The sequence below is a fragment of the Macaca fascicularis genome, chromosome 14 (genome assembly GCF_037993035.2).
Source record: "Macaca fascicularis isolate 582-1 chromosome 14, T2T-MFA8v1.1".
In the NCBI taxonomy this organism is placed as follows: Eukaryota; Metazoa; Chordata; class Mammalia; order Primates; family Cercopithecidae; genus Macaca; species Macaca fascicularis.
Genome location: NC_088388.1, coordinates 72509365 through 72638763, shown reverse-complemented (window position 1 = coordinate 72638763; position 129399 = coordinate 72509365). Strand labels below are relative to the sequence as shown.

Below are 129399 nucleotides of genomic sequence, written 5' to 3'. Positions count from 1 at the left end.
CGAGACGGGCGGATCACGAGGTCAGGAGATCGAGACCATCCTGGCTAACACAGTGAAACCCCGTCTCCACTAAAAATACAAAAAAAATTAGCCGGGCGTGGTGGCGGCGCCTGTAGTCCCAGCTACTCGGGAGGCTGAGGCAGGAGAATGGCGGGAACCCGGGAGGCGGAGCTTGCAGTGAGCTGAGATCCGGCCACTGCACTCCAGCCTGGGCGACAGAGCGAGACTCCGCCTCAAAAAAAAAAAAAAAAAAAAAAAAAAAGAAACTGGATTTTAGGGTGGGGCACAGTGGCTGACACCTGTAATAGCACTTTGGGAGGCCAAGGCGGGTGGATCACAAGGTCAGGAGATCGGGACCATCCTGGCTAACATGGTGAAATCCCAGCTCTACTAAAAATACAAAAAAAAAAAATTAGCTGGGTGTGGTGGTGGGTGCCTGTGGTCCCAGCTACTCGGGAAGCTGAGGCAGGAGAATGGTGTGAACCTGAGAGGCGGAGCTTGCAGTGAGCGGAGATCGTGCCACTGCACTCCAGCCTGGGCGACAGAGAGAGACTCCGTCTCAAGAATAAAAAAGAAAAGAAACTGGATTTTAATTTAATTCTAATGTAAATAATCACATGTGGCTAGTGGCTCCTTATAGTGGCTATGGGATCAGGTCCAGACTCCTAAAAACCAAGTCCTTTGCTCTCTATTTCCCGTCTACCTATCTAGCCTTATTTCCACCTCCACTTTTTTTTTTTTTTTTTTTTTTTTTTTGAGACAGAGTCTTGCTCTGTCACCAAAGCTGAAGTGCAGTGATGCGATCTTGCTCACTGCAACCTCAAACTCCTGGGCTCAAGCAATTCTCTCACCTCAGCTTCCCAAGTAGCTGGGACTGTAGGCACATAGCATTGTGCCCAGCTAATTTATTTTTATTTTTATTTTTGTAGAGATGAGGTCTCACTTTGTTACTCAGGCTGGTCTCGATCTCCTGGCCTCAAACATCCTCCCATCTCAGCCTCCCAAAGTGCTGGGATTACAGATGTGAGCCACTGAGCCTGGCTGGCCTTTCCACCCTTTTCTTCTCTCTCTTTTTTTTTTTTTTTTTTTTTTTTGAGACAGAGTCTCGCTCTGTCCCTCAAGCTGGAGTGCAATGGCACGATCTCGGCCCACTGCAAGCTCTGCCTCCCGGGTTCACGCCATTCTCCTGCCTCAGCCTCCCGAGTGGCTGGGACTACAGGCACCTGCCACCACGCCTGGCTAATTTGTTTGTATTTTTTGTAGATTTGGGGTTTCACCATATTAGCCAGGATCGTCTAGATCTCCCTACTTGATGCACCTGCCTCAGCCTCCCAAAGTGCTGGGATTACAGGCATGAGCCACCATGCCCAGCCCTTTCCACCACACCCGGCCCTTTCCACCCTTTTCAACACAAATATTACTCCATAGCCAATATTAAATCCTGTAATTCTCCAATCATGATACTGTCTATCACACCTCCCTGCCTTTGCTCTTGCAATATTTGTGTTGAAATGACCTTTGTTTACTCATTCACCTGGAAAATTCTTACTCTTCTTTCCAGACACAAGTCAAATGTTACCTTTTCTGTATAGCCATTTCCAATGACTCTGCAGGAATAATGTGGTCCCTTCTCTGCACTTCCACAGCTCATTTCTCATGCTGTCAACACAATGTATTGTCACTATTTGTTCACTTATGTATCTTCTCCACTAGATCTCTACCGGATTCACTAGAGCACTTTTAGAGGAATATTGTTCATGTTTCTTTCTATCCTCAGCATTTGGCACAGGTCATAGAACATAATGAAGCACCAACAAATGTTGAATGAAATAATGAATATGTGAATATTTTTAAAGTTCCTAGAAGTAAATATGGATTTTAGATCTTTATAATATCTTGCATCACAAAAAAAGCATTGAGTACTTTGCCTTTCTGGTTTTATTTTTACAAGCTAGCCTTCCTTTAAAGCTTAAAAAAAAAAACTGTCCTGGTTCTCAGCACAACCACATCAGAGAATGCCTTAGGGAGCAAGAAAATAAAGGGACGCCCTTTAGAAAGACTATGTTTGATCTCTAGTTAAACTTCCTTTCAAGTAATAATTTCATGGTCACCTATTATAAAAAGTTTCCCATAGTGCCAAAAAGTTCTAATCTATGACTTAAGTGAAAATATATACCTTAAGCTACCTCAAACTGAAAACTATTTTAGCTTCAGTGGAAGTTTTCCGCTTCTATTTTTTGGTATGGTTTTGATACAAAGAAAATCATACTTAAAAGAAAAAAAATATATAAAACTCCAGAGGTGGAAGAGGACTGGCTACCTAGGAAAAGCCAGAAAGAGATGGGCTGACACCCTAGCCTGAACTTTACCAGGAATTTTCTCCTTGTGCAGGGCTGGGCTGAGTGAGTGGGAATTACCTAACCCTAGAGAGAGGGTGAAAAGATGATGAAAGAGGCTGCAAGAGGGAAGCTCAACTGTTTAGTAAGATCATAGAAGCCCATAGGAAGGGGCAGGGCGCTGTGGCTGACACCTGTAATCTCAGCACTTTGGGAGGCCAAGGTAGCAGAAGAATTTAAAAATTAGCTGGGCATGGTAGTGCCAGCCTGTAGTCCTAGCTACTTAGGAGGCTGAGGTGAGAACACTGCTTTAGCTTAGGAGTTCAAGGCTACAGTGAACTAGGATGGCATCACTGTGCTCCAGCTGAGGGACAGAGGTGGATTCTGACCCTTTTTTTTTTTTTTTTTCAGACAGAGTCTCACCCTGTCACCCAGGCTGGAGTGGTGTGGTGCAATCTCAGCTCGCTGCAACCTCCACCTCCCAGTTTCAAGCGGTTCTCCTGCCTCAGCTTCCCGAGTAGCTAGGATTACGGGTACCCGCCACCACACCTGGCTAATTTTTGTATTTTTAGTAGAGACAGGGTTTCACCATGTTGGCCAGGCTAGTCTCGAATTCCTGACCTTTGGTGATCCATCCACCTTGGCCTCCCAAAATGCTGGGATTACAGGCGCAGGCATGAGCCACCTTGCCTGGTCCAGACTCTGACTCTTAAGAAAACAAAAAACGACGGAGAGGGTACGGAGAACCACTCACCAGGTAGTTAGGTGTGCAACTTAAACAATAATCTTTCCAGAAGCCCAAAACCCGTGTTCTGGTTGGTCCAGCCCTGGGAGAGTACCTCCTGCACAGAGCTCCTCCAGCAGAGGGATACTGTGACACCCGAGAGGCTATCCTTATCCACCTCTTCCCAACCCTTTCAGGTTGGTCTGCACTGAACCACTTGTTATCGCAAACGTTTTACTCAATGTAAGAAAACTTTTCGGCCAAGTGCGGTGGCTCACACCTATAATCCCAGCACTTGGGGAGGCTGAGGCAGGAGGATTGCTTGAGCCCAGAAGTTTGAGACCAGCCTGGGCTATAGTGAGACCCACACCTCTACAAAACAAAACACTTTTCTTATGGAAAAGTTCTGTGTGTTGCTGCTGTCCATGGCCTAAATATCACACATGTACTGGAAAACAGAAACAGAAAAACCCTAATTCCACTCTAGCAAACCACTCATAGCCTCTAGTGTAATTATCCTGCCTGGCAGCCTGGGATTAGGAGACATGGGTGCAAATTTTACAAAATCAAAATGTGGAGGTAGTTTTTGAAATACATTATTTGGAGGATAGTAATAACTCCTTGACCTAATGAGATAGGTGCTTCTGACCTTTATCTCCAACTATCTGCTCTGTCTCTTCATTTGAATGCCCCTCCTCTTTACCTCCACATGTACTAGCCAAGGTCCATTTTCATTATCTCCCATCTGAACTATTGTGCTGGCATAACTAATTGGTGTGCCAGTCTTTAGTCTCATTCCTATTCCAGTTTATTTCCAAAAACAGCTTTCTTGAAGCATATTTCATGGAGATCATGATTTAAAAAGCAAAACAAACAAAAAACCTTCAATACAGCCGGGTGCACAGGCTTACGTCTGTACTCCCAACACTTTGGGAGGCCAAGGTGGGAGGATCCCTTGGGCCTAGGGTTTTGTGGTTACAGTGAGTTATGATCACACCACTGTGCTCTAGCCTGGTGACAGAGAGAGACTTTGTCTTCAAAAAAATTAAGAAATAATAAATGTAGGCCAGACACAATGACTCATGCCTATAATCCCAGCACTTTGGGAGACCAAGGCAGAAGGATTGCTTGAGCCCAGCAGTTTGAGACCACCCAAAGCAACATGGCAAAATCCTGCCTCTACCAAATATAAAAATAAAAATTAGCTGTATGTGGTGGTGCATACGTATTTTCCCAGCTATTTGGGAGACTGAGGGTCAGAGGATCACTTGAGTCTGGGAGGTTGAGGTGGCAGTGAGCTGTGATTGTGCCACTGCACTCCAACCTTGGTGACAGGGGGAGACTTTATCTCAAAATAATAATAATATGCCAGGCACAATGGCTCATGCCTGTAATCCCAGCACTTTGGGAGGCTGAGGTGGGTGGATCACTTGAGGTCAGGAGTTCAAGACCAACCTGGTCAACATGGTGAAACGCCATCTCTACTAAAAATACAAAAAAATTAGCTGGGCATTGTGGCATGTGCCTGTATTCCCAGCTACTCAGGAGGCTGAGGCAGGAGAATCGCTTGAACCTCCTCCTCACCCAGGCTGGAGTGCAGTGGTGCTATCTCGGCTCACTGCAAGCGCCGCCTCCTGGGTTCACATCATTCTCCTGCCTCAGCCTCTGGAGTAGCTGGGACTACAGGCACCCGCCACCACGCCTGGCTAATTTTTTGTATTTTTAGTAGAGACGGGGATTCACCGTGTTACCCAGGATGGTCTCAATCTCCTGACCTCATGATCCGCCCGCCTCGGGCTCCCAAAGTGCTAGGATTACAGGCGTGAGCCACCGCGCCTGGCCGGCCCTTACAGCTTTCACGATCTGTCTCCAATTTATCATTCAGCCGTTCCTATTCACATGCGCATTGCACATACGACACTGATAATTGTTCAACACATTTTCCTATACCTCCTTTATAGACCTTACAATTTGTTTTATAGTTGTTTGAAGATGCGTTTTTTCAAACCACCAGAAAACGCTCCTTGATTTTCGGATCCTTGTCTGATCCCACTCTGTGTTTTTCTCAACATCTTTTTAGCATCTACACATTGTAGGTACCAGAAATAATTTGTGGATGAAGATTGGGCTTGCTGAAGAATACTAAGAACTTTGGCTCTAAGTTTTTGATCAAAATAGAGATGATTGTCATGATTAGCAACTCCTGTTTTAGCCCCTGAGCGCCTTTTCTTCAAAAAAAAAGTGGGGAGGCATAATTAACTGAAACATTTGGAAAATACAGAAAAGTAAAAACAACAACAGCAAAAATCAACACCATCCAGCTGGGTGCGGTGGCTCAGGCCTGTAATCCCAGCACTTTGGGAGGCGGGTGGATCACAAGGTCAGGAGATTGAGACCATCCTGGCCAACATGGTGAAACCCCGTCTCTACTAAAAATACAAAAACTAGCTGGGCATGGTGGCGGGCGCCTGTAGTCCCAGCTACTCGGGAGGCTAAGGCAGGAGAATGGCGTGAACCCGGGAGGCGGAGCTTGCAGTGAGCTGAGATAGCACCACTGCACTCTAGCCTGGGCGACAGAGCGAGACTCCATCTCAAAAAAAATAAAAAATAAAAAAAAATCAGCACCACCCAAAGACAGCCAGGATGTTAACATTTCATTATGTTTCTCTTTCTTCATGTCTTTCATTTTTAAAAATTTATTTATTTATTTTTTTGAGATGGAGTCTTGCTCTGTCCCCCAGGCTGGAGTGCAGTGGCGCAATCTTGGCTCACCGAACCCTCTGCCTCCCAGGTTCAAGCAATTATCCTGCCTCAGCCTACCGAGTAGCTGGGATTACAGGCGCCAGCCACCGTGCCTGGCTAATTTTTGTATTTTTAGTAGAGATGGAGGTTTGCCATGTTGGCCAGGCTGGTCTCGAACTCCTGACCTCAGGTGATCCGCCCGCCTCGGTCTCCCAATGTGCTGGGATTACAGACGTGAGCCACCACGCCCAGCCTATGTCTTTTATTTATTTATTTATCATTATTATTTTTTGAGACAAAGTCTCGCTCTGTCACCAGGCTGAAATGCAGTGGCACGATCGTAGCTCACTGCAGCTTTAACCTCCTGGGCTTAGGCGTTCCTCCTGCCTCAGCCTCAGCCTCTTAAGTGGCAGGGAATACAGGTGCATGATACTACACCCAGCTAATTTTTAAATTTTTTGTAGAGATAGGGTCTCACTATGTTGCCCAGGCTGGTCTCAAACTCTTGGGTTCAAGTGACCCTTCTGCCTTGGCCCCCCAAAGTCCTGGGATTACAGACTTGAGCCACTGTGCCTGAACCCTTTTATCTTTAGTGTTTTTATCTAGATATGTATGTATTTATGTATGTACGTATTTATTTATTTATTTTTTGAGACAGAGTCTCGCTCTGTCGCCCAGGCTGGAGTGCAGTGGCGTGATCTCAGCTCACTGCAAGCTCCGCCTCCCAGGTTCACGCCATTCTCCTGCCTCAGCCTCCTGAATAGCTGGGACTACAGGTGCCTGCCACCATGCCCAGCTAATTTTTTGCATTTTTAGTGGAGACGGGGTTTCACCGTGTTAGCCAGGATGGTCTGAATCTCCTGACCTATTGATCTGCCCGCCTCAGCCTCCCAAAGTGCTGGGATTACAAGCATGAGCCGCCACGCCCAGCCTTATTTATTTTATTTTATTTATTTAATAGAGATGGGGTCTGGCTATGTTACCCAGGCTGGTCTTGAACTCCTAGGCTCAAGTGATCCTCCCTCTTCTGCCTCCTGAAGTACTGGAATTACAGGCATGAGCGACCGCACCTAGTCCTAAAATGGTCTTAGATTTTATTGTTCTGCCATACATTGTTAATGGTCCAATTAGAGAACAATTGCATGGTTGTTTCCATTTTACAGATGATGAAACTGAGACTCAGTTCAGATGAATAAATTATCCATTAAGTCTGGCTGCAAGAAAACCAGACCTTCCAACTTTGTTGTGGTCCCTACCCTTTTCTTGAATACGAAACCACCCTCTTTTTGAATCCCATCTCTTTCTGAAACTGGCCTGCTTAGCATCTCAAGGCCCTCCAACGTGACTATTTTTATAATGAAATGCGCAACAGGCTGGGCGCGGTGGCTCAAGCCTGTAATCCCAGCACTTTGGGAGGCCGAGACGGGCGGAGCACGAGGTCAGGAGATCGAGACCAGCCTGGCTAACACGGTGAAACTCCGTCTCTGCCAAAAAAATACAAAAACCTAGCTGGGCGAGGTGGCGGGCGCCTGTAGTCCCAGCTACTCGGGAGGCTGAGGCAGGAGAATGGTGTAGACCCAGGAGGTGGAGCTTGCAGTGAGCTGAGATCCGGCCACTGAACTCCAGCCTGGGCAACAGAGCGAGACTCCGTCTCAAAAAAAAAGAAAAAAAGAAAAAAAGAAATGCACAACAAACTTTTACCCTAAACTACTTGAGGTAACCTGCTCTTTACCACCAAAATAACTAAATTCTTCATTTAAAACAAGTCACTCTGAGTTGATAATGCTGTTTTGGGATAAAAACTCTTCTGGCCTTAAGAAGGACTATTCTATATGCTCTGTCATATAGGCCTATGGAAATTAATATACCATTTGACTTTTGCCACACCTCTTCCTACAATTTCCTCTCTCCTCTCTCTCTCTCTTTTCTCTCTCCTCTCTCTCTCTCTCCCTCCCTTCCTCCCTCCCTCCCCTCTCTCCTCTCTCTCTTTTCTCTGACAGAGACTTACTCTGTTTCCCAGGCTGGAGTGCCGTGGTGTGATCTCAGCTTACTGCAGCCTCTGCCTCCCTGGTTCAAGTGATTCTCCTGCCTCAGTCTCCCAAGTAGCTGGGACTACAGGCACCCACCACCACACCTGCCTAATTTTTCTTTTTTCTTTTTTTTCCATAGAGAACAGTTTTTGTTTGTTTATTTTTTGAGATGGAGTGAAACTATTTGGTAGAGGCTTGGACTTGTTTTTTCAGGGTCCTTACCCACCCAAGATGTTATGATTTTAAGTTTCTCTATTGTACTACTTTATAACCCTAAGATCCTAAAATGTTGAAAGACTCTACAATCTTGTAATTCTTGTGGAACAACTTTGCAAAGAGAAGGTGAAGCTGTGGAATAGCCAGTTCTTAGCTATCTCTCTTTCCCGACCTGCCCCATCTCCAAGAGGCTATCCACTCAAAGTTTATTTTATTTTTTAAATGTTATGTATGTATTTATTTATTTTTGAAATGGAGTTTCACTCTTGTTGCCCAGGCTGGAGTGCAGTGGCATGATCTTGGTTCACTGCAACCTCTGCCTCCCAGGTTCAAGCAATTCTCCTGCCTCAGCCTCCCAAGTAGATGGGATTACAGGTGTGTGCCACCACACCCGGCTAATGTTGTATTTTTAGTAGAGATGGGGTTTCACCATGTTGGTCAGGCTGGTCTCGAACTCCTGACCTCAGGTGACCTGCCCGCCTTGACCTCCCAAAGTGCTGGGATTACAGGTGTGAGCCACTGTGCCCAGGCTCAAAGTTTAGTTTAAATGCTCAACAGGAAAATATAAAAATGATAGTCATTCATCCATGGAATACCTTATCCTAGCCATTCATTTAAAATCACAAAGAAGGCCGGATGTGGTGGCTCACACCTGTAATCGCAGCACTTTGGGAGGCCAAGGCGGGTGGGCGGATCACGAGTTCAGGAGATCAAGACCACCCTGTCTAACACAGTAAAACCCCGTCTCTACTAAAAACACACACGCAAAAATTAGCCGGGCGTGGTGGCGGTCGCCTGTAGTCCCAACAACTTGGGAGGCCGAGGCAGGAAAATGGCGTGAACCCGGGGGGGCAGAGCTTGCAGTGAGCCAAGACCGTCACTGCACTCCAGTCTGGGCAACACAGCGAGACCCCGTCTCAAAAAATAATAATAACTAAATAAAATCACAAAGAAAAACATTTAATATGCAAACAGCAATACGTAAGTTATACAGCATTGTCTCAATTGTGTTAAAATTGATACACAGAGGGAAAAAAAGAATGACAAAGGTTAATTATGATTGTTTCTGGCTGATGGGACAGTAAATCACTTTTATTTCCATTACGCTTTTCTTAATTTCCTAAAATATGCATATATTTTTATAATCAGAAAAAAAGGTTTTAAGCTCAAACGTGTCAGGCCACACCTGGTGCCGCGTCGTTGGGATACAGAGATGAGTCATCTCAAAGGAGAGGGAGGGGCCAACAGGGCTTTGACTAGGGCTGGCTTGGAAGGGGAGGGACAAGCACTGGGTAGGGTGGGATCTGATCAGCTCAGCTGGAGTTCAACCCGGAAGCGCTGACGGTGGCACACCACCGGGCAAAATCCACCTCAAAAGCTGGAAATAACGTGGCAGCCGCGGCACCACAAGACCCGCCAGTCCAAGTCAACCTCACCGCCCTCGGGCCGACGACCCAGGCCAACCCCGCCCCTTGCCTCTCGCCATTGGTCCGCTGAAGCTCGTTCGGTTCCCAGGGCGCGCCCCTCTGGGGCTGCGAGAGGATGCGCGCTCCCTCCTCCACATGGACGTTGGCGGCCATGCTGAGTGTGGCTTGACAGGGGAGGGTGGGGTATTCTCTGTTTCTGCCGCCGCTGACTCCATCCCACACACTCTGTTTAAGTGTTTCCCTTTAGTTGTAGGCTCTCAGGACCCGAAGTAAAGAGATGATTTATCACTGAAAAGATTCTCACTTGGGAGCTGGGCGTTTGTGTGAAATGCACATATCTTCCGCCCCGCCTCCAGTTCCCTGGAGGCCGGTGGGTTCTAGTTTTCCAGAGGTGATGTCATCGCAAAACCTTTCTAAGGTCCTAATGCCCGATGTTAGGATTGCAGAACCATTCAAAATGAGATCTTAGAGATTCGGTGACTATATAATTTATTGTTCAAACTTGTATAGCTTTGAGAGTCTAGTGGTATACTATCAATAATTACAATCCACACAACAGTCGTAAATGTGGACTGTTCTGGAGTTTATAGTCACTCTACTTAGAGTCACCCTATTTATAGTCAGCTCGGTTTTTTTTTGTTTGTTTGTTTGTTTTTTTTAAATTGTGGTCAAATATGGGGCCGGGCGCAGTGGCTCACACCTGTAATCCCAGCACTTTGGGAGGCCGAGGCAGGCGGATCACGAGGTCAGGAGATCCAGACCATCCAGGTCAACTTGGTGAAACCCTGTCTCTACTGAAAATACAAAAATTAGCCGGGCGTGGCGGCGCGCGCCTGTAGTCCAGAATTGCTTGAACCCAGGAAGCGGAAGCTGCAGTGAGCCGAGATCGCGCCACTGCACTGTAGCCTGAGCAACAGGGCGAAACTCCGTTTCCACCAAAAAAAAAAAAAAAAAAAAAATTGTGGTCAAATATATATGAGAAAAAATTCCATTTTAACAATCTTTATGTGTATAATTCAGTGGCATTAATTACATTCACAGTGTCGTGCAATCATCACCATTATCTATTTCCAAAAATTTTCATTACCCCAAGCAGAATCCATGCCCAGTAAGCAATAACTCCCCATTAACCTCTCCTACTAGCCCCTGTTAATCTCCAGTGCGCTTTCTGTCTCTATGAATTTGCTATATTTCATATAAGTGGAATCATACAATAGTTGAGGTTTTCTGTCTGCCTAGTTTCACTCAGCATTAAAAAAAAGTTTCATCTATGTTGTACTATGTATTAACACTTTATTTTGTTTTATAGTTAAATAGTATTCCCTTGTATGGATATAACACAATTTGTTTATCCGTTCATCTGTCTACAAACACTTGGGTTGTTTCTACTTGTTGGCTATTGTGAACAAAGCTGCTACAAACATTTTGTACAAGTATTTGAAGGTTCCAAAACATTTTTTTAAGCCATCTTAGTAGTTTGAAATGGTGTATTTGTGGTTTTGGTTTGCATTTCCTTGATCATTAAAGTTGTCGTGGCCGGGCATGGTGGCTCACGCCTGTAATTCCAGCATTTTGGAGGCCGAGGCAGGTGGATCACAAGGTCAAGAGATCGAAACTATCCTGGCCAACATGGTGAAACCCCGTCTGTACTAAAAATACAAAAACACCTGGCGCAGTGGCTCACGCCTGTAATCCCAGCACTTTGGGAGGCCGAGGCAGTGAATCACAAGGTCAGGAGATCAAGACCATAATGGCTAACATGGTGAAACCCCGTCTCTACTAAAAAAAAAATGACAAAATTAGCCAGGTGTGGCCGCGCAAGCCTGTAGTCCCAGCAACTTGGGAGGCTGAGGCAGTAGAATTGCTTGAACCGGAGAGGCACAAGTTGCAGTGAGCCAAGATCACGCCACTACACTCCAGCTTGGTGACAGAGTGAGACTCTGTCTCAAAAAAAAAAAAAAAAAAAAGATGTTGAGCATCTTATTTATTTATTTATTGAGATAGAGTCTTGCTGTGTCCAGGCTAGAGTGCAGTGGCATGATCTCGGCTTACCGCAACCTCTGCCTCTTGGGTTCAAGTGATTCTCTTGTCTCAGCCTCCTGAGTAGCTGGGATTACAGCCGTGTGCCACCATGCCCAGCTAATTTTTGTGTTTTTAGAAGAGACGGGGTTGCACCATGTTGGTCAGGCTGGTCTCGAACTCCTGACCTCGTGATACACCCGCCTTGACCTCCCAGAGTGCTGGGATTACAGGCATGAGCCACAGCGCCTGGCCCCAATTTTTTGTTGTTTTTTATATTTTTTGTTGAGAAGGGAATCTCACTATGTTGCCCAGGCTGGTCTCAAACTCCTGGGCTCAAGCAGTCCTTCTCCCTGGGCCTCCCAAAGTGCTGGGATTACAAGCATGAGCCACTGTGCTCAGCTTTAAATACTTTTTTTTTCATTATTTCGAGTTTGCTTTATTTTATGATTGATATTAATCAATAGTAGTTTGCGGCTGGGCGCAGTGGATCACACCTGTAATCCCAGCATTTTGGGAGGCCAAGGCAGGAAGATCACCTTAGGTCAGGAGTTTGAGACCAGCCTGTCTAACATAGTGAAACCCCATCTCTACCAAAAGTACAAAAATTAGCTGGGCATGGTGGTGCACGCCTATAATTCCAGCTACTCTGGAGGCTGAGGCAGGAAAATCGCTTGAACCCTGGAGGCAGAGGTTGCAGTGAGGTGAGATTGAGCCACTGCACTCCAGCCTGGACAACAAAGCAAGACTCCATGTCGTTAAAAAAAAAAAAAAAAAAAAAAAAAAAGGATGTCTGGCAATCTTGTAAATACTAGAAATAGAAAGCATGACAGCACACAACTTTTTTTCTTTTTTTAAAATACATTCTATTATTATTATTTTAAAATAGAGATGAGATCTTGCCGTGCAACAGAGGTTGGTCTTAAACTCCTAGGCTCAAGAGATCCTCTCACCTCGGCCCTCCAAAGTGCTAAGATTACAAGCATGAACCACCACACCCGGCCACAGCATCTTTTCTTAAAAGAGAAGTTTTAAAGGATTCAATTTTTTTTTTTTTTTTTTTTTTTGAAACGGAGTCTCGGCCGGGCGCGGTGGCTCAAGCCTGTAATCCCAGCACTTTGGGAGGCCGAGACGGGCGGATCACGAGGTCAGGAGATCGAGACCATCCTGGCTAACACGGTGAAACCCCGTCTCTACTAAAAAATACAAAAAAAAAAAAAAACTAGCCGGGCGAGGTGGCGGGCGCCTGTAGTCCCAGCTACTCGGGAGGCTGAGGCAGGAGAATGGCGTAAACCCGGGAGGCGGAGCTTGCAGTGAGCCGAGATCGCTGCCACTGCACTCCAGCCTGGGTGACAGAGCCAGACTCCGTCTCAAAAAAAAAAAAAAAAAAAAAAAAAAAAAAAAAAAAAAAAAGAAACGGAGTCTCGCTCTGTCACCCAGGCTGGAGCGCAGTGGTGCACTCTCGGCTCACTGCAAGCTCCGCCTCCTGGGTTCACACCATTCTCCTACCTCAGCCTCCAGAGCAGTTGGGACTACAGGCACCCGCCACCAGGCCCGGCTAATTTTTTGTATTTTCAGTAGAGACGGGGTTTCACCTTGTTAGCCAGGATGGTCTCCATCTCCTGACCTCGTGATCCACCCACCTCGGCCTCCCAAAGTGCTGGGAATACAATTTTAAAGAGAGATTTGTGTTAAACACCAGGAAAACCTTCCAGATAATGAAGAACTGGAACAGGGGAGAGTGGGAGAGTAGACAGAGATTCTTCACTATATGTACTGAGGAATAAGTTGATGTTGATATACCTAGAAGCTGACAGATGAAGTCCTATGGATATTCTCTGAGCTCAGTAATTCTGGAAATGGAATTTGCCTAGAGAACAACTGGGGCCCTTTATCTGCTGTGCTGCTCTCTTTCCAGCTTCACTCCAATGCCCACCTGTTGTGGAACTTTTGTACTAAGCAATCTGCCACAATTCCTACTTCTAAAACAAAAGGGAATAATTGTCTAGTAGCTATATGGAGTCTTACCTCAAACAGAATACATCTAAAACTAAACTTACCACCTTCCTCCCCTTCTTGACCTTGTGGGTCTCTTTAGGTACTACTTTTTTTATTTCCTGCCCTTAGAACCAAATTTCTTTTTTCTTTTCTTTCTTTCTTTCTTTTTTTTTTTTTTTTTTTTGCTGAGATGGAGTCTCTCTCTGTCACCCAGGCTGGAGTGCAGTGGCGCCATCTCAGCTCACAGCAAGCTCCGCCTCCCAGGTTCACGCCATTCTCCTGCCTCAGCCTCCCGAGTAGCTGGGACTACAGGCGCCTGCCACCATGCCCATCTAATTTTTTTATTTTTAGTAGAGACGGGGTTTCATTGTGTTAGCCAGGATGGTCTCGATCTCTTCACCTCGTGATCCACCTGCCTTGGCCTCCCGAAGTGCTGGGATTACAGGCAAGAGCCACCGCACCCAGCCAGAACCGAATTTCTTAAATGAAAGAGTCTCACTTCTTGCCTCCATTTCTTCATTTTGAATTTACTCCTAAATCCAAATCTGGTTTTTATTCTCATTACTTCATTGAAACTTCTCAGACCCAGGCCACCAGTAACCCTCTTGAAAATACTGTTTTGGCCAGGTGCAGTGGCTTACTCCTGTAATCCTAGCACTCTGGGAGGCTGAGGCAGGAGGATTGCTTGAGTACAGGAGTTCAAGAGCAGGCTGGGCAATGTAGAAAACCCTGTCTCAGCCGGGCGCGGTAGCTCACACCTGTAATCCCAGCACTTTGGGAGGCCGAGACGGGTGGATCACGAGGTCAGGAGATCGAGACCATCCTGGCTAACACGGTGAAACCCCGTCTCTACTAAAAAATACAAAAAACTAGCCGGGTGAGTTGGCGGGCGCCTGTAGTCCCAGCTACTCGGGAGGCTGAGGCAGGAGAATGGCGTAAACCCGGGAGGCGGAGCTTGCAGTGAGCTGAGATCCGGCCACTGCACTCCAGCCCGGGCGACAGAGCGAGACTCCATCTCAAAAAAAAAAAAAAAAGAAAACCCTGTCTCTACTAAAAATACACAAAATTAGCCAGGTGTGGTGGCTTGTACCTGTAGTCCCAGCTACTCAGGAGGCTGAGGTGGGAGAATCACCTGAGCCTGGGAGGTCGAGGCTGCAGTGAGCCAAGATCATGCCGCTGCACTCCAGCCTGGGCAACCAGAGTGAGACCCTGTCTCAAAAAAAAAAAAAAAAAAGAGCCGGGCTCGGTGGCTGACGCATGTAATCCCAGCACTTTGGGAGGCTGAGGCAGGCAGATCACCTGATATCAGGAGTTCGAGACCAGCCTGGCCAACATAGTGAAACCTCGTCTCTACTAAAAATACAAAATTAGCTGGGCATGGTGGCGGGTGCCTGTAATCTCAGCCACTTGAGATGCTGAGGCAGGGGAATTGCTTGAACCCAGGAGGCAGAGGTTGCAGTGAGCCAAGACCACGCCACTGCACTCCACCCTGGGTAACAAGAGCGAAAAACTCCGTTTCCAAAAAAAAAAGGAATAACATTCTTTTGAGGTATTCTTTTGAGGTATAATTTATAATCCACAAAAGTCACTCATTTTCAGCATACAATTCAGTGATTTTTAGTTAATGTACAGAGTTGTGTGATCATCAACACAGTATAATTTTTAGAACAGTTCTATCACCCTAAAAAGATTCCTTGCCAGGCACAGTGGCTCACGCCTGTAATCCCAGCACTTTGGGAGGCTGAGTAGGGTGGATCACCTGAGGTCAGGTGTTTGAGAGCAGCCTTACCAATATGATGAAGCCCCATCTCTACTAAAAATACAAAAATTAGCTGGGTATGGTGGCATGCGACTGTAATCCCAGCTACTTGGGAGGCTGAGACAGGAGAATCACTTGAACCTGGGAGGCAGAGGTTGCAGGGAGCCAAGATCACACCATTGCACTCCAGCCTGGGCAACAAGAGCAAAACTCTGTCTCAAAAAAAAAAAGATTCCTTGTCCCCATTTGCCCCATTTGCAGTCACTCACCTTTGATAGTAGGATGCTTTTTGTCTTTGACTTATTTAACTGCTCCGATGTATTTCAGTTGCTGACTGAGCCTTTCCTTTTGACACGTTCTCTTCCCTTGGCTTTCTTGTCACCACTTTCTCTCCTGGTTTTCCACCTGACTTTCTGACATTCTTTTCTTCACAGATTACTTTCTTTATTTTTATTTTATTTTTTATTTTTTTTGAGATTGAGTCTTTCTCTGTCACCCGGGGTGGAGTACAGTGGCGCAATACTGGCTCACTGCAGCCTCCGCCTCCCAGGTTCAAGCGATTCTCCCACCTGAGCCTCCTGGGTAGCTGGGATTACAGGGTGCACCAATTATGCCCAGCTAATTTTTGCATTTTTAGTAGAGACAGGGTTTCACCATGTTGCCCAGGCTGGTCTCGAGTTCCTGACCTCAGATTACCCACCCGCTTCAGCCTCCCAAAATGCTGGGATTACAGGTGGGAACCACCACACTCTGCCATACTTTTTCTGTCTGACTTTAAATATTGCTGTTCCATAGGATTCTATCCTGGCCTTCTCAGGCTACACACTCTACTTAGGTGATACATCCATTCTCATTACTACAGCTGTCACATATAAGCTGATGACTCCAAAATCTCTATCTACAGCTCAGACATATCCCCTGAGCTCCAGATTGATATGATACAGTAGTGAAAATACTTATCAACAATTGTTCATTTCTTGGGCTTTGGCTATAATAAAATACAAATAGAATAAATTCATCAAATTCATATTCTTCTGGAGGAGATAATTAAGATTTACCCACATCTGGCCGGGCACGATGGCTCATCCCTGTAATCCCAGCACTTTGGGAGGCTGAGATGGCCAGATCACCTGAGGTCCTGAGTTCGAGACCACCCTGACCAACATGGTGAAACCTTGTCTCTACTAAAAATACAAGATTAACTGGGTGTGGTGGCGCATGCCTGTAATCCCAGCTACTTGGGAGACTGAGACAGGAGAATCACTTGAACGTGGGAGGTGGAGGTTGTGGTGGGCCAAGATCGCGCCGTTGTACTCCAGCCTGGGCAACAAGAGTGAAACTCCGTTTCAACAAGAAACAAAAAAAGAAAAAACAATTTACCCATATCTTAGTTTTCAAAGTGGTGGATGATATATGAAATATATGCATGATCTCTGTGATCTATAGACCATAATATACGCTTCTTATCAGATCTATTAAGTTAAATAGAATTATAAAGTACCTGGGCCTGGATCAGTGGTTCATGCCTGTAATCCCAGCACTGTGGGAGGCTAAAGCTGGAGGATTGCTTGAGCTCAGAAGTTCAAGGCCAGCCTGAGTAAAATAGTGAAACCCCATCTCTACCAAAAATACAAAAAAATGAGCCGGGCATAGTGGTGCAGCCTGGAGTCCCAGCTACTCAGGAGGCTGAGGTGAGAGGATTGCTTGAGCCCAGGAGGCAGAGGTTGCAATAAGCCGAGATCATGCCACTGCACTCCACCCTGGGTGACAGAGTGAGACCCTGTCTCAAAAAAATTATAAATAAATAAATAAAGTACCTGTACCCCCATTACTTACTTTATTCTTACTTACATTTAGTTTTTTAAGGCTGAGCATGATGGCTCACACCTAAAATCCCAGCACTTAGAGAGGTTAAGGTAGGAGAATCACTTGAGGCCAGGAGTTCAACAACAGCCAGGGTAACATAGCAAGATCCCATCTCTAAAAGAAAAAATATACCAGGCGCGGTGGCTTACACCTCTAATCCCAACAATTTGGAAGGCAGAGGCAGGTGAATCATGAGGTCAGGAGTTCGAGACCAGCCCTACCTCTATTAAAAATACAAAAATTAGCCAGGCGCAGTGGCAGGCACCTGTAATCCTAGCTACTGGGGAAGCTGAGGCAGGAGAATCGCTTGAACCTGGGAGCCAGAGGTTATAGTGAGCTGAGATCGCACCACTGCACTCTAGCCTGGTTGACAGAACAAGACTCCATCTCAAAAAAATATATATTAACATGCTTGCCTCACCAGTAGAATAATATAACCTCAAAACCTCAGAAGTAAGGACCAGGCTGGGCACAGTGGCTCATGCCTGTAATCTTAGCACTTTGGGAGGCCAAGGCAGGTGCATCACTTGAAGTCAGGAGTTCAAAACCAGCCTAACCAACATGGTGAAACCCGGTCTCTATTGAAACTACAAAAAAATTAGCAGGGTGTGGTGGTGGTACCTGTAATCCCATCTACTTGGGAGGCTGAGGCAGGAGAATTGCTTGAACCTAGGAGGCGGAGGTTGCTGTGAGCCCAGATCACACCACTGCACTCCAGCCTGGGCGACAGAGCGAAACTCTGTCTCAAAAAACAAAAAAAAAGTAAGGACCAAATATTTTTCTGCTTTGTATTTCCAGTAGTAAAGCAGAGTGCCTGGTACACACTAGTTAAAAGTGTTTGTAGAATGAATAAATGAACAAATGAATATTTCAGGACAAAGCATACTCAAAACTGAATTCGTGTGTTTATTGTAATGAACACTGGCTTTCGGCTCCAAATATTATATTTCATCTTTTCCTCATAACAAAATTACAGTTTTAATGTAAAAATCTATCTTTCTTCACACAGCCATGGATCTCTCTATCCTAGTCTTAGTAATCCCATTTCTCTTGTAGCAACAGATTTAGGATGGGAATATGAAACAATTCTGGCCAGTGAGATGTAATGGGGAGTTTAATGGGGGATTCTGGGAAATGTTTTTTTTTTACTTACAGAGATACATAGACGGCATCTCCTTTCCCTGGACTTTATAGGATATAGATGTGTCAGCTTGAACTGTAGCAGCAATCTTGTGATTATTAGGGAAGCTAGTATCTAAGAGTAAAGTCAATACACTGAGAAAGGCAGAGCAGAAAGACAGAAGAACCTGGTTCTTGTAGCCATTGCTGGGTGGGAGGGAATTAACTAGTCCTGGAAGCTTCCTGGAAGCTTCGGACTTCCTTTTTTTTTTTGAGACGGAGTCTTGCCCTGTTACCCAGGCTGGAGTGCAATGGCATGATCTCGGCTCATTGTAACATTCGCCTCCCTGGTTCAAGAGATTCTTTCGCCTCAGCCTCCTGAGTACCTGGGATTACAGACACCTGCCGCCATGCCCGGCTAATTTTATTTTATTATTTATTTATTTATTTATTTATTTATTTAGAGGCAGAGTCTCACTTTGGTGCCCAGGCTAGAGTGCAGTGGCGCGATCTCCGCTCACTGCCAGCTCTGCCTCCCAGGTTCATGCCATTCTCCTGTCTCAGCCTCCCAAGTAGATGGGACTACAGGTGCGTGCCACCAGGCCTGGGTAATTTTTTTTTTTTTTTTTTTTGTATTTTTAGTAGAGACAGGGTTTCACCATGTTAGCCAGGATGGTCTCGATCTCCTGACCTCGTGATCCACCCGCCTTGGCCTCCCAAAGTGCTGGGATTACAGGTGTGAGCCACTGCACCGGCCAGGGCTTGTTTTTGTGGTTTGCCCTATTGTTTAAACTTTTTTTTTCTTTTTTTTTTTTGAGACGGAGTCTCCCTCTGTTGCCCAGGCTGGAGTGCAGTGGCACAATCTTGGCTCACTGCAACCTCCGCCTCCCGGGTTCGAGCAACTCTCCTGTTTTAGCCTCCCTAGTAGCTAGGATTATAGGCGCCTGCCACTACACCCGAATAATTTTTGTATTTTTAGTAGAAATGAGGTTTCACCATGTTGGCCAGACTGGTCTCCAACTCCTGACGTCAAGTGATCCTCCTGCCTCGGCCACTGCAAAGTGCTGGAATTACAGATGTGAGCTACAGAGCCCGGCCATTTAAACTATTTGGTGTTGGGTTTTCTGTTTCTTCCAGCTGAAAGGTTCTGAAATGATAATGTTAGTAAATGGATCACATAGCAAATAAACTGGGTTTTTTTTTTTTTTCCTCATCAAAAGATAGTGGAGTATATATATAAAGAGTATATATATATAATCTTTGTTGTCTGTATTGGAGTACAGCTACAATGTAGGTGTTCTTGCAAGCCTCCTCTGGAAAGACTGCACACTGTCCCTGATAATCTTCGATCTGGACAACAGAAACAACAGCCTGTCAGGTAAAACCAGGAAGACAGTTGGTATGAAAAGTGATTTGGAAATTTTTTGTCTTTATTGATGAAAATAATGCGAATTGGTTTTTTTTTTTTTGAGATGGAGTCTCGCTCTGTCACCCAGGCTGGAGTGCAGTGGCATGATCTCGGCTCACTGAAATCTCCACTTCCCAGGCTGAAGGAATCCTCCCATCTCAGCCTCCGGAGTAGCTGGGATCACAGAAGTGCACCACCATGCCTGGCTAATTTTTTGTATTTTTGGTAGAGGTGGGGTTTCATCATGTTGCCCACGCTGGTCTAGAAATTAATGTGGGCCAGGCCCTGTGGCTCAAGCCTGTGATCCCAGCACTTTGGGAAGCCGAGGCGGGCAGATCATGAGGTCAGGAGATCGAGACCATCCTGGCTAACACAGTGAAACCCCATGTCTACGAAAAATACAAAAAACTTAGCCGGGCATGGTGCCATGTGCCTGTCCCAGCTACTCAGGAGGGTGAGGCAGGAGAATTGCTTGAACCCGGGAGGTGGTGGTTGCAGTGAGCCGAGATTGCGCCATTGTACTCCACACTCCAGCCTGAGCAACAAGAGCGAAACTCTTAGTCTCTTTTTTGGGCATATGAGACTGCCTGCCATTTTTATGGAAGGTGCTTGGAAAGAGATAATTGCTTATCAATTCCCCTGTCTTTTGGCAGTACCTCACCCTGTTACTTTACTATGCCTGGTTAACTGAGCCTAGAGCTTCTTCTCTTCTTTTTTTTTTTTTTTGAGACGGATTCTTGCTCTGTTGCCCAGGCTAGAGTGCAATGGCGCGATCTCAGCTGACTGCAACCTCCACTTCCCGAGTTCAAGCGATTCTCCTGCCTCAGTTTCCCAAGTAGCTGGGATTACAGGTGCCTGCCACCACGCCCGACTAATTTTTGTATTTTTAGTAAGGGTTTCACCATGCCGGCCAGGCTGGTCTCAAACTCCCAACCTCAGGCGATCCGCCACCCTCAGCCTCACAAAGTGCTGGGATTATAGTCGTAAGCCACCGCGCTCGGCCGCCGAGAGCTTCTTGTATTCAGTTTCACCATAGAAAGGGATGGGTTTAAAAAGCTATTCATACAGTCGTTGATACAATTCTCTTGTTTTTGTCCTTGTTTTACCCCTACCTTATGTGGTACCTGGTATTTCACATTCCTGAGCAGAATTTCTGCAGTTCTGCTTAGTTGATTGACTTGCTTCTTGTTACTTCATCTTTCAGTAAGCACTTTATATGTTCTGTTTAGTCAGTTACCATTGCTCTATCTTTGTCTCCCATCTTAAAATATTACGGCTCTGGGTTAGAGATGTCAAACCCAGAGTTTGCATTTTAATTTCTTTTTTCTGGTTTTGGAATGGTTTCAGAAAGAGAAGAAGACAGAACATCTTTATCTTCCTAAAACTGGAAGTTTGTTTGTTTTCCCTGTGATGTTGTGGCTTATAATCTCACTTGATAGTTTGAGCTACAATTTCTGTAATTATTTTGATATCTTTTGATTTTATGTAAAATAAAGTCCTAATTACTTTGTGTTAATTGAAAAGCCGAAGAAATGTTCACAGAAAGATAGTTTCTCTTGGCTTCTTTGGCAAGTTACAATTTGGCTGTGCAGTCTGTTGGTATTTCAGTTCAAACAGTGTTGGTCTCACTTTTCTGTCCTAAGATGCTCTGTTCTTTATATAAACAGCAGTAGAGGCAGTTGTTCTCTTCTACTCTGAGAGTGATTATCACTTAGTAGCAGGTGGAGTGATTCATTCGCTTGTACATCTTAGAGGAGACTTTATTATTTGTGGGGGATAGAGTGTGGGGAGAGGAGAGCTCCAGCAATGTGTCAGATTTTATATATTCTGGACTAGCATAAAAAGAAGCAAGTTCTTCCCCCACTGCAATTTCAAAGCCTGGAAGTAACACCTCACTTACAAGGCTCTGAGAAATCACATTATTCATAACGGGGACCATGATTCACATGAACAGAACAAAATGGAATTATTAAAAATAGATTCTGTAGATCAATCTGTAGCAAAAATATCTTCTGACTTAGCTATTCATTGGCTATAATTACAGAAAGGACCATTCCATTTAAGTTCTACCACCTTCTCCACTTTGACTGAATAATCTTTATTCTCCAATGGCATGTCCTTATAGGACAAAGTATTTGGAAAACAGGTTTTAACATGACTCCTCTCCACCTTTATTTTTTGTGGTCTTTTAAAAATGAGACTTACTTCAACATATCTTGTGTTAATTGTACTAATTTAATTGGTCACCTTGAATTACTGAGCATTTGTCATTTTTATGCTTTGTATATTGACCCACTATTATTTTTAGTAGCAATGATTATAATACCCTGCAGTGTGGGTTAGAAGGTCTTTGCATTTGATGGAATTTGAATTCCTGCCAGAGCTATTATTTGTTTCAAATGTGAGCAATATGATTTCAGTCCTTTTAGCTGGACAGTTTTTCTCCTTCTATTGATTTCCTGCCTCTCCAACAGTAATAAATCCCTTTTTAGGGAGTACTAAACAGAAAAAGGCAATTCCTGTTTGATAACTACTACTTTATATATATACGTACAATATTGAGTGCCTAATAGTCAAGCAACTATGCAAGGTGTTTTAAGGGATCTAAAGATGAGAATGTCAGCTCGAAGTAACAATAACAAAGAAATACAAAGACACATAAAGGTATTATTAAATATAAAGACATTTATTATGTTACTAAAAAGAAATCCAGAGGAAGGCCAGTTCCAGGGTTGGTACAGTGGCTTTCTGCTTAGCCATCATCAGTGATTGGCTTTTTTCATTAGAATTATATATTAATGTTCAGAAGAGCTATCTTAGCTCTAAATATCATGTCCTTACACAGCCACATCAATGGCAGAAAAAAGGCAGTTTTTTCTTATTTATTCCTTTTCATCAAGGAAGAAAATATATCTCTCTATATCTCTTCTTCTCTTAGAATAAAAAAGCCTCTAGCACATTTCCTTCATCTCCCACTGGCTCAGATGGACTCATGTGCCTATACTTTAGCTGAAAGGAGGCTGGAAACACATCTGTCATCTCTAGTATATATGGTGGATGTGTGTGTGTTATGTGTGCGTTGCTGGATATGCAACCAATAGTGCCTGTCACTAAGAATAAGATGAAATTGACCGGGCGCAGTGGCTCACGCCTGTAATCTCAGCACTTTGGGAGGCCAAGGCAGGCGAATCACTTGAGGTCAGGAGTGTGAGACCAGCCTGACCACCATGGTGAAACCCCGTCTCTACTAAAAATACAAAAATTAGCTGGACATGGTGGCACCCTTCTGAAATCTCAGCTACTCAGGAGGCTGAGGCAGGAGAATCGCTTGAACCCAGGAAGTGGAGGTTGCAGTGAGCTGAGATCATGCCACTGCACTCCAGCCTGGAGAGAGTAAGACTCTGTCTCCAAAAAAAGAAAAAAAAGAAATTTCAGCGGAGCGCAGTGGCTCGCGCCTGTAGTCCCAGCACTTTGGGAGAACAAGGCGGGCGGATCATCTGAGGTTGGGAGTTCGAGACTAACCTGACCAACATGGAGAAACCCCATCTCTAGTAAAAATACAAAATAAGCCGGGTGTGATGGCACATGCCTGTAATCCCAGCTACTCAAGAGGCTGAGGTAGGAGAATCGCTTGAACACGAAAGGCGGAGGTTGCTGTGAGCCGAGATCGTGCCATTGCATTCCAGCCCGGGCAACAAGAGCAAAACTCCGTCTCAAAAAAAAAAAAAAAAAAAATTCAGTCCCCCTGCAAGAAGCTTTGTGTCTCTCAGGGCAGAAGATAAGCTATAATTTTATTACAATTTCTGTGTGATAGATTCCCTACATATTCCTGGGCTTCAATTTAGATATCACCTTTAAATTGATAATGAAAGCTGCTTTAGGTACTGTGAATTTGGAGCTGTGAAGCCTGTCCTCTCCCATTGTTCCTAATTTTTAGTTACAAGATCTGTTCTCAGCATCTTTTTCATAAGTAATGGTTTAGGAAAGAAGTATCAAATTACATGACATATTTTTGGTAATGTTCTCTTTCTCCAAAATGCTCTTAACCTTCCTTCTCTGCATGCCCCAATCCCATTCATCCTTTGAAGATAGTGAAAAATAATTCCTCTTTTATTTCATTTTGTCAGCAAACATCTGCTGCATGCTTACTATGTACTAAGCACTCTTCAAGCACTGGGGATACAAGATGAGATCTGACCTCATGGAGGTTACAGTCAAGTAGGGAACACTGACAATGAACAACAATTAAGAATAGGGTACAATAGGACAGGCAAAGGTACTTATACTGTTGGTGGGGATGGGAGCAGATGGGAGTAAGACTTGTGCAATAGACTGAATGTTTGTGTCTCCCCAAAATTCATATGTTGAAACCATAGTCCCCAGTGTGATGGTATTAGTAGGTGGGACCTCAGGGAGGTGATTAGGTCATGAGGGTGGAATACTCATAAATGGGATTAGTCCCCTCGTAAGAGGGACCCCAGAGAACTTTCTTGCTCTCTTTTTGCCATGTGAGGGTGCAGTGAGAAGATGGTTGTCTATGAACCAGGAAGTGGGCCTTCACTAGATGCCGTATCTTCTGGTACCTTGCTCTTGAACTTTCCAGTCTCCAGCTGTAAGAAATAAATGTTTGTTGTTTAAGCCACCCAGTCATGGTATTCTGTTACAGCAGCCTGGATGGACAAAGATAACTTCTTTAAGTGGTAAGCAATTTAAAATTTAAAAAAAAAAGACAATTTCTTTAACTGAAGGATGAGTAGGAATTGGGGAAGAGTGGGGAAGGGAGGGGAAGAGTATTTGCGGTAAAGAGAAGTGAGTATAGGAAATTTTGAAGGTGAAAATGTCGGTGAAAATACTCTTGAAAAGGGCCTAATTCCTCTTTCTCCTGAGTAATTTTTCAATTTGCTATACACTATAGCACTTAATATGCAATGTTTAGGCCATAAAGTCTCTGAAGACAAAACTTACGCAGAGTACTTGGTAAATACGAAGGCAGCTTCAGAGGATAATGAGGCTCTATATGTGTCAATGCAAAATGAAAGCTTAAAACATTAAAACATTGCCGGGCGCGGTGGCTCAAGCCTGTAATCACAGCACTTTGGGAGGCTGAGACGGGCGGATCACGAGGTCAGGAGATGGAGACCATCCTGGCTAACATGGTGAAACCCCGTCTCTACTAAAAAATACAAAAAACTAGCCGGGCGAGGTGGCAGGCGCCTGTAGTCCCAGCTACTCGGGAGGCTGAGGCAGGAGAATGGCGTGAACCCGGGAGGCGGAGCTTGCAGTGAGCTGAGATCCGGCCACTGTACTCTAGCCCGGGCAACAGAGCGAGACTCCGTCTCAAAAAAACCAAAAAAACAAAAAAACAAAAAAAACCCATTAAAACATTTTAGGTAAGAGGTGGACTATACCATGAGGCCCTTCAAAATGACAGGGAATAGTACCACCTGTCTAGGTGACTACAGAGACCAAAGCAGCAGGGAGGACTGATTCACAAAGTTCTGTAGGAAGTACAAAATAATTATAGTTCCAGTCCTCAGATGTTACTTTAAAGTCTATTTCAGGAAGCATAATGAAAACTTGGTACCCATCAGAAAGAAAATAGCTACTCACTTCTGTTTGCATAATCTTTTAAAAAAGTTTCTTGGTTTAAGCTGCTCTTTGTATGTGCCAGGGTTCTGGGTTAATGGTGGAGAGGACCCTATTAGACCTGACAAACTACTTGTAAAATCAAACGTCCATGCCACAAGCCAGGTTTTTACCATTTTATTTTAGATGCATGTTCTTTTTTTTTTTTTTTTTTTTTTTTTTTTTTTTTTTGAGACGGAGTCTCGCTCTGCGGCCCAGGCTGGAGTGCAGTGGCCGGATCTCAGCTCACTGCACGCTCCGCCTCCCGGGTTCACGCCATTCTCCTGCCTCAGCCTCCCGAGTAGTTGGGACTACAGGCGCCTGCCACCGCGCCCGGCTAGTTTTTTGTATTTTTTAGTAGAGACGGGGTTTCACCGTGTTAGCCAGGATGGTCTCGATCTCCTGACCTCGTGATCCGCCCGTCTCGGCCTCCCAAAGTGCTGGGATTAGAGGCTTGAGCCACCGCGCCCGGCCTAGATGCATGTTCTAAATGCATTTTATTTTAGATGCACGTGGCTGGGAGAGGAACCAGAAGGGAGTAAATTTTGATAGAGATGGTTTGAGGATATAGCTGTTGTCTTGATAAGCCAGACTAGATGATATTTTAAGAACTCCCTGTAATTTATTCTAGGTCACCAATTCATCCCTGGGCCTGAGAAGGCACTTTTTCGATCCTGTCGTTTCTACAGCTAAGCAAATAACTCCCCAATAATGAGAAAATGTACATAAATGTTTTTGTGAATGACATAAGATACTATACACAAATGTAAGGACTTTTTTTATTATTCACTTAGAAAGTTTTTTTTTTTTTTTTTTTTTAAGACAGGGACTTGTTCTATCACCCAGATTTCAGTGCAGTGGTGTCATACTTCAGCCTCCAACTCCTGGACTCAAGCAATCCTTCTGCCTCAGGCTCCTGAGTAGCTGGAACTACAGGGGCACACCACGACATTCGGCTAATTATTTTATTTTTTGTAGACCAGGCTTTGTTGCCCAGCCTGGTCTCGAACGCCTGGGCTCAAGCGATTCTACCGCCTCGGCCTCCCAAAGTGCTGGGATTACAGGTGTGAGCCACCGCGTCCAGCCGCTTTATGGAATTTTTTTTTTTTTTTGAGACAGAGTCTTGCTCTTGTTGCCCAGGCTGGAGTGCAGCGGTGTGACTTTGGCTCACTGCAACCTCCGCCTCCCGGGTTCAAGGATTCTCCTGCCTGAGCCTTCCGAGTAGCTGGGATTACAGGCACCCACCATCACACTACGTTATTTTTTTGTATTTTTAGTAGAGATGGGGTTTCATCATGTTGGCCAAGGCTGGTCTGGAACTCTTGACGTCAGGTGATCCACCCAACTCAGCCTTCAAAGTGCTGCGATTACAGGCATGAGCCATCACGCCCGGCTTTTTTTTTTTTTTTGAGATGGATTCTCCCTCTGTCGCCAGGCTGGAGTGCCATGGTGCGATCTCGACTCACTGCAACCTCTGCCTCCCGGGTTCAAGGTATTCTCCTGCTTCAGCCTCCCGAGTAGCTGGGGCTACAGGTGCGTGCCACCACGCCCAGCTAATTTTTCTATTTTTGGTAGAGACAGGGTTTCACCATGTTGGCCAGGATGTTCTTGATCTCTTGACCTCGTGATCCACTCGCCTCCGCCTCCCAAAGTGCTGGGATTACAGACGTGGGCCACCGCGCCCGGCCTGCTTTACGGATTTTGCAAGTCATTTTCTCTCTCTAGGCTTCAGTTTCCTCATCTGCAAAATTGGGAGGCCCTGATTCTGACAGTTATAAAATTCCTGGGAGCAATGGAAGATAATGTTATTTAGTAAGATGCTGTGAGAGGAATTATGATGAGAGGGTGAAGAAGGTGGGGTGGGTGCACGGGTGAAGAACGGATCTGAGGACTGTGAGGCACGGCTGAGGGCTCAGGAAAGAGGCACCTCTTACAAATTTTAAGGCTATAGGACCACCCACACTTTTGGGGGGATCATATTCCACCTTTGTCCCGGCCCCGCCTCCGCCCCACCCTTCTCCCCTCCCCTTCCTTCCCCTCCTGTCCCATAAGACTGAGAAGCGCCACACTTCGTATGGCCGCCACACTGGTCCGCTTTCCACTGCTCTAGGGTTGCGCGCGCTCTCACGCTGCCACCTCACTCGCGTGTCTGCTCGCCCTCGGCCCCTTCCGATTGGCTCATTACGTAAGTGACGTAAGGGCTCCAGCCTCCCCCTAACTTATCCCTGGCTTGCCCCGCCTCCTCCTGGCTTCTTCTGGCGCAAGTGGAAACCTAACCTGCCCCGTCGCCGCCGTGCGGGAGGAGCCAGTAGAGCTGTCCAAACCAGGAAGGCGATGGCTATGGCGGTGGCGCGCACGCACGCACGCACGCCAGCGGCCGTCGGGGCCGCAGGCTCGCGCCCGGGCTCGCCCCGCGCCGCGCCAGAGGCTCGCGCACTCAGCAGGTTGGGCTGCGGCGGCGGCGGCAGCTGTGGAAGCTGAGGCGCTGCGCGTGAGAGGTCCCAGATACGTCTGCGGTTCCGGCTCCGCCACCCTCTGCCTCTCTCCCCCAGGTGTCGGAGTTGAGTGCGGAAGGAGGGAACTGCCCTAGCCTAGGGAAACCAGAGCACACCCCTGGCTCCTGCCGACACCGCCCTCTCCTTCCCAGCCGCGGGCCTCGCTCGGTGCTAGGCTACTCTGCCGGGAGGCGGCGGCGGCTGCCAGTCTGTGGAGAGTCCTGCTGCCCTCCAACCGGGCTCCTCCACCGGGCCTTGCAGGGGCCGAGAGAGCTCGGCGCCCGCCCTTCCGCTCGCCTTTTTCGTCAGCCGTCTGGAGCAGCATCGGTCCGGGAGGTCTCTGGGCTGAGGCGGCGGCAGCTCCTCTAGTTCCACCATGTCCGCGGGCGGAGACTTCGGGAATCCGCTGAGGAAATTCAAGCTGGTGTTCCTGGGGGAGCAAAGCGGTGAGTGCGTGGCTCCCCCACTCCTGGCAGCTGGCCGCAGCGTTCCCGCACCGCCCCCGGTGCGGCCCTTCCGTCCGCGGAGGCTCCCAGCCCGCCTAGCGTCCGCGCTCGTTGCCACTGCAGCCCTTCCCGATGTGCCCCCCGGTGCCACTGGCTCTCCGCCTGGATCTGTCGGCCGAGATTTTACCCTGTTCCCCGGGTTCTTCAATCCTTGACTCGCCGTCTCCGTTCCCCGCAGTCCGGCCGTCTCCGGTCGATCTGCCCCCCCTCCTCAGCCCTCACCCCGCCCAGCCTCTTGTCCATCCCTTTCTTCCTCCGGTCTCCGTCGTTTCCCCTACCCCAGTACCCTTTCTTGAGCCCCACCCTTATTCCTTGCTCTTTTCCCAGTTCCTCAGCTCTGTGAGGCCCACTCAGGGAAGCCCTACTCCTGAGAACGGGCCCTCTTCAACCTTGGCCAAGGAGGGTGGGATCTGGGCGTTGTTTTCCCCAGAGGCTTGGCCCTGAGAAGTGCTGATGTCGTCGAAGGTGGGAAGGAGTGGTCGTAGAAAAAATTATTAAATGGTTTTCACCTGGGTGGGAAATTAGTCGGGCCATAGAGGAAACATCTGAATTGGAGACGACTTGAGCATGGGGTGGTTGGGGGTGAAAGGGGTAGCGTCGGCAGTGGAGATTTTTGCCCGTTAGGTTAGATGGGGCTGTGGCTTGTCGGAAAACCTCATTTTGTTCTGTTGACTTCCATCACTGACAATTCTTTTGGCAGTGTTGATGATTTTTCAATCTCTGCCAGATGCTATGTCATGATCATTTTACTTGGAATATTTCTCATCTCACCTACCCTTTTTCTCTTTTCAACATGAAGCAGCGTTTGAGTCTCATGGTGGTACAAACGGGAATTACTGGGGAAATGTTAATTATTCATTTCTTGAGTATTTTCCAATGATATATTGAGGATTCATGTGAGAGAAGGCTTGGAATAACAAACATCTTTGTTTTGTCGAATTTCCTTTGGAAAATGGAGTAGAGTAGAAATAAACTCATCTAGTTATCTAAATTAGATTTAAATACCATTTGGGCTAAATAATTCTTTTATGCTTCATATTCCGTACTATCTGATGAGTGAAATTGTTATGTCATTTACCTGGTCAGGTTCTGCTGTCACTGTACTTCCGTATTAGATACAAGATCCTAATTTTGTGATGGTCGTTTCTACGATTACTTCTTGTAGTAATTTCAGTTTTATGCTGTATTATACAAACTTGACACTCGACAATTCAGGGACGATTACCCGCCTTTGTTTTTCTCACACTTTGCATGACCGTCTTTAAAATTCAGACATTGAGAGACTAGTTCTGAGTCATCAAACATTGAGTACCTACTAGGTGTTTTAGGTGAGGTTATAGAAAACATTGTTTGTTTTGACTAGAAGGCATATAAGTGATATAAACTCATAGCTTTTATTACTACTTTGAACTATTTATACTGATTTGTATGCCATTACAGAGGTTAATACCCTTGCAAAATTGCCTCCCGTTAGAACTGGGAAATCATTTTTCTCCTTTCATGTGTAGATTATCTTCCCCTCCTCCCTTTTGGGGGTAAAAATACGATCTCCTTGCTTTTCGCTTACATATTTTCCTGAGGTAAGTATAAACTTGTGTCTTTAGGTGAGTAACTTGGTAGAACCTATGGAGTTGATCCTGGTCCAGCTTTTATATGTCAATTTCAGGATAGTTCCCAAACATAAAATAAAGCTTATTGATCATTATTGGTAAAAAGGATCCAAAGTGCTTATTGTGCATTCTAAGGATATTATTGCCTTTCTTACGTTGTGATGCACAGCTATTTAGTTTGCATGAAAAAACTCATTCATCTCCCTGTCTAAAAATATTTTAGCATGAATGGAGTGCTTAACTTCCTAAGTATCTTCAGGTTTCCTTTGAATTTCTTGAGTATTTGTATATGTTCTAATTCATAATGGAGAGTTTTATGGCTTCTAATTTCGTACCTTGTTTAAGCCTCTACTACCCTCCTCCCTCCATTACTGAAGCCTGGTTAGATTTTTTTTTTTTTTTTAATAGACTTCAGTTTTTAGAACAGTTTTAGACTTACAGAAAAATCGAAAAGATAGTGCAGAGTTCCCATATATCCACACATCTAGTTTCCCCTGTTATTAACATCTTGTATTAGTGTGGCACATTTGTTACAATTAATGAACTAATATTGATATGTTATTATTAACTCAAGTCCATAGTTTATTTAGATTTTTAGTTTTAACCTAATGTCCTTTTTCTGTTTCAGCATTCAATTCAGGATGTCAAGTTAATTATCTTTTGAAGTTACTATATTGCCAAGTAATGCCATTCAGTAGCTTTGACAATGAAAGATTGATCTCTGTTTTCATGGTTAGTGTCTATAGTTTTCTTATGCATTAGTAGAGGTCTGTAGACTCCATGTCGTTTGGATGTAACTCTTCATGAATTATTTATTTTTAGGTCTGTTAGAATTCCACAATTCAGCTTTCAAAGACTATAATCTGTGGCAAGTCTTGTTTTTTCCTTAATAGCATTTACCACCTTTATAATTATCTTATTTTTTGTGTGTTTGTTTTTATTTCCCACAGAAGAATGCAACTCCCATGAAGATAAAAACTGTTACCTTTTTTGTTCAGTGTATCCCCATTGCCTAGCATAGAGCCAGGCTCATAGTAGCTGCTTAGACATGTTGGGTGAATGAGTGGTGGCTGAATCTAATAGTAATGAAAGCTAGTAGCCTATATTACACTCTTTGACGTGGTGAAGTTCACATTTTTTCCGTATGCAATTGATAGTTTAACAATAACACTTAAAACTTACATCATTTGATTGTATACAGGAATCTATCAGATACTTAAGTGGGTAGAGAAACCAATCATTTAAAGGCCCAACCATTTCATTCAAAAAATAGGACTGACCTGAATTTTGTACTTTTTTGTTTTTGAGTTGAGCAGAATTAGTCTTCCTTTGTTAAAGTTGTTGTTAAATTATTAATATAACACATGAAAAGTATTCAAATTATACTAATGATGTGCTCATGTGCTTATGGAACTGATCTGAAATTAGGTTTTATTTGGCTTGTCAAAAATTTAAGATACTAGGGTGGGTGCGGTGGTTCATGCCTGTAATCCCAGCACTTTGGGAGGCTGAGATGGGTGAATCATCTGAGGTCAGCAGTTCAAGACCAGCCTGGCCAACATGGTGGAGGCCCACCCCCCTACCCCCCGGCCTGGTCTCTACAAAAATACAAAAATTAGCCAGGCATGATGGTGAGTGCCTATAATCCAGCTACTCAGGAGGCTGAGGCAGGAGAATCGCTTGAACCCAGGAGGCGGAGGGTGCAGTGAGCCGAGATCATGCCATTGCACTCCAGCCTGGGCGACAGAGTGAGACTCTGCCTCAAGGAAAAGAAATATATATATATATGTATGTGTGTATATTTAAGATACTATGCTCTATGATGAAAATGAATTACGTCAGTACATGAAGCAGATTGAGTTAATGACATCAATCTTAACCTTGGATAAATTCTTACGGTTTAATAAGGGAATGTTTGGCCGGGCGTGGGGGCTCACACCTGTAATCCCAGCACTTTAGGAGGCCCAGATGCGTGGATCACCTGAGGTCAGGTGATCCTGACCAACATGGCAAAATCTCATCTCTACTAAAAATACAAAAATTAGCTGGGTGTGGTGGCGTGTGCCTGTAATCCCAGCTACTCAGGAGGCTGAGGCAGAAGAATCACTTGAACACCCAGGAGGTGGAGGTTGCAGTGAACTGAGATCGCCCCACTGCACTCCACCCTGGGCCTCAGAGTGAGACTTTGTCTCTGAATGTATGAATGAATGAATGAATGAATGTTGAAATACCCAATTGGAAGTTCCTTGAGGAGTCTGTTTTGTTACTACCTCTGGCTATTGTCTTGAGATGCGGAGGCACTTTTAGTAATGTCACTGAGTGGTTTACAGTAGAAGATTTTACTATGTATACATGTTACCAATTATAAATTAGGAGAGGTAGTGGCAGAGAGAAGCGCACACTCAGCCTACTACTGCTTTTTTCATTTTTATATTGCCTTTTCTTTTTTACATCAATGCTGATTGAATTGCAATGTGTTAGATAAGGAAAAATGTCTTACTGTCAGAGACTAGCAGTACTGACCAGGTTGTTGTTTTTCTTTTGAGACAGGGTCTAACTCTGTCACTCAGACTGGAGTGCAGTAGTGCGATCTCAGCTCACTGCACCCTCTATCTCCCAGGTTCAAGTGATCCTCCCACCTCAGCCTCCCAAGTAGCTGAGACAGCAGGCATGCACCACCACGCCTGGCTAATTTTTGTATTTTTTTGTAAAGATGGGATTTTACCATGTTGCCCAGGCTGGTCTCAAACTTTTGAGCTGATCGTCTGGCCTCAGCCTCCCAAAGTGCTGGGATTACAGGTGTGAGCCACCATGCCTGGCCAGTATTGAACATTTTATATTGGCTGGATCAGTGGTTTTTAAACTTTTTTTTCCCCAAAACCTCTTTCTGCTCTTACAAATTTTTGAGGATCCTAAAGAGCTCTGTTAATGTGGTTGTTATTGTTCTTCCTCCTCTTCCTCCTCTTCTTCTTTCTCCTCTTTGTCCTTCTTCTCCTTGTCCTTCTCCTCCTCTTGTTCTTTTTCTTCTTCCTCCTCCTCCTCCTCTTCCTCCCGCCTTCCTTCCCCCTTCCTCCCCCTTCCCCCTTCTCCCTTCCTTCCTCCTTTTCACTTCCCCCTTCCTTCCCCCTTCTCCCTTCCTTCCCCCTTTCTTCTTCCCCTTTCCTTCCCCCTTCCCCCTTCTCCTTGGATGCAGTGACTGTTCACAGGGGCTATCATGGCCAACTGCAGCCTTGTCTCAAGCTCTCCTCCCTCAGCCTCCCTGGTAGCTGGGACTATAGGCACATGCCACTGTGCCTTACTTTTGTTTATGTGTTTTATATCAATATTTACTGTACTGAAAAAAAAATTAAAAAATATTTAATATGTTAAAAAATAATAGGGCCAAGCGTGGTGGCTCATGCTTGTAATCCCAGCATTTTAGGAGGCCGAGGCAAGCAGATCACTTGAGGCCAGAAGTTTGAGACCAGCCTGGCCAACATGGTGAAACCCCGTCTCTACTAAAAATACAAAGAAATTAGCCTGGCATGGTGGCGGACGGTCCCAGTGGTAGTCCCCAGCTACTCAGGAGGCTAAGGCAGGAGAATCGCTTGAACCTGGGAGGCGGAGGTTGCAGTAAGCCAAGATCACGCCATTGCACTCCAGCCTGGGCAACAAGAGCAAAACTCCATCTCAAATAATAATAATAATAATAATAAACCCATTGCATGTTAACACCTTTTTTTTGACTGCCTCCCTCAGTTGCCCAGGATGGAGTGAGTGCCTCCCGGGTTCCAGTGATTTTCATGCCTCAGCCTCCTGAGTAGCTGGGACCACAGGCACACGCCACCATGCCTGGCTAATTTTTCGTCTTTTTAGTAGAGACAGGGTTTTGCTATATTGGCCAGGCTGGTCTCAAACTCCTGGCCTCAAGTGACCTGCTTGCCTTGGTTTCCCAAAGTGCTGGGATTACAGGCATGAGCCACCATCCCTAGCCTTCATGTTAACATCATTTCTGAAATGAAAAAGAATTATTTTCCAAACAGAGATTTAGTGAGAGTGACATTGTTTTACATATTTGCAAATCTCTTTAATGTCTGACTTGATAGAGGACAGTTGGATTTGCATAGCTGCTTATGCATTCAATCCTGTAATATTACACATCATATAGGCCCTGGGGAACTCCACAATACATTTCAAGAGAGTAAGAGTGAAAAATTCAAATAACATCTTAATATTATAAAAATGGTTTTGACATCCAGGAGTTTGTGGACCTCCCCAAGGGTCTTGGGAGATCCCAAGGGGTCAGTGGACCACTTTTTGTAAACTGCTGGGTTAGGTAATACTAAGCCAATTGTATTTCATGTTACAATGTTGCCAGTTTTTCATGTCTTGTTCTGAGGCCTTAAAACTAAATGGTAGAGTTAATGATTTAGAACATTAAAGGACTGGTAGAGATGGAGAGTAAGAGTCTAGATTGCATGTTTCAGCAGTGGCTACTGACCTTTCGCAGATTACTCAACATCTCTTTATGCTCAATTTTTCCTTATGTATAACATAAATAGACCTACCATAGAGTTATTGTGACGTTTAAATTAGTCAAATAATGCAAAACATTGAGAAGAGTGCTGGCCACATGAGAAGGGCTCAGAAAGTGTTTTAATTTAACAAATGTTTATTGAAAATTGCTACAGTGTTAGGTGGTTTGGTAGTGCCTACTTTTAAGGAATTTATATTTTATCAGGGAAGAAATATACAATACCTAATACAATATAGTATGATGAGTGCAGTTACTTTTAGAAGTAGAGCTAAGGCTGGGTGTGGTGGCTCACACCTGTAATCCCGGCACTTTGGGAGGCCTAGGTGGGCAGATCACTTGAGGTCTGGAGTTGGAGACCAGCCTGGCCAACATGGTGAAACCCTGGCTCTACTAAAATACAAAAAATTAGCTGGGCATGATGGTGGATGTCTGTAATCCCATCTACTCAGGAGGCTGAGGCAGGAGAGTCACTTGAATCCAGGAAGCGGAGGTTGCAGTGAGTGGCCATGTTGGCCAGGTTGGTCTTGAACTCCTTGCTCTCTCACCCAGGCTGCAGTACAGGGGTGTCATTATAGCTCACTGCAGCCACGAGCTCCTGGGCTCAAGTGATCCTCCCACCTCAGCCTCTGGAGCTGTTGGTATTAGAGGCATGCGCCATTGTGCTCAGCTGATTAAAAATTTTTTTTTAGCAAACGAAGTCTTGCTGTGTTGCCAGGCTGCTTTCCAACTCCCGGGCTCAAGTGATTCTCCTGCCTCAAGCTCCTGACTCTGGAATTACAGGCTTGCACCACCTCACCTGGCTTGGACTTTTTATTAGACTTCCTGATTTTATTTCATCTGGTCTCCTCCATTTCCTTATACTTCTGTTTTAATTCTCATAAGATTTTTCTCAACTTTCTTCCATTCTGTTATTTTTTTTTTTCTGCTGTCATTTTAATTTCTTTTTTTTTTTTGTTTTTTTTTTTTGAGGTGGAGTCTTACTCTGTCACCTAGGCTTGAGTGCAGTGGTGCAATCTCAGCTCACTGCAACCTCTGCCTTCCAGGCTCAAGTGATCCCTCCCATGTCAGCCTCCGGAGTAGCTGGGACCACAAGCATGCGCCACCAAGCCCGGCTGTTTTTTGTATTTTTGGTAGAGATGGTGTTTCACCATGTTGCCCAGGCTTGTCTTGAATTCCTGAGCTCACATGATCTGCCTGGCCTTGGCCTCCCAGAGTGCTAGGATTACAGGCATGAGCCACTGTGCCAGCCCTTATCATTTTAATTTCAAAGAGCGTTTTTGTTCGTTTTCTGAATGTTCCTTTTCTGTAGCATCTGTTTTTTGTTTTTTTGAGACAGAATCTCGCCCTGTCACCCAGGCTGGAGTGCCGTGGCGCAATCTTGGCTTATTGCAACCTCCACCTCCCGGGTTCAAACGATTCTCATACCTCGGTCTCCTGAGTAGCTGAGATTACAGGCATCCGCCACCATGCCTGGCTAATTTTTGTATTTTTAGTAGAGACGTGATTTCACTTTGTTGGACAGACTGGTTGAACTCCTGACCTTCAGTGATCTGCCCACCTTGACCTCCCAAAGTGCTGGGATTATAAGAGTCACCACACCCAGCCTTCTGTAATATCTTTTTAATTCCCCATTTTTACCTTTTCTTGTCATTTTAAAGATATTAATAAGCTATATGACTTTTCTTCCTGCATATTTAGTTTTTGTAAATTGTTTTTCATCTCTGCTTGTTTTAGTTTCTCTATTTCCTGTTTGACGTGGTCCTCAAAAAACTAGTGTTTCTTGGCTATTTGCTTTTATTTAAGAGTTGAGCAGTAATTTTTTTTTTTTTTTAAGCTCTTGTGGGCCTTTACTGCAGAATGATCTTGCTGAGTTCCTTTTTGGGAGTCTCTAATGTTGGGTCTTTAAGTCTTTTTGCTGGTCAGATTCCCCGAAGAAGAATTACTCAGTGCACTGCTGGAGAGAAACTTGGTTGTCAGTGTTCTTGGAAGTGAATGGAGAGAGGGTTTGAAGTCATAACATACAGTAAATGCATTTAGTTTCCTTGCTTTTAATATTGTTTATACTCTATCCTTCAGCTGTACCTTGTAATCCCTAGTACAGAAACCCTGTTTTTCTTTCTCAGCAGCATTATCTTCTAATTTTCTGATGAAATGGAGGAGGGACCCAGCTGTGTTGAACTGAAGAGGGAATATAAGAGAGTGTTAATCTACTTGTTAAATAGACTTTCATCCCTTCTTTCTGTTTTTAGTTCCATCTTCACCTTTATTTATAGATGTACTTGGCCCAGACAATTCCTAAATCAATGGGGGTTCTGTGGTCCAAATCAGCTTTCTCAGCTTTCCCCATTGTCGGTTTAAAATTGATCATTATTGAGTCTGTTAGGTCAATTACTACTTTTCCATTTGCTTTCTACCTTCTAACTTGGATGATTTAGATTTTCTGAGAACCAACACTTAATACTTGCTTAATACTTGTTTAGGGTTTGTTTGTTTGTTTTTTGAGACAGGGTCTCTCCGTGTTGCCCAGGCTGGAGTGCAGTCCGTTCACAGGCATGATGATAGCACACTACAGCCCTGAACTCCTGGGCTCAAGTGATCCTGCTGCCTCAGCCCCCTGAGTAGGTGGAACTATAGACTCAGGCCACTGAGCCTGGCTCTCTTCTTTTTCAAAAGTACATTTTGGCTGGGGGGCATGGACTCACACCTGTAATCCCAGCACTTTGGGATATGGAGGGGGGAGGATTGCTTGAGGCCAGAAGTTCGAGACCAGCCTGGGCAACATAGTGAGACCCTATCTTTACAAAAATTTTTTTTTTTTTTTTTTTTTTTTTTTTTTTTTTGAGACGGAGTCTCGCTATGTCGCCCAGGGTGGATTGCAGTGGCCGGATCTCAGCTCACTGCAAGCTCCACCTCCCGGGTTTTTACGCCATTCTCCTGCCTCAGCCTCCCGAGTAGCCGGGACTACAGGCGCCCACCACCTCGCCCGGCTAGTTTTTTGTATTTTTTAGTAGAGACGGGGTTTCACCGTGTTAGCCAGGATGGAAAAATTTAAAAATTAGCCAGGTGAGGTACCTATAGTCCCAGTTACTTGGGAGGCTGGCTTGAGCATAGGAAGATTGAGGCTTCTGTGAGTCTTGATTGTGTCACCTCACTCTAGCCTGAGAGACAGAGCAAGACCCTGTCTCAAAAAAAAAAAAAAGTACGTTTTATAAAATTAAAACCAACTTATTTTACCCCCATATTCATAGTAGCATTATTCGTAGTAGCCAAAAGGTAGAGGCAAACAAGTATCCATCCACAGATGAATGAATAAACAAAATGTGACACATGCATACAATGGAATATTAGCCTTAAAAAGGAAGGAAATCTTGGCCTGGTGCGGGGCTCACGCCTGTAATCCCAACAGTTTGGGAAGCCAAAGCGTGAGGATCATTTGAGGCCAGGAGTTTGAGACCAGCTTGGCCAACATGGAGAAACCCCGCCTCTACTAAAAATACAAAAATTACCTGGGCGTGGTGGCACATGCCTGTAATCCCAGCTACCCTGGAGACTGAGGCACGAGAATTGCTTGAACCTTGAACCTGGGAGGCGGAGGTTGCAGTGAGCTGGCATCATGCCACTGTACTCCAGCCTGGGCGACAGAGTGGGACTCTGTCCCAAAAAAAAAAAAAAAAAAGGAAGGAAATCTGACATATGGTACAACGTGGATGAACCTTGAGGACGTTATGCTAAATGAAATAAGGCAGTCACAAAAGGACAAATATTTTATGATTTTTAAAATTAATAAGTACTAAATAAACCTCTTTGTTATCCTGTCCATTGTGAGATTGACTAAACCTTGCCAGAACATCCCAGCAGACTTCACTTTTGTGATGAAATCCAAACTCTCTTCTCTAAGTTAAAGGCTTTCATAGTCTGGCTTCTACCTTTGTATCACTTATTTCTAACACTCGTCTTTACCAGGCCAAGATTTCCTTCCTTTTTAAGGCTAATACTCCATTGTATGCATGTGTCACATTTTGTTTATTCATTCATCTATGGATGGATACTTATTTGCCTCTACCTTTTGGCTACTATGAATAATGCTACTATGAATATGGGGGTAAAATAAGTTGGTTTTAATTTTATAAAATGTACTTTTTGTTTTTTTTGAGACAGGGTCTTGCTCTGTTTCTCGGGCTAGAGTGAGGTGACACAATCAAGATTCACAGCAGCCTCAATGAGGCAGACTTTAAAAAAAAATTTTTTTTTAATTCTTGTTTAAAAATGTTGTAATTAGAGATAAGATCTCGCTATGTTGCCCAGGCTGGCCTTTAACTCCTGAGCTCAAGTGATTCTCCTGCCTCAGCCTCCCGAGTAGGTGGGACTACAGGCATATGCCACCACACCCTGCCAGTTTGTTTTTTCCTTACACTCAGGGTCTTGCTCTGTTGCCCAGGCTGGAGTGTAGTGGTGTGATCATAGCTCACTGCATCCACAAGCTCCTGGGCTTAAGCAGTCTTCCTGGCTTAGCCTCCCGAGTAGCTAGGACTATAGGCACACACCACCACACCTGGCTAATTTTTAAGTTTTTTCATAGAGACAGATCTTGCTTTGTTGACCAGGATGGTCTCAAACTCCTGGCCTCGAGTGATCCTCTGGCCTCAGCCTCCCAAAAGGCTGAGATTACAGTCATGAGCCACTGAGCCCAGCCTAGTTTGCTTTCTTAAATTGTCATTAAGTTGTGTACTGTACAGAACATGTCTCTGCCTTTTATTTTTCAGTAGTTTTGGGGGAACAGGTGGTAGGTGTTTGGTTGCATGGAAGAGTTCTTTAGTAGTGATTTATGAGATTTTTGTGCACCCATCACCCGAGCAGTGTACACTGTACCCAGTGTGTATATAGTATTTTATCCCTCCCCCACTTCCCCCTGAGTCCCCAAAGTCCATTATATCATTGTTTTGCCTTTGTGTTCTCATAGCTTAGCTCCCTCTTACATAAGTGAGAACATATGATGTTTGGTTTTCCATTCCTGAGTTACTTCACTTAGAATAGTGGTGTCCAACTCCATCCAGGTTGCTGTGAATGCCATTACTTCGTTCCTTTTTATGGCTGAGTAGTATTCCATGGTAGATGTATACCGCATTTCTTTTTTTCTTTTTTTGAGATAGAGTCTTGTTCTGTTGTCCAGGCTGGAGTGCAGTGTCATGATTTCGGCTCACTGCAAGCTCTGCCTCCTGGGTTCAAGAGATTCTCGTGCCTCAGCCTCCCGAGTAGCTGGGATTACAGGCGTGTGCCACCATGCCTGGTTAATTTTTTTATTTTTAGTAGAGATGGGGTGTCATCATATTGGCGAGGCTGGTTTCGAACTCCTCACCTCAATCTGATCTGCCCACCTTGGCCTTCCAAAGTGCTGGAATTACAGGCATGAGCCACAGTGCCCGACCTAATCCATAATTTTTTAAAGTTAGTTTTGGTAGAATTTTGGGGGGAAGAAGGAGGATTCAGAAATAGACAACAGTTATAAATGGCATATTTGAAAAGTGAACTTGTGATTTAACTAAATACTATGTTTTGGGGTCCTTAAAATATTTTTTGACTCTTCATTACAGAAAAATTTGAATGTATAAAAAAATATAGCCGGGCGCGGTGGCTCACGCCTGTAATCCCAGCACTTTGGGAGGCCGAGGCGGGCGGATCACAAGGTCAGGAGATCGAGACCACGGTGAAACCCCGTCTCTACTAAAAATACAAAAAATTAGCCGGGCGCGGTTGTGGGCGCCTGTAGTCCCAGCTACTCGGGAGGCTGAGCCAGGAGAATGGCGGGAACACGGGAGGCGGAGCTTGCAGTGAGCTGAGATTGCGCCACTGCACTCCAGCCTGGGCGACAGAGCGAGACTCAGTCTCAAAAAAAAAAAAAAAAAAAAAAAAAATTACGGAGACTCGCATCAGGAGCCCCTGTTAGCTGTTACACAGCTTTAATAATTATTAACTCATATCTTAGTTTTTTTTTCATCTATATAGCATTCCCAACCTCTGTATCAAAGTGGGTTATTTTATATATTTATTTATTTTTTAGAGACAGGGTCTCACTCTGTCACCTAGGCTGGATTGCAGTGGTGCAGTCATAGCTTGCTGTAACCTTGAACTCTTGGGAAAAATGGGTTTTTTTGTTTTGTTTTGTTTTTGTTTTTGTTTTTTAGATGGAGTCTCGCTCTGTCACCCAGGCTGGAGTGCAGTGGCGCAATCTCAGCTCACTGCAAGCTCTGCCTCCCGGGTTCACGCCATTCTCCTGCCTCAGCCTCCGGAGTAGCTGGGACTACAGGCGCCCGCCACCTCGCCCGGCTAATTTTTTGTATTTTTTAGTAGAGATGGGGTTTCACCGTGTTAGCTAGGATGGTCTTGATCTCCTGACCTCATGATCCGCCTGTCTCAGCCTCCCGAAGTGCTGGGATTACAGGCTTGAGCCACCGCGCCCGGCCTAAAAGTGGGTTATTTTAAAGCAAACTCCACACATCATATTGTAACTATTTTGCTATGGCTGCTCAAAGAGGAAGACCTCCTTACTGAAATATTCTTGACATTTTGTATATACTTGCTCATAGAGTCCTTTATTTTTGGGATACTGTTCGTTCCTTTACATATTTTTGAGCTTAATATCCTCTAATAGAGGATCTCTCTATTAGAGAATTAAAATATCCATGAGTTCATAATAATATGAAGAAGTGACAGCTCTTCCTTTAAAAGAATTCCAGTTAACAAATACAGACAGAATGAGGTAAATTTAAAAATCACCATTAGAATACCACATTAGTAACTGCTGCAGGTAAGATCCCTTTGATGAATTTTAAAATTGGTGGGCAAAAGTTTGAGAACACAATGCATCATCTCAAAGTGTCTTCCCCAATGTAGTTGTTATTTACAAAGGGAAAAACATTAACTTTAGGGTGAAGAAACACTGCAGACACCACCAGTAACCACGTGATTAAGGTTGACATCTTTAGGAATAAGATAATGAGCCATTATGTATCCTCTGTTATAATGCACTGAGAAAGGCACATTAATTCTGTGGTAGTTTTGCCAAGAATGCATGACCTCTGTCTAATCTTGAGAAAACATCAGACAAATCCAAATTGAGGAACATTACATGAAACAACTGCCCAGTGTTATTCAAAAGTGTCCATGTCACAAAAACAAGGGAAAATGGCGAAAATCTCACAAATCAGAGGAGACCAAGGAGACATGACAACTAAATGCAATGTGGGATCCTGGATGACATCTTGGAACAGAAAAAGGGCATTAGTAGAAAAATGGGTGAAATTCTAAGTCAGTTACGTAGTTTAGTTAATAACATGATATCACCGTTAATTTATTAGTTTTGATAATTGTGCCGTGGTTATGTAAGATTTTATCTTAGAGGCTGGCCGGGCGTGGTGTCTCACGGCTGTAATTCCCAGCACTTTGGGAGGCCAAGGTGGACCAATCACGAGGTCCGGAGTTTGAGACCAGCCTGGCCAACATGGTGAAACCCAGTCTCTACTAAAAATGCAAAAATTAACCGAGCATGGTTGGGCACCTGGAATACCAGCTATTTGGGAGGCCGAGGCAGGAGAATTGCTTGAAGCCAGGAGGTGGAGATTGCAGTGAGCCAAGATCACACCACTGTACTCCAGCCTGGGCAATAGAGCAAGACTCCATCTCGGAAAAAAAAAAAAAAAAAAAGATTTTATCTTAGAAGAAGCCAGGTAAAAGGTATACTGAAATTCTCTGTACTATTTTTATAACTTTTGTATAAGACAAAAAAAAATTTCTTTTTTTTTTTTTTGAAACGGAGTCTCGCTCTGTCCCCCGGCTGGAGTGCAGTGGTGCAATACCGGCTTACTGCAAGCTTTGCCTCCCGGCTTCACGCCATTCTCCTGCCTCAGTCTCCCGAGTAGCTGGGACTACAGGCGCCCGCTACCATGCCCGACTAATTTTTCTTTTGTATTTTTAGCAGAGACGGGGTTTCACCATGTTAGCCAGATGGTCCCGATCTCCTGACCTCGTGATCCACCCACCTCGGCCTCCCAAAGTGCTGGGATTACAGGCCTGAGCCACCGCGCCCGGCCTTTTTTTTTTTTTTTTTTTTTTTTAAGACAGAGTCTTGCTCTGTTGCTCAGTCTGGAGTACAGTGGCGCGATCTTAGCTCATTGCAACCTCTGCCTCTCGCATTCAAGCTGTTCTCCTGCCTCAGCCTCTTGAGTATCTGGGATTACACGTGCCCACCACCACACCGGACTAAATTTTTTTTTGGATTTTTAGTAGAGACGGGACGTCTGCCTGCCTTGGCCTCCCAAAGGGATTACAGGCGTGAGTCACTGCCTTACAGTGCTTTCTTATCTTGTTCACTCTCTTGTATGTGTGCGTGCTTGTTTTCTTCGGTGGATTGTAAGCTCCTTTCAGGTCAGGGCTTTACTTGTATTTGTTTTTGCATACTTATCCCCCCCCCTCCTTATTTCCTAGCATTTAATAGTTTTGGAATGAAGTGAGAAATAGCCGTTCGAACATTAATATATTTGTTTACTTTTTTTTTCTTTTCTTTCTTTTTTTTTTTGGAAACGGATTTTCACTCCTGTTGCCCAGGCTGGAGTCAATGGGGCGATCTCAGTTCACTGCAACCTCCACCTCCCGGGTTCAAGTGATTCTTCTGCATCAGCCTCCCAAATAGCTGGGATTATAGGCATGTGCTACCATGTCCGGCTAATTTTGTATTTTTAGTAGACACAGGGTTTCTTCATGTTGGTCAGGCTGGTCTCGAACTCCTGACCTCAGGTGATCCACCTGCCTTGGCCTCCCAATGTGCTGGGATTATAGGCATGAGACACCACGCCCGGCCTGTTTTTCTTTGATAAGAGTAATCAGTAGTCTGTCTTTACCATTATGTATCTTTCTTGTCTGCAACTTTTATGTAAACAGGTTTTTTTGTCTAGGTGTGGTGGCTCACGCCTGTAATCCCAGCACTTTGGGAAGCATAGGTGAGATGATCACTTGAATCCAGAAGTTTGAGACAAGGCTGGGCAGCCATAGCCAGACCCTGTTTGTTTTGTTTTGTTATTATTTATTTATTTATTTTTGAGACAGAGTCTCGAACCTCTGACCTCAAGTAATCCTCCTGCCTCGGCCTCCCAACGTGCTGAAATTACAGGCGTGAGCCACCATGCCCAGCCTATTTTATTTTTTTCTGCTTTAATTTTGTTTTTCTTTTTAAATCATATTCCCTTCTTGTCTAAAAGAAATAAAAAAAACAAAATGAAAATTTTTAACATTTCATTTTCTAGATCAGTTTTAGGTTCACAGCAAAATGGAGAGGAACTTACTGATATTTCCTGTGTATCTCCTGCTTCCACACATGCATTAATCTCCCCCGTAATCAACATCCCCTGCTAGAATGATACATTAGTTAATGAACTGACATTGACACATCATTAATCACCCAAAATTCATTGTTTGCATTAGAATTTATTATTGGTATTGTGTATTCTGTGGGTTTGGACAAATAATGACATGTATGTACCATTATAGTATTATATGGACTATTTTCACTTCTCTAAACATCCTGTTCTCTGCCTACTTCTCCCCACTCCCAACCTCTAGCAACCCCTGATGTTTTACTTTTACTGTCTCCTCAGTTTTGTCTTTTCCAGAGTATTATGTAGCTGGATCATGTATGCATTCCTTTTCAGATAGGATATTTTCATTTAATAGTTCACATTAGGTTCTGGCATGTCTTTTTATGATTTGATACTGTATTTCTTTTTTGTGCTAAATCATATTCAATTGTGTGGCTATACCACAGTTTGTTTATCCATTCGCCTACTGAAGGACATTTTGATTGCTTTCAGGTTTTGCCAGTTACAAATAAAAAGCAGCTGTAAACATCCATGTGCATCCTTTTTTTTTTTTTCTTGTGCAGATTTTTGTGTGGACACAAGTTTTCAGCTTTTTTGGGTACATACCAAGGAGCATGGTCACTGGATCATATGGTAATAGTATATTTTGGGCCAGGAACAGTGGCTCATGCGTGTAATCCCAGCACTTTGGGAGGCCGAGGTAGGTGGATTATCTTAGGTCAGGAGTTCAAGACCAGCCTTGCCAACGTGGTGAAACCCCGTCTCTACTAAAAATAGAAAAAATTAGCCAGGCGTGGTGGCGTGCATCTGTAATCCCAGGTACTTGGGAGGCTGAGGCGGGAGAATTGCTTGAACCCAGGAGTCGAAGGTTGCAGTGAGCCAAGATCGTGTCATTGCACTCCAGCTTGGGCAACAAGAGCGAGACTCCATCTCAAAAAAAATTTTTAAAAAGTATATTTTGTTTTGTAAGGTAAATATTTTTTGTTTTTACTTTGGATGTCTCTATTTCATCATGCTGGAAATTTATACTGTAGATCTGATAAATATTATTGTGGAGAAATCACTTTTATTAAAAACAACTTTTGAGCTATAAATGTGAAATTGAAATTACTTGTTTTAATAAATTTTCTATACAACCAAATTCATTCTCTGAAGTTTTAAATATGATTGTATAGGTGTAGTTTAGGGGTTTTTTTTTTTTTTTTTTTTTTTTTAAGACAGTCTCACTCTGTCGCCCAGGCTGGAGTGCAGTGGCGCGATCTTGGCTCGCTGCAACCTCCGCCTCCCAGGTTCAAGCGATTCTCCTGCCTCAGTCCCCCGAGTGGCTGGATTACAGGCGCGTGCCATCATGCCTGGCCAATTTTGTATTTTTAGTAGAGACGGGGTTTCACCATGTTGGCCAGGTTAGTCTCAAACTCCTGACCTCAGGTGATCCTTCTGCCTTGGCCTCCCAAAGTACTGGGATTACAGGCGTGAGCTGCCACTCCTGGCCAGCTAGTTTTTTTTTTTTTTTAAATTCAGGAGAAACAAAAAATCTTGATTCATTTTAGGTCTCTTAGAGAAAAGCTACTAGATTTTTAAACTTTAGTGTTATTGACTAGGTAAGCGACATTGAAGTAGCATTAGTTTGGTTTAATTGATTCTGTTTTCTTCTAGAATTGCATCACCTAGGTGAGACGCCCTTGGATATGATATTGCAGTGAGTTTTGCTTGCCGCTGAGCTTTTCTGTTGTGATTCCCTAGGTACTTTTCTCAACTGTCTTTGTTACCAGGATGGAACAATGACTACAGGTAGTGTTTTTTGCTTGGCTTTTGTTGCTACAATCATAGCATATGATTTAAGCTACCATTATCATAGCGGACTAATTTTTTATAGTTCTTTTGTGGGACAAATTCAAAAATATAAATATCTACTTGGTCTAGTTCAATACCATCTGGCCAATGTTATTGACCAAGAATTATGAAGCAGGTTAGAATTGATCATAGTTATAGATTGTAGACTAATTGAGGCTTCTCTTTTTTTTTTTTGAGACAGAGTTTTGCTCTGGTGCCCAGGCTGGTCTGCAGTGGCACGGTCTCTGCTCACTGCAACAATCTGCCTCCCAGGTTCAAGCGATTCTCCTACCACAGCCTCCCAAGTAGCTGGGACTACAGGCGCATGTCACTAAGCCCGGCTAATTTTTTGTCTTTTTAGTAGAGACAGGGTTTCACCATGTTATCCAGGGTGGTGGTCTCCATCTCCTGACTTCGTGATCCGCCCACCTTGGCCTCCCAAAGTACTGGAATTACAGGCATGAGCCACCGCGCCAGCCTGAGACTTCTCTTTTTTATGCAAATACCAGTCTTAGATTCTGTGAATCCTAGGTATCCTTCAAGAATATATTATGTGAGGACTTACTTTACCACTTATAAAAATAATCTTCTAAATTAATACACCTCGGTTTTCTTGAGGCCCCAATAATTAGATAACTTTTAATAATCAACCTTAGAGGTGGCAGGATTTCTTGAGCCCAGGAACTTGATGCTGCAGTGAGACATGATTGGTGTTACTACACTCCAGCCAGAGACAGAACAAGACCCTGATTCAAAAAAATAAATAAAAGTAAAAAATCAGGCTGAGTGCATTGGTGGCTCACGACTCTCATCCCAGCATTTGGGAGGCTGAGGTGGGAAGATCACTTGAGCCTAGGAGTTCGGGACCAACCTGGGAAATATAGTGAGACCCCATCTCTTAAAAAATATTTTTTTAATCAACCTTTTTTTAGTTTACTTTTTAGTTATCTTTGGTGTTCCAATATTTTATTTTATATATATATATATATATATATATTTTTTTTTTTTTTTTTTTTTTTTGCGAAGTCTCGCTCTGTCTCCCAGGCCAGAGTGCCGTGCTGTGATCTTGGCTCCCTGCAGCCTCCACCTCCCAGGTTCAAGTGATTCTCATGCCTAAGCCTCCTGAGTACTAGAATTACAGGCATGCACCACCACAGCTGGCTAATTTTTGTATTTTTAGTAGAGACAGTATTTCGCCATGATGGCCAGGCTGATCTTGAACTCCTGACCTCAAGTGATCTGCCCACCTTGGCCTCCCAAAGTGCTGGGATTACAGACATGAGCCACTGTACCCAGCCCCAATATTATATATATACACATATATATACATGTATATAGATATATATACACATATACAGATATATATACACGTACATATATATATGTGAGTGTGTGTGTGTGTGTGTGTATATATATATATATATATTTTTTTTTTTTTGAGACAAGAGTCTCACTCTGTTGCCCAAGCTGGAGTGCAGTGGTTCATTCTTGGTTCACTGCAGCCTCTGACTCCCAGGCTCAAGCAATCCTCCGGCTTAGCCTTTCAAGTAACTGGGACTACAGGTGTGTGCCACCACGCCAGCTAATTTTTGTATTTTTAATAGAGACGGGGTTTTGCCATGTTGCCCAGGCTGGCCTCAAACTCCTGAGCTCAAGTGATCTGTCTGCCTTGGCTTACCAAAGTGCCACCGCACCTGGCCTCAATATTGGATATTTATTTTATTTTTTACTTTGAGACAGGATCTTACCCTGTTGCCTAGGCTGGAGTGCAGTGGCACTATCGTAATTTGCAGTAGCTGCAAATTCTTAGGCTTGACTCTTCCTGCCTCACCCTCGCAAGTAGCTGGGGCTACAGGTCTACTCCACCATGCTTGGCTAAATTTCTTTTTAAATGTTTTTGCAGATGGAGTTTTGCTGTGTTGTCCGGCTAGCCTTGGACTCCTTGCCTCAAGCATCCTACAGTTTCAGCTTCCCAAGTATCTGGGTTTGCAGGCAGGAGCCAGTCTCTGGCTATGTTAGCCATTTTTAAGTGTGTAGTTCAGTGGCATTAAGAACATTCACACTGTAGTACTGGCTAGTCATGGTGGCCCATGACTGTAATTTTAGTACTTTGGGAGGCCATGGTGGGAGGATTGCTTGAGCTCAGGAGTTCAAAACCAGCCTGGGCAACATAGTGAGACCTTGTCTCTATTAAAAGTAAATAAATAAGTAAAACATAAATAAAAAATAACATTCACATTTAGTACAACCATCACCCACATAAATTTTTATAGCAACTTTATTGAGCTAAAGTTTACATATCATACAATTTACTTGTATCAAGTATACAGTTTAGTGGCTTTTAGTATATATTAATAATATGTGATCTTTTTTTGAGATGGAGTCTCCCTCTGCTGCCCAGGCTGGAGTGCATGGTGTGATCTCAGCTCACTGCAACCTCCATCTCCCAGGTTCAAGCTGTTCTCTGCCTCAGCCTCCTGAGTAGCTGGAATTACAGGTGCCCGCCACCACGCCCAGCTAATTTTTGTATTTTTTGTTAGAGAGTAGCTGGGGTTACAGGTGCCTGCCACCACGCCCAACTAATTTTTCTATTTTTTTATTAGTAGAGACAGGGTTTCACCATGTTGGCCAGGCTGGTCTTGAACTCCTGACCTCATGATCCGCCTGCCTTGGCCTCCCAAAGTGCTGGGATTACAGGCGTGAGCAACTGCACCTGGCAATAATATGTGGTTTTTAGTGACTGGCCTCTTTCAGTTAGTGTAGTGTTTTCAAGATTCATTCATTTTGAAGCATATTATCAATACTTCATCCCGTTGTATCTATATGCCACATTTTGTTTATTAGTTGATGGTCATTTGGCTTGTTTCTGCACTTTGGTTCTTATGGGTAGTGCATGCCATATGTTATAATGATTTCATTATCATTTAGCTCAGATGATGATGATTTTTAGAAACAGGGTCTTGCTCTGTCACCCGGGCTAGAGTGTGGTGGCGTGATCATAGCTTACTGCAGTCTCAAACTCCTAGGTTCAAGCAGTCCTTCTGCTTCGGCCTGCCAGGTAGGGGACTACAGGTGCATGCCACCACACTCTAGTAATTTTTAAGTTTTTTTGTAGAGATAGGGTCTTGCTTATTTGCCCTGGCTGATCTTGAACTCCTGTATTCACTCGATCCTTCTCAGCCTCCCAAAGTGGTGGGATTACATACATGAGCCGACACACCAAGCCTAAATTTCCATTTTGAGTTCTTTTTGAACCTCTGGGTTAGAAGTACATTACGTTATTTTCAAACATTTCAACATTTTCTGGATATCTTTTAGTTATAAATTTCATGTTCAGTTTTGCTGAGGGCAGAGAACACGTTCTGTATGATTTCAAACATTTGAAAATTGTTGAGACTTACTTTGTGTCCCAGCACTTGTTTTCTTTCTTTCTTTCTTTTTTTTTTTGAGACAGTGTCTCGCTGTGTCACCCAGGCTGGACTGCAGTGGCATGATCATGGTTCATTGTAGCTTTGACATCCTGGACTCAAGCAGTCCTCCCACCTTAACCTCTCAAGTGTCTGGGACAACGGCATGTACCACCACACCCAGCTAGTTTTGTTTTTGTTTTTTTTTTCTTTCTCGAGATGAAGTCTCACTGAGTTGCCAGGCTGGAATGCAGTGGCGTAATCTTGGCTCACTGCAACCTTTGCTTCCTAGGCTCAAGTGATTCTCCTGCCTCAGCCTCCCAAGTAGCTGGGCTTACAGGCATGAGCCACAATGCCTGGCTAATTTTTGCATTTTTAGTACAGACAGAATTTCACCATGCTGGCCAGGCTGGTCTCAAACTTCTGACCTCAGGTGATCCACCCACCTTGGCCTCCCAAAGTGCTGGGATTACAGGCATGAGCCTCTGTACCTGGCCAACTGCCTTGTTTTCAATTAGGAAATACCTTCATCTAAAATTACTTTCACTCGTGAATTTCTTTTTTTTTGTTTTTTTTTGAGACGGAGTCTCGCTCTGTCACCCAGGCTAGAGTGCAGTGGCCGGATCTCAGCTCACTGCAAGCTCCGCCTTCCAGGTTTACGCCATTCTCCTGCCTCAGCCTCCCGAGTAGCTGGGACTACAGGCGCCCACCACCTCGCCCAGCTAGTTTTTTGTATTTTTTAGTGGAGACGGGGTTTCACTGTGTTAGCCAGGATGGTCTCCATCTCCTGACCTCGTGATCCACCCGTCTCGGCCTCCCAAAGTGCTGGGATTACAGGCTTGAGCCACCGCGCCCGGCCTTTTTTTCTTTTTATGGAGATGGAGTCTTGCTCTGTTGCCCAGGCTGGAGTGCAGTGGTGCAATCTCGGCTCACTACAACCTTCGCCTCCCAGGTTCAAGCAGTTCACCTGACTCAGCCTCCCAAGTAGCTGAGATTACAGGTCTCTGCCACCACGCCCGGCTAAGTTTTGTTTTTTGTTTTTTGTTTGTTTGTTTGTTTTTTTCAGACAGAGTCTCACTCTATCGCCCAGGCTGGAGTGTAGTGGCCGGATCTCAGTTCACTGCAAGCTCCGCCTCCTGGGTTTATGCCATTCTCCTGCCTCAGCCTCCCGAGTAGCTGGGACTACAGGCGTCCACCACCTTGCCCGGCTAGTTATTTTGCGTTTTTTAGTAGAGACAGGGTTTCACCGTGTTAGCCAGGATGATCTCGATCTCCTGACCTAGTGATCCGCCCATCTCGGCCTCCCAAAGTGCTGGGATTACAGGCTTGAGCCACCGTACCTGGCCTAAGTTTTGTATTTTTAGTAGAGATGGGGTTTCACCATGTTGGCCAGGCTGATCTCAAACTCCTGACCTCAAGTCATCTGCCCGCCTTGGCCTCCCAAAGTGCTGAGATTACAGCTGTGAACCACCGCACCTGGTCTTAAAAGGGTGAATTTCTCGTATCTGTAATCCCAGCACTTTCTACCTGTAGCATCTGCTACTCTGGAGGCTGAGGTCAGAGGATTATTTCAACTCAGGTGGTTGAGGCCATGGTGAGCCATGATTATGCCACTGCACTCTGTTTCAAAAAAATATAGTGAATTGTATGGTATGTGATTTATCTCTCTCTCTTTTTTTTTTTTTTTTAAGGTATTGTTGGGATTCCAGAAACTGCCACCTCAAATATTGCTTATTCTCTCAAGTAGATGTTTGAGGTTGGGATAGGTTTGATATTAGCAGCAAAATCCTGTTAGAGGACCTGTAACTTCAAGGTTATGTCCTGCATATGGCTCATTACAGATTTACTTGTCTGATTTATTCTTGAAGAATTTAGGTAATCTCATATAAGTAGAGTTACATATTTAAATTTATTTCTTTCCAAATAAGATTGGAAAAATAAATAAAGCTTCCTAAGTTAACTGTCTAATACTCACAGTACTTGTTAAAGGCCTGAGATACATTCTTTTTCTTCTAGCTAAACTCTCTCCTTCAGACCTCAGGTTTAAAGTCATTTTTCTCTGGAAAGTTTTTCTTTACCTTCTCACCTCATAACAGAAGACTGCCCTGTTCACAACATACTCTTGTACTTTTTAATCACACTGCAGTAATTTTTTGTCTCTCTGACTTAACCTTAGCAAGTACTATGTTCTGATTGTTTTTATATCCCCAGCCATTTTTCAGTCCCTGGCATTTAATATGTTCTCATTAAAAAGAAGAAATATAAGTGAGTAGGATTATTTTTCTATTATATTTGCCCTGGGCTACAGACGTTTCGAAGATTTAGCCCTATCATTTGATTCAGGATTTATACCCAAGTTGTTTGCCAGTGGTTGTTAATACAGTCAAATGGAATGTGAATCCCACTGAGATCATTGTCATGTCTGGCCTTCACAGAATTACAAGAGTGTGTAATTAGCATGGTGTAGATGGTGTGATTTCAGGAATGTTATTATAAATGTTGAAATTGTGCTAGAATTTCTATTTTGTTTCTGAAGATTGCATTGAGACAGCATAGTGAATGCAAATGTAGTTTTTAAGAGATGATTTACAAATACATGCATCAAAATTTTATATTTAGCCATGACTTTCAAAGGAAATGCTCTTTGGAGCATTTCTCATTTCAGGATTTTGGATTAAGGATGCCCAAGTGTAATGCACATTTTCCAAAATCTGAAATATTTATGGTTCTGAGCATTTTGGATAAGAGATACTCAACTTATAGTTGTCTTGCTCCTACCTACTTTTACTGAGAGACATTCTCCTTTAGTTTTTTTTCTCCTAGATTCTGGATTTCTCCTATTAGGAACCAGGCCTCACTGCAGAAGGTGAGCAGTGGGCCTGAGCTCCACCTCCTGTCAGATCAGTGCTGGTGTGGTATTCTCATAGGAGCGAGAACCCTATCTTGAACTGTGCATGTGAGGGATCTAGGTTGCATGCTCCTTATGAGAATCTAATGCCTGATGATCTGAGGTAGAACAGTTTCATCCTGAAACCATCCACCGTTCCTCCTCCCCCACACCCATAGAAAAATTGTTTTCCACGAAACTGGTCCCTGGTGCCAAAAAGGTTGGTAACTACTGCTGTAGATTTATCTCCAATTTGGGTCTGTCAGTTTTTTTTCTCACTATGAAACTGGATAAACTGACCAGGTGCGGTGGCTCAAGCCTGTAATCCCAGCTCTTTGAGGGGCTGAGGCAGGTGTATCACCTGCGGTCAGGAGTTCTAGACCAGCCTGGCCAACATGGTGAAACTCCGTCTCTACTAGAAATACAAAAACTAGCTGGACGTGGTAGCGGGCGCCTGTAATCTCAGCTATTCAGGAGGCTGAGGCAGGACAATCGCTTGAACCTGGGAGGCAGAGGTTGCAGTGAGCTGAGATCGTGTCACTGCACTCCAGCCTGGGTGACAGAGTGAGACTCTGTCTCAAAAACAAACAACAAAAAAAACTTGATAAAATGGGTAAATTTTTCTCCGCTATTAAACTGGAGTTTTTCTCACTTCACGAGGTGAAATGCCCTTCTTGTCACAGCGTATCAGGGGTACTTGATAGCCACATACATATATACACTTTTTATTGGGAATGATACATATGTAATAAAGTGTTTTACTCTTTGAGAAAAAGATTTTATTTTAATATGTATAAGATCCAGTAAAGGGCATAAAGTAGACAAATTTTAAGTATATGGCTTGTTGGAAATTTTACCTTTTTATTTACCCTTGTAACTATTAATACCAGCACTTAGAAGGTTCCTTGGCTCCCTTTCTCAGTTAGAAACCCTTTACAACTTTTCTGACTTCTATCAGCATTAATTCTGCCAGTTTTGAACTTCATATAAATAGAATTATAGAGTATATATTCTTTTGTATCTGGCCTCTTTCACTCATGTAGTGTCTGAAATTTGTTCATGTGGTTTTACATATTAGGATATTTTGCCATTGTAATATTTCATTTTATGACTATGCCACAATTTGTCCATTATCTTTATTTATTTATTTATTATTTTATTTTATTTTTTTGAGATAGTGTCTTACCCTGTCTCCCAGGCTATAGCGCAGTGGCATGATCTCAGCTCGCTGTAACCTCCATCTTCCGGGTTCAAGGGATTCTCCTGCCTCAGCCTCCTGAGTAGCTGGGATTACAGGCGCACATCACCACGCCAGCTAATTTTTGTATTTTTAGTAGAGATGGGGTTTTGCCATGTTGGCCAGGCTGGTCTCGAACTCCTGACCTTAGGTGATTTTCCCATCTCAGCCTTCCAAAGTGTTGGGATTACAGGTGTGAGCCACTATCCCCGGCCTTATTTATTTTATTTATTTACTTGTTTTTTGAGATGGAGTCTCATTCTGTAGCCCAGGCTGGAGTGCAGTGGTGTGATCTCGGCTCACTGTAAGCTCTGGCCCCTGGATTCAAGCAGTTCTCCTGCCTCAGCCTCCTGAGTAGCTGGATTATAGGCACTTGCCACCATGCCTGGTTAATTTTTGTAATTCTGGTAGAGACAGGTTTTCACCATGTTGGCCAGGCTGGTCTCGAACTCCTGACGTCAGGTGATCCACCTACCTCGGCCTCCCAAAGTGCTGGGATTACAGGCATGAGCCACCGCACCTGGCCTATTTATTTATTTATTTATTTTTAAAATTATTATTATTATTTTTTTGAGACAGTCTCACTCTGTCACCCAGGCTGGACTGCAGTGGCACGATCTCGGCTCACTGCAAGCTCCACCTCGCGGGTTCATGCCATTCTTCTGCCTCAGCCTCCCTAGTAGCTGGGATTACGGGCACCCGCCACCACAGCCAGCTAATTTTTTTGTATTTTTAGTAGAGACAGGGTTTCACCGTGTCAGCCAGAATGGTCTCGATCTCCTGACCTCGTGATCCACCTGCCTCGACCTCCCAAAGTGCTGTGATTACAGGCGTGAGCCGCCGCGCCCGGCCTGGCCTACTTATTTTTAAAGAGACTTGGTCTCTCTGTGTTACTTAGGCTGGAGTGCAATTTTGTGATCTCAGCTCACTGCAGGCTGGACCTTAGGGGCTTATGCGGTCCTCTCACTTCAACCTCCTGAGTAGCTGGGACTACAGGTGCACACCAGCATGCCCAGATAACTTTTACAATTTTTTATAGAGACGGAGTCTTAGTATGTTGCTCCAGCTGGTCTCTAACTCCTACACTTAAGCAGCTCTCCTACTTAGCCTCCCAAAGTGCTTGGCTTACAAGTATGAGCCACTGCTCAAGGCCTAAAAGATTTTCATTTTTATAAGAACATTTTACCGGCACCTTCCTAAGTTCATCTTAAGTATTTCCATAAAATAAGCTTGTTTTTTCTTTTTCTTTTTTTTTTTTTTTGAGACAAGGTCTGGCTCTATCACCCAGGCTGGAGTACAATGGCACGATTTAGGCTCACTACAACCTTTACCTCCTGGGCTCAAGCCATCCTCCTACCTCAGCCTCCCAGGTAGCAGGGACTACAGGGTGCACACCACCATGCCTGGCTAATTTCTGTATATTTTGTAGAGGCAGAGTTTCACCATGCTGCCCAGGCTGGTCTTGTTCTTGTGAGCTCAAGTGGTCTGTCCACCTCGGCCTCTCAAAGTGCTGGGATTACAGGCATGAGCCACCATGCCTGGCTCATAAAATAAACTTACTTAGGCCATAGATTTTACTACAGTTTCAGAGGCAAACTCCCAGAACAAGGATGTGATCTTTAATTCTAGGTGTGGCTTTCATCAGTGAAGAGTGTTTTGAAAAGGATTGGGGCAATAAGGAAGTAGGGTCAATTTAAGATTTCTCTGAAATCATCTTTTCTACCTATCAGTTAAAAAAATTCATTTGATCAGATTAACTGTATAGCATAATCCCATTTCAGTGGTACCTTTTTCTTGCTAGCAAAATAAAAGCTTTTTCTTAAGCAGAAGTTGTCAGAAAAGAATTAGATCTTTAGGCCGGGCACAGTGGCTCACGCCTGTAATCCCAGCACTTTGGGAGGCCGAGGCAGGCCGATCACGAGGTCAGAAGATCGAGACCATCCTGGCTAAAACAGTGAAACCCCGTCTCCACTAAAAATTCAAAAAAATTAGCTAGGCATGGTGGTGGGCATCTATAGTCCCAGCTACTTGGGAGGCTGAGGTAGGAGAATGGAGTGAACCCGGGAGGTGAAGCTTGCAGTGAGCTGAGATTTGTGCCACCACTGCACTCCACCCTGGGTGACAGCGAGACTTGTCTCAAAAACAAACAAACAAACAAAAAACAAAAAGAAAGGTCTCTACCTTACTTATTTTGGAAAGCTTAAGGGTTAGGATTAAAGTATATACACTTGACTCTTGAACAATAGGAGTCAACCCCCGCCCTTTTTTTTTTTTTTTTTTTTTTTTGGAGATAGGGTCTCACTCTTTTGCCCAGGCTGGAGTGCAGTGGCATGATCCTGGCTCACTGCATCCTCAAATTCCTGAGCTCAAGGGATCCTCTTGCCTCAAATGCCTTAAGTGCTGGGATTACAAGCATGAACCACTGCTCCTGGTGTGGTTCCTCTTGCCTCAAATGCCTGAAGTGCTGGGATTACAAGCATGAACCACTGCTCCTTGTGTATAGCACTGGTTTGAACTGCAAGAGTCCACTTATATATGGATTTTTTTCAATAAATACATTGGACTTTTTTTTGGAGATTTGTGACATTTTGAAAAATTTGTGAACTGTGTAGCCTAAAAATATTGAAAAAGATTAAGAAAAAGGTATTTTGTAAATGCATAAAATATATTTAAATACAGGTTGATTTTATCATTTACTACTATAAAATATGTAGACAAATCTATTATAAAAAATTAAAATTTGGCGGGGCTCAGTGGCTCATGCCTGTAATCCCAGCACTTTGGGAAGCCGAGGCAGGTAGATCACTTGTGGTCAGGAGTTTGAGACCAGGCTGGCCAACATGGTGAAACCCCATCTCTACTAAAAATACAAAAATTAGCCGGGCGTGGTGGTATAGGCCTCTGATCCCAGCTACTCAGGAGGCTGAGGCAAGAGAATTGCTTAAACTCAGGAGGTGGAGACTGCGTTGAGCTGAGAGTGCACCATTGCATTCCAACCTGGGCAACAGAGCAAGACTCCATTTCAAAAAAAATAAAATAAAATAAAATTTACTATTATTTTTTGAGACGGAGTTTTGCCCTTATCACCCAGGCTGGAGTCAAATGGCATGATCTCGGCTTACCACAACCTGGGTTCAAGCGATTCTCCTGCCTCAACCTCCCTAGTAGCTGGGATTACAGGCGCCTGCCACCATGCCTGGCTATTTTTATATTTTTGGTAGAGATGGGGTTTCAACATGTTGGCCAGGCTGGTTTTGAACTCCTGACCTTATGTGATCCTCCTGCCTCAGCCTCCCAAAGTGTTGGGATTATAAGCATGAGCCACAGCATCCAGCAAAAATTAAAATTTATTAAAACTTATGTATACACTATGCTTACAGACCATACATGGTACCATTTGCAGTGGAGTGAAATATAAATAAACATAAAGATTCAGTATTAAATTATAACTGCATAAAACTAACTGTAGTACGTACCGTAATTATTTTGTGGCTACCTCCTGTTGGTGGTGTGGTGAGCTTAAGTGTTGTGAGTATTAGTTTAAAATGCCTGTAACTCTAATCATCTCCAAGTGAGCAGTTTTCTCTCCAGTAAACATCATATTGCAGTAAAAAGTGATCAGAATGATTGATCTCTCACAGTTCTTTCATTTTTCTCATCATGTTTAGTGCAGTGTACTACAAACCTTGAATAACACAGTGGGACCCGTATGAAGTGCCGCTAGTGATGCTGGAAGTGCTCCCACAAGGCAGAGAAAAGTCATGACATTACAAGAAAAACTTGTTGAATTGCCTTTTTTTTTTTTTTTTTTGAGACGGAGTCTCGCTCTGTCACCCAGGCTGGAGTACAGTGGCCGGATCTCAGCTCACTGCAAGCTCTGTCTCCCAGGTTTATGCCATTCTCCTGCCTCAGCCTCCCGAGTAGCTGGGACTACAGGCGCCCGCCACCTCGCCCGGCTAGTTTTTTTGTATTTTGTAGTAGAGACGGGGTTTCACCGTGTTAGCCAGGATGGTCTCGATCTCCTGACCTCGTGATCCGCCCGTCTCGGCCTCCCAAAGTGCTGGGATTACAGGCTTGAGCCACCGCGCCCGGCCGTTGAATTGCTTTATATATACCATTGCTCAAGGTCTGCATCTACAGTTACCTGCCATGACAAAGTGAATGAATCTACCATAAGGACCATTGTTTAAAAAAAGGGGAAATTTGTGTAGCCATCCGTATAGCTATGCCGGCAGGCAAAAATCTTGTACTCTTTTAAAAATACAAAATGTCTTGCATTTAAAAATACAGCTTTTATTTTACTTTATTTTTTTAATTAAAAAAATTTTTTTTGAGACAGAGTCTTTCTGTGTCACCAGACTGGAGTGCAGTGGCACGATCTCGGCTCACTGCAACCTCTGCCTCCTGGGTTCAAGTGATTCTCCTGCCTCAGCCTCGCAAGTAACTGGGACTACAGGCACGCACCACCACGCCCAGCTAATGTTTCTGTATTTTTAGTAGAGACGGGGTATCACCATGTTGGCCAGAATGGTCTTTATCTCTTGACCTCATGATCTGCCCACCTGGGCCTCCCAAAGTGTTGGGATTGCAGACGTGAGCCACGGCGCCTGGCCCTATTTTTTATTTTATTTTACTTTTTTTTTTTTTTGAGAGGGAGTCTCACTCTGTCGCCCAGGCTGGAGTGCAGTGGTGTGATCTCAGCTCACTGCAGCCTTTGCCTCCTGGGTTCAAGTGCTGCCTCCCAGCACTTTGGGAGGCCGAGGCAGGCGGATCACAAGGTCAGGAGTTTGAGACCAGCCTGACCAACATGGTGAAACCCTGTCTCTACTAAAAATACAAAAATTAGCCAGGCGTGGTAGCACACACCTGTAATCCCAGATACTCTGGAAGCTGAGACAGGAGAATTGCTTGAACCCACAAGGTGGAGGTTGCAGTGAGCTGAGATTGTGCCACTGCACTCCAGCCTGGGTGACCGAGCAAGACATTGTCTTGGGGAAAAAAAAAGAAAATCATTGAGAAGAAAGGATAGCTGCCTGAACAGGTTTGTTTGTTTGTTTGCTTTGAGACAGAGTCTCGTGTCGCCTGGACTGGAGTGCAGTGGTGCACTCTTGGCTCACTGCAATCTCTGCCTCCCAGATTCAATCGATTCTGGTGCTTCAGCCTCCTGAGTAGCTGGGATTACAAGGCGCCCGCCCCCACACCCGGCTAATTGATTGATTGATTGATTTTGAGACAGAGTCTTGCTGTGTTGCCCAGGCTGTAGTACAGTGGCACGATCTCGGCTCACTGCAACCTCCACCTCCTGGGTTCATGCCATTCTCCTGCCTCAGCCTCCCAAGTAGCTGGGACTACAGGTGCCCTCTACCACACCCTGCTAATTTTCTGTATTTTTAGTAGAGACGGGGTTTCACCGTGTTAGCCAGGATGGTGTCAATCTCCTCTCCTGACCTCGTGATTCACCTGCCTCGGCCTCCCAAAGTGCTGGAATTACAGGCGTGAGCCACTGCGCCTGGCCTGATTTTTGTATTTTTAGTGGAAATGGGGTTTCACCATGTTGGTCAGGCTGGTCTCGAACTCCTGACCTCAAGTGATCCACCTTTCTCAGCCTTCCTAAGTGCTGAGATTACAGGCGTGAGCCACCACACCTGGCCTGAACAGGTCTTCAGTACAGACAAGTATACCCTGTTCTGGGGGGAAAATGCCACAAAAGACATGTATTGGTAAGGAAGACAAACAAGCACCAGCATTTAAGGCAAGAAGGGATAGGCTATTTTACTCTTTTGTGCAAATGCGGTTAAGTTTATGATCTCGACTGCCCTTATCTATAAAGCTGCTAACCCACTCCAAGCCTTGAAGGGAAAAGATAAACACCAGTTGCCAGTCTTTTGTTGTACAACAAGAAAGTCTGGACAAGAACTCTTTTTCTGGAGTGGTTCCACCGATGCTTTGTTTTTGAATTCATTTTAAAGTTCTTTTGATATTGGACAATGTTCTTGGCCACCTAGAACCCCAGGAGCCTAGGGTAAAGAATATTCCAGGCCGGGTGTGTTAGCTCATGCTCATAATCCCCGCACTTTGGAAGGTCAAGGCAGGTGGATCGCTGGAGCTCAGCAGTTGGAGATCAACCTGGGCAACATGGTGAAACCCCGTCTCCACGCGTGTTAGCTCATGCTCATAATCCCCGCACTTTGGAAGGTCAAGGCAGGTGGATCGCTGGAGCTCAGCAGTTGGAGATCAACCTGGGCAACATGGTGAAACCCCGTCTCCACCAAAATACAAAAAATTAGCTGGGCATGGTGGCGCACGTCTGTGGTTCCAGCTGCTTGCAAGGCTGAGGTGGCAGGAATGTTTGAGCCTGGGAGACAGAGGCTGCAGTGAGCCATGATTGCACTACTGCACTTCAGCCTGGGTAACAACAGAGTGAGACTCTGTCTCAAAGGGGAAAAAAAAAAAGTGGTTTCTTCCCAAATATGAGTTTGCTTTTGCCTAACGTCTACAGAAGCTAGTTATAGCTCTTCTCTTCAACCTGCTATTTTAGGATCTTCTAAATAAGATATTTTGGAGTAGGTGATTTTGTGGGCCTCTTTGTTGTTTGGCCTAATTTTTCCCTCAGGTTTTCATATGGCATATAAGAGGGAGAGGTAGAGGCCAGATCTGGTCTCTAAAAATTGGTTTGAAATCAAAAGTTACTTAATTCACAATAAAATATGAATGACTAGGTATGGTTCTTATCCTCCCAAAAAGTACATTTTGGGGAGTATTAGAGATGTCGATTTACCCAGTTCCTTTCTAATCAATAATTTTTTTTGCATTCATTTTGTATTTTGAGTCTGTGCCAAGCCACTGGCAAAATAGAAAAACAATCAGGTGTGGTTTTTGCCCTTGGAGAATGTGCTTATTGGTGAAGAAATTGCCAGCATTCCACTACTTTTGACCTTGTGACACTTTCATGTGGATTAACCTAAAAATATCAATACAAGACAGGCACAGTGGTGCACGCCTATAATCCCAGCACTGTGGGAGGCCAAGGTGAGTGAATCACAAGGTCAAGAGATCAAGACCATCCTGGCCATGGTGAAACCCCATCTCTACTAAAAATAAAAAAAATTAGCTGGATGTGGTGGCATGTACCTGTAGTCCCAGCTACTTGGGAGGCTGAGGCAGGAGAATCAGTGAACCCGGGAGGCAGAGGTTGCATTGAGCCGAGATCATGCCACTGTACTCCAGCCTGGCAACAGAGCGAGACTCCGTCTGAAAAAAAATAAATAAAATAAATAAATATATATATCTCACAATACAAAGTAAAGTTATGGGTCTTTGGGAATTCTCTGCCAGAGAAGTAGAGAGATCTATCTGATTTGAAATGAATTTTAAAGCAGCTTCTCTTGTCGGTTTTTCTCACTTTTTTTTTTTGGAGATGGAGTCTGTCTCTTGCCAGGCTGGAGTACAGTGGCATAATCTCAGCTCACTGCAACCTCCATCTCCCAGGTTCAAGTTTTTCTCCTGCCTCAGGCTCCTGAGTAACTGGGACTATAGGCGTGCACCACCCTGCCCAGCTAAGTTTTGTATTTTTAGTAGAGACAGAGTTTCACCATGTTGGCCAGGATGGGCTTGATCTCTTGACCTCCTGATCCACCCACCTCGGTCTCCCAAGGTGCTGGGATTACAGGCGTCAACGAGCGCGCCTGGCCACTTTTTCTCACTCTTAAACAGTGTAGTTCTTGTAGCCCTCATACCCTTTCTAAGACTCTCTATCTTTTGCCTTTCTACTCCCAGGGATTATACTTTGATTTGCTAGATGAAGTGGACCTAAGCCTCCATTCTTTTTGTTAGGGCCAAGTAAACACTTGGCCTTTTGTGAATTAAGAATGTCAGTATATAATAACAGTGTTTTCAACTTTTAACTATATACCGTTTACCTGTGCTTTTAAATTGGGAATTGGTTGTCTGTGTTTGGAGAAAGTCATTTTGGCAATCTTGGGGCTATATGGGTTTTAATTATTTTTAGTAGAACCATTGCAGATATTTCCCATTGACTTTAATTGCAGTTCTCTGTAGAAAAATTTGCTGAGAACCCAATGTAATGTGTTCACTGAGCAAATCTTTTCATTTCATTTCAGTTGGAAAGACATCTTTGATCACCAGATTCATGTATGACAGTTTTGACAACACCTATCAGGTATTTTGTTTTTGCCTATTTATTTGTTGTCTATTTTGTGTTACAAGTAATATTCAAGATATTTTAAAAAAATTATTTATTTACATGCTGTTGTGGATGTAAAAGTACTTTTTGTAATCTGTAAAATGCTGTATAAATACATGTATAAATGATTTTGTCCAGTCCTAGGATAAATCATACTTTATCGTTTGATTTCATCTCTTCCAAAGTGTTGAAATAGATCTCTAATATCATCTAGGATGGCATTAGAAGTAATGGTGGATATTCTCTATAGACTTTGTCCAAGCCTAAGATTCTGTGACATTTTTATCTACACTTGAAATTAAGAATAAATAGTGAAATTAGAAATCATTAACAGAAGGAAATTTAGGAAATTTGCAAATTTGTGGAAATTAAACAATACACTCCTAAATAATTAACGTCAAAGATGAAATCACAAAAGAAATTAGAAAATGCTTTGAGATCAATAAAAAAGAAAACACAGCATACCAAAACTGATGGTATAAAACTAAAGCAGTACTATACAGAAAAGAGATATTAAATAAATAGCCTAACATTCTCCTTTAAGAAACTTGAAGAATACTAAACCCAAAGCAAACAGAAGGAAGAGACTATTTTAAAATTGAGAGTTTTTTTTTTCTTTTTTTCTTTCTTTTTTTTTTTGAGATGGAGTCTTGCTCTGTTGCCCAGGTTGGAGTACAGTGGCACAATCTCGGCTCACTGCAAGCTCCGCCTCCCAGGTTCATGCCATTCTCCTGCCTCAGCCTCCCAAGTAGCTGGGACTACAGGTGCCTGCCACCTCGTCCAGCTAATTTTTTTTTTTTTTTTGTATATTTAGTAGAGACGAGGCTTCACTGTGTTAGCCAGGATGGTCTCGATCTTCTGACCTCGTGATCTGCCCGCCTCTGCCTCCCAAAGTGCTGGGATTACAGGCGTGAGCCATGGCGCCCGGCCAAAACCGGCCAAAATTTAGGTTTTATCATTATTCCTGTATGGTGAGGCCAATAGATCAGAAGATGATTGCCATTGAAAAGATAGTTTGTTATGCTCACAGATCCCAAGAGGAGAGGGCATGCCATGCCAGAGGGGGCCACGTGAGGAAGCACTGAGTCAGTTAAAAGGCAGGTGACTCGGGAAATGTGGACAAAAGTGTTGATTGTGGTTTTCAAGGGAAGAGGCACACAAGACAGGGTAAGCAGGTTTAGGAGTAGCTAGTTCAGATAATTTCAGGGGTTCTGGGGTTGAGGGGCTGTTCTTAGTTGTCTAGTACCTGGCCCAGGTGATTAGGGCAGTGTAGTATTGGCCCTCAGTGTTATAGAGGAGGTGCTGGGTTATTGGCTTTGGACTTGTTGGTTTGCCTATGAAAGGAGTACTCACAGGTGAGTTTACTATCTCTAAGGAAAAAGCTAATCCTGGCGGGGGCAGTCCCTCCAGTGTCAGCAAGGACCCTGATGTCAAAACATCAAAACTATAGAAAGTAAAAAGACATGCTTAATACAGAAGCTAATAGAAGTTAAAGCAGAAATATATGAAAGAGAGAACAGAAAAACAATGGAGGAAATCAATGAAACCAAAAGCAGTTCTTTGAAAAGATAAAAAAAAAAGTGACTAGCTAGACTGATCAAGAAAAAAAAGAAGACTCAAGTTCTAAAATCAGAAAAGAGGGAGCATTACTACCAACCATACAGAAATAAAAAGGGTTGGCTGGGTGCAGTGGCTCATGCCTGTAATCCCAGCACTTTGGGAGGCTGAGGTGGGTGGATCACCTGAGGTCAGGAGTTCAAGACCAGCTTGGCAAACGTGGCAAAACTGCATCTCTACTAAAAATACAAAAATTAGCCAGGCATAATGGTGGGTGCCTGTAATCCCAGGTACTTGGGTGGCTGAGCCAGGAGAACAGGAGAATCTCTTGAACCCAGGAGGCGGAGGTTGCAATGAGCTGAGATTGCACCACTGCACTCCAGCCTGGTGACAGAGTGAGACTCCATCTCAAAAAAAAAAAACAAAGAAATTAAAAGGGTAATGATGGAATGCTGTAAAGAATTATATGCTAACTAATTAGATGACAGATAAAATGGACCAATTCCAAGAAAGACACCATCTACTAAAACTATCTCAAGAAGAAATAGAAGATCTGAATATATCTATAATAAGTAGAGAGAATTAGTAATTTAAAAAACTGCCCACATAGAAAATCCCAGCATCATATAGTTTCGTTGGTCAATTCTGTGAAACATTTAGAGAACACCAATACTTTGTAAAACTCTTATGAAAAATAGAGGAGAACACTACCCAACTCATTCTGTGAGGTCAGTGTTACTCTAATACTCAACCCAGAGATATCAAAATTAAACTACAGACCAATATCCCTTATGAATATAGACACAAAAATTATCAACAAAATACTATCAAACTGAATCCAGCAACATGTTAAAAAAGATTATACACTATTATTTTTATTTCTATTATTGTTATTATTATTATTACTATTTAAACAAAGACTCTTGCTATGTTGCCCAGGCTGGTATTGAACTCCTGGGCCCAAGCAACCCTTTCACCTTGGCTTCCCAAAGTGCTGGGATTACAGGTCTGAGCCACCACACCTGACTTGTGTGTCATTTAACAAGTGGAATATACAAAAAGCAATCAACATAATGCATTATTTGAATAAAATAAAGGACAAAATCACGTGATCATTTCAATGTACACATAAAAAGCATTTGACAAAATCCAGCAGCCTTTCATGATAAAAACGTACGACAACAAACTAGGAATAGAAGGAAACTTCTAAATGGTAATGAGCATCCATAAAAATGCCACATCTGATATACTTAATGATGAAAAGCTGAATGCTTTCTAAGATCAGGAACAAGTAAGGATGTCTGCCCTCACAACCTACACAGCTTCAGTACAAAAAATCAAAGAACAAACAAACTAAAAGGAATAAATTAGTAATCTTAAGAGCAAATACTTTGAGGCACTCAGCACATTGTAAATCTTTTACCATATTAACTCTTTGAAAAGATTTTTTTTAAACAATTGGGGAGCATAGATTCAAATTGCCTTATTAAATGAACTAACAAAAATTTAAGTTAAAAAAAGAAAACAGGTTACTCTTAATCTACTTATCCATTTTATATGTATTATAATGTAGTTAGCATAAAAACTTGATTTCATTTATCATCATTTATAGATTAAGGAAAAAAACGATTTCAATTACTTTGTAATATAGCAAATGTTAATCTAATTAAGGCTGTCACTCATTAACTGCTGCTGTCTTGATTATTATCAAACCATTTTTATTTTTCAGAAAGCTTTTAGGGTAATCTTAAAATCTGAATCCTCTTAGTATGTATTTTTCCTCTTTTGAAGTATTTATTTCAGGAATATGGCTTCTGAATTGAATCTTCCTGAAAAATGAACACACGGGTATTTCTTTTCTAGGAAAGCTATGTAATGAGCCTTAGAGTTGGAAGCACCTTTATTTATGTCTTAGTTCTACCATTTAGTAGTTGGATGGGTTTGGATCAATTATTAAATTTTTCAGAATCCATATTTTCACATCTGTAAAGTGAGAATCATAATCCCTATGGATGGTGACTCCATTCTTTTTTGGGGGAAAAAAAAACTATTCTTTTTTTTGTTTTTAAGAGATGGAGTATTGCTCTTTTGCCCAGGCTGGAGTGCAGTGACATGATCATAGCTCATTGCCACCTTGAATTCTTGAGCTAACGGGATTCTCCTGCCTCAGCCTCCTAAGTAGCTGGGACTACAGGTACACACCACCACTCCCAGCTAATTAAGAAAAATTTTTATTGTGCAGATGGGTTTTTGCCATCTAGCCTAGGTCTTCAACCCAGGCTCAAGAGATCCTTCTGCCTCAGCCTCCCAAAGTGCTGGGATTACAGGGATGAGCCACCACGCCTGGCCACAAGCTCTGTTGTTTTGTGATTATTACCATTTACCATTGAGAACAACATTGATTGTTTTATTTCTCTTTCTTTGAATAGCACTTGTTTTCATAGTTCTCATCTTCTGCCTCAGCCTCCCAAGTAGCTGGGACTACATGTGCGCATCACCACACCTGTCAGCATTTTAGACAACTATAATGTTCACATAGGCAGTCCTACTAGCCTCCTGTACTTTTCCATAATCTCAAACCTTCTCTAAAAATCATATATTCTCTTCTCAGACCACAATCTTGTATCCTTCCAATTTTTAAATTCAGGTACTTTTACTATAATAGTTTCTATTCCAGTGGGAGTGCAGTGGCCGGATCTCAGCTCACTGCAAGCTCCGCCTTCTGGGTTTACGCCATTCTCCTGCCTCAGCCTCCCAAGTAGCTGGGACTATAGGCGCCCACCACCTCGCCCAGCTAGTTTTTTGTATTTTTAGTAGAGACGGGGTTTCACCGTGTTAGCCAGGATGGTCTCGATCTCCTGACCTCGTGATCCGCCCGTCTTGGCCTCCCAAAGTGCTGGGCTATTTTTTTTTTTTTTTTAAGACAAGGTTTCACTCTGCCACCCAGGCTGGAGTGCAGTGGTGTGATCTTGGCTCACTGCAGCCTCCGTCCCCCCAGGCTCAAGTGATCCTCCCACCTCAGCCTCCTGAGTAGCTGGGACTACAGGTGTGCACCACTATGCCTTTTTGTTTTCTTTTTTTTTTTTTTTGAGACAGAGTCTCACTCTGCCACCTGGGCTGGAGTGCAGTGGCACGATCTCGGCTCACTGTAAGCTCTGCTTCCCAGGTTCATGCCATTCCCCTGTCTCAGCTTCCTATGTAGCTGGGACAACAAGCGCCCACCACCATGCCCGGCTAATTTTTGGTATTTTTAGTAGAGACAGGGTTTCACTGTGCTAGCCAGGATGGTCTTGGTCTCCTGACCTTGTGATCCACCTGCCTCAGCCTCCCAAAGTGCTGGGATTATAGGTGTGAGCCACTGTGCCCAGCCTTTTTTTTTTTTTTTTTTGACATGGAGTCTTGCTCTGTCGCCCAGGCGAGAGTGTAGTGGCACAGTCTTGGCTTACTGCAACCTCTGCCTCCTGGGTTCAAGCGATTCTCCTGCCTCAGCCTCCCAAGTAGCTGGGACTACATGTGCGCATCACCACACCTGGCTAATTTTTGTATTTTTAGTAGAGGTGGGGTTTCACCATATTGGCCAGGCTGGTCTCAAACTCCTGATCTTGTGATCTGCCTACCTCGGCCTGGGATTATAGGCGTGAGCCACCGTGCCCGGCCTTTTTTGTATTTTTAGTAGAGACAGGTTCTTGCCATGTTGCCCAGACTGATGACAAACTCCTGAGCTCAAGCAGTCCGGCTGCCTCGGACTCCTAAAGTGCTGGATGTATAGGCATGAGCCACCACGCCCAGCCCTTCTATGTTGTTTTTAAATATCTGATCCTGTGTCTTCTGTCTTACCTTTCTCCTTTTTTAGCTTAGACTCCATGGGAAATTCTTTAACTTTCTAGCCTCTTGATATGGTTTGGCTATGTCCCCACCCAAATCTCATCTTGAATTGTAACTCCCATAATTCCCACATGTTGTGGGAGGGATCCAGTAGAAGATAATTGAATGATTGGGGGTGGTTTCCGTCATACTGTTCTCATGGTAATGAATAAGTCTCACAAGATCTGATGGTTTCATAAAAGGAAACCCTTTTCGCTTGGCTGTCATTCTCTGTTGCTGCCTCCACCACGTAAGAACCTTTCGCCTTCCACTGTGATTGTGAGGCCTCCCCAGCCATGTGGAACTGCAAGTCCATTAAACTTCCTTTTCTTTATAAATTACACAGTCTCGGGTATGTCTTTATCAGCAGCGTGAAAACAGACCAATACACTTCTCTTTGGTTCAATCACATATGCCTGGCAAAATTCATGTTATGAACCCAGTCATCTCATTTCTCCTCATTGGTTCTTAAATACATTAATGTTGCTAGTGTCAACTAGGTTATCAGTTTACCAAGCACTCTTTGGAGTAACTATTTCATACTAACTCTATACTCCTCAAACTCGAACTTTACCACTTTTACCACTCTTCTTCGACCCTTACTTTGAAGACCTTGCTTCTTAAACAAATGGGAAGTATAAGGCAGGAATGCCCTTTTTTATTTTTCTTACCACATCATCTGTGTATATGTAACAGTATTTATACCAATCCTCTTTCATTCCATTATACTGTAGTAAATGCCCTCTTCCTATCAAAAGCCAGTCCCTAACTGTGCTAAATCTTATCTTCTCTGGCATTTATCATTCTCAACACTTCCATTGTTCTTTATTTCCTGGAGTTTTTGTTATGTACCAGGCACTATTCTGCATCCTGGGTATATAGCATACTGCAGTGAACAAACATACCAACCTTACTCTCATAGAACTTCTAGTGGGGAGAAGTTGGATAATTAACAGTTAATCAAACAATTTATTAATCTAGTCAAAAGTGCTATAAAGAAATACATTTAGGAAAACATGATTTTAGCATGATAATGATTGTGGCCTTTATAGTACTACCTAGCTGCATAATTTGTAAGTCACAGTTTGCTATTTTCAGAGGAGGAAGAGAGAACTGTTCTTGACTTATATATTACAAAATTTACTTTTAGTCAACTTTGTGATGTTGCCTATGTATATTAACAAATGTACTTTGATGTTCAAATTAATATATTCTCAAGTGAATGTTTTTGTCATGGAAGAGAAAATGAAGTGTTCAGTGGGATATCTTTTTCTTTGCTTTTGAAATCACCTTTTGAATTGCTGTTGTTTTACATGCTTTACATAGCTGTTCTTGAGTGTGAACTTTCTGCAGCCTATATGCAGTAATCCCATGTTAAGTCAGAGTGAATGAGAAATGCATAAGTGTTTATATGGAATTTGAGAAACAGTTCAATTTTTTCTTTAAAAACCTATTTGTTAGAGATATTTACTGTACAGGAATTGACATACATAAAGTTTGTGGTGTTTTATTTATGTAACTGAAAAAACCAAATCTCATATATTGAAATGCAGGGTACTGGTTTACAGTATATAGATATGTGAGTAGGAGTGGTGAGAGTCATTTTCTTAGCCTTTATTGAGTATCCTGTCTAAAAATATCGACACCATACCATAATATTTTCTATTGTCCTTTTCCTGTTTTTTTTCTCTTTTGCTACTCTCTAACATACTATTTTACTTAATTAGCTTATTGTTTGTCTGTCTTAGCAGACTGTAACCTCTGTGCATAGATTCTTGTCTGCTTTTTATTCTTTTACCACAGGATTCTTAGCTCCTAATGATGGTGACTAGTAGGCAATCAATAAATATTTCTTTCTGCCAGGCACAGTGGCTCACGGCTGTAATCCCAGCACTTTGGGAGGCCGAGGTGGGTGGATCACTTGAGGTCAGGAGTTCGAGACCAGCCTGGCCAACATATAGTGAAACCCCGTCTCTACTAAAAAATACAAATATTAGCTGGGTGTGGTGGTGCACATCTGTAGTCCCAGCTTCTTGGGAAGCTGAGGCAGGAGAATTGCTTGAACCTAGGAGGCGGAGGTTGCAGTGAGCCAAGATCACCACACTGCACTCCAGCCTGGGTGACAGAGCAAGAGTCTGTCACTCAAAAAAATAAAAATAAAAATAAATAAATAAGTAAATAAATAAAATCTTTCTTTTTTTCCCCCCAGTATTAGGAAGGAATAGAGTTCAATAAATATTTCTGATGAATGTAGACAAGTTTACATGATTTTTAAATGTGTGCTAATTTGAGTAGAGACCAACTGCATGTTTGTTCATCACTCTATCTCTAGTACTTTACACAGTGTTTGCAAGTACATGCTTAATAAATTTGATGAGCAAGCTGGGTGCATTGGCTCATGCCTGTAATCCCAGCATTTTGGGAGACCAAGGTGGGGGGATCACTTGAGGCCAGGAGTTTGAGACCAGTCTGGCTAACATGGCAAAACCCCATCTCTACTAAAAATACAAAAATTTGGCCGAGCGCTGTGGCTCACGCCTATAATCCCAGCACTTTGGAAGGCCAAGGCAGGTGGATCAGGTCAGGAGATCAAGACCATCCTGGTTAACACGGTGAAACCCCATCTCTACTAAATATACAAAAAATTAGCCAGGCGTGGTGGCACACGCCTGTAGTCCCAGCTACTTGGGAGGCTGAGGCAGGAGAATGGCATGAACCCGGGAGGAGGAGCTTGCAGCGAGCCGAGATGGCGCCACTGCACTCCAGCCTGGGTGAGAGAGCAAGACTCTGTCTCAAAAAAAAAAAAAAAAAATTAACAGGGCTTGGTGGTGAATGCCTGTAATTCCAGCTACTTGAGAGGCTGAGGCACTAGAATTGCTCAAACCCAGGAGGCAGAAATTGCGGTGAGCTGAGATCACGCCATTGCACTCCAGCCTAGGCAACTGAGCGAGACTGTCTCTAAATAAATAATGGATGAATGAATAAATGAGAACTAAATGAGGCAATGTGTATAAATTGGCACTTAGTAGATAATTTATATAATTTACTATACCTTTCATTCTTGAATATATGTAAAAATGTGTAAAGACTTACCAACATTACATTGGTTTGTCATATAAAGATATTATCTTTAGGTGGGGCGCAATGGCTCATGCCTACAATCCCAGCATGTTGGAAGGCCAGATGGGGAAGATCTCTTGAACCTAGGAGTTGCAGATTAGCCTGGACAACATGGCAAAACCCTGTCTCTGCAAAAAAATACAGAAATTAGTGGGGCGTGGTGGTATGCACCTGTAGTCCCATCTACTTGAGAGGATCGCTTGGTTCAGGGGGTTGAGGCTTCACTGAGCCAAAATTACACCCCTGTATACCAGCTTGGGCAACAGAGTGTGAGACCTTGTCTCCAAAAAAAAAAAAAGAAAGAAAAAGAAAAATTTTATTTAAATTTTATTTGCGGAAGCTTCAGAAAAGAATAAAATACTTAGGAACAAATTTAACAAACAGCATAAGACTATACAAAACACTGCCAGGAGAAATTAAAGGAGACACATGTATTAGTTCTCACGCTGCTAATGAAGAGATACCCGAGACTGTGTAATTTGTAAAGGAAAGAGGTTTAACAGACTTACAGTTCTGCGTGGCTGGGGAGGCCTCAGGAAGCTTACAATCATGGCAGAAGGGGAAGCAAACATGTCTTTCTTCACATGGCAGCAACAAGGAGAAGCACAGAACAAAGAGAGGGGAAATCCTTTTATAAAACCATCAGATCTCATGAGAACTCAGCTATGACACACACAGAATTATATTTTTCTGCCAACAGAAATAAAACCCCCAACTGGATGGACCACTTTTCTGATCTAGTTTTTTATTGTTTTTTAGGAACTTAAAATTCTTAGTGATTCATATTTTAAATGCACAGACTCAACTAGTTTCTGTTTTAAGGAATATGGCACAAAGATATTTAGGGAAAAAGTATGTATGTACCCACACACACATACATAGTATATGTGCACACAAACGTTTATTAATGAGGTGATTAAATTTCTAAAATAGAGTCCATATCAACATCCTCTTTCTGGGGTCATTTGTCTTTCTTCCATTCTTTTTATTTATCTCCCCTAATTAATTTTGGCCTCTTTTTTAACTTGTATACTTTTTCTTCCCTCTTTTTTCTAGTCTGCCTTCTTTCTATTCTCTTATTATTTCACCATTTTCTCTTGATAGGGAAAATAGCAGCCAGGCAATAGAATTTTACATGTGTTTTCACCACAGAAGGAACCTATCATTGTGTGGTACACAGTAAAACCTGTTTTCCTTACCTAATGACTTTTATTTTATATTGGAAAAATCATGTGTCTTATGGAAAGTTACGATGTTTGTGAGTCTCTGGCTTTCTATGTCATCAGGACAGTTGACAAACCACTATGTAGGAGGTCATGACAGCAGATAGTTGTTTATATCAACAATATTTTATAAAACTGCTCTTGGGGCAGATACGCACCATTCTGAGTGGGGAGCAATCAGATATTCAAGCTAAAGTTCAAATACAAATATTTAAACCAAAGTTGCCATTATCTTATTATTTGTAAAATGAGAAAAATAGGGATGAGAATAAGCTACCTGGCAGGAATGTATAAAGATTAGAGATGATCATGTAAAAGGCTTAAAACAGTCTCTAATATTAAGCAAGTGCTGAATACGTGGAAACTGTTATCACTGGAAGTTTTGTTTGTCCTTAATTGGCTATGTTGTATTGGTTTGTTTATTCATTATTTCTTCCACAATTAATGAATCCCATTTGAATCCTAAACTGCTGGCCACCATTAAACGGTTATTATTTGTTAACTTCTTTGTTTTGTTTTACAGGCAACAATTGGCATTGACTTTTTATCAAAAACTATGTACTTGGAGGATCGAACAGTGAGTAATATTTTCAGTGTGCAATTTTCTGCAACATTCCAGGTTAGAAAACTGCGATCAAAATAATCAATGATTGTCACCATAAGAAGTACTTAGCAGAGTTACCAAAGAGAGTTTACAGTTGTTGAGAAAAACTCTTATTACTGAGTGAGTAGTACTTGGCAGTTATCTTGATTTGGAAAAATGAAAACAAAGAACTTTACAGAGAATTAAAGGAGAATTTTTTTTTTTTTTTTTTTTGAGACGGAGTCTCGCTCTGTCGCCCAGGCTGGGGTGCAGTGGCCAGATCTCAGCTCACTACAAGCTCCGCCTCCCGGGTTCCCGCCATTCTCCTGCCTCAGCCTCCTGAGTAGCTGGGACTACAGGCGCCCGCCACCTCGCCCGGCTAGTTTTTTGTACTTTTTAGTAGAGACAGGGTTTCACCGTGTTAGCCAGGATGGTCTCGATCTCCTGACCTCGTGATCCGCCCGTCTCGGCCTCCCAAAGTGCTGGGATTACAGGCTTGAGCCACCGCGCCCGGCCTAAAGGAGAATTTTTATGAAGAAATTAAAGCTGCTAAAGACCTTCTAAATACCACTCTTGAGGCATTCAATAAGATTTCAATTTGTGAACTTCAGTATTTTTTTGTCAGGATAGGATGCATGTCAAAGTGACTGACTAAAAAGAAATAATGTGAGCTGGGTGCAGTGGCTCACACCTGTAATCCAAGCACTTTGGGAGGCTGGAGCAGGTGGATCACCTGAGGTCAGGAGTTTGAGACCAGCTTGGCCAACATGATGAAACCCCGTCTCGGTTAAAAATACAAAAAATTAGCCAGGCGTGGTGGCAGGCGCCTATAATCCCAGCTACTCGGGAGGCTGAGGCAGGAGAATCACTTGAACCCAGGAGGCGGAGGTTGCAGTGAGCCGAGATTGTGCTATTGCACTGTAGCCTGGGCAGCAAGAGTGAAACTCCGTTGCAAAAAAAAAAAAAAAAAGTAATGTGTATTTATTTGTTGGATTTCTTGTCTTTCGTCCTTTGGAATGTTTTCTTTAAATACAGTGTAAAATCTGTATTCTAGCCCACTACCCCTTGAAGAGATTCTTGTCACCTAAATAGTGAATATCTTACATGCAGTATTTTGAGACCTGCACCCAAAAACATTATTTTATTTCCAGTGTTATTTCTTATGTGTTTTTTTTTTTTTTTCCTGAATATTCTCTTTTATGGTTTAATATATAGCATGTCATTTCTTAAAATTTGTAAGCAGCCGGGTGCGGTGGCTCACGCCTGTAATCCCAGCACTTTGGGAGGCCGAGGTGAACGAATCACCTGAGGTCAGGAGTTCAAGACTAGCCTGGCCAACGTGGTGAAACCCCATCTCTTCTAAAAGTACAAAAATTAGCCGGGTGTGGTGGTGGGTGTCTACAGTCCTAGCTACTCGGGAGGCTGAGGCAGGAGAATCGTTTGAACCCGGGAGGCAGAGGTTGCAGTGAGCCGAGTTCACAGCACTGCACTCCGGCCTGAGCAACAAGAATGAGATTCTGTCTCAAAAAAAAAAAAAAAAAATTGAAAGCTTGGAAACGACTTTCTGTTATGATGCAAGAACTTGATGCTTGTTTTCAGGCTTTTCTTCTTGTAATATAGATAGGAGATAGTACGTAAATAAATTTTTATGTAGGTCTGCAAAAAGGTATTCCTCCTTTTTTTTTGTTTTTCTGAGATGGCGTCTCGCTCTGTTGCCCAGGCTGGAGTGCAATGTTGTGATCTCGGCTCACTGCAAGCTCCGCCTCCCGGGTTCAAGCCATTCTCCTGCCTCAGCCTCCCGGGTAGCTGGGACTACAGGTGCCCGCCACCACGCCCAGCTCATTTTTATATTTTTAATAGAGACAGGGTTTCACCATGTTGGCCAGGATGGTCTCGATCTCTTGACCTCGTGATCCACCTGCCTCGGCCTCCCAAAGTGCTGGGATTACAGGCGTGAGCCACTGTGCCTGGCCCTCCTTTTTGTTACATTACACACACACACGCTCGCGCCTGTAATATAGATATGAGATAGTAGATAAATTTTTATGTAGGGCTGCAAAAAGGTCTTCCTCCTTTTTGTTACATTACACACACACACATGTGTTCTGGGGAGAAATGTATGGGACAAATACAAGCACAGTAGTTAAAGACCCAGTTTTAAAGTATTCTAGACCCAATAGGAAAGAGACACGTTTTAGCTTAAGAGAAGCTTTCAAAGAAGCATTAATTCCTTTACTCTGATAGCTTAGGCTGTTCCTTTCATTGACATTTACCTTAGTTTTTTTTTTTTTTTTTTTTTTTTTTTTTTGCTCTGTTTAACCATCAACAGTCTACTTTTTGACCCTGGAAGGCATAGGGATTAAAATAGGTTTTAGGTAGGGAAAAAGGGAAGCCATATTTCTGATTCTGTGAAACCTTTCCCAGTGGCATTTTCCAGTCATTTACCTTCGGTGTACGCAAAATTTTAATATTTCTCCCTTTTGAAATAGGAGTTTTGTATTATTTTCATTCCTCACTCCCTGCAACCTCTTGCATGAGTCTTCTTTCTACTTCCTTCCCACCCTCTCCCTTTTAAAAAAACATTTTTTTTTCTTTTTAGTATTAGTTTCGTTTGTTTTTTTTTTTTTATTTATTTTTTCCCATCTCACAGATCAGGCTTCAGCTGTGGGATACTGCGGGTCAGGAACGTTTCCGTAGCCTCATTCCCAGTTACATCCGTGATTCTGCTGCAGCTGTAGTAGTTTACGATATCACAAGTAGGTATATTGCAACGGGTTGACCTTTCTTATTTTTCTTGCTTGTTTGACTGATTTTGTTGTTAGGTACGATTGCAATTATGGGACACAGCAGGTCAAGAGCGGTTCAGGAGCTTGATTCCTAGCTACATTCGTGACTCCACTGTGGCAGTTGTTGTTTATGATATCACAAGTGAGTGGAGGGAATTATGCATTTCTAATCTTCTTTCAACCTTTAGCTTAGCTGCATGCATGTTCTTGTCTTGTGCTTGTTTTCCTTACTGGCATGTAAAAATAAGTTTTATCGTAGTAAATCACATATCAGCCAGGTCAGAAATATTTGCTTTGGTGTTTATACCAGTATGCTTTATATCTAACTGTGCCAGGTTTTTTGCCCCAGAAATTTTCTTTTGGGTCCAATTGTGAATCCTTTTCAAGGGTTTCTTAGTATCCTGTTATTCCTAAACCATACCATAATTATAGTTGGAGGAATGTCTCCTTTTAATTTAATTTGATCTCAGATTTCTCTAAAATAAAATAATCTGTGTTTAAGTCTCTTGCCAAGTTTTCCAAATTCTCCAAGCTTTCTATTGAGGCTATTACAAGCTTCTGCTAGCCAGCTTTTCTCTGCTTTCCCCTTCCAGCCATTCTGTCTCTGTAGAGGAAGACAGAGAAAACATAATGTATAGTTTTCTATTAATCTTTTTTATTTGAATCATATTTTGGTTCTGTGACTGATTTATTTACTTTGTTGCTAACAAATTACACTTTCATTTCTCTCCAAGAAAAAAATTTTAAATAGGAGGTGAAACAACCAGTAGTCTTTCTTTTTTCTAAAGATTGAATAATGCCTGTGGCCTTTTAAGTGACTGTAAATTTTCCATGAAGCATTGGTGACTGACAGTAAAATGCTTTCTGATTGAAATTGCCTTTGTAAATTGGTTTATGACATATATTAGGCAATATTAAACATTATTCCATATAGTGGTTCATAATTTATAGGAAAACCAGGGTCTTGAACTCCTGGGCTCAAGTGATCCTCCTGCCTCAGCCTTCCAAAGTGCTAGGATTAGGCCAGGCACAGTGGCTTACGCTGGAAATCCTCACATTTTGGGCGGCCAAGGCAGGTGGATCACCTGAGGTCAGGAGTTTGAGACCAGCCTGACCAACATGATGGAACTCCATCTCTACTGAAAATGCAAAAATAGCCAGATGTGGTGGCGCATGCCTGTAATCGCAGCAACTTGAGAGACGGGGGCAGGAAAATCTCTTGAACCTGGAAGTCAGAGGTTGCAGTGAGCTGAGATCGTGCCATTGCACTCCAGCCTGGGCAACAAGAGCAAAACTCCATCTCAGCAACAACAACAACAAAAACCAAAGTGCTAGGATTACAGGCATGAACCATTGTGCCCAGCCCAGTATCTGGGACTTTCTTTTTAGATTTTTAAAAAATGTGTACCACACTACACAGATGCAGTATCGTGGGCTAAAAAAAACTTACATAGACAAAGGAACTATTCATTTGGACTAATAAAACTGTTACTATACATTTTTGCATATCTCAATCAGGAATCATATCTAATAATGAATAATTGTGCTGGCAAAATTAGAAGATTGCGTTCAAGGATTTTTTTTTTTGAAATAGGTGCTATATGCAATCTTTCTTCTTTTGCACCTTTACTTTGGGTTGCTGTTTGTTTAAAAAAAAGAAGTATGTTCATATTGTGCATTGACACGTTTTGTAGCTTTAAAATGTTTGTGCTTACTTTAACCACAGCAAGTGAAACCTTACGTTTTTTTTAATCCACAAATGTGATTCAAATATTAGTATATTGTTTTCTTTAGCTGCTGTAATAAATGTTGAAGTACTCTACTTAGAATCCAACACTAGAAAAGATAAATTTTGTTACAGGTGTTTCTGGTGCATTAAACAAATAAATTCTAGGTTAAAGTGATCACAAACTGAGGAAGCTGTGCCAACAGTGGTGTTGAAAGCTATTGAAAGGCTTTACAAATTTTCTGGATGTGTTGGGACTTACTGGCTGACATACTTTTGAAAATGCTTTCTTTGTTATGTTTGGTATGTGTAAGTGATAAAAAAAGCATTGTGGCAATGTGACACCATATTATCTGCCATAGCTGTCCTTATATTTCAAAAAGTTTTTTTTTTTTTTTTTTTTTTTTAATTAAATACTACATTGCACTCACTTGGTCATATTCAAAAAAATTTTAAACTACTCTAAAAGGAACCTTGAAGATTTTATTCTTGTAATTTGTTTAAATTGCTGACAGTTGTAATCAGATAAAATGGAGTTATGTTGCAGGCACATTAAAAGTGGGGTACTAATGTGCCAGCCCCCTTCCAACTTCCAGGGCTTTTTTGGAGGGAGGTGCCCACCACCTGGGGAGGCATTTTTCAGCAACACTAATCTGTCTACCCTCCTATACCAGATGTTAACTCATTCCAGCAAACTACAAAGTGGATTGATGATGTCAGAACAGAAAGAGGAAGTGATGTTATCATCATGCTAGTAGGAAATAAAACAGATCTTGCTGACAAGAGGTATGGAGTTATTTTATGTGTGTGTAATGTTTGATTTCTGTGTTATACAGCCTTTTGTTTTTGTTCACTGAAAATTTGTTGTGAAAGGAGACATGCTTAATCCTTAAGTTTGTGTCCTGCCCTGCTTTTCTTTAGCATGGGAACCTCAAATATAAATGTAAATATTAAACACCCAGTCCTTAAGGGAAAATGAATTTTATTTTGTTTAAGCTCACGTGTAAATAACTCTTGTGCAAGTTTGTTTAGACTTGAAGCCAGTAAATATTTTGCATTTTTTAGATCTCATAAGCATGAATATTGTTTTGTTAAAGAGCAAACCAGTTTGGAAAAACCTTATCTTTAAAAATTATTCATAATGATTAAATGTACACTCTTTTCTTAGTAGTCTTCTTATAAACATTCATTATAATTCAGTGGTATGGGTTTTTGTTTTTTGATTGTTGTTTTCTAATTGTGTGGTTGAACCAGACTGTGTAGTTGCACTGAATAGCTTGATTGTGATACCTTAGTCAAATGAGCAAAGCAATATTCAAGTCACAGGATGCAAAATATATTAACATTCACTGTAGAACCCATGGCTTGAATATTTGCTTTCAGCATTCTTAAGCGATTTACTGCATACTCTTTCTGCTTTAAATAGTTTTGACCATACTACTTAATAGTAAGAGCTTTTACTGTTTATTATTTGTTTATTCATGAGATGGATATTGAAATTCGGGTAATGAACTTGTGATATTAATTCAAATGTTGCAAAGAAAGCCAGTGTTAAAAGACTTGTGGAGATGTGAAGCCCATTTCTGCCCATGGCACCTCAATTAGAATTGGTAGTACAGGCCAGGCGCAGTGGCTCACAACTGTAATCCCAGCACTTTGGGAGACCAGGGAGGGTGGATCACGAGGTCAGGAGTTCAAGACCAGCCTGGCCAAGATGGTGAAACCCTGTCTCTACTAAAAATACAAAATTAGCTAGGTGCTGTGGCAGGCACCTGTAATCCCAGCTACTCGGGAGGCTGAGGCAGGAGAATCACTTGAACCCGGGAGGCGGAGGTTGCAGTGAGCTGAAATCGTGCCACTGTACTCCAGCCTGGGCAACAGAGTGAGACTCTGTCTCAAAAAAAAAAAAAAAAAATAGTACAGTTGCAAAAAAGTCTTAATTTAAAAGTAAATTCAAAGTGATTTCATCTTTTCTTTATAAAAATCTTTTTTGGACATGAATTGCTATGAAGGAAATTTTCACTATTTTATTTTTCTTCACTCTAGAGACTTCGTAGGTACCTTTTTTTTTTTTTTTTTGGGCGGGGGGGGAGATGGAGTCTCACTCTGTCACCCAGGCTGGAATGCAGTGGTGTGATCTCAGCTCATTGCAACCTCCGCCTCACCAGGTTCAAGCAATTCTTCTGCCTCAGCCTCCTGAGTAGCTGGGATTACAGGCACCTGCCACTGCGTCCTGCAAATTTTTGTATTTTTAGTAGAGACGAGATTTCACCATGTTGGCCAGGCTGGTCTTGAACTCCTGACCTCATGATCCACCTGCCTCAGCCTCCCAAAGTACCCGGATTACAGGCGTGAGCCACCACGCCCTGCCGGTACCTTCATTTTACTTGTTTATTTTTGAGTTGGAGTCTCGCATTGTGACCCGGGCTGGAGTGCAATGGCGCGATCTCGGCTCACTGCAACCTCTGCCTCCCAGGTTCAAGCGATTCTCCTGCCTCAGCCTCCCAAGTAGCTGGGATTACTGGCGCCTACCACCATGCCCGGCTAGTTTTTTGTATTTTTAGTAGAGACGAGGTTTCACTCTGTTGGCCAGGTTGGTCTCGAACTCCTGACCTTGTGATCCACCCGCCTTGGCCTTCCAAAGTGCTGGGATTACGGGCATGAGCCACCGTGCCTGGCCTCTTCATTTTTAAATAGGAAAATTGTGTATCTGAATTGTTTCCCTTTATAGCCAGAGTCATCTGAGGAGGATGCTTATAAGGATTAGTTTTTTTATTGCTTAATATTTCAGTTGAGGCCGGGCGCAGTGGCTCAAGCCTGTAATCCCAGCACTTTGGGAGGCCGAGACGGGCGGATCACGAGGTCAGGAGATCGAGACCATCCTGGCTAACCCGGTGAAACACCGTCTCTACTAAAAATACAAAAAACTAGCCGGGCGAAGTGGTGGGTGCCTGTAGTCCCAGCTACTCGGGAGGCTGAGGCAGGAGAATGGCGTAAACCCAGGAGGCGGAGCTTGCAGTGAGCTGAGATCTGTCTGCTGCACTCCAGCCTGGGCGACAGAGCGAGACTCCGTCTCAAAAAAAAAAAAAAAAAAAATTTCAGTTGAGTGCACAAATGGTAGAAACTTATCAAATTTTATATATATATATGTGTGTGTATGTGTGTGTGTTTTGAAATGGAGTTTCGCTCTTGTCGCTCAGGCTGGAGTACAATCTTGGCTCATTCCAATCTCAGTCTCCTAGGCTCAAGCGATTCTCCTGCCTCAGCCTCCCAAGTAGCTGGAATTACAAGAGCTCGCCACCACACCTGGCTAATTTTTGTATTTTTTAGTAGTGACAAGGTTTCACCATGTTGGCCAGGATGGTCTCAAACTCCTGACCTCAGGTAATCCACCCACCTCGGCTTCCCAAAGTGTTGAGATTACAGGCATTAGCCACCATGCCCTACCTAAAACTATAATAATTTTTCTTTAAGGTAACATTTGTCAGTTGCTTTGAAATTACCATCTTTCTTGGTAATCTTTACCAGACTATCATCTCTCAACTGTTCACATTTAAAACAATTAGAGCTTGTTCATTCCACCAAAATGATTTTCAAATGGGTAAAAGGCTTAATTTTTTAAAGCATCTTTATATTTGGCCTTTTATAAGCATGACATGAAATCCTGAAGCCATAAAGGGAAAGATTGATAAGTTTGAATACATAAAGAGCGTATTTACCTGTTAGATCGACCATGATTCAGAAGATTTAAATCCACAGTATTTTCAAGAGTTTGAATAAACAGGAATTCTCATGCACTGAAAATGTAACTATAAACAATTTTGGGGGGAAACAATTGGATGATACTAGAATTTAAAATAATGTTACTGACCCGGTATCCCACAGATGGGCCCACAGAAATGTGAAAAGGTGACCATACAAGAATGTTTCTTGCAACATTATTTATAATACTGAAAAATTAAAAGCAATCTAGATATCCAGCAGCAGTAGATTGGAGATATAAATAGTATTTTGTAAGTGGAATACTTTGTAGCCATTAAAAAGAATGACAGAAATTTACTGATGTTTTAACATATTTCTAACACATGAAGCTTAGAAAAGCACTTGATCAGTGTGTATAACACGATATCTTTTCTATTTTAAAACAGATGGCAGGCTGGGCATGGTGACTCACACCTGTAATCCCAGCACTTTGGGAGGTCAAAGTGGGCAGATCACTTGAGGTCAGGAATTGGAGACCAGCCTGGCCAACATAGTGAAACCCCATCTCTACTAAAAATACAAAAATTAGCCGGGTGTGGTGGTGTGTGCCTGTAATCCCAGCTACTCAGGAGGCTGAGGCAGGAGAATCGGTTGAACCCGGGAGGCGGAAGTTGCAGTGAGCTGAGATCTACGCCATTGCACTCCAGCCTGGGCGGCAGAGTGAGACTCCATCTCAAAAAAAAAAAAAAGAAAAAAGATGATTATGGAGAGTAGTAGGCAATAAGGCAAACAAACAAACAGATCAAATGAAGGCCAGATCATGTACAGCAAAGTGAGGGCTCACTCTTAATGAGATTAGAGGGTTTGAGTAGAGGAATAACTTTTCATGGATCACTGTTCTATTAAAATTAAAGAGGTAGGCTGGCACAGTGGCTCGCGTCTATAATCCCAGCACTTTGGGAAGCAGAGGCGGGCAGATCACTTGAGGTCAGGAGTTCAAGACCAACCTGGCCAATATGGTGAAACCCCATCTCTGCTAAAAATACAAAAATTAGCCTGTCATGGTGGCGCGTGCCTGTAATCCCAGCTACTCAGGAGGCTGAGGCAGAAGAATTGCTTGAACCCAAGAGGTAGAGGTGGCAGTGAGCTAAGATTGCACCACTGCGCTCCAGCATGGGCGACAGAGTGAGACTCTGTCTCAAAAAAAAAAAAAGAATTTAAAGGGGTAATAATGGGAGTGAGAAGACTAGTAAGGAGGCTAATCCAGTCTGTCATCCAAGCAAGAAATTATGACTTGGACTAAGACAGTGATAGCTTATACAGTGATAAGTGGTTCAGTTCAGATATATTTTGAAGATAGAGCTATCAGGATATACTTATGCAGTGGATGGATTACATACTGATGGGTGGAATGTGGAGTGTGAGTGAAGGAGCAGTTGAGGATGATACCTAGATTTTTGGCCTGGGTGACTGTCGTTAACTTGAGATAAGAGCGACTGTCTAAAGAGCTGTTTTAGGAGAGAACATGACCTGAGTATTGGTCATGTTAAGTTTAGAATGGCCATTAGAAATCTTAGTGAAGATGTCAGGTACGCAGTTGGATGATATGTGTCTGGGGTTCAGAGGAACAGTCCAGGGTAGATATATGTTTGGGAGTCATCAGCGTATAGATGGTATTTAAAACCATGAGACTGTATGGGATCAGCAAGGGAGTAATTGTAGCTAGAGAAGAGGACCAAGGAGTACATTTTAGGGTATTTTTTATTTAAAACAGGATCTTTCAGTCTTGGCACTATTGACATTTTGGGCCAGGTAATTCTTGTCCTGTGCGTTTTAGGATATTTTAGGGTATTTTAGGATATTTAGCAATATCCTTGGCTTCTTCCCAGTAGATACCGGTAGCACACACATAACCAGGTTGTGACAACCAAACTCTCTCCCCAGATTGCCCCTGGTTTAGATCCACTGACTGAGAAGTTAAGGAAGTAAAGAGGAACTGGTGAAACAAGTAAGAAGGAGAAATTGGCCACAAAAGTAGGAGGAAAACCAGGTGGATACAGTGTTCTGAAAGCCAAATGAAAATAAATGTTTTAAGGAGAAGACAGTTATTAACTATGCCACATGCTCTTTAAGGTCAAACCAAATGAAGACTGAGAATTACCCATTGGATTTAGAAGTTTGAAGGTTATTAATGTTGTTGACAGGTAGTCACACTGAAGTGATGGGGTTGAAAATCTCACTACAGTAGGTTCAAGACAGAATGCCCCTCTTACCTCTGAAGTTATAAGATAAGATGAATAAGATGACCCTATTTATATTAATAATAGTAAAAGAAAAATCTGGCCAGCGTGGTGGCTCACACCTCCCAGCACTTTGGGAATCCGAGGCAGGCAGATCACTTGAGGCCAGGAGTTCGAGATCAGCCTGGGCCAACATAGAAAAACCCTGTCTCTACTAAAAATATAAAAATTAGCCAGGCAAGGTGGCACATGCCTGTAATCCCAGCTACTTGGGTGACTGAGACATGAGAATCACTTGACCCCAGGAGGTGGAAGTAAGTGATCTGAGATCGTGTCATTGCACTCTAGCCTGGGTGAGAGTGAGACTGTCCAAAAAAAAAAAAAAAAAAAAGCCTCTATAATTAAAGCAATGTGGTCTTGCTGCATGAATAGTTACAGAAAAGTAGAACAGAGTAGAAAAGCTAGAAAGAACCGGGCGTGGTGGCTCATGCCTATAATCCCAGCACTTTGGAAGGCCAAGGCAGGCGGATTACCTGAGGTCAAGAGTTCAAGACCAGCCTGGCCAACATGGTGAAACCCTATCTCTACTAAAAATACAAAAGTTAGCCGGGCGTGGTGGCACGTGCCTGTAATCCCAGCTACTCGAGAGGCTGAGGCAGAAGAATTGCTTGAGCCTGGGAGGCAGAGGTTGCAGTGAGCTGAGATCATGCCACTGCACTCCAGCCTGGCCGACAGAGTGAGACTCTGTCTCAAAAAAAAATAAAAAAGAAAGAAAGGCTAGAAACAGACCCGGTTTCATATAGAAAATAAGTATGAAGGTGGTACCTCAAATCACTGGGGGAAATGAACTATGTAATAAATTGATTGGAGTAACTGGTTAACTGTATAGAAAAAGATAAAATTGGATCAAGTTCTCATATTACACTAGGACAAATTCTGAAGGGATTAGAGATTTAATTGTGAAAATAAAATAAGGACTAACTGAATTCTGGTTCTTAATGATACTAATGCTATGACACAAAATAAGGGAAAATGTTAAGTTTGATTACATAAAACATTATAAACAAAGCAAATGGCAAACTAGGGAAAAGTATTTGTAAATTGTATCAAAAATGGCTAATATCCCAAATATATAAAAAGCCTCTAAAAGTAAAGATAAACATCACTATAGAAAAATTGACTAGAAATATGAAGTTATGGAGAAAGTAACATAGCTCTTAATTATCTGAAAAGAAGCTCAGTCTTGCTCTTACTGAAGTACTGATTGAAACTACACTGAGAAATATTTTTGCCTCAGATTCAGACTGCCAGAATTCCAAGTTTGTTGAAGTCCTCTGCTAGCAAGGCTATAAGGAAAACAGTTACTCTCATGAATTGCTGAGGCAATGCAGAATGGTAATACTCCTATGGAGGAGAGAGAGTTGCTTTTTGGCAATATCTAACATAGACGTTTAGCCTTTGACCTGGAAATCCCACTTCTAGGAATCTCCTCAGGATACATTGGTAAGAGTACAAAAAGACATATATACAAGTCTATTTCCTATAGCACTATTTGTAATATCTAAAGACTGTAAACAACCCAGATGTCCACAAAAGGAAAATGGTTTGACAAACTTACAAACATCCTTTTAAAGGAGTACTAGACAGGTACAAAAAGGAACGAAGAAAATATATATTACTATGGAGTTAATCTTCAGGATATATGACTAAGTGAATGCAAGGTGAAGTCATCTGTAACATGGTACAGTTTACTTGAGAGAAATACAGATGTATATACACATTACCCAAAACAAAATGAGGACTCTACTGGGCTGCCATCCCAGCTGGACTGCTGCTGTGGAGCTCAGCATCAAATACTTTAGGAGAAGCTGCAGAGGGACCTGGAGACAGAGCATGGTGGAGGTAGAGGATACAACCCTCACACCACTGTGCTGTATGTCCATCTTTCAAGTCCTGGTGGTGTCCGCAGAGTTTGAAGGGAAGCCACTGCTTCAGAGATACCAGGTGGTAAATGCATGTGTAGTGGAAGTGCACTCCTCTGCATCTATGCCTTTGAGCAGAAAGCCTTTGAGTCCCAATTAGTGGGCCCATGAGTGGCCAAAATGAGGGACTGGGACCTGTATAGCCATTAAACTATAAATAAGGGCCAAAAAGGAAAGATAAATCATAAGTTTAGTGAAAATGGGCTGGGCATAGTGGCTTACCACCTCTATTCCCAAAGGAAGCTGAGGCAGAAGGATCATTTAAGGCCAGGAGTTCAAGGTTACAGTGACCTACAATCCTGCTACTGCACTCATGTGCAACAGAGCAAGACCTTGTCTCAAAAAAAAAAAAATTAACTTTTTTTTTTTTTGAGACTGAGTCTTACTTTGTCGCCCAGGCTGGAGTGCAATAGCACAACCTCGGCTCACTGCAACCTCCGCCTCCTGGGTTCAAGTGATTCTCCTGCTTCAGCCTCCTGAGTAGCTGGGACTATAGGGATGCCCAGCTAATTTCCTTTTTTTTTTTTTTTTTTTTGAGATGGACTCTCGCTCTGTCACCCAGGCTGGAGTGCAATGGCGCAGTGTTGGCTCACTGCAAGCTCCGCCTCCTGGGTTCGAGCCATTCTCCTGCCTTAGCCTCTTGAGTAGCTGGGACTACAGGCGCCTGCCACAACGCCCAGCTAATTTTTTTGTATTTTTAGTAGAGAAGGGGTTTCACTATATTAGTCAGGATAGTCTCAATCTCCTGACCTTGTGATCTACCCGCCCCGGCCTCCTAAAGTGCTGGGATTACAGGCGTGAGCCTCTGTTCCCAGCCACGCCTGGCTAATTTTCGTATTTTTATTAGAGATGGGATTTTACCATGTTGGCCAGGCTAGTCTTCAACTCTGACCTCAAATGATCCACCCACCTTGCTGGGATTACAGGTGTGAGCCACCACACTCGGCTAGATCTTAACTGTTTTTAGTAAACATATTGGTGATGATGTTGGATATTGTTATTTCAAAATGATTGTCTGTATTCTGCATAAAATAAATGAATACTTTGATTAATGATTGTCTTGGGGAACTGGGATTTTGGACACGGGAGATGGAAATACAGATATAAGATTAATAAAGTTAAATATAAATAAATATAAGCATGAGTTCATTACATTTTTTAGCATTTGAAAATTTTTAATATTTTCTAGCTCTGTCTACTAAAAGGGCTTAAACCAGGAGGAATGAGCCCACATTACCATATATAAATACTGTTTCTTTCCAAAGGAACCAGGGCTACTTAAAGAAATGACAAATTTGGCATCTGGTCCAGAAAATGTACACAATGGGGCTGGAACATCATGTCATACCATAAATCAAAGAAGTTATTAAAGACCATTGAGCCGGGCGCGGTGGCTCACGCCTGTAATCCCAGCACTTTGGGAGGCCGAGGCGGGCGGATCACGAGGTCAGGAGATCGAGACCATCCTGGCTAACAAGGTGAAACCCCGTCTCTACTAAAAATATAAAAAATTAGCCAGGCGTGGTGGCGGGTGCCTGTAGTCCCAGCTACTCGGGAGGCTGAGGCAGGAGAATGGCGTGAGCCCGGGAGGCGGAGCTTGCAGTGAGCTGAGATCGCGCCACTGCACTCCAGCCTGGGTAACAGAGAGACTCTGTCTCAAAAAAAAATAAATAAATAAATAAAAAAGACCATTGAGGTTATGTCAGATTCAGGAGAGCCAACTCAAGCTCTACTGGTCAAACTGTAGGAAAATTTGAAAATCAGTAATTACTGTAAAATGTTTAAATCCACGAGTAATAGTAATAATAATAATATAGTTAAGGAGAAAACTCATTGGTCACCTTTGGAACATGCCAGAGACTGACTCGAGCATTTATCCTCGTTTCCTCTCCCTGCCTCCGTCACTCCTTCCCTCCTTGTTCTAAGTACCTCGGGATAAGCAAATAATTGAGAAAGTTTATTTCTAAAGAAGTATTTAATTTGCTATAAAGGACATTGGAATAACTGGCAGTAAAGGACATTATTGGGATAATTGACAGAAGAATAAAACCTATAGATTCAATGATGGTATATTGATGTTAATTCCCAAATTTAATAATTGTACTGTGGTTGTATAAGAGAATATCCTTGTTTTTAGGAAATTCACACTGCTGAAGTATTTAAGGCTAAAGGTCTGCAGATTGGCAGTTTACTCTCAAATAGTTTTTTTAAAAAGTGTTTTAGAAAATTTATATACATGGAGAAAATGAGAAGATAAAACAAGCAAATGTAAAATCTTAACAGTTGGAGTGTTATGTAAGAATGTTCTTGTTTTTAGGGAGTGGAGAATTCTAGAATAATAATTTCGTGTAGGCAAGAAGGGAATGGGATCTAATACATAGGTGTAAGTTTTGAGAATAAGGACAATTCTTTCATAGTAATAGGACTAGAGGTAGAATATAAGGGCACACTTGCAAGTAGATGGACGCTTGTGGAAGTTCTCTTCCATTGCTCAGTTTTCTGTGTTGTAGGAAGCAGGGTTTGTCTGCTGATAGTTTAAATCTATCTAATTAGAACATTTGTATATTTATGGAATACTTACCTGTCAGCTTAGGCATTAGGAATACCAAATAAATGATATAATCTTGCACTTGAGAGCTCACAATTTCAGACACAATGTTAATTGTAATGCATCACAAAATACCCTGTAAAGGAAATATTAAAGTATTAATATTTTGTATCTAGAGGGTTTACCATACATGTGTTTGACTCACTTACTTCACTTAGATAAATCCACAAAATCGGCCAGGCACAGTGGCTCATGCCTCTAATCCCAACACTTTGGTAGGCTGAGATGGGTGGATCACCTGAGGCCAGGAGTTCGAGACCAGCCTGGCCAACATGGTGAAACCCCGTCTCTACTAAAAATACGAAAATTAGCCAGGCATGGTGATAGGCACCTGTAATACCAGCTACTCAGGAGGCTGAGGCAGGAGAATCGCTTGAATCCAGGTGGTGGAGGTTGCAGTGAGCTGAGATCATGCCATTGTACTCCAGCCTGGGCGACAAGGGCAAAACTCTGTCTCAAAAAGAAGAAATCCACAAAATCTAACCTAAGGAAATGATTTGCAGTGCACAAAATATCAAGCACAAATATTTAGGGCAAAAATTTTCATGGTAGTGTATAATTGGAAAACAACTTGCATTCTAATAGTTTGGAAATGGTCACATAAATTATAGGAGCGAGTTGACAGAAATTGTCTAGCCATAAAAATTATTTTACACAAAGATTTGAATTTTAAGGCTAAAAGCCTATGGTCTGATACTAAGGGAAAGAGGCAAGCTATTAAGCGTTTTTTGTTTTATTTTTAGCTTTTTCTTTTTTTGAGACAGGGTCTGTTGCCCAGACTGGAGTGCAGTGATGTGGTGGCCTAATAATGGTTCACTGCAGCCTCCACATTCCTGGACTCAAGCATCCTCAAGCTATTAAGTTTTTAAAAGTAAAAAAATTACAGGATGAGCCCAGTCAAGTGAAAGCAAATCAGTAACAAAAAGTCTTTTTAAAAAAAGTATACACACACAGAAACACACAAATTTCAAAAGTGTGGCAGATTAATGAATTTTCAAACAAATCTGACCTGTATAACCAGTCCTTATGTCAAGGAAAGTTATTTTCAGAGCTTTCTTTATAATCTTTATAATATTGTCTATGTCTCAAAAGTAAGAAGTTTGTTTGTTTCTTTACAGGCAAGTGTCAATTGAGGAGGGAGAGAGGAAAGCCAAAGAGCTGAATGTTATGTTTATTGAAACTAGTGCAAAAGCTGGATACAATGTAAAGCAGGTAAGTTGAGTTGAGGTTACCAAATTGAAAAAACGTGAAATAATTGTGTGAGTATTCTATTCTCTGGTATATGGTTTTCTTCCCCCTGGCAAGAGCAGGCCTTACAAACTAGCAGTGTATTTTCAAACAGTGAAAAATAGAAATGTGGCATAGTTTTTGGAAAAAGAAAAAACTTGCCAAACTTCAGATTGTGAACAGAACTACTGCAAAGTGGTAAATCTACCATACTCTCCTCTCACTACATTCCTACTGCATTGCTTTAAAGGTAAAATTTCTTTCTTTCATTCTATTTTGAGATGGAGTTTCTGTCTTATTGCCCAGGCTGTAATGCAATGGCGCAATCTCAGCTCACTGCAACCTCTACCTCCTGGGTTCAAGCGATTCTCCTGCCTCAGCCTCCTGAGTAGCTGGGATTACAGGCATGCGCCACCACGCCCGGCTGATTTTGTATTTTTAGTAGAGACGGGGTTTTTTCCATGTTGGTCAGGCTGGTCTTGAACTCCCAACCTCAGGTGATCCGCCTGCCTCGGCCCCCCAAAGTGCTAGGATTACAGGTGTGAGCCACCATGCCCGGCTAGTAAATTTTCTTTATTTCAGAGTTTGATGCCAAGACTGAAATAAATGAAAATAAATATTTGCTGTCTGTATTTCTGAGTTTGATGCCAAGACTGAGATAAATGAAAGCGAGTATTTGCTGTCAGTCATGGTGTTCTTCTACTTGTTGTAAAAGTAAATTCTGATTACTTTATCCTTAATAAACTGCTGGTGTTTGAACAATGTTTACAACAGGTCTTTTTGGGGGAAGGCAGGAAAATATAGGGAGATGTCAAATTATCAAGTCATTTACAAGATAGGTCAGCCAGAGACTCACCTGCTTGACTCTTCAAGGCTATATATCATATAGAGTAGTGGTCCTAGATTTATAAGATTTATGGACATATATATATGTATTTAGGTTTGGTTTTTTTTGTTTTTTGAGACGGAGTCTTGCTCTGTCACCCAGGCTAGAGTGCAGTGGCGCGATTTCGGCTCACTTCAAGCTTCACCTCCCAAGTTCATGCCATTCTCCTGCCTCAGCCTCCCAAGTAGCTGGGACTACAGGCGCCCGCACCATACCTGGCTAATTTTTTGTGTTTTTGGTAGAGACGGGGTTTCACCGTGTTAGCCAGGATGGTCTCAGTCTCCTGACTTCGTGATCCATCTGCCTCAGCCTCCCAAAGTGCTGGGATTATAGGCGTGAGCCACCACGCCTGGCTTAGACCAATAATTTTCTTAATTGAGGGTGATCAACAGAGGGTAACAGTAGCATCTTTTAAATAATTAAAGCTTTATGAAAAAGTCTTTATATTGTTATTTTTTTATACTTTATTTCCCTCCATGCCTTGAACCATTATGTAAGTAATATTGAATGATCACTCATTCTTTCCTCATTAACATATTGTTTCATGGTTTGATATTTTTGCTCATGCTTTTGTTTCCTTTGCTTAGAATGTTCATTTTTTTTGCTTTCCTAATTGTACTCCTTTTAAGTTTCAGTTTAGATGTCAGCTCTTCAGCAACATTTTCTCTGACATTTCCCATCCTACCTCCTGTCTGTGACACCTGATTCTCTTACGTGTTTTCACAGACCTGATCTCAGTGTCATACTTTACCACAGTGTATTGAAAATCTCTCTCTCTCTCTCATCAGAATTATATATTCCCAGAACCTAGCAATGTGTATGGAACGTAGTAAGTGATAAGTAAATGAACCCATAGGAGCCACAGACAGTTAAATAATTTGTGTAATACCATTATATTAGCCATATGCCACTATTCTAAGACAAAGCAGTGGGTAGCTTCATCTGACTTTCTCTTTTCTATTTCTTATATATTTTTTCTTTTATATTTATTTATTTTTTGTTTGAGACAGGGTCTCACTCTATCTCCCAGGCTGAGTGCAGTGGTGCAATCTCGGCTCACTGCAACCTCTGCCTCCAGGGTTCAAGTGATTCTCATGCCTCACATTCCCCAGTAGCTGGGATTACAGGTGTGCGACACTGTGCCGGGCTAATTTTTGTACCTTTCGTAGAGACAGGGTTTCACCTTGTTGGTCAGGCTTGTCTCAAACTCCTTGCCTTAAGTGATCTGCCTGCCTCTGCCTCCCAGAGTGCTGGGATTACAGGTGTGAGCCACCAAACCCAGCTGGCTTTCTCTTTTAGAGAGATTTTGATAAGGGTGTGAGCTAGTTGCTTCTATATCCTGCTTTCAGGCTATCCTTTTCTTGGTTAATAGCTGAAGAAGGCATTGCTGTAGTCCCCTAGCCCCGACCCTAAGTGGCCTCATAGGTTTAGAAGCTCTAGAATTATCAGATAGCATATAGTAAGCACTACTGATGTCTGGTGTCTTCATGATGTTTGATTGCTTCCGATTTTATTTTTATTATTTTTATTTTTTATTTATTTATATGAGATGGAGTCTCACTCTGTCGCCAGGCTGAAGTGCAGTGGCGCGATCTTGGCTCACTGCAACCTCCGCCTCCCAGGTTGAAGCGATTCTCCTGCCTCAGCCTCCTGAGTAGCTGGGACTACAGGCGCCCACCACCATGCCCAGCTAATATTTTTGTATTTTTAGTAGAGACAGAGTTTCACCATGTTAAGCAGGATGGTCTCCATCTCCTGACCTCATGATCCGCCTGCCTCGGCCTCCCAAAGTGCTGGAATTGCAGGTGTGAGCCACCATGCCCTGCCCCTCTTATTTTTATTTTTTTGAGATGAGGTCTTGCTCTGTTTCCCAGGCTGGAGTGCAGTGGCATAATCACAGCTCATTGCAGCCTTGACCTCTCAGGCTCAAGTGATTCTCCCACCGCAGCCTCCAGAATAGCTGGGACTACAGGCACGCACTACCTTGCCCAGCTAATTTTTAATTTTTTTCCAGAGAATATGTTCTTGCCATGTTGTCCAGGCTAGTCTTGAACTCCTAGACTCAGGTGATCCTCCCACCTTGGCCTCCCAAGATGTTGGGATTATAGATGTGAGCCCCTCTGCCTAGCCAATTTTGAGTAAATTTATAGCATTGTACAACTATTACCATAATCTGATGTTAGAACATTTTTATTACTAGGTATATATTTTTTTTCCAAAAGCCTAACCCATACAGGCAGATATAGCTGTCTAGTGATAATGAGGAGAGATTTCTTCTACAATCTTGTCCTGAATTCAAAACCCATTTGCGGCTGGGTGCAGTGGCTTACACCTGTAATCCCAGCACTTTGGGAGGCTGAGGCAGGAGGATCCCTTAAGTTCAGGAGTTTGAGACCAGCCTAGGCAACATAGCAAGAACCCCGTCTTTATAAAAAATACAAAAATTAGCTGAGTGTGGTGGCATGCACCTGTGGCCCCAGCTACTCATGAGGCTGAAGTGAGAAGATCGCTGGAGTCCGGGAGTTTGAGACTGCAGTGAGACATGATTATGCCACTGAACTCAGCCTGGGTAACAGAGTAAGACCCTGTCTGAAAAAAAAACAAAACAAAACCCACCATTTGCTACTTTACTGTTTTTCCTTATTTAGATTATCTATCTGAACATCTCATCTTGGTGAATTTCCTGATGCTGTTGGGACTTTATTTTATTGTCTTTTAAATATAAATGTAACCAAAACTTTTATTTTATAACTTTTGAAACTGAGTTGACTTAATTTTTTGTAGCTTCCTTCTTAACTCACAAAAACCATTACTTGTCTTAGGTTTTGTAAGGGAGTGCCACAGTATTTTATTTCACTGTTTGGAGACCATGCTTTGTCTGCTCATATAATTCAGCCAAGGAAGACAAAGTCCTGGAACCCCCAAATGAGAGAATGAAACCAAATAAAAAATTAAAATATTAGTTTAATAAGCACATTTAGGTCAGGCACGGTGGCTCACGCCTGTAATCCCAGCACTTTAGGAGGCTGAGGCGGGCAGATTACCTAAGGCCACGAGTTCGATACCAGCCTGACCAATATGGTGAAACCCCGTCTCTACTAAAAATAGGAAAAATTAGCTGGGCATGGTGGTGGGTGCCTATAATCCCAGCAACTCGGGAGGCGGAGGCAGGAGAATCACTTGAACAACCCAGGAGGCGGAGGTTACAGTGAGCCGAGATCGCGCCATTGCACTCCAGCCTGGGCAACAATAGTGAAACTCCAGCTCCAAAAATATATATATATAAAAATAAAAGCACATTTAAATAATTGGTTAACATCTTCCCCTTTCAACTGGCAGTGATTAATCTTATAGAATATATTTTGTCATTTGGGAAAATGACTTGCTGATTTGAAGTATTAGCTAACAAATAACGTTACTTTTTAATGGATTGTTTATTTATTGAATTTTTATGGGTTTTTTCTTTTGTTTTTATTTTTTCCAAATAACCTTTCTGGGTTTTTTTTTTGTTGGGGTTTTTTTTTTTGGAGATGGAATCTTGCTCTGTCGCCCAGGCTGGAGTGCAGTGGCGTGGTCTTGGCTCACTGCAACCTCCACTCCCAGGTTCAAGCAATTCTCCTGCCTCAGCTTCCCGAGTAGCTGGGATGACAGGCACATGCCACCATGCCCAACTAATTTTTGAATTTTTTCTTTTTTTTAGTAGAGACGGGGTTCTTCATGTTTGTCAGGCTTGTCTCAAACTCCTGACCTCGTGATCCGCCTGCCTCAGCCTCCCAAAGTGGTAGGATTACAGACATGAGCCACCATGCCTGGTCTAAAAGTTTTTTTTTTTGTTTTTGTTTTTTTTGAGATGGAGTGTTGCTCTGTCGCCCAGGCTGGAGTGCAATGGCGCGATCTCAGCTCACTGCAAGCTCCGCCTCCCGGGTTCACACCATTCTCCTGCCTCAGCCTCCTGAGTAGCTGGGACTACAGGCGCCCACCACCATGCCTAATTTTTTGTATTTTTAGTAGAGACGGGGTTTCACCATGTTAGCCAGGATGGTCTCGATCTCCTGACTTCGCCATCCACCCGCCTCAGACTCCCAAAGTGCTGGGAATGCAGGCGTAAGCCACCGTGCCCAGCCTAAAAGTTTTTTTAAAGGAACTTCAGAACTAGTCAAATATAACTAATTACTTCTTATGGCGTAATACTTAGAAACAAAATTTTTAATAAAAAACTTAAATATTTAAATGACTAGAAGTGAAAGAAATGTTTACCCTTTTAGTTTCATTACAAATCATCCTAATATTTTAAAAAATCATGGCCTTTGATATCATTGCACATATAAGCTTTATAGAAAAATTCAAATTTTCCTAAGTTAAGTCTAAATCAAATCTACAAATAACCGTAGTTCAACTCTTTATTCTAGACAATGCACTTAATGTGGTTGGAGTTCAGTGCATATATTAGAAATCTAATGTTTACCATGCCATTGGAAACTTTAATAAAAAATATATGACAAACGTTTCTTATATTTTATATTTTTAAAGACATATAGTTAACCATTGAGGCTGGGAATGTAATCTTCCTTTACTGTCCTTGGCAGAGAGAATAATATCCAGACAACAATAAGAAAGGACAGTTTTAGGCCTGAGCTTGGTGGCTCATACCTGTAATCCCAGGACTTTGGGAAGCCAAGGTGGGAGGATCACTTGAGGCCAGGAGTTCAAGATCAGCCTGGGAAAAATAAGTGAGACCTCGTCTATAAAACATCAAAAAATTAGCCGGGTGTGTTGGTGCACACTTATAGTCCCAGCTGCTTGGGAGGCTGAGGCAAGAGGACCCATTTGAGCCCAGGGGATTGAGGCTGCAGTGAGTCCTGATCGTGCCACTGCACTCCAGCCTGAGTGGTGACATAACAAGACCCTGTCTCAAAAAAACGGGAAAGGATGAAGGTTTTAGAATGGCAAATTTTCCCTAGGAAGAGGATCGGAGAATTGTTTAATGGGTCTAAACTTTAATGTACATAATTGTTACCTGGAAGTTTATTTAAGATACAGGTTCCAGCTGGGCATGGTGGGTCACACCTGTAATCCCAGCACTTTGGGAGGCCAAGGCAGGCAGATCACTTGAGGTCAGGAGTTCAAAGCCAACCTGGCCAACATGGTGAATTCTTGTCTCTACCAAAAACGTACAAAAATTAGCCAGGCATGGTGGTGTGCCCCTCTAGTCTCAGCTACCTGGGAGGCTGAGGTAGGAGAATAGCTTGATCCTGGGAGCCTGAGGTTGCAGTGAATTGATCACACCATTGCTCTCCAGCCAGGGCAACAAAATGAGACGCTGTATAAAAAAAATAAATAAATAGGCCAGGCATGGTGGCTCACGCCTGTAATCCCAGCACTTTGGGAGGCCCAGGCGGGCAGATCACAAGGTCAGGAGATCGAGACCATCCTGGCTAACATGGTGAAACCCCGTCTCTACTAAAAATACAAAAAATTAGATGGGCATGGTGGCACACGCCTATAATCCCAGCTACTCGGGAGGCTGCGGCAGGAGAATCGCTTGAATCCGGGAGGTAGAGGTTGCAGTGAGCAGAGATCGCGCCACTGCACTCCAGCCTGGGCAACAGAGCGAGACTCTGTCTCAAATAAATAAATAAATAAATAAATAACTGGTTCGGGGTACTTATGGATATTGATTCCAGTGAGTTTAGTATAGTGTCCTAATACATCTACATTTTAAACAAGAATCTCAGGGAATTTCTTGGCCGGTTGTTGTGGCTCACGCCTGTAATCCCAATACTTGGGGAGGCCAAGGCAGGCGGATCATGAGGTCAAGGGATTAAGACCATCTTGGCCAACATGGTGAAACTTCATCTTCACTAAAAATACAAAAATTAGCTGGCCGTGGTGGCACTTGCCTGTGGTCCCAGCTACTAGGGAGGCTGAGGCAGGGGAATTGCTTGAACCTGCGAGATGGAGGTTGCAGTGAGCCAAGATCATGCCACTGCACTCCAGCCTGCTGACAGAGCGAGACTCTGTCTCAAAAAGAAAAAAAAGAAAAGTATCTCAGGGAATTTCTCATGCGTGATATACTTTTTTAAAAAGACTGGTATAAAGCCATAGAGATGGATCAGCAATAGTCTCAAATCTATTCAGTTTGTTGTTTGAACAAGTAAGTACTGTTTTCCTAACCCCTGCTAGATACAGAAGACAAGCTTCCTACATTCAAAATGTAATAGCCAAATTTGTACACAAGAATTAAATAGTTGTTATGTAGCCAAGTGTCAAAATAAGTCTTCATGAAGTAGGAGAGAAAACCTAGTGAAATCCAGAAGCTCTTTGACTCATCTGCATTCATACCTTGGAAACAATCATTTAGACACTGAGTCTTAACTACGCTTCCTACTAGTATATTGAGGCCCTTGCTATCTAGTAGCCTTGCCTGTTACCATAGCTTTTTAACTGATAAATGTGTTTAGTCTTGCCCCATTTTAGTTTATTTTACATCTTGTTACCAGAGTGATTATTTTAAAATGCCAAGCTGATCAGTTTACTCTGTGAATTTTATTATGAATGTTAAACTCCTTGTAGGCCAGGACATGCAGTTCAATAACATCTTTGATATAGCCCCCTCATACCTTACTATCCTAATCCTTGGCCACTATATACGTGCTTGAAGTACTCCATATAGACCATTTTCTCATATTTTTATTGTATGTTACTGTCCGTCTTCCTAAAATAGTTTCTTCCCTATCTAATATTTGTAACTCTGTTCAGACATAATCAAATTTAGATTAAGAGCCTTTCTGGGCTGGGCATGGTGGCTCACACCTATAATCCCAGCACTTTGGGAGGCCGAGGCGGGTGAATCACAAGGTCCAGGAATTCAGGACCAGCCTGGCCAACATGGTGAAACCTTGTCTCTACTAAAAATACAAAAATTAGCTGGGCATGGTGACGCGTGCCTATAATCCCAGCTACTCAGGAGGCTGAGGCAGGAGAAATGCCTGAACTGAGACCCAGGAGGCAGAGGTAGCAGTGAGCGAGATTGCGCCACTGCACTCCAGCCTGGGCGACAGAGCAAGACTCTGTCTCAAAAAAAAGGCCTTTTCTGATTATTGCAATAGTATTCCTTCTTACTTTTTTTTTTTTTTTGAGACAGTCTTGCTCTGTCGCTCAGACGAGTGCAGTGGTACAATCTCGGCTCACTGCAACCTCCGCCTCCTGGGTTCAAGTAATTCTCCTGCCTCAGCCTCCCAAATAGCTGGGACTACAGGCGCACGCCACCACACCCAGCCAATTTTTGTATTTTTATTAAAAACAGGGTTTCACCATATTGGCCAGGCTGGTCTCGAACTCCTGACCTCATGATCCACCCGCCTCGGCCTCCCAAAGTGCTAGGATTACAGGCATGAGCCACCACACCCAGCCCTTCTTTCTTTTAATTTAGATTTTTTTGCTTTTTTTGTTTTTTTAAAACAAAAGTCTCGCTCTGTTGCCCAGGCTGGAGTAAGAGGCATGATCTCAGCTCACTACAACCTCTGCCTCGCCTCCCAGGTTCAAGTGATTCTTGTGCCTCAGCCTCCTGACTAGCTGGGATTATAAGTGCACGCCACCATGTCTAGCTAATTTTTATATTTTTAGTAGAGACAGGGTTTTGCCAGGTTGGCCAGGCTGGTCTGAAACTCCTGGCCTCAAGTGATCCGCCCACCTCAGCCTCTCAGAGTGCTGAGATTATAAGCGTGAGCCAGTGTATCTGGCCAGAAATTTTTTAATTGTCAGTTTATCCTGCCTCCCCACTAAACAACAAACTCAATAAATGTTCATTGAATTAATGATAATATACTTTATTTTTTTTTGGCAGATTCTTAGAGCTGCATTGTTTTGCCATAAAAATAAGATTTATTTCATGGCGTTGGTTCTGTCTTAAGAATTTTCTAAGCTAGACTGAACAATCCCTAGAGAAGCCAGGTTACTTGGGGAATTGCCCTTCATTTGCTGTTTTGACTACACGTTAGACATAGATACATGTTCATTTTCCCTTTCTTTGCATTCACCTGACGCACGTTGAATTTTTTTGTCAGGCTAGGCATGGTTGCTCATGCCTATAATCCCAGCACTTTGGGAGGCTGAGGCAGGCGGGTCATTTGAGGTCAGGAGTTCTACTAAAAAATAAAAAATTTAGCTGAGTGTGGTGGCACACACGTGTAATCCCAGCTACTCGGGAGTCTGAGGCAAGAGAATCACTTGAACCCAGGAGGCTGAGGTTGCAGTGAGTCAAAATCACGCCACTGCACTCCAGCCTGGGTGACAGGACGAGAGTGTCTCAAGGAAAAAAAAAAAAATTTTTTATATATATAATTGAGATAAACATTTATGTACAGTGAAATGTATACATCTTAAGTTGACTATTAGATGAGTTTTGATAAATGTATTTACAGGTATAATGACCACAGCAGTGAAGATACAGACATATGTTGTTAATTTCCCAATGTTTAGGGACATTTCTAGATAATCTTAATTGTTACTGGTTTCTAATTTAAGTCTGTATTAATTATAGTCAGAGAATACACTCTGTAATATTTCAGTGATTTGTAATTTATTGAGACAAGTTTTATGGCCTGTCATATGGTCTATCTTATTGAATGTTCTTATATGTACTGGAAAAAGGATTTTTTTTTACAGTTGTTAGGTATACTAGTTTACATGTTTGATAGCATTCTCAAATCTTACATAGCCTGGCCAGGCACAGCGGCTCATGCCCATAATCCCAGCAGTTCAAGAGGTGGATGTGGGAGGATCACTTGAGGCCAGGAGTTCAAAACCATCCTGGTCAACATAGTTGAAACCCTGTCTCTACAAAAGAAGAAAATTTTTTTTGAAAATTAGCTGAGCATGGTGCCATACACCTGTAGTTCCAGCTACTCAGGAGACTGAGGCAGAGGATTGCGTGAGCCCACGAGTTCAAGGCTGCAGTGAGGCATGATTGTGCCACTGCATTCCAGCCTGGGCAACAGAACAAGACTCTGTCTCAATAAACAACAACAACAACAATAAAACACCTTATATATCCTTTTTTGTCCAGTTCTGTCAGTTACTGAGAAGGGGATATTGGAATCTACAACAGCAAAGATGTATTGTTCGCTTTGCTGATTAGTTCTGTCAACTGTTACTTCTTGTGTTTTGAAGTTATGTTAGTAAGTGTATACATATTTAGAACCATTATGTCTTCATTATCTGTTGGCTTTTTTATGTAAAGAACTGCCCCTCTTGGGCTGGGTGCAGTTGCACACGTCTGTATTCCCAGCACTTTTGGGAGGCCAAGGCAAGGCAGGCTGATTGCTTGAGCCCAGGAGTTGAGACCTGCTTGGGTAACATGACGGAACCCTGTCTCTACAAAAAAACAGAGAAATTAGCCCAGTGTGGTAGTCCCAGCTACTTGGGAGGTTGAGCTGGGTGGACTGCTTGGCCCAGGAGGTTGAGGCAGCAGTGAACAAAGATCATGCCACCGCACTCCATCCTGGGCAACAGAGCGAGACCCTGTCTCAAAAAAAAAAAGAGAAAGAAAAAAGAAATGTCCCCGTATCCAGAGTTAATCATTGCTGAGTGTTAGTCTTATACAAGCTGCTCTGCTATTACCAAAGCTAAAGTCTGCACTGAACTTATAGGGGTAAAAATTAAATTCCTTTGACTACACATTAGACATAGATACATGTTCATCTTCCGTTTCTTTGCATTCACCTGACGCACGTTGAATTTCCGATAAAGGAAATAAAACTGATTATCGTGAAATAATCTCTGACCCCTTCTGAGTTCTTGCTGTGCAAGTCAGTCATAATTCAGAAGTTGTGCTGGTATTCAGGACTTTCCGAGGTAAATTTCACAGTGTAGTCACTGTCTTGGAAAACATTGAGAATCACAGTCTTATATGCCTGTTATTACCATTGTGTGTTTGTTCAGCTGTGTATGTTTGTAAGGAGAACTATTTTTTATTTTTGCATTGTAATCATTTGATTTGACAAAATCATGCCTTTTTACCAGAAGATACACAGAAGTCTTTCTGTATATAAGGTATATATTTATCAGTACTAAAGGTATCATGTAGTTCTGCTTTTCTATATACAGAGATGTTTCCTAGCTTTCTGCTAATCTGCTGGCTTCCTCTTCCCCATTCCCTCATTTACTAGATTATAATGCACATCACTTAATAAAAGCTTAAAAGTGGGCTTTCTCTGTTGCTGTTTTCTTTTTAAATAATTGTGAGAGCTTTTACATTTATTATCTGATCATGATTCAAGTGACTAGGCTGTAGCACCCAAGAAATTTCCTGTGCCTAACCCTTTTGCTCTTTATTTTGATTTAAGCACTTTACCCTAAAGTACTGCTTCTGTCTTACAGAATATTGTTGTCATTTTTACAATAAAACAATCCGTACTAGAACTAGCATAAATAGTAATATCTAACATGATCATTTGTATTATATAGGATATTTAAGTAAAATGTGTTTCATTCCATTCAGTATTTCATAAAAAGACAACCTCTGAAAAATAGTTTTACTCCTTAGATTTCTCATTCTCTACCCCCCACACACACCCTTTTTTTTTTTTTTTTTTTTTGAGACAGGGTCTTACTCTGTCACTCAGGCTGGAGTATAGTGGTGTGAACACGGCTTACTGCAGCCTTGAACTGGTGGGCTCCAGCAATCCTCCTGCCTCATCAGCCTTCCAAGTAGCTACAACTACAGGCACCCACTATCACACCCAGCTAATTATTTATTTTTCCTAGAAATGGGTTTTGCTATATGTTGCCCGGGCTGGTCTCAAACCCCAGGCCTCAAGTGATCCACCAGCCTTGGCCTCCCGGAGTGTTGGGATTACAGGTGTGAGCCATGGTGCTTGGCCCAAATTCTTTTTTTTTTTTTTAATGCAAAAGTATTACTTTGTTTTTGAAAGTGGTATGGTGTTTAAATTGCTGAAGAAATGATAATGATAGGTGATTACTTTAGCCTTCACCTGGCTTTTCATCTAGGGATTAGCACATTCTTTTAGTGAAGTAATAAGTGTATGATGTCACCTTATTATTTTTTTGAAGTACTGAAAAATGGAAAAAGAAAAGAAAAACCCCTTGATCTTTAAACTTCTAAAATCATTAGTACTTATCATAAAAAGAAGATTTGTTTGAAAGAGAGAAGACTTTATGAGAAAGTAGTGATAGCTGATGGGCATCAGCTCTAACAGGTCAGTGAAAGCTTGTGTACATACTAACCATGGAGTTGCAATGATATATATGTATGGGACAATTATTTTATATTGGCTGAAATAGTATATGTACCTTATGCATTGGTGGTGATCATATCTTTTCCTCATCACTATATCTTCCGTGTCTACCACAGTTGGCTTATAGCAGGTGGTAATCTTGGACTTTTATCATGTACCTTAATCCACAGTATCAAGTATGGTATGCTAGACCACTGTAGGTACTTTGGAAAATAAAAAGTTATGTAAAATGTGGTTCCTAACATCAAGAAACTTATGATATTGTTGGGAAGAAGAGTCACATTCTCATGAAGACTATGCAGTAAAGAATGGGTCATACATGATAAATTCCTAGCAAATGCTGCAGACAGTAAGATACACAGTAATTATTGAGAAGCAAGGCCAGGCGTGGTGGCTCACACCTATAATCCCAACACTTTGGGAGGCTGAGGTGGGAAGATTGCCTGAAGGCCAGGTGTTTGAGACCAGCCTGGGCAAAAAAGGGAAAACTTGTGTCTACAAAATAATGAAAAATAAATAAAAATTTAAAAATTAGCTAGCTCTGGTTGAGTGTCTGTAGTCCCAGCTATTCAGGAGGCTGAGAGAGGCTGAGATGGGACCGTCACTTGAGCCCAGGAGTTGGAGGTTGCAGTGAGCTATTGGCACACCACTGTACTCCAGCCTGGATGACACAGCAAGACCCTGATTCAAAAAAATAAATAAAAAGGAGAGAAGCAAAATGAATGCTGGCACAAAGAGATGTATTGAATAATTGAATGAGATCACATATAGTTAGACTGGTCAAGGAATGCTTTCTTTAAAAAACAGCATTATCAGCTGGGCACGGTGGCTCAAGCATGTAATCCCAGCACCTTGGGAGGCCAAGGTGGGTGCATCACCTGAGGTCAGGAGTTCGAGACCAGCCCGACCAACATGGTGAAACTTTGTCTCTACTAAAAATACAAAAATTACCTGGGCGTGGTGGCAGGCACCTGTAATCTCAGCTACTGGGGAGGCTGAGGTAGGAGAATCACTTGAACCTGGGAAGTAGAGGTTGCAGTGACCTGAGATCATGCCATTGCACTTCAGCCTGGGTGACAGAGGGAGACTCCATCTCAAAAAAAAAAAAAAAAAAAAAAAAAACAAGAAAACAAAACAAAAAAACAGTATCTGAGCTGAACTGAGTGTATTTGATTTGGATAGGTAACTGGTGATGCTTCTAGGAAGAAGAAAAATTAACATAAGTATGATACAAGACTACCTAGCACACATAGTGTAAATACTATGCCATGAATGTTAACTTAAAGTCTTTCATTATTGCCTTCCTAGCAAGCATTTCATATATAACATCTAGGTGCTTAGATACTTGTTGAATACAAGAAGGAATCTATGTAACAATCCTATGAGTCAACTGCTATTGTTGGTCTGATTTTAGGGAGAAAATCTGAGGCATATAAATTATATAACTTGCCCAGAACTGCCTAAATACTGTCTGCTAGATCCACTTAATATACCAAGTGTTTAACTTAATTCTCACAATATCCCTATGAAATAGATAAGCATATTCATTTCATTGATATGAAACCAAAGTTTTAGAGGTCAAATAACTTGCTTAAGATTATAACTTGCCGGGCGCGGCGGCTCACGCCTGTAATCCCAGCACTTTGGGAGGCTGAGGCAGGTGGATCACGAGGTCAGAAATCGAGACCATCCTGGCCAACACGATGAAACCCCGTCTCTACTAAAAATACAAAAAATTAGCCGGGCGTGGTGGTGCGCGCCTGTAGTACCAGCTACTCGGAGGCTGAGGCAGGAGAATGGCGTGAACCTGGGAGGCGGAGCTTGCAGTGAGCCGAGATGGCGCCACTGCACTCCAGCCTGGGCAACAGAGCGAGACTCCGTCTCAAAAAAAAAAAAAAAAAAGATTATAACTTAAACTACAATGTGAGCCCAGGTCTATTTAGTTCCAAAATCTGAGCTCTTAAGCCTTATATTATTCTGCCTCTCTCAAGTTTAACCTCACCCCTAATTTATCCTTTTGTGTTTCATATCCTTAACACAGTAAGACTTTATTTTTTATTTTTATTTTATTTTATTTTTTGAGAGAGAGTCTCACTCTGTCACCCAGGCTGGAGTGCAGTGGCACAATCTCGGCTTACTGCAACCTCTGCCTCCAGGGTGCAAGTGATTCCCCTGCCTCGGCCTCTTGAGTAGCTGGGATAACAGGCATGCTCCACCACACCTGGCTAATTTTTGTATTTTTTAGTAGAGATGGGGTTTTGCCATGTTGGCCAGGCTGGTCTTGAACTCCTGACCTCAGGTAATCTGCTCACCTCAGCCTCCCAAAGTGCTGGGATTACAGGTGTGAGCCACCATGCCAGCCCACAGTAGGACTTCAATATCACTGAATGGTCAGAAATCTATGTATATGATGAATATGAACTGACAGAGAAATTATATTGATCAGGTTTTATTCAGTCATTAATGAACTCAGATATTCGTTGATCCCCTCCTGCGTGCCTAGTTATGTTATAGGCACTGGGGATACAATAGTGGAACAAAATAACCTAAGTCCATGCCATTATGGAGCTTACATTCTGGTATGGAGAGTTAAACAATTAGTGAAATATAATCCTTAAGGAGGTTATACATTCTATAGAGAAAAATGAGGTAGGGACCAGGCATGGTGGCTCATGCCTGTAATCCCAGCATTTTGGGAGACTGAAGCAGGCAGATCACTTGAGGCCAGGAGTTCAAGATCAGCCTGGCCAACATAGTGAAACCCATCTTTACTAAAAATACAAAAATTAGCTGAGGGTGGTGGTGCACACCTGTAGTCCCAGCTACTTGGAAGGCTGAAGCACAAGAATCACTTGAACCTGGGTGGTGGAGGTTGCAGTGAGGCAGAGGTTGCAGTGAGCCACGACCATGCTTCTTCCCTCCAGTCTGGGAGGCAGAGTGAGACTCTGTTTCAAAAAGAAAAGAAAAGAAAAGAAAAATAGAAAAATAAAGTAGGGTAAGAAGGATAAAGACTACTGGTGAAGGGAATGATGATATATTGATGTCTTATAAAAGGAGGGAAAGCCTGTCTGATAAGGTGATATTTGAGCAAAGAACTGAAGGAATTGAGAAAGTGAGCCATTTATACATCTAGGGAAGAGCATGCCAAGCTTCAAGTGCAGTGACAAATTCAAAGAAACTTGGCATGTTTAAGGAATAATAAGGAAATTAGTAAGGTTAAAGTAGAGTGAAGGAAGGGGCATATGATAAGAGAAGAGCTCACAGAGATAGTTATGGAGAACAGTGGTCTAAGACCATGTAGGCAGTAGTGAGGATTTGGCATTTTATTCCCAGTGAGAGGGGAAGCCATTTTCATCAGAGATTTGACAGGATCTTACAATTTAAAAGTAATCAGGCCAGGCACGATGGCTCATACCTTGTAATCCCAGAACTTTGGGAGGCCAAGGTGGGAGGACTGCTTGAACCCTGGAGTTCAAGACTAGCCTGGGCAACATAGGGAGACTGTGTCTCTGCAAAAAAAAAAATTGCTGGGCATGGTGGTGTGCGACTGTAGTTCAGGCTACTTAGGAGGCTGAGGTGGGAGGATCAGTTGAGCCCGGATGGATGAGGCTGCAGTGACCCATGATCATGCATGGGAGACAGAGCAAGACCTTGTCTCAAGAAAGGAAAGAAATCACTGGCTCTTGTGTAAAAAATGATCTGTTAAGAGTAATTGAAAAAATAAATATAAATAATAAAATAATAATCTTTTATTTAATACCTTACTACCAAAATTAAGATGGAGATCTAGCAAAAAGTCAGAAGCAGCTGGGCGTGGTGGCTCACGCCTGTAATCCCTACACCTTGGGGAGGCTGAGGCAGGAGGATCACCTGAGGTCAGGAGTTCGAGACCAGCCTGGCTAACATGGCCAAAGTCTCTACTAAAAATACAAAAAGTAGCTTGATGTGGTGGTGAGCGCCTGTAATCCTAGCTACTCCGGGGGTTGAGGCAGGAGAATTGCCTGAACTTGGGAGGCAGAGGTTGCAGTGAGCCACTGCACTCCAGCCTGGGCGAGAACAAAACTCTGTCTCAAGAAAAATAAAAATAAATAAAAGTCAAAAGGCCACAAATAATGAACACTCATAAAAGAATTCAGTTATGTATAAAACACTCCTTACTCTGACAACGTTTATTTTCATAATGGAGTTTTTTCTGTAAGTTGGTAAAACTGATTAGCTTAGTTTGCTCTTTGAAGGGCGGTATTTCTGCCTATAAAATACTTAGTTAACTTCATAAGGTAAGAACTGGTAGTCATAGTGATATTATTTTGAAATCTCCTTCTCCAGTGTATCCCTTTACATTAAAATTATCCCTAAAAAAATTTTTAACCCTAAAATAATGAACTAAAATACTCAACTTGAAAGTTTCGGCCGGGCGCAGTGGCTCACGCCTGTAATCCCAGCACTTTGGGAGGCCGAGACGGATGGATCACGAGGTCAAGAGATCGAGACCATCCTGGCTAACACGGTGAAACCCCGTCTCTACTAAAAATATATATAAAAAAAAATTAGCCGGGCGTGGTGGTGGGCGCCTGTAGTCCCAGCTACTCGGGAGGCTGAGGCAGGAGAAAGGCGTGAACCCCGGGGGCGGAGCTTGCAGTGAGCCAAGATCTGCCACCATACTCCAGTCTGGGTGACAGAGCAAAACTCCATCTCAAAAAAAAAAAAAAGTTTCTACAGAGAACCATATTCAACTTGTCATCATCCCTGAACTAATTCCTGTACTAGCTGTCACTGCAACTTAAATATGTCTGTTGCCCCCTAGAAATTACAAATAAAAGTTTCTTGGGGAAAGAAGCTGTTCCAGCAAGGGTGCCCTAGAATGTCTTCTAGAAAGTGAATACTCGATTGAGACCATCCTGGCTAACTCAGCGAAATCCCGTCTCTACTAAAAATACAAAAAATTAGCCGGGCGTGGTGGCGGGCGCCTGTAGTCCCAGCTACTTGGGAGGCTGAGGCAGGAGAGTGGCAGGAACCCGGGAGGCGGAGCTTGCAGTGAGCCGAGATCGCGCCACTGCGCTCCAGCCTGGGTCACAGAGCGAGACTCTGTCTCGAAAAAAAAAAGAAAAAAAAGTGGATACTCAGCTGGGCGCGATAGCTCACGCCTGTAATCTCAACACTTTGGGAGGCCGAGTTGGGTGGATCATCAGGTCAGGAGTTCAAGACCAGCCTGACCAACGTGGTGAAACTCCCTCTCTACTAAAAATACAAAAAAATTAGCCGGGCGTGGTGTCACATGCCGGTAATCCCGGCTACTCAGGAGGCTGAGGTTGCAGTCAGCCGCAGTCAGCCAAGATTGCGCCACTGTATTCCAGCCTGGGCAATAGAGCAAGACTCCATCACACACACACACAAAAAGTGGATACTCAGTAAATATGAGAATTTTTTGTTTTAAGTATTACAAACTGTACTAGTCTCATACTTAGTCATCTGTGATTCCTAATATAGCAGAAGCCTTTGTTTTGTTAGCACGTCATTGGCATTTAAGAAGTAGATTTTTCTTTTATTTAACCAAGAAGTAAGTTGGAATTTGAAAACCTTTGTAAAGTTTTTTTGGCCCACTTGGGGATGTCCTGAGTTGAGTATAGGTTAGTGACACTGATTCTTTTAATCTAATTGGAATATTTTGGAGAAAGCACCAAGTTTGTTAAATACATTGATTAAAACTATAGATTAAAAAATTTTGGATATATTTTTATTTTTATTTTTTGAGACACAGTCTTGCGTGTTGCCCAGGCTTGAGTGCAATGGCACGGTCTCAGCTCACTGCAACCTCAGTCTCCCGGGTTCAAGCAATTCTCGTGCCTCAGCCTGCCGAGTAGCTGGGATTGCACACGTGTGCCACCATGCCCAGCTAATTTTTTGTATTTTTTGGTGAAGACAGAGTTTTGCCATGTTGGCCAGGCTGGTCTCAAACTCCAGGCCTCAAGTGATCCACCCACTGTGGCCTTCCAAAGTGCTGGGATTACAGGCATGAGCCACTGCGCCTGACCTGGTATATTTTTAAAGTAATTTTCTCTAGAGACAGGATCTCCTTATTCCCAGGCTGATCTCGAGCTTCTGGGCCCAAGTGATCTTCCCATTTTGGCTTCCCACAGTGCTGTGATTACAGTCATGAGCCACTGCACCCACCCTAAAATTTTTGTCATAAAAAAATGGATTAGCTTTTTTTTTTGTCATAAAAAAATGGATAAGTCTCTCACTTATGTGTAATAGTAGTATTTTTACAAAACAAATTATTCTTACCCAAGATTGTTAGCTGTTTCTTCACATAGCCCTTTCACAGTGCTTTCCATATAAAAAGTACTCCATTGGCCAGGCGCAGTGGCTCATGCCTGTAATCCCAGCACTTTGGGAGGCTGAGATGGGCGGATCACGAGGTCGGGAGATCGAGACCATCCTGGCTAACACAGTGAAACCCTGTCTTTACTAAAAAGAATACAAAAAACTAGCCGGGCGAGGTGGCGGGCGCCTGTAGTCCCAGCTACTGGGGAGGCTGAGGCAGGAGAATGGCGTGAACCCGGGAGGCGGAGCTTGCAGTGAGCCCAGATCGTGCCACTGCACTCCAGCCTGGGCGACAGAGCGAGACTCCGTCTCAAAAAAAAAAAAAGTACTCCGTTTATACTAGGCAGCTTAGGTATTATAAAAAATAAGAGCTTTGGAATCTCAGCTCTGCCGTTTATTTGGTCTGTGGCAAATACTTTCTTTAGCCTTATATTTGTATAAAATGGGGTTATTAACATTTTCCTCACAAGTAAGTACTCAGTATTAGTGTCTTTCTTCCCTTATTTGATTTGATTGTTTCATATACCCTTACAAATTATTATTACAGCATTGGGTTTCCTTTTTTTTTTTTTTTTTTTTTTTTTTTTTTTTTTTTTTTTTGTGAGATGTCACCCAGGCTGGAGTACAGTGGCGAGATCTCGGCTCACTGCAAGCTCCGTCTCCCAGGTTCACGCCATTCTCCTGCCTCAGCCTCCCGAGTAGCTGGGACTACAGGCGCCCGCCACCTCGCCCAGCTAATTTTTTGTATTTTTTAGTAGAGACGTGGTTTCACCGTATTAGCCAGGATGGTCTCCATCTCTTGAACTTATGATCCGCCCGCCTCCGCCTCCCAAAGTGCTGCGATTATAGGCGTGAGCCACCGTGCCTTGCCAACACTGGTTCTTAACCCTAGCTGCACATTAGAATCATCCAGAGATATTTAAATAAAACCCGAATGACTCAGCCCCACCCCATATCAGCGGAATCAGTCTTTGAGGGTGAGGCCCAAGCTTCTAGTGTTTTGTTTGTTTTTAAGCTTCCCAGGTAATTCTGATGCCCTGTGGGTATTGAGAACCACTGGTCTAGAGGGAAAGAATTCACGCATAACCTTTCAAGGAAGCTTTCCTGAGGTATTTCTTTGTAATAACTTTCAAAGTTAAGAATGGGGGAGGGCCTATGGGATCACTTTAACCTATTACTCTTATCTAGCCTTTTTTGTTGTTGTTTTCTCAAACAGTCTCATTCTGTCCCTGAAGCTGGAGTGCAGTGGTGCCATCATAACTTACTATAACCTCCATCTCCTGGGCTCAAGCAGTCCTCCTACTTCAGCCTCCCAAGTAGGGACTACAGGTGTCTACCACCACACCTAATTTTTTAAATTTTTAGTAGAGACGAGTTCTCACTGTGTTGCTAGGCTGATCTTGAACCCCTGCACTCAAGTGATCTCCTGCTTTGGGCTCCCAAAGTACTGGGATTACATGCCTAAGCTACAGTGCCCAGGCTGTCACTTTCTTTTCTTTCTTTTTTTTTTTTTTGGGAGACGGAGTCTCGCTCTGTCGCCCAGGCTGGAACGCAGTGGCTGGATCTCGGCTCACTGCAAGCTCCGCCTCCCGGGTTTACGCCATTCTCCTACCTCAGCCTCCCGGGTAGCTGGGACTACAGGCACCCGCCACCTCGCCCGGCTAGGTTGTTTTTTGTATTTTTTAGTAGAGATGGGGTTTCACCATGTTAGCCAGGATGGTCTCGATCTCCTGACCTCGTGATCTGCCCATCTCGGCCTCCCAAAGTGCTGGGATTACAGGCTTGAGCCACTGCCTTTTTTTTTTTTTTTTTTAAGAGACAGTCTTGCTATGTTGCCCAGGCTGGTCTTGAACTCCTACACTCAAATGATCCACCCACCTCAGCTTCCCAAAGTGTTGGGATTATAGGCGTGAGTCACCACACCTGGCCCTGTTGCTTTCTTTAAACACATATTTCTGTGATTCATATACCTACTTGTCAATCTTTTAGTATCTTTCATTCATTCCAATTATATTTGCTTATGTTAATTAAATCCTTTTTTAAAATTTTTTTGGAGATGGAGTCTCGCTCTATCATCCAGGCTGGAGTGCAGTGGCATGATCTTAGCTCACTGCAACTTCTGCCTCCCAGGTTCAAGCGATTCTCCTGCTTGAGCTTTCTGAGTAGCGTTCGCTGCCATGCCTGCCTAATTTTTGTATTTTTAGTAGAGACAGTTTCACCATGTTGGCCAGGCTGGTCTTAAACTCCTGACCTCAGGTAATCCACCTGTGCTGGGATTACAGGCGTGAGCCACCACGCCCAGCCATTAAATCCTTTTCTAATATTTAATTGAAGATACTCTTCATTGGCTTTTTTGTTGTTGTTATATTTTTGTTTTTTTATTTATTTTATTATTATTTTTTTTTTGAGACGGAGTCTTGCTCTGTCGCCCAGGCTGGAATGGTGCAGTGGCGCAGTCTTGGCTCACTGCAAGCTCCACCTCCTGGGTTCACACCATTCTCCTGCCTCAACCTCGGGAGTAGCTGGGACTACAGGCGCCTGCCACCATGCCTGGCTAATTTTTGTTTGTTTGTTTTATTTTTAGTGGAGACGGGGTTTCACCATGTTAGCCAGGCTGGTCTGAATCTCCTGACCTTGTGATCTGCCCACCTCAGCCTCCCAAAGTGCTGGGATTACAGGCGTGAGCTACCATGCCCAGCAGGCATTTGTTTATTATCAAGTTGAAGTTTATCTAATTTAGTCAGAGTTTTCCCTCACTGTAACCGTGTTATGCGTGTAAATTTGAAATCCTTTTTATACTTCTTTTTCCATTAGAACTGAATAAATTGATTTCTTTTTTTTGCTCTGTTTTTGAGGTCAGGAGGATTCAGTGGGTGTAAGTATTGCCAGATTTTCTTTGACTTAATATGAAAATAAGCTCTCTCAAGTCTGTGTTGGTCTGCTAAGTAATATTGTGGATAGTTATACCCAAAGAATTAATCTGACAATTCACATTTAATAGGTACCCAAAACAGCCAGCAAGTAAAGGCACTAATACAAACATTTGTACTGCACTTTTTGCCTTTTTTTTTTTTTTTTTTTTTTTTTTTTGGAGACAAGAGTTTTGCTCTTGCAATGGTGTGATCTTGGCTCACTGCAACCTCTGCCTCCCAGGTTCAAGCGCTTCTCCTGCCTCAGCCTCCCTAGTATCTGGGACTACAGGCACAAGCCACCACACCCAGCTTTTTTTTTTTTTTTTTTATATTTTTAGTAGAGACAGGGTTTCCCCATATTGTTCAGGCTAGTCTTGAACTCCTGACCTCAGGTCATCTGCCTGCGTCGGCCTCCCAAAGTGCTGGGATTACAGCCATGAGCTACTGTGCCCGGCCACTTTTTGCTTTCTAATGTGTTTTCACACCCGTTAATTATTGTTTTAGCTAACATTTTGAAAAATATCTACTGCATGTCAGATACTGGGACAACAAAGATGAAATGAGAACCTTGCTCTCCAGAAGTTTAAAGTCTAGAGGGAAAGAGAAGTAAAAATAGGCTATTACAATCAGTGCAATAAATACTCTGAAAGAAGAACTACTGGTGCTACTTGGGGTATATATTTTAGTGCCGGGCATGGTAACTCATGCCTGTGATCCCAACACTTTTGGGAGGCCAGGGGTTTGAGACCATGGCAATATAGCAAGACCCCCATCCCTACAAAAAATAAAAGAATTAGCTGGGTGCCTTGGCACATCCCTATGGTCCTAGCTACTCAGGAGGCTGAGGCAGGAGGATTGCTTGAACCTCCAGCTGAAGGCTACCGTGAGTTATGATCACATTTTCATTGCACTTCAGCCTGGCAACAGTGAGATACTGTCTCTATTTTTAAAAAAGATTTTATTGGACAGGAGGGAGAAGACTTAAGGAACTGGGGAGTGAGTTAGAGAAGCTTTTTAAGGAGTTATCAGGGAATGGGTCCTGAAGGATAAGTGTCAGCTAGGCAGATTGAGCTGGGAGGGTATTCCAAGGAGAAGCAGCATCATTGTGTCCTTTGAACTTCACAACTGTATCCCCTTTTTATTCGAATGAATCTAAGAATTAGAGATAGTAAATATCCTTGAGATTACAAAGCTGTAATAATGGGGTAGTTAATACTAGAGTTTCTTTCCGGGCTTGTACTCTATGCTCTTTCTATACGTGCATTAAATGCTGTATTAAATTATGGAAAAAGGCTTTTTCCCCTTCTGCCTTACACCATGTGAAAAGAAGTTTTCCACTCCTCCAGAGTGTTGACAAAAAAAGCGAAACTCTGTAAAATATTTAAAGAGGTCTGTTATGAGCCAAATATGAGTGATCATGCCCGAGTCGGCCTTTTTTTTTTTTTTTTTTTTTTTGAGACGGAGTCTCGCTCTGTCATCCAGGCTGGAGTGCAGTGGTGCAATGTCCACTCACTGCAACCTCTACCGAGGCACAGTCAAGAGGTTCTGAGAACATCTGCCTAAAGTAGTTGGGTTACAGCTTGGTTTTATATATTTTAGGGAAACATAATGCCTCAGTCAGTACCTATGATGTATACATTGGTTTGGTCTGGAAGGGTAGGACAACTAAAAATGGTGGTGGGGGTTGAGGGGAACTTGTAGGTCATAGGTGGATTCAGAGATTTTCTGAGTGTCAGTTGATTGAAAGAGTTATCTAAAGACCTGGAATCAATAGATAGGAGTGTCTGGGCTAAGATAAAAGGTTGTGGAGACCAAAGTTCTTACGACGTAGATCGGGGTCCCCAGCCCCAGGGCCACAGACCAGTACTGGTCCGTGGCCTGTCAGGAACTGGGCCACACAGCAGGAGATGAGCAGCGGGTGAGCCAGCATTACAGCATGAGCTCTGCCTCCTATCAGATCAATGGCAACATTATATTCTCCTAGGAGCACGAACACTATTGTGAACTGCACAGGAGGGATCTAGGTTGCACATTCCTTACAAGAATCTAAGTAATGCCTGATAATCACATGTGGAATGGTTTCATCCCAAAACTATCTGCACCCCAGTCCATGGAAAAATTGTCTTACAGGAAACCAGTCCCTGATGCCAAAAAGGTTGGAGATCGCTAATGTCAATGAAGTCTCATAGTTGGCTGCCCTTAGAAGCAATTTTTTTTTTTTTTTTCTTCTTGAGACAGGGTCTCCCTCTGTCTTTCAGACTGGAGTGCAGTGGCATAATCACAGCTCACTACAGCCTCAACTTCCTGGGCTCAAATGCTCTTCCCACCTCAGTCTCCTGAATAGCTTGGACTACAGGAGCCTACCACCACAACTGGGCTAATTTTTTATAGAGACAAGGTCTCCCTGTGTTGCCCAGGCCAGTCTGGAACTCCTGGACTCAAATGATCCAACCACCTCGGCCTCCCAAAGTGCTAGGATTACAAGAGTGAGACACTGCCTGGTGGCAAGTGTTTCTTATTTAGACCTTTAAAAGGTGCTAGACTCTGAGTTATTCTCTTCAGGATTAGGAGGACCTGGAAGGGGAAATATCTACTTATGTAAATAGAAATGTTTTACAGATGCAAGTTTTCTCTTCACAAAATGGCCCTTTGCAGGGCTATTTATGGCAAAAATAATGTTATTTTGGGGTAAGATATTTTGATTTCCTTCTTTATCTGTAATGTGATGCTATAGTAGAGTCAGGTGGCAAATCCTTAGCAGAAGACCCAGGGACAAGATCTCTTAGAGTTCAAGATACAGAAAGTATGCAAAATGGCACCAACTCATTAGCAATTTCTTATTGCTCTGGAGCCAGAACATGATGGACACAGAGACAAATTCATTGTATTTTATATATCATCAGCTAGGCTCAAATCTCTCACTCTTCCTGGGAGTCAACCCCTCTGCTGAGACTGCAAGCTAAGCCTTCCAGAGACAATAAATAGGACTTCAAGAGACAGAGACAGGCACAAGAGGCACTGCATAGCCCTACTGACCCAGCCTAGCTCCGGAGTTCAGCAGACCATGAGACAATGAAAGGAAATTTAGTAATCTTTTTTCAGATGTCACAGTAATGATTTATTTGGGCAAAAATCACCAATTGATATTAAAACCTTAAGTGAAAATTTAACAAAGAATAATAAGATGTATACACAATCACAAAGAATCTCCTCTCATACTTACTACTTACAAAAGGAAAGTTGGTTATTTGGCAGTGAAGAAACTTGACCAGCTCTACCTTAATTTTACCAAATGGCTAAAATTCACTTCACCAGTAAGGGCACAAGCCAGCATAAGGTGCCTCCTGATATGATACACTAAGAATCTGGGCACTATCTCTTCTGTAGTATTACTGACAAAAAGTAAGGCAAAACTAAATGTTAGGAAGCAACAAGCAAATCCAAATTAAGTGACAGTCTACCAGGTAACATTCATGACTTTTCTTTTCTTTCTTTTTTTTTGAGACGGAGTTTTTCACTCTTGTTGCCCAAGCTGGAATGCAATGGTGCAGTCTCGGCTCACTGCAACCTCTGTCTCCTGGGTTCAAGCAATTCTTCTGCCTCAGCCTCCCAAGTAGCTGGGATTACAGGCATCAGTCACCACATCTGGCTAATTTTTTGTATTTTTAGTAGAAACGGGGTTTCATCATGTTAGCTAGGCTGGCCTGGAACTCCTGACCTTAGGTGATCCGCCTACCTCAGCCTCCCAAAGTGCTGGGATTACAGGCATGAGCCACCATGCCTGGCCCCATGTACTTTTCAACAATGAATAATGACAATAGGAATGGAGAAAAAATAGACTAGTCCGGAAAATATTTAGCAAGTGCCACTCTTGGGCTAGGCATAGTGGCTCACACCTAAAATCCCAGCATTTTGGGAGGCCAAGATGAGAGGATTGCTTGAGGCCAGGAGTTTGTGCCTGAGATTGTGTTCATTATCCTAAGATTGTATCCATTTTCCTTAGACAAAATAGGATTTTTTTTTAAGTATGTTCACACTATTGTGCAAAAATCAGTATCCAGAACCCTTTTCATTCTTGTAAAATTGACATTGTGTACCCATTAAATAATAACTCCCCATTTCCCCCTTTCCCCGCCCTTGACAGCCAGCCATTCTACTTTGTGAATTTGATTACTCTAGGTACCTCATATAAGTGAACTCATATAATATTTTTTCCTTTGTGTGTGGCTTGTTTCACTTGCATAATGTCCTCAAGGTTCATCCATATTGTAGTAGGTGTCAGAATTTCTTTCCTTATTAAGGCAGAATAGTACTGCATTTTATGGATATACTGTGTATAATATATAGTATATACTTATATATTATATAGCACGTGGGTTGTTTCCACCTTTTGGCTATTGTCAGTAATGCTGCCATGAACATTGGCATGCAAATATTTGTGTAACCATTGCTTTCAATTCTTTCGAATATATACCCCCAAGTAGAATTGCTGGACCATATGTCAAGGAATGTTAAAATAGATGTTATGAAGCAGTATATGTGTATATATAATGAAAATAGGTAGGTATATGTGAATATAACAGTACATGCTGTGGAATACTTTGTTAGTTATATACTTTTCACTAAAGAGAACCTATTTTAATTATTTAAAAGTCTGAAAACTTGTAAACCTAATTTTATTCCATTTTCACAAGCTCCACTCAAAGTAGCCAAACCTTTCCTATGCCTACCTCTTGAAAAGATTTTCAGTTTTCAAGCTAGCTGATAATAAACCTGGTTTTTGTTTTGTTTTGTTTTGAGACAGAGTCTCACTCTGTCACCTAGGCTGGAGTGCAGTGGCACAATCTCCGCTCACTGCAACCTCTGCCTCCCGGCTGCAAGGGATTCTCCTACCTCAGCCTCCTGAGTAACTGGGATTACAGGCATCCGCCACCACACCCGGCCAATTTTTGTATTTGAAGATGGAGTTTCACCATGTTGGCCAAGCTAGTCGAACTCCTGACCTCAAATGATCCCCCCACCTTGGCCTCCCAAAGTCCTGGGATTACAGGAGTGAGCCACCGCACCCAGCCTAAACCTGGTATTCTTTTTTTTTTTTTTTTGAGACGGAGTCTCGCTCTGTCACCCAGGCTGGAGTGCAGTGGCCGGATCTCAGCTCACTGCAAGCTCTGCCTCCCGGGTTTACACCATTCTCCTGCCTCAGCCTCCGGAGTAGCTGGGACTACAGGCGCCCGCCACCTCGCCCGGCTAGTTTTTTGTATTTTTTTTAGTAGAGACGGGGTTTCACTGTGTTAGCCAGGATGGTCTCGATCTCCTGACCTCGTGATCCGCTCGTCTCGGCCTCCCAAAGTGCTAGGATTACAGGCTTGAGCCACCGCGCCCGGCCAAAACCTGGTATTCTTAAGAGCCGAAAAGATTATGCATTTTGAATAGGCAAGCAGTTTAATAAATATTTCATGTCAGAAGTAAGTTGTAATATTATGGGGACAATTTCTAGATATTCCTAAGTAAGAAAGTTTCAGTTCTGCTGTAATTTTTTTTTTTTTTTTTTTGAGACGGAGTCTCGCTCTGTAGCCCGGGCTGGAGTGCAGTGGCCGGATCTCAGCTCACTGCAAGCTCCGCCTCCCAGGTTTACGCCATTCTCCTGCCTCAGCCTCCCGAGTAGCTGGGACTACAGGCGCCCGCCACCTCGCCCGGCTAGTTTTTTGTATTTTTTAGTAGAGACGGGGTTTCACGGTGTTCGCCAGGATGGTCTCGATCTCCTGACCTCGTGATCCACCCGTCTCGGCCTCCCAAAGTGCTGGGATTACAGGCTTGAGCCACCGCGCCCGGCCTCTGCTGTAATATTTTTAAAAGGTCTCCCCCAACCCCCACACCTTTCCCACCAGTTTTTTATAGTTCCTTTTTAAAGCAGAATTGAGCCTGTGGGTGTTTTGCTCTAGTCCTAGAATTCACTGCAGAATTGTATAACATTTGGCAAAATTCTTTGTTTCGCAAGCCTGCAGGCCCATGAGTTCATTTATCTCTAATAGAGTTATTGTCTCTGGTAGAAATAAAGCTGCGTTTTTTTTTGTTGTTGCTGTTGTTGTTTTGAGATGGACTTTCACTCTTGTTGCCTGGGCTAGAATGCAGTGACACAGTCTTGACTCACTGCAACCTCCACCTCCCCAGTTCAAGCGATTCTCCTGCCTTACCCTCCCAAATAGCTAGGATTACAGGCATCTGCCACCACACCTGGCTAATTTTTTTTTTTATTTATTTTTAATAGAGACGGGGTTTCACCATGTTGACCAGGCTGGTCTCAAACTCCTGACCTCAGGTGATCCACCCGTCTTGGCCTCCCAAAGTCCTGGGATTACAGGCATGAGGCACCGCACCTGGATGCTGCTTTTTTTTTTTTTTTAAAAGACTTTCAGGCCGGGTGCAGTGGCTCACAGCTGTAATCCCAGCACTTTGGGAGGCTGAGGCAGGCAGATCACGAGGTCAGGAGATCGAGACCATACTAGCTAACACAGTGAAACCCCGCCTCTACTAAAAATGCAAAAAATTTGCTGGGCATGGTGGCCGGTGCCTGTAGTCCCAGCTACTCAGGAGGCTGAGGCAGGAGAATAGCTTGAACCCAGGAGGCAGAGGTTGCAGTGAGCCAAAATCGCGCCACTGCACTCTACAAAGCGAGACTCCATCTCAAAAAAAAAAAAACTTTATATATAGCAGGTCAGTACTAAACACTTTGCATAATTATTTCCCTGAACTTTCACAATAATCTAATCAGGCAAGTATACTATTATTTTAAGCCCATTTTACAGATCAGGGAACAGAGGAACGAAGATTACACGATCTGTCACGTAAGTGACAACCTAGGGCCTAAGCCCAGATTGTTAACTACTATGCTGTACTGCTATCCACACGTTACCTTTTAGTTTTTTGCTTTTTGCCATTCCACTTAATACCTTTCAATTTCACTATGTGATTTGTATGTCTCTTTAGCCATATTTAAGACAATGGAATTATTGATGGAAGTCTGAGAGCAAACTACTATTTTTAGTGGCTTCCTTTGCCACTAAAAGAATGTGAGAGAAGGCCTTTCTTAGTCTGGCCTCCAGTATATATATCCTTATCCTAATTCTTTTACATATTCTATGCTCCAACCAGTCTGGACTACAAAAGCATTCTTAAGTATACCTTGTACTTTTCAATCTCTGAACATGTGTTCAGGAAAATCTTCCCTGTGAAATCTTTCCCACTTTTCCTTTGTCCTCATCTCTACTGAAAGAGAAATGTGCTAAATATACATTCTGACTAGACGGCCAGGTGTTAAAATCATTGAGGCCAAAACTGCATACAGGTATACCTCAGAGATACTGCATTCTGGCTCTAGATCATTGCAATAAAGTGAATATATCAATAAAATGAGTCACATGAATTTTCTGGTTTCCAGTGTGTGTGAGTTATGTTTACACTATACTGTACTCTATTAATAGCATTATGTCTGTAAAAACAATGTACAAATCTGGCCAGATGTGGTGGCTCATGCCTGTAGTCACAGCACTTTGGGAGGCTGAGGTGTGATCACTTGAGGTCAGGGATTCGAGACCAGGCTGGCCAATACAATGAAACCCTGTCTCCACTAGAAATACAAAATTTAGCCAGGTGTGGTGGCGATGCCTGTAATCCCAGCTACTCAGGAGGCTGAGGTGGGAGAATCGCTTGAACCCGGGAGGCAGAGGTGGTTACAGTAAGCTGAGATAGCACCACTGCACTCCAACATGGGGGACAGAGCAAAACTCTGTCTCAAAAAATTAAAAAAAAAAAACGCAATATACATATCTTAATTAAAAAATACTTTATTGCTAAAAAAATGCTAATGATCATCTGATCATAGCCTTCTGCAAATCATAATCTTTTTGCTGTCAGAGGGTCTTGCCTTGATGTTGATGCCTGCTGACTGATCAGGGTAGTAGTTGCTGAAGGCTGGAGTGGCTGTGGCAATTTCTTATAATAATACTATTAATACAATGTAGTTTTCTGCATTGATTGATTCTATCACAAATGATTTCTCTGTAGCATGCAATGCTGTTTCATAGTATTTTACTCATAGTAGAACTTCTTTCAAAATTGGTGTTTCAGGCCAGGCGAAGTGGCGCATGCCTTTAATCTCAGCACTTTGGGAGGCCGAGGCAGGCAGATCACCTGAGGTCAGCAGTTTGAGACTAGCCTGGCCAACATGGCGAAACCCCATCTCTACTAAAAATACAAGAATTAGCCTGGTGTGGTAGTGCACACCTGTGGTACCAGCTACTCGGAAGGATGAGGCAGGAGAATCACTTGAACCCAGGAGGCGGAGGTTGTGGTGAGCTGAGATTGTGCCACTGCACTCCAGCCTAGGTAACAGAATGAGACTCCATCTCAAAAAAGAAAAAAAGTGCCACCAGGTGTGGTGGCGCGTGGCTGTAATCCCAGCACTTTGGGAGGCCGAGGTGGGTGGATCCTTTGGCTCACGAGTTAGAGACCACCCTGGGTAACATGGCAAAACCTCTTCTCTACAAAAATTTATAAATATTAGCCAGGTGTGGTGGCATGCCCCCGTAGTCCCAGGTACTTGGGAGGCTGAGGTGGGAGGATTACTTGAGCCCGTGAGGTCGAGACCTCAGTGAACCATGATTGTGCCACTGGCACTCCTGCTTGGGTGACAGAGCAAGACCACATCTCAAAAAAAAAAAAAAAAAAAAGGCCTATATCACTATTATAGAGTAAATTTCTATATGCAAAAATTAAAAAATCCCCAAAACACTGTTAAAGTTTGATATAGTGTCACATTGTCAGCTACTAGATTGTTTCTGTAGTCACTATACTTACTGCCTATTTGTGATAATAAGTAAATGGTTATTTTCAAGTTTTCAGCTGATATTGGTGAGAGAACACTTTTTTTGACTCAATTTCTATAAAATATGTTTTCCTTCATACCCTGTATTCTTTATGTCTTGATGAAAGGTGATTTATTAATGGACATTGGAGTTTTTCCTGATGCATGAAATTTTGAGCTGACAAAGTTTGTATTCTGCTTTTAATTCATTGTTGAATGCTCATTAAAAAGATCAGAATTGCCTAGCCTTGTATTAAACTTTTAGAAACCCTTGCTGGTTTAAACAAGGTATAATAGTTCACATCTGTAATCCCAGCACTTTGGGATGCCAAGGTGTGAGGATCACTTGAGCCCAGGAGGTCAAGGCTGCAGTGAGCTATGATCATGCTACCGTACTCCAGCCTGGGTGACAGAGCAAGACCCTTTTAAAATGAAGATTTTTTTTTTTTTTTTTTGAGACGAAGTCTCGCTCTGTTGCCCAGGATGGAGGCTCACTGCAGCCTCTGCCTCCCGGGTTCAAGCAGTTCTCCTGCCTCAGCTTCCCTAGTCGCTGGGACTATAGGCATGTGGCACCATGCCCAGCTAATTTTGTGTATTTTTAGTAGAGATGGGGTTTCACTGTGTTAACCAGGATGGTCTTGATCTGACCTTGTGATCCACCTGCCTCAGCCTCCCAAAGTGCTGGGATTACTGGTGTGAGGCACTGCACCTGGCCAATATATATATATATATTTTTTTAATTTAAAAAGGGTATAGGAGGCCGGGCAGGGTGGCTCATGCCTGTAGTCCCAGCACTTTGGGAGGCCGAGGCAGACAGATCATGAGGTCAGGAGATTGAGACTATCCTGGCTAACACGGTGAAACCCCGTCTGTACTAAAAATACAAAAAAGAAATTAGCCAGGCATAGTGGCTAGCGCCTGTAGTCCCAGCTACTCGGGAGGCTGAGGCAGGAGAATGGTATGAACCTGGGAGGCAGAGCTTGCAGTGAGCTGAGATTGCGCCACTGCACTTCAGCCTGGGTGACAGAGTGAGACTCCGTCTCAAAAAAAAAAAAAAAAAAAAAAAGGGTATAGGGCCGGGCACCCTGGCTCTTGCCTGTAATCCCAGCACTTTAGGGGCTGAGGCGGGCAGATCACTTGAGGTCAGGAGTTCGAGACCAGCCTAGCCAACATGGTGAAACCCCATCTCTACTAAAAATAAAAAAATTAGCCAGACTTGGTGGTAGGCACCTGTATTTCCAGCTATTCGGGAGGCTGAGGCAGGAGTATCACTTGAACCCGGGAGACGGTGTTTGCAGTGAGCCAAGATGGCACCACTGCACTCCAGCCTAGGCGACAGAGTGAGACTGTCTCACAAAAAATAAAAAATAAATAAAAAGGGTATAATACTCTATCTGAAAGTTAAAGGGTTATCTGAAATTAAAGGGTTATCTGAAAGTTAAAAAGTTGTCTGACTAATGCACTGTATTTCTCTATTCATTTAACTTGTATCAGTTTTGTTTTTTTTTTAATAGAGTCTGGCTCTGTTGCTCAGGCTGGAGTGCAGGGGCACGATCTCAGCTCACTGCAAGCTCTGCCTCCTGGGTTCACGCCATTCTCCTGCCTCAGCCTCCCGAGTAGCTGGGACTACAGGCACCTGCCACCATGCCCAGCTAATTTTTTTTGTATTTTTTTAGTAGAGACTGGGTTTCACCGTGTTAGCCAAGGTGGTCTCAATCTCCTGACCTCGTGATCTGCCCGCCTCGGCCTCCCAAAGTACTGGGATTACAGGCGTGAACCACCGTGCCTGGCCTACTTATTTTTGTTCATAAAATTAACAGCTTTCACAGTCATTAATTGTTGCATTTAGAATGGCTTTTGTTTGTTTTTTAAAACGAGGTCTCTCTGTGTTGCCAATGGTCTCAAACTTATGGGCTCAATTGCTTGATTCTCCCATTCCAGCCTCCCAAGTAGCTGGGATTACTAGCTTGTGTCGGCACACTTAGCTAGAATATTTATCTGTGTTTCAAACCTAATGTTCACATATTAATCCAAATGGACCCACCGTATACAGTTAATGTTATATTGATTTGACATGATGGTAATTTGTACGTCTACATGATCTTTCATGGTGTACCAGAAACGGTAAGGTAAATGTTCTGCAATTCAAAGTCTTATAGCTGATTTGGATTGAATATTGGGGTAAAGCCTGATTTTGGTACATCTTTAAAAAAGCTACTAAACCTTATAGAACCAAGACAATTAGAGTTTTCCCCAATCTTCATACTCCCTGCACCTACCCTATCAGGCTTTTGTCTACCAGATCAAAATTTTGCAGTTTGCTCTTTTATACATTTTTTGTTGTTGTTTTTCCAGACAGAGTTTTGCTCTGTCGCCCAGGCTGCAGTGCAGTGGCACGATCTTGGCTCACTGCAACCTCCAGCTCCTGGGTTCAAGCAATTCTCCTGCCTCAGCCTCCCGGAGTAGCTGGGGATTACAGGCACGCGCTACCACACCTGGCTAATTTTTGTTTTGTTTTGTTTTGTTTTGTTTTTTGAGGCAGAGACTCACTCCGTTGCCCAGGCTGGAGTGCAGTGGCGCAATCTCGGCTCACTGCAAGCTCCGCCTCCCAGATTCATGCCATTCTCCTGCCTCAGCCTCCTGAATAGCTGGGACTACAGGCACCTGCCAACATGCCCAGCTAATTTTTTTGTAGTTTTAGTAGAGACGGGGTTTTGCCATGTTAGCCAGAATGGTCTCGATCTCCTGACCTTGTGATCCGCCCGTCTTGGCCTCCCAAAGTGCTGGGATTACAAGCGTATTTTTGTATTCTTAGTAGAGATGGAGTTTCACCATGTTGGCCAGGCTGGTCGCGAACTCCTGAACCTCGTGATCCACCTGCCTTGGCTTCCCAAAGTGCTGGGATTATAGGCGTGAGCGACTGCGCCTGGCCCGATACATTTTTAAACATATTATTTATAGTTCCAGTCTCTTATCTCTGCCCTTCTAGGCATTCTGTTCTTTCTTTAATTCAGTGATACTTATAGAGCACTTAAACCCTGAGCATTTTATGTATGTATGTCAGCCAAGTGAGGTTTTAAGACTGCCTTTAACGCTCAACTCAGATATTACCTCCTGAAAGATTTTTTTCAGGCCGGGCGCGGTGGCTCACGCCTGTAATCCCAGCACTTTGGGAGGCCGAGGCGGGCGAATCACAAGGTCAGGAGATCGAGACCACGGTGAAACCCTGTCTCTACTAAAAATACAAAAAATGAGCCGGGCGAGGTGGTGGGCGCCTGTGGTCCCAGCTACTCGGGAGGCTGGGGCAGGAGAATGGCGTGAACCCGGGAGGCGGAGCTTGCAGTGAGCCAGGATTGCACCACTGCACTCTAGCTTGGGTGACAGAGCAAGACTGCGTCTCAAAAAAAAAAAAAAAAAAGATTTTTTTCAGCCTCCTGAGTTGGACCTTGTTACATCTGTATTCTCATAGCATTTTACACTACTTTGTAGCATCACATTGTAACATAAGGAATTGTTTGAGTATCTCCTTTACCAGATTTTGAGCTCCTTGAATTAAAAAACTGTTTTTTCTTGTTAATTTCTGTGTCTCAAAGACACAGAATGAGGCAGCCTGAAACACTGCCTCAAGTAAGCAAGTACTTGGTACAAAGGAGTTACAGCACACATGAATTTAATTTATGAGTTTACACTGTGTGCTTAATTAAAAGATAAATAATTGAAACAATCAGGCAGTTTCACTTGGTGTTGTACCCAGTATGTGTATGACTAAGATTGGAACAATATAAGAAGTATAAACTGTTGTTCCAGTATCTGTTCTCATATGCCTCTCAAAAATAAACGTCTCACCAGGCTTGAATGCGTTTCTCCTGTTGAAGATACTTTTCATAGCTTCATACCTCAAACACAAGTCAGCCACTCCCACTGGCACTCATTCCAATGATGGAAGAAAAAGCCAGCTGTGTTGGACTTGAGGGGTGGTGTATTAATCTCTAACATAGTGCTTTTCTAACAAATGATAAAGGATAATTTTGACTGGACTGACTTTCACAATATATTATACACTGACTTCAGAACCTAACTCTTTCCCCCCCACACCCCCACCGAGACAAAGACTTGCTCTGTTGCCCAGCCTGGAATTCGGTGGCGTGATCTTGGCTCACTGCAGCCTCTACCTACCAAGTTCAAGTGATTCTCCTGCCTCAGTCTCCTGAGTAGCTGGGATTACAGGCATGTGCCACCACACCCAGCTAATTTTTGTATTTTTAGTAGAGACAGGGTTTCACCATGTTGTCCAGGCTGGTCTTGAACTCCTGACCTCGAGATCCACACCCCTTGGCCTCCCAAAGTGTTGGGAGTACAGGCGTGAGCTACTGCGCCCAGCCCAGAACCTAACTCTTTATATGAAAGACAGGAATTCTATACAGTTTTGTTAAATGAATGATCTGCCCTTTTTCTGGGTTTCTGTAATACTTTATTATTCAAATGACATTTTTGCTGCTTATAGCTATTTGTTCATGTCTTATCTCACCAGTTAAAAAAACAGAAATCGTGTCTTTATATCTCTTTGTATTTGGCATACTGCTTTTTATATAATACTCGTTTATAGAATGAATAGACATTTTATTCTATTTTATTATTTATTTAGAGACAGCGTCTCGCCCTGTTGCCCAGGCTGGAGTGCAGTGGCATGATCTCAGTTCACTGCAGCCTCCACTTCCTGGGCTGAAGCAGTCCTCCAGGCTCAGCCTCTCCAGTACCTAGGACTACAGGTGTGTCCCACCACACCTGGCTAATTTTTGTGTTTTTTGTAGAGACAGGGTTTTACCATGTTGCCCAGGCTGGTCTCAAACTCCTGACCTCAAGTGATCTGCCCACCTCGGGTGGATCCCAAAGTGCTGGGATTACAGGTGTGAACCACTGTACCCAGCATTAGACAGCTCACTGTACAGTGATCATAAACCTCAATACCCTTCTGTGCCTACCTTTAGACAGCTCACTGTACAGTAATCATAAACCTCAATACCTTTTGCTAAATGTTCCCTCTCAATTACCACTTTTCTTTCCCACAGCTCTTTCGACGTGTAGCAGCAGCTTTGCCGGGAATGGAAAGCACACAGGACAGAAGCAGAGAAGACAGTATCCTTTTTGTTTCATCGGAAATTTTTCATTATTAACACTAGTCTTTAGAGCCCTGCTTGCTTGGCTAAAGAATATTGTGCCATTGCCTTTTACAACCAGGAACTGATGACTTAGAGGCATAGAAATTCAGAGGTTTTCTATAGCAAATTATATATAGTTTCTGTATAGTTATCGAAGTGTACCCTTTGCAGCCTGCTTCTCATTGTTGATCAGTGAGAGGGTTTGTGTTTGCTTGCTTGCTTTTAAATGAGCAGGAAACTCTCAGAATCTCTGTCTCCTTGCCTCTTCATTTTGAGTCCCATTGACTCCAGGCTTTTTCCTCATAGAATATCAGATTTTCATTTCTTTTTCTAACACTTGAGCTGTCTGCTTGACACAGGCAAGAAATAGAGTGGAGCCTTATTGTAGCCTCTGCTTTCAGAAGCAGGACATAATATTAGTTTATTTCCAAGGATTGGAACATCTAATATTAGTTAATACTAAAGATTTTTAATTTGATGTTTTCAGTGTTTCATATTTACCTTCTAGTGTTTTTCCATATGCAGACATTTTTATTAAGCAATATAGTTTATAGCACTTGGTATTCAGCCCTTCCCACTTGTAAATGTTGTATGTTTTCATAAAAAACATAAAACAGGCCGGGTGCGGTGGCTTATGCCTGTAATCCCAGCATTTTGGGAGGCCAAGACAGGTGGATCACCTGAGGTTGGGAGTTCGAGACCAGCCTGACCGACATGGAAAAACCCCATCTCTACTAAAAATACAAAAAATTAGCTGGACGTGGTAGCACATGCCTGTAATCCCAGCTACTAGGAGGTTGAGTCAGGAGAATCGCTTGAACCCAGGAGACAGAGGTTGCAGTGAGCCAAGATCGTGCCATTGTACTCCAGCCTGGGCAGCAAGAGCGAAACTCCCATTTCCAAAAAAAACAACAAAAACAAAAAACATAAAATATGTTTCCAAAAAAAAAAAAAAAAAAAGTTCTGTTGAGTTGAAATCTGCCCCCTCCCCACTTTTTTTTTTTTTTTTTTTTTTTTTTTTTTTTTTTGAGATGGAGTCTTACTCTGTTGCCCAGGCTGGAGTACAGCAGCGCAATCTCGGCTCACCGCAACCTCTGCCTCCTGAATTCAAGTGATTCTCCTGCCTCAGCCTCCCAAGTAGCTGGGACTATAGGCACAAGCCACCACGCCCAGCTAATTTTTGTATTTTTAGTAGAGAGGGGGTTTCACCATGTTGGCCAGGCTGGTCTTGAACTCCTGATCTCAGGTGATCTGCCCACCTCAGCCTCCCAAAGTGTTGGGATTACAGGCATGAGCCACTGCGCCTGGCCTGAAGTCCCATTTATTTATTAAATGCTTCTCCTGCTGTTGGAACTGTCTTGAAGGCTATTTTCAGATTTATATTAGGATGATTCTATGAGGAACATCATCTTCATATCACTTCTTGCTGCTATAGAATAAGTTCCTTAGGATAGATACCCATAAATAGAGCTTGTACCTCATTCTGACCCTTGTTGCATACAGTAGATATAAGCAAGTTTATTCCATTTGAGCACCCTATATGGTGAGGTGGCTATGTGGAAAATAGTGACTGTATAGGCTCTGAAGACAAATAGGAATATAAGGGCCATCCCAGAAATGCTAGTGTTTGTAAGAATTGAAATTGTACTTTCCCATTTATGGCTCCTTAACTTTTGTTTCAGTGATTGACATAAAACTGGAAAAGCCTCAGGAGCAACCAGTCAGCGAAGGAGGCTGTTCCTGCTAATCTCTCATGTCATCTTCAACCCTTCTTTAGAAGCTCACTGCTTTGGCCCCCTTACTCTTTCATTGACTGCAGTGTGAATATTGGCTTGAACCTTTTCCCTTCAGTAATAACGTATTGCAATTCATCATTGCTGCCTGTCTCGTGGAGATGATCTATTAGCTTCATAAGCACAAAAAAAGTCAGTGTCTTCATTATTTATATTTTACAAAAAGCCAAAATATTTCAGCATATTCCAGTGATAACTTTAAAAATTAGATACATTTTCTTAACATTTTTTTCTTTTTTAATGTTATGATAATGTACTTCAAAATGATGGAAATCTCAACAGTATGAGTATGGCTTGGTTATTGAGCAGTGTGTTCATAGCCTACTTTATCTCTCCTTGCTTTTCTCACCTCTCCCTTACCCCCATTCCCTATTACCTATTCTTACCTAGCCTCCCCCCACTTCCTCAAACAAGAGATGGCAAAGCAGCAGTTCAACCAAGCCCACTGGAATTATCCTTTAATTTTACAGATACCACTTGCTGTAGACTATGGACCAAGATGTCCAAAATTATTCTTGAGCACTGATATAAGTTAGATCTTCTTTGAGGTCAAAATTCAGCCATCATGGTAGGCAGTGCTTGAATGAGAAAAGGCTCCTGGTGCATCTTCAAAATGAGTCCTAAAGAACATACTGAGTACTTACAATAAGTAGAAGAGCAAAAAATGTATTTCTGACTAAAACAAATGGCTCTTTCACATGTGCTTTATTAGACTCTGGGAGAGAATAGTAACCAAGTGCTTCAGAATAGGTTTTTAGTATTCTTCATGGTAAGATAATGAAGTTCTAATGAACTATTTCTCCCATGGTTTTAAAATTGTCAAGAGTTATTCTGTTTGTTTAAAAAATAAGAAACCTCTTTAAGCAATAGATTTTGCTTGAGTTTTCTTTTTTAAAAAAATAATACTATGCAGGCAAGGCACTATAAAAGTTTAATTCCTTCTAGAAGAACCACTGGAAGAATTTAAATTTGGCACTACAATCAAAACTACTGAATTAGTAGAAACTACGATATCTAAAGCTTACCAACAAAAGAACCCTCAGCAGAATAGCAAAAACTTTGCTCAGAACATTTGAGGTCAAATTGAAGACGGAAACCAGAAACTGTTTTCTTGTAAGCCCCTAGAGGCAGATCAGGTAAAGCATACATAGTAGAGAGAAAGGAGAGAATGGAAATAAAACTCAATATTATGCAGATTTATGCCTTATTTGTTAGCATTTTTTAAGGTTGGGTCTTTCAGGCTGGTTTTGGTTTGTATTAGATCTGTATAGTTTAATTAACTAGTGATTTAGTTTTATATTTATACTACAATTAATCTTTTTTCTTTGGTGATATTTATTTCTTTGCCTTTTTTTTTTTTTTTAACAACTTTCAATTTTTAGATGTTTCGTTGAATCTATTTAGAGCTTCACCATGGCAATATGTATTTCCCTTAAAACACTGCAAACAAATATACTAGGAGTGTGCCCTTTTAATCTTTACTAGTTATTGTGAGATTGCTGTGTAAGCTAATAAACACATTTGTAAATACATTGTTTGCAGGAAGAAAACTTCTGAGTTACAGCTCAGGAAAAACCTGCTGAATTTATGTTGTAAGCATTACTTAACACAGTATACAGATGAAAAGACAACAAAACTATCTTCATACTTCCTCATCCTCTCATTGCAACAAAACCTTAAACTGGGAGAACCTTAGTACCCTCTCTTTCCTCTTCCTCCTCCACTTCCCACTTATTGTCACCTTGTAATATTCAGAGAGCACTTGGATTATGGATCTGAATAGAGAAATGCTTACAGATAATCATTAGCCCACATACCAGTAACTTATACTTAAAAGATGGGATGGAGTTGTAAAGTGCTTTTATAATACAATATAATTGTTAAAAGCAAGGGTTGACTCTTCGTTTTATTTTGACATGGCATGTCCTGAAATAAATATTGATTCAATATGGCAGATGGGTCATATTCTTTATTTGGAAGAAGTTGTGACTTCTGACATGGGGGTGATTGTCTTCCTACACTGTTGGATTTGATTCTTTTTATGTATTTTTAAGAAAGTAACCAGTTATACTGCTTTTAATATTGATTGGTCTTTTTATTTGGCTTGGAGTTCTTCAAAGCAGTGAAGTGTGTTCATAGTCCAGATTTTTTTTTTAATAAACACAATTTTGCTGCCAAAAATATATAAATAAAACACAAAAGAAAACAATTATTGACTTGGTTTCCCATTCCTGCCAAGATGGTGAATTAGCATATGCTTCTCCCTCCCTAGACCTATAAAGCGGACATGGACAGAATCCAGAAAAATAACAATAGCAAATGTGAGCAACTCCTGGGGAGTCAAAGAATCTTTTTTTTGATGGGGGTATTGTTGCGGGGTGGAGGAGAAGGGGGCAACTTGAAAGGTATAGCCCCTGGTGGAGGCAGTAATAGGACATATTAAGAAAAGCATCTTAAGATCTGCTTTTGTGTCCGGGCGCAGTGGCTCAAGCCTGTAATCCCAGCACTTTGGGAGGCCGAGACGGGCGGATCACGAGGTCAGGAGATCGAGACCATCCTGGCGAACACGGTGAAACCCCGTCTCTACTAAAAAGTACAAAAAAACTAGCCGGGCGAGGTGGCGGGCGCCTGTAGTCCCAGCTACTCGGGAGGCTGAGGCAGGAGAATGGCGTGAACCCGGGAGGCGGAGCTTGCAGTGAGCCGAGATCCGGCCACTGCACTGCAGCCTGGGCGACAGAGCAAGACTCCGTCTCAAAAAAAAAAAAAATCTGCTTTTGCCTCCTTACTCCTAACTATACCTTTGCCTTGGGACTGGAGCCAGCAAACTGTGGCCCTCCCAACAAATCCAGCCTGGAACCAGTTTTTAAAATTAAGTTTTATTGGAACTCAGCCATACTTTCTCACTGTAACGGCAGAATTTAATAGCTGCCACAGACCTTATGGCCCTAAAAGCCAAAAAAGCCATTTACTATCTGGCCCTTTACAGAGAAAAGGGCAATCCCTGCCTTGGGATAACCATAGCTGAACACCTTACCGTAAAATGAAGGCCACAGGGCAGAATACTAGTGCAGGTGTCCACGAGAGTAATATTAGGGCAGTACAAAAGCCCTAATAAGCCGATGGAAATAAAGGCAAGGCCCTGAAATAAGTTATGGCTTGGGGGGATGATACTGATACTGAGTGGGAGTGATTATATGTGGTCTTAGAGTTCCTAGAGCTCTTTGCCCCAAAGTTTGTCCCCTCCTCTCCTTGACAGTCTTGTTCCCTGTGCCTTCCAGATTAGTAGCGTATACCCTGAGGAGAATTTGAACTCACACAGCAATATAGTTGAATACCTAAAAACTGCCTCAAAAGTAAAAGTAAATATCTGAAGCAGAAATACTTTGGGAAAGAAAACCAATAATTTAAGGATGACATGATAAATATTAAGGAGATAAGATATGAAACAAGAATTTAGAATCATAAGTGTGAAAAGTTTTTAATTGTTGAAGTGAACACAGCCAGGTGCAGTGTTTCATGCCTGTAATCCTAGCACTTTGGGAGGCCGAGGTGAGAGGATAGCTTGAGCCTAGGAGTTCAAGACCAGCTTGGGCAATATGGTGAGACCCCATCTCTGCAAAAAAATTAAAAAATTAGGCATGGTGGCACACACCTGCAGTCTCAGCTACTCAGAAGACTGAGGTGAGAGGATCTCTTGAACCCAGGAGTTCAAGGCTACAGTGAGTTCTGATTGCACCACTGCCCTCCAGCCTGGGCAACAAAGCAAGACTCTGTTTCTAAAAGGAAAGATAAGGAACACATAGATGGGATAAATGGTAGAATGGATTCCGTTAGTTAGAATGGAGTTAGTAAGCTGGAACATTAAATTGAGGAACTCATTCATTGGAAAACAGAATTAGCTGGCCTGGCACAGTGGCTTACGCCTATAATCCTAGCACTTTGGGAGGCTGAGGGGGGCAGATCACAAGGTCAGGAGATCGAGACCATCCTGGTTAAGACGGTGAAACCCCGTCTCTACTAAAAATACAAAAACTTAGCCAGACATGGTGGTGCATGCCTGTAGTCCCAACTACTTGGGAGGCTAAGGCAGGAGAATCGCTTGAACCCGGGAGGCGGGGGTTGCAGTGAGCCAAGATTGTGCCACTGCATTCCAGCCTGGCAACAGTGCAACAGTGCGAGACTCCGTCTCAAAAAAAAAAAAAAAAAAAAAAAAGGAAAACAGAAGTAGCATTCTTGTTCCTTTTGCAATGCGATA

The 129399-nt window shown here is 42.7% G+C and overlaps 1 protein-coding gene and 1 long non-coding RNA gene across 3 annotated transcripts; one reads left to right on the top strand and one right to left on the bottom strand.

Moving 5' to 3' along the window:
• Positions 1-26036: 26036 nt before the first annotated feature.
• LOC135967067 (uncharacterized) lies at positions 26037-28481 on the bottom strand. The gene is made up of 2 exons (XR_010580908.2): positions 27547-28481; positions 26037-27052 (listed from the first exon to the last, which is right to left on the bottom strand). It is a non-coding gene; the product is annotated as an uncharacterized lncRNA (long non-coding RNA).
• RAB6A (RAB6A, member RAS oncogene family) lies at positions 27693-127098 on the top strand. Of its 2 annotated transcripts, none has more exons than XM_005579046.4 (8): positions 27693-28210; positions 61249-61307; positions 71619-71672; positions 74501-74606; positions 76865-76976; positions 87841-87934; positions 123262-123328; positions 125034-127098. In XM_005579046.4, the coding sequence occupies exons 1-8, from the start codon at positions 28141-28143 to the stop codon at positions 125096-125098; spliced, it is 627 nt and encodes a 208-aa protein (XP_005579103.1). In that variant the 5' UTR covers positions 27693-28140; the 3' UTR covers positions 125099-127098. The 2 variants fall into 2 exon arrangements, with proteins under 2 accessions (XP_005579103.1, XP_005579104.1); XM_005579047.4 differs by lacking the exon at positions 74501-74606 and adding an exon at positions 74329-74434.
• The last annotated feature ends 2301 nt before the right edge of the window (positions 127099-129399 follow it).

Excerpts from the sequence above, each read along its gene's own strand:
- RAB6A (XM_005579046.4), top strand. The coding sequence starts at position 28,141 with ATGTCCGCGGGCGGAGACTTCGGGAATCCGCTGAGGAAATTCAAGCTG. Across the intron at positions 74,607-76,864 it reads TGTTGTTTATGATATCACAA|ATGTTAACTCATTCCAGCAA; the intron begins GTGAGTGGAGGG and ends CTCCTATACCAG. Across the intron at positions 76,977-87,840 it reads ACAGATCTTGCTGACAAGAG|GCAAGTGTCAATTGAGGAGG; the intron begins GTATGGAGTTAT and ends GTTTCTTTACAG.